At 37.2% G+C, this 103,345-nt stretch overlaps 3 protein-coding genes across 3 annotated transcripts; all 3 read right to left on the bottom strand.

Annotated features, from left to right (window-relative positions):
* Window positions 1-1,539: 1,539 nt before the first annotated feature.
* LOC107193461 (apolipoprotein D-like) lies at window positions 1,540-5,343 on the bottom strand. Its single transcript, XM_015582907.1, has 4 exons — window positions 5,233-5,343; window positions 4,797-4,927; window positions 2,795-2,974; window positions 1,540-1,684 (listed from the first exon to the last, which is right to left on the bottom strand). Exons 1-4 carry the CDS (start codon window positions 5,341-5,343, stop codon window positions 1,540-1,542), a joined length of 567 nt encoding a protein of 188 aa, XP_015438393.1.
* A 6,228-nt stretch (window positions 5,344-11,571) lies between these two features.
* On the bottom strand, window positions 11,572-14,811 carry LOC107193459 (apolipoprotein D-like). The gene is made up of 4 exons (XM_015582906.1): window positions 14,692-14,811; window positions 13,290-13,420; window positions 12,503-12,743; window positions 11,572-11,997 (listed from the first exon to the last, which is right to left on the bottom strand). The coding sequence occupies exons 1-4, from the start codon at window positions 14,803-14,805 to the stop codon at window positions 11,572-11,574; spliced, it is 912 nt and encodes a 303-aa protein (XP_015438392.1). The 5' UTR covers window positions 14,806-14,811.
* A 9,324-nt stretch (window positions 14,812-24,135) lies between these two features.
* LOC107193533 (transcription factor Ken 2-like) lies at window positions 24,136-77,893 on the bottom strand. The gene is made up of 6 exons (XM_015583000.1): window positions 77,795-77,893; window positions 27,251-27,541; window positions 27,008-27,180; window positions 26,477-26,704; window positions 26,077-26,371; window positions 24,136-24,597 (listed from the first exon to the last, which is right to left on the bottom strand). The coding sequence occupies exons 2-6, from the start codon at window positions 27,536-27,538 to the stop codon at window positions 24,136-24,138; spliced, it is 1,446 nt and encodes a 481-aa protein (XP_015438486.1). The 5' UTR covers window positions 27,539-27,541; window positions 77,795-77,893.
* Window positions 77,894-103,345: the final 25,452 nt, after the last annotated feature.

Below are 103,345 nucleotides of genomic sequence, written 5' to 3'. Positions count from 1 at the left end.
TTGCTGTACGTGTGTCTTCTTTTCGATGAATGATATTTGTTCTTCCCATGGTAGGAACTAGTTTTCAGACTGAGTGAATAGTTACATAGTTAGATTAATTACATACTATTTAGATTAATACATTTTAGATTAATTTACTTATTAGAGAAGTTTCGTAATTTTTTTTACAATAATAATTTTTAATAATGAAAACTACTTTCTGGTATTTTTTTTAAATTATGAATACTCGTACGCTATAAAACAGTGTGTGTAATTAATACATATATGTATATGTCTTCAGTTAACCAAAAAGGATAGCTGCAAAGAAAACTATTTGAGAAAAATATAATAATTATTATTAGTAAACACATTAGTCACAGAACGTGGAAGCTAAAAAGTATTTACGTATATTTTTTTGTTGAAAACAGGTTGCATTACAGAAAATACGTAATAGGTACATAAAAAATAAAAAAATATAGATAACCACAGACATCCATATCTGAAAATAATCTTAATTAGTAACGTATAACTTCACAATTCTAAAACGCAGTCTGCTTTCTAAATTAAATACGTAAACAAAACAAATACTGCAAATTGAATTCTTTGTACATAGTACTCTTTACCGACATACAGTTATCTGTTTTGGGGCGGTACCGATTTGTAAATATTGACACGACATCTAATGGTATAGATCAGAGTTTCATTTTATTAGAATAATCAAAAATAATAATTTTCAAAATAATTTCCAAATATGTTTCGGATAAGTCCAGATGTACAATTAAAATATGGTAAGTAAGAATCCTGTTGATAATGTTCATTTGTAAGATGCACCGTTATCTGAATCGAATACGATATATGTAATTGATTTAAGTATTTGATAAAAGTACCATGTAAATAGCGGAGAAATATTTTTTATGGAACAGCGAATTAAAAGTAGTTTCGTTCTCCTTAAACTCAAAAATTGATTCATTTACAGAAATGTTTTAATAAATACTTTATTATCATACACTTTGTAATTTTTCAGTCTATTATGTTATACAATAAATAAATAGATATTATAAACATAAAAACTTAACATAACAAAATGTAAATTAAACTGATAAAAGATCTGTTTGCAAACCACGTACGTAACATACATACATATTAAGTACGTTATCCTACATCGTAGTTAAGTACACATAGTTAAGTATACTTCCGTAATTTAAATATATTATTCAAAAAACGGTATGTAAATAAATTATTCACAAAAAATTAGGAAGTTCGATCGACGATAAAATAAATTAAACACGTAGACATTTCCATCTGTCGGTTCAACTGACTTTATCGACGTATGGTAAAGCGAATCCTAAGTTACTTAACCGCAATAAAATAAATATTATTAAATCTAAATTATATAACAGTAATAATTGTGTCAGATCACGAATCAGTTCGAGCAGTTTTTACACGTAAAGAATTCATAGAATGTTCTGCCCCAAAAATCTTTTTTAACATCACAACAACGAAAGACTATGTACTGTCCCTTTACAAAACGTACTCCTATATTTTACAACATTTTGTCCGTTAATTTCCTCGTGGGCAATTCTTCTGATCCGTGCGAATAAAATATGCTCTGCTAATGCTATTTTTATCTAATATTTGATAAGCTTTCTCCAAAACGGAAACTGGCGGTTTCGGTTCTCTCGTTAGGATCCATGCGTTTCGAACACTAAAATGTAACAATGGCGATTATTATTATTTCATTATAACTAAATTATTTTATTGTACTTAACAATATTGTTATTAACCGTAATAATGTTGTTTTTTTATCAAGTATTCATTATTATTTATTCACAGTAATGGTTTCTTACTATAATAGCTACAGATAAGAAAATAATTCATTTTTTTATAAATAATATATTATTATACAGGGTGTCTCAGCTAACTTGGTCACCTCGAATAATGATTTAACGGTACACTTTATGAAAATTTTGAGACATGGAACTTAAATGGCATCAAGGGGCACATCTTATAAGGTACGTGCCTTTTTTTCTGGGTGAAGACATTTCAGAGATTTTAAGACCACCTTGATTTTTTTAAACGGAATGACCTATTTTTGTGCCATGGATCAATAGAGCATCGAATTCTGAGTAAAAATGTGTTGACCTTCATACGTCCTAAACCTAATAGTTAACGAGTTATTTACAAAATAATCACTGTATTGAAGTTGAGGGAGATCAGTTCGAGGACCTACATATAGCCTATAACTTCCAGATAGTAAGTACGTATTAATAATTATTTTGTAAATAACTCGTTAACTATTAGGTTTAGGACGTATGAAGGTCAACACATTTTTACTCAGAATTCGATGCTCTATTGATCCATGGCACAAAAATAGGTCATTCCGTTTAAAAAAATCAAGGTGGTCTTAAAATCTCTGAAATGTCTTCACCCAGAAAAAAAGGCACGTACCTTATAAGATGTGTCCCTTGATGTCATTTAAGTTCCATGTCTCAAAATTTTCATAAAGTGTACCGTTAAGTCATTATTCTAGGTGATCAAGTTAGCTGAGACGCCCTGTATGTTGCTAACAATATATTAATTAGTTAAAGATATCTAAAGCAGTACCGTAAATGAATATATGCGTATTTCATGTTATTGCACTTTATGACTGCAGATGTTATATAAAAATGAAAGAGCAAATGCTTCACCAAGTGTTACATTAATCAATTCTTCCTTCTAACGGTAATTTTGAAGCAATATGACATTATTTTTAAGAGTGTAAGCTTTCGTAGTCAAATCGAATGTACGTAACACATTTGTTTTTCTATATATTTACCTGAATACACTAAAGTTTGAGCAACTCCATACAACAGAGTAAGTTTCGTAATCGGTATCTAGAATCCAGTAAGGTGCGTCCACAGGTAGAGGTAGAGAAGGAAATGTCACGATTAATTTAGATTCACTCGTTCTGCCCAATGACTTTCCGATTCCCTCAATACTTGAAGAAACGCCGGTCCTATTCAGATCACAAAGTTTTTAATTGCATTCCATAGAAGTACTTGATTCAGCAAGTAACTGCTATATATAATATTTAAATAATAAGTGGGTTAAACTTTTGTATTGCTTTTTTACCTACATTTTGTTATTCTAATTTAGAATACTCAAGTCTAACACCTACTTCTGTAAATTCCCTAACGTTGTTAAAATTTCGACTGCCTTGGCAATCCCAAAAAATATTTTAGCATTCATCGGGTCTCATAAACTGTTCTTTAAATTAAAAAGCTTTTAACTTCAAAAAGGCAAATTTTAAAGACATTTTACCTTCCTAACATATTCTAAATAAATTGTGAGTCGTTTGATTTAATGTACTTGAGTTTACTCTGCTTCAGATTACTCTAAGAAAAAATTCGTATTGCATCAGAACTATCAATAAGTATTGTCAAAATAATCTTATAGTACGCGAAAAAAAAGATCAAGTTCTATTAATTTCCATGTCTATCCTCACAATTTCTCTTCTTTACTATTTGTTTTTAGTTTAATATTTTGAACTGTATACATAGATAGGTAACTATCGCACACTATGTACTCGGTATCCCTTGCCTACCATCAATTATCCTTGACTAATACAGACTACATAGTATTGACCGTTCACAAACCCCTTTTGATAGCCCGTGGCCACTACTAATCAGCAGTAACCGCATACCATCTCTATCCCTACATTAATATGTCTCTTGATTGTAATTGCATGTTACACCTCCACATTGCTATTTACTTTTTACTTGATTTTCACATTACATATATAATGTAAAAATACCAACTAATCCGGAATATCCGTGTACTTATTATTTTTAATCAAAGAAATCAGAGTTCGTTTGACCTGACGAAAGTACACTGTCTCTGAGGCACTTTCGAATATCTTATACATATACATTATACGAGTTAGACCACCATTTACTATTTTCTGTGTAAAATGAAAGTGAGCAAGTGTAAAAGAGTACAATTACATTCCGATTGTACTATATTAATTGTGTAAAAAAAAAGTACTCTACGAAAATCGGAAAATTGTACAGCTTCCGTCCCACTTATCAGATATTGCCTTGTCAAATTACCATTGAATCCATTCGTGGAAATGTTTTATGTTAGAAGAAAAGATTTTCAAATAGAAAAGTTGTTTAAAAATTTTTTTGAAGAGTTTTTCAATCAAAGTAATAATTTGATTTTATGTAATTGCTACAACGATGTTATCCGAAAAAGGACAGAAATTCTAAAAAGTAGTGGAAACTGTGTTTGATCATGAAATAAGATACAAATTGAAATCTATTGATCGCAATTTTATGCTTCGGAACTAAAAAACTTTTCGACTATAAATCCAACAAATTGTTAATAAGAGTATTATTATATATTAGGTGTACCAATAAGTAATCCACTAATTTTTAGCGAAAGCAATAATTCGTTTCTGTAAAAGTCAAGAATCTATACTGTTTCATTTATATTAATACAAATTTTCTGATTTCTTGCATCACTTTTACGCGGAGCAAAAAGTTGAGAAGACATTTTTAATTTAAAATATGTCATCCTATAATTAAAGTACAGTAGTGGATTGCTTAATGTTACGCATAATATTTATTTTTGATCGAAAGATCTGCGTGAAGCTATAATTTTCTTTGTCGGGACTGGAACCATAACTACAAAGTAAAAGTAATAATTTATGTTATAATATTAGTAGTCGATTATCAAATAACTATATTCAGAAGCAGCTAGGAATTTACAACTTCGGAAATATGAAAAATATCATAGATACAAATGATGTTTAGAAAGCATAAACGAATACTACTTACAGAGAAGATATCTGCTTATTCAAGATGTTTATGGATCCATTTTCACCTTGACTGTAGTTCGCAGTCACGCACTTACCACCGAATTCGAAAAGAGCGAAATACCTCTCCACTTCGTACCATTTCCCTATATACTAGAAAAAGAAGGTTAAAACGTAGTCTTTTATCGAAATGACAGAGCAAAGTGTACGAAAAGAATTGGGAACACCACCCAAGAAAGTCTGAATGAATTTCCACGTAAATGCCTCGCGTGTCTCTCATTACGTCGGATGTGTATCAGTGTCCCATTGAGGACAACTTTCTAAGTGCAGAAGGCGGTGCCTCATAAGTAAGTCAATAACATAGATGAACGAAGGAAATTCATTCTTGTCCTCTGAAGTTTGTCGCTACTTGACCGATAAACTACTCGTTGAATTATATGTATATTATTCATACACACCCTTATTATGTCGAAATTCTGCATAGCTTCCAAATTGGGACATGCGCCAAGAAATGGCACCTGCGCCGATGCCATTCTCGCGATGATCAGTAGTAGACACACTCGAAACATTTCTTCCTAGAAATAAAGTAGCACAGTTAATTTACAGTACTTGCTTGTATATAAATAATCTAGAGAAATATAACTGGAAGGAAATAATATTTCCATCGGTGTTTACGGACACAAAAAAAGTTTCTTTACCACTACTTTACCTACATGCGGAAACGTCATTTGATCGTCATATAATATATAATTATCAGTAGGTGAAAATTTTGTTTGATGTGTATATTGCACCCGTGCTGCAAAAGTGACACAACTCGAAAAACGTGTTTTTCGAATTATCACTACGAGAAAGTTGTAGAAACGCTGTTGGACCAATTATCAAAAGTGTAATTTTTTAGCTTAATAAGTTATCTGGCAAGAGCAGTTACGTCACTTTTATGGTTCGAAGCGAGATTGTGATTTGTGAGAGTCCTTTGCATTTTTCGAAAAACTAATGTTTTTGAGTTTATTCACTTTTTTAATGTTTTAAATGGCACATCCTGTATACTTTGCAAACCTTATTGTCATAAACAGACATTGTTATCATGATTTGTTCTACGTTTCCAACTTTTGTTTCTGCTAATTACGATTGATTACTTGATGCATTCTATTTTTATATAAATACTTTCTTCAATCTTGGACATATAAAATGGAAAGTATGACATCAACAGAGAATGATTTTAAAGAAATATAATTCTACTTTTTGAAAAGATAATCTGGAATAGTTTATTTTTTGTTTCAAAAAGACTGTACTTAATTCATTTCAACAGTATTTAAAGTATATAAAAATCGCTGAATAGTAGTAAATAATTTAAGAATGATATTGTGTGTATTCGATACATTTTTGAAAATTAAATACATATAGTAAAATTGTAATGATTTATACCGTTCTTTTTTTACTTATTCTTTATACTCGCATCAACTTCTAACAGCAGGGTTATTAGCAACTACGATTGCATTCAAATTGCGATACTATAATTTTTGGTAAAGTTTTGTTTGTTTCAAAAAAGCTAGAAACTAGTATTTTCTTCAGATTTTTCAATCTATCTTTTGAATTTAATCTATGAAGAATACAACGCATTTAACATATTTTTATAAATTCACATGAAATACACATTATCAAATAATATTTATGTAAATTACTGTTTTAGCATTATTTGGTATTTAGCACCTACTTGTAAACGAAATTATCGCGCATGAAATGAGCATTTCCTATTTAAAATAATAAGACTAAATACGTGTGTTATAACTCATTTTAAATGTTTCGGACTGGAGACTTTTGGCTGGGTAAAGTCCTCAAACATTTTCCGTGAAACAAATATGACTACAGTTTTGCATGAAAACACGTTTCAAAAGAACAGTTAGCTTCCAGTCTATAAGCTGTAGAAACGATGCAGTTATGGAACAGCACAGTCACCGTTATTTATGGATGCTGTTTGAAATAAATCGAAGATGGTATCAGAGGATATTACTTCCAATAGTAGTAATTTCACAGTAATCACATAATTTTTTTTTAACTTTGCACTACAAGCTATAAATCTGGAAGATTTCCGTGTTTTATTCAATAACGACTATAAATTCCATCATGATTTACAATCGATTATTAAAATTTGTTTAATATTATTATCAGAGGTTTATTTTCATCAGACTAAAAGTATACTATTTATTATATTGACGATTTGTCAGGAGAGTCGCATGATTAAAAATTGTGAATTCTTCAGGAAATCAATTTGAAATTTGTTGTAATAGAATATTATTAAGTATTCAACCATTTTGCAATACGAATTTGTTGTCTTTTATAATTTAACTAATAGTTCTTGGAGTTTGAAGATCTCTAATAAAATATTGTTTAAATTTTTAATTCTTGTTAAATGGTACAATTTTATCGGGTACCTAAATGAAATTCTTTCCAATAAAAATAGTTTATTTTTCCAGTTGATTTATGCTTGTATGTCAAAATTAAATTTTTGAAATGTGTCATTCTTCTAGCAAATCGACAGTATAGTATTTAAATGTCATATCCTCTATACTTAATGAAATTATAAATAGCACTTTCAATATTCATTAGAAGGATGACAATGAAAATACCTACATATATTAATAGGGAGAGAAAAAGTGAATGTCTTTAAGCGATGAAGCTGGAATATTTATTCAAATCAAATGAAATTTCTTCGGTGTTTTTTATAACAGAAGAAAGTAGAAGGGGGAAATATGGTTTGATATGAGGACACTCACTTCAGATTAGGACGAACTTGTTTCAAGATCAGGGTCTGACAATCCAAGTGTTAACTGCCCAATTTAATGAATGCTATTAATGATACTATTTAATGTCATGTAGACAATTTTTCGTAAAAATTAAATGAACTTAAGACTTGAGAAACTATCACTTGAAAGTTTTGAATCATTTCGAATTCTTCCATCTATCCCTAGTTTTGACACTATACCTACCAAAGCAATGAAAACGATTTATCCATAACTCCTTGGGTACCGATTGAATTTAAAGAATTTTTCCACAAGGAAAAATTCAATTTTTTCGAATAAGTGGAATAGTATTGAAGACTATTTCGAGCCATTAAAATATATTACATATTGCAAAAAAAAGAAAAGAAGAATTAAAAGAAATAACAATACGTGAGTTACTAATAGTTCTCAAGAGTGTAGTATTTTTCAATGCTCTCAGGTAAATGTAATTGCACCTGGCATCTTTTGCATTGGTAGGCAGTCCCGCTTCTAATTCCATGCCTATAGCTAGATGGCGGAAGTTTATGCAACTTCACAATTTCAAATAGTAGTATTTAAAAAAGTAAAATGGAGCAGAACTTCGAAGTCTGTACTATAAACTTCACTACGCTACTGATAATAATAAATAGTATTGAACTATATTAAAACTTTCAGTTTATTGTATTTTCCAAGTGAAAAGATGCTATAAGTGCATAAACACACATCACCTTTCAACGTGCAAATTTAAATTTACTAAACATTGTTCCAAATCGTATGACGAGTTAAACTCATTATTCTGCACATTACTACAAGAAATGCATGACGACTCTCACTCGTCAAATATACCCAAAGGGTTAACTTCTTACAGAACTTACTCAAACACGAAAAAGTTCATTTCCAGAGATATGAACGTTGCGGAACAATGTGGAAACAAAAAGAATTATTAATTATTCTCACTTAAAAAATCAGTCCCGTTCACAAATTTGATAAAAATACCTATACATTAATCGTCAATAGTCCTAACGTTAACCTTTATCTGTCCTTTGTGTCAATTCGACACAGTTTTCTTCTAAGGAATGACGTTATTCTGCCATATGTAGGTAAATGCAGCTGAAGCTTTGTGACTTTTATTTTAAATTAAATAAAAGTCACGTAATGTTTTCATGTAATGTTTTACCACTGTGTTAATTTAACATCGAGGGGCAAATTAAGTTGGATAATGAGGGACGATTTGAGGACAAAAGTGAGTTGGCATAATAAGGGGTGGTTGCGGGTTAAAAAAATCGGGACCTTTTTCAAACAATTGAAATGTATGCATCGTTCTCTATATAAGATATATAAAAAAGGATAATAAATTTCCCGACATTACCACTTAAGACGCATCAAGTATTCACGTATTCATCGCTCCGAGAGGGTTCTATGAACTCTGATCGCGATTCAGAGTGAAAACTATGAAAATCGAATCCGCGCGTTGCATTGATTTGATAATGGACACACGTACCAGATCGATAAACGTTGTACACACTGAGGAATGTCGATGGCTCCTGGAACTGGTCCGAGATTGACTGTGTTACACTTCTCACGCGACGAACTGTTCGCCGATGACTGGTCTCTTCCCGTTCGTTGCCGGTTGCTTCCACTTGCACGGACGAACTCTCGAAGGCTGACTGGATGCGTTCGAAAAATTTCTGTCAGTTAGTGGGTCGCTAACGGTATACCGTTTCAAGTTCAAAAAACTCGGGGTCCGCGATTCATATTTACGGCCGGTTAATTGTCCGTGGACCCATCCTTTAACATTTATTACGCTGGTGTACTTGAAGAATTGCCTGTTCCGTTTCGCGGCCTGAAATTTAAGAATGGTCAACGAAAGAACTCTATACAGGGTGGGGCAATAACTATGTCCACTTTGAATAATGCCGTTATCTGTAATTATATGAAAAAATGTTATATACAAAACTTACACGGTATAGAGGGGGGCATTCTGCTTGGGAGAAGGCACAGAGATTTCAAGGTCGTCTCTATTTTTTTTAATCGAATGCTATGTTTTTTTTATCGTGATGTAATAGTCGGTGTTGAGACGACTTTAGCGAGTTATCATTGATGGTCATGCAAGGTCAAATGTGGTAGTAAAATAACATGCACGTGATGCAGCGATACGAAGATTCCAACTTTCAATTGACGCAGTCACCACTTCGAGCATCTCCTGTAATGTAAGAAAGTTTATTTTACCACCACATTTCACCTTGCATGACCTTCAATGACGGTTCGCTGAAGTCGTCTCAACACCGGCTATCGCATCACAATAAAAAAAACATAGCATTCCATTAAAAAAAATAGAGATGACCTTGAAATCTCCTCTATGCCTTCACCCACGCAGAAAATGTTTGTGTCACCATATGCCTCCCTCTATACCGTGTAACTTTTGTATATAACATTTTTTCATATTATTACAAATAACGGCAACATTCAAAGTAGACATAGTTATTGCCCCACCCTGTATATGTTTACCTGGCCATTTACCTTGTACCTGATCCTGCCGGTGTCGTAAATTTATTCATTAGCTTTCGAAGTGTATGCAAAACAAATTGATATGTTGAAGTATTAATGTGGTTTAATCACGTGCGCGAGCTGTTCTTTTGACAAAGTGATTAACTCTACAAAAATAAAAGAATATAGAAAGTTAAGTTAAAAATGCAAAAATATAAAAATTATAAAAGTTAAAACATAATCGAGTGCTTTGCCACTGAAATTTGACAAAACTCAAAAAGTGAAGTTAGTCATTTTAGCCTGTGAACGGATCACGTATTAAAATAAAAGATTGGTCGAAACTACATGAAGTTTCATTAATTAAAAAAGGATAGATCGTTGTAAATAATAAAAAAAATAATTTAATAAAAGTGTAAATTCGAAGGGGCATAATTTAACAATCTTTTTCGGATCATTACTTTGATTTTTCTTTATGTTTTCTGTAGTAACCGTTCCTGTCTTATTTGTTTATTTTTTGAAGTTTTTTGTTGACGTTTATTATAGTTTCTAGTTTATTGTAGTAGTTGTGTTATACGGATTGTATTTAAAGAAAATTGTGACGTTTATCATTATTAAATACATAATTTAGATTTAAAGGTAACAGAGTATCAGGTTCTTGATAATGTCTTTACTGGTTGTTTGAATAATAAAATTCCTTGTACACGCTAACCACTAATATTTTTATACTTGATACCTGCAACGAATTCTAAGAACTAGTTACAATTAATATACATATATTTTTTCTTTCTAGCTTAATGATGTTTGCATCGTGAATGTAAAGATGAGATATTTTTTATAACTTTCCTCTAAGAATTTGTTCGAATCATAGAACCGTTTACTATTGTAATAAAATGAATACTATATATCTATTTTGTTTTCTCTTTAACTGTTATATTTTTATTATATTCTCATAAATATAACGATAGAAGTTTATTCCGTACACATTTTATATTTCAACCTATTAATGTTTCATCACCAAGTCCTTATCAATATCTAGAATAATAATTCTGGTGTAATAACTATCTACTCTTCAACAAAAGTTCATACATGTAAAATTTTCTGTCAAAGTTCAATAGTATAACTGTAAGGTGACCTACCGTATATTTTCAATTTCTTCTTTCAGTACCTAAACAAATCGAAATTATACTTCCAATCGTAAATATGAACAATACGAAAATTCAATGTATTTCAAAACGGGAACATTAAACATCCAAGCTTTTTCATATCAACATTTTATGTAACAATTTATTCGACTTTTCTTTTTTTTCACATTTGTACATAATAATAAAATGAAACAAGCATCCCCCAATCCCTCCATGAACCATGAAAGTGATAATCACTGAAGGAACGATGAATAATGATCGTGGGTGCTCCGACGAGACTGGTTTTCGACGTGGAAAAACTGCTACGAGCCCGAGCACAACCACTAAACTAATCGTATACGACCTACCACGCGTTCTTCGTGAATGGATCGAGCCGAAACTCAACCGGTAATACTCAATTCAAGCCAGTCTATTCCGCGTCTTTGATAGCCTCGGAGGCTTTCTCGATTTCAGGTTCGCTCGGTTTCTTCTCTTCCGCCATCTTTATGCTGTCCATGAGCAGGTCCTCTTTCATATTATCAGCGATTACCATAATGTGTTCCGGAACTGTGTTAACGACCAGCTTTCTCAAGTTCTCGTCGGCTGGAACACTCGCTACCAGTTCCTCATCCTCTTTAGCTACTTCAGCGTCAACGATCACCGATGGAGCGTCTGGTATCACGGCGGATCTAACGCATGACGTATCTTCCTCAGATTTTTTTTCTGGTTTCTCTGCGTCTTCAACTTCTGGCTCAGCTGGTTTCGTTGGTAGCGACGCTAAATAAGCGCAGTCGTCCTGATCAGTCTTCACAAAGAAGGTCCTCGAGATCTTGTACTTGTCCAGGACGGCGTAAGCCTGGAATGGTGAGAAATATAGGAAATTAATAATAGTAACAATCTGTATTAGTATCTAAATCTTTATTACTTGTATAAAAATATAGTGTAAAAATTGCTGTCTCGTCGAGATAATGGTAGATTATGTCTGCAACTTAGCGTGAAACTAAACTATGTATATAACGAAACGGATTACTGTCACTCGAATGCAAATATATTATTTTTTTCAAATAATTTTTTCGTAATTCTATATTAATAAATATATGTAGATTAGAATTCTATTTTGAATTATCGTGGGATTCAGTGGAGGACTCAATGTTTTCAAGAATCGAATGACCTACATAAATTAATGTCATTTTATAGTTGAGAATTTTTTACATCTTAGAATTTAAATCGTTATTTTCATTTCTATGTAAGGTGAATTTTTTTTAATTTATTCTATATGAATTTCTGTGATCAATTTAAACTGTGTAAGATTATTAAATGCAGACGATTCAATTTTTGAGAAATTATAATTACAAAATTACCTGCTGCAAGACTGTGCCTGGGGCCAATCTTTCTCTCGTCATCACCCAAGCGTTCTGAGTGTGGAACGGACCAATGCCAGAACAGCTCCACATAACTGCATAGTTTTTGTAGTCTGTTTCGAGCACAGAGTATTTTGTTTCTGGGGTCAACGGTATTGTATACTTCACGATCAGCTTTCCTTCTTCGGCTTTAGAAGCAGCTTTCTTGATTTCACCCTCAACTACCCTCTTGATGCCAGTACTAAGCATCATAAAAATGACAGATTATAGGTGATGGTTAATAAAAAATTAACTAAATCATTGAATAAAAGGCGACAGATTACAGTGAACAGAGGCATGACTGGTTATCGTTTAATTAATTTAAATGAACAATTTCGGAAGATATAGGGATAGTTTCTTTACAAATTTTTCTTGAAAACTGTTTAATGTGTGCATGCTTTCTCTGAATATAAAATGAAAATTTTGGTACAATTATTGGTACAATTAATTCTTATTACCTTCGAAAATATTATTTTTATGTATATGTATACATATATTGAGACTACATTTCAACCTTTGTCTACCCACAGTACGATTTATTATAATCGATATTGTTAATTTAATGTTTAGTTAATATACACAATGTTTTTTTCATTCCTATCTGTGGAACGATACAATTACAGTCGAGAAGGCATACACATTACGAATATTTATGTGGCTATAGAGTAATGGGATATTTGTCAAGTTTTTAACAAAAAACTTTAATCGTGATCATAAATACTAATTATAAATTTGTAGTACTACTTACAATCTGTTTGTTACTTCATTGCTGACACGGAATTTACCGTCAGGACTCAAGGTATAGTTCGCCATGACACATCGGGATACTACTTCTGTAAGTTGGAAATACCTCTCAGCTTCGAACCACACGCCCAAAAACTGTAAATGTGACGGAAATATTTATTAATTTGAATATAAAATGTTCTCTAATTCCTATTGGTAACGATATAATACCATTTTAAATATGGACAATATAACTTAGACTCTTAGACTATCAAAAGTTTTGAAATTTTAAAAAGTTCCATTAATTAGTAACATTAAAATAGAAACACTTTCGCGCTATACAATGTATATTTATAGTATATAAAATCAGATATAAAAATTTTTACAAAGTTCAAATAAAAAAATTCCTTCCCCATTCACATATTACATATAATTACACGACCCAAATTTTGAAATTGAATTTATTAATGAAAAACCTATAAATGTTCATCGGAGCATTTTAACTTGATCACATATATGTACAATTAGAAGAAATTGATGAAGCAACAAATACAAACTAATTACATGCACCATCCCTTCCTTTGCCGTCGCAAACAATGAAAGCACCAAATCTACATTTTATAGAGTTTTTAACTATTTTACAAAAACAGGAATGACAGCAATATTTGTTTGATGTATTAGATAAAAGATGAACTTTTACACTACACCGATTCAGCCACTAAATGCATACAATCTGACACCTAATTATAATTTTAAATTTCTTTAATAATGAAATATGTATAATAATATCCTTTTCGTCTACTCTTGAAAGTAAAATCCCAGTAGTATGTATAAAAACTTTTATACTACTCTGTTTCAGCTACTAAATGTATAAAATCCAATTAGTATTTCAAACTCCTTCAACAATGAAATATAATAATATCGTTTGCGTATACTTGTGAAGTTAAAACTCCAGCAACATGTATCAAAACTTTCACACTACCCTCTTTCAGTGACTAAATGTATAAAATCTAATTATACACCTGTCCCTCGTTTTACGCGGAGTATTCGTTCCATTTAGTTTTTTTTTTAAATAAATATTTTTATAATTTATACTACCTTTTCTCTTGAGAATTTTATTTTCATACAAACAGACTCCATTCAGACTGTTTTTATTCGCATAAAGAAGAACCACATGGAGCAAACACTCCGCGTAAATCGAGGGACGGCTGTAATTTCGAATTTTTCCAACAATGAAATATAACAATATCGTTTTCGTATACTCTTGAAATTCATACTCCAATAGCATGTATCAAAACTTTTACACTACCCTCTTTCAGCCAGTAAATGTATAAAATCCAATTATAATTTCAAATTCCTTTAACAATGAAGTACAATAATATGGAATTTGAGTATTATGCGATAGAATAAGGACGTTGAATCCATACCTTGCTCATGTCAAAGTTCGCCATGGGCACGTACTCCGGACAGAAGCCGAGGCTGGGCACCTGGGCCGTGGCCAGGGCCAAACTCGATAGAAGCAAAACTATTTTTCCGATCATGTCTCCCGTTGATCTGCCGTGAACGAGGTTCGAGCCTCCTGCCTTATATACAATAACCGGACGAGTGCAGGAGCGTTGACCGGGCACCACTACCCCCCTCTGTTTTACCAACACGTGAATATCCTTACGGTACTCTTCGTGGCCTCACTGGAGTCTGGTCAACGAAGACGATGGTCATTGGTCAATGTTACCGGCGACTTCTTGGCAAGAAGGTTCAAGCCCGAGGTAGTAATCGACGACAGCGGCCGGCTCGATCCCAAACAGAGAGAGAAATATAGGGAACACACCATGGGCCCCCATTATGCAATTCCACGGCAACGGTACTTTTTCCAGCCGATGAAGACGTATCCCTTGAACGGCGGGATTGGTGTCGGACGATTTGATGGGATGCCAAGATTCCATGGGTGTATATGTATACGGCAATTGTAACGGGCCTGAACATGTGTCTATTGACTCTCGGGGTCGCGGGTTATATGTATATACGACGGTTTTATCTGGAATTCCCCGACCTCGACACCAGGACTGCAACCTGGACCGGTTGTTGCACAGTGATCCATTTGATCTAGCGGAACAAAACCCCATTTCTTCACGTGACTATTTTACGAAAGTAGGTTATTCTAATTAATGTCTATCTCGAAGAACAGCATATTAACCGTTTCATTCTCAAATTATTATTTACAAGTTACCAAAGACAAATTTTTTTGAATTGTTGTGCATATTATACACAATTATTATTTTAACATTTTGAAAGCGCCTAATATCATTTTTCATTCGTTGCTATATGACTATTTTTTTACCTTTGTCACAGTTATATACAATAATTCTCATTATAATGTTATTATTCGTAACGAAACCTAATTTTGCTAACCTTTAATCGATAAACACTCTTGATATATTTGAGAGAAATTAGAGTTTACTAAGTTTTCATTGTATTTGCAACCATACCCGACACTTGAATTCCATTAAATGAATGAGACAAAGAACAAATAATGTCGTATTTTACCGATAAGCTTTTAAGTGCACATTCAAATTTGTGCCGTACTTTTTATACAAGACTAGAAAAAGTTATTATATACTCACAGATATGAAAAAATATATGGTAATAATATTTTATTTCATAATTAAAACTGTGTAGCTGTATAGTAACAGTGGCAACAAAAGTTAATGTTTTGACGGATGCAGCTGAAATTTTGTGCACAGTAAGGTGTGAGTTTATGGGGTGAAATCAAACAAAAATTAGAATACACCTTTGTTACCTTTTTTGGAATAGCCTGACAAAGATCACAGTTTACTTTGAGTGTTACTCTTAAATATAATACATAACGGAAATCTAATATACACTTGCATGGCATAACTATAAAACCACCCTAAAATTTTCAATTCTTATGTTTTGTGGTTAAAATAAAAACGAAACAAGTATGCCATGTCTGAAATCGTGCTGAGAAATAAGGTTTCTCCAGAAAAGGATAGATTATATTCTCTAAAAATAGGGGGTCCCTTTTTAATTTTAACCACACTATATAAGGATTGAAAATTTTAAAGTGGTTTCACATAATAGTTATGCCATGCAATGTATTTCTAGTAAAGCTGTATAATCATGTGATAATGACTGATAATATATGTAAATAGATATTTTTCTTACTAGGGTCCACACGTAAAAAGTTTATATTCTTATTGGTATTTGCTAAAACAACCGCTCAAATGTCTACTGTATTTAAATATGCCTTATGAACGCAAATATATCGTCACGACAGCATAAGTTTAAGACTAAGTTAAGACTAAGTTAAGCACAAGTTCTAGGATCTGTGGACAGTAAAAACATTAATATACCTACTGTGTTTCGAGACAGACACTTAATTAGAATAATCTAATTATACTTTTGCAAAACATTCACAGGAAGAAATAGAGTTTTGTCTACTATGCGCCGTCGCGGTTATGAATTTTTCAACGACTTGTCTGGTGGTTGCGGTCAGGGTTGTGGAGATGATCGTAAATAATTCTTTGAAGGGGATTTAATAATCTGAACGAAGTCGTTTCAATGGCTTTCATCGTTTATGGGGACAGGTAGTTGACGTTTTGTTATCGACTGCTGGTACTTTAACGGTGTGTTGCTTACGGTTCAAATTCAAACATCGTGCTTGACATTGAATCCTTGCAGAAAATGTAAAATTTTAATGATTGTTTGAAATGAGTTGTTAACCTTTAGGTTGGACAAGAAATGCCACATTTTTAAAGAGAAATACCGGCAGTGTAAAGATTAATAATAATCTGCTACACAGTGACTCCATATGATTATCAATTGTAAAAGGGAAACTTCGATCAGAAAGTATTGATTCTTTTCTGTTAATACATGTTTCTTTCTTAGTGTAATAAAAATATTTTTGAGTGCTCATTTCAAATTATTTGAACATCTATTCGATTATGTTACAAATCTGCTCACGGAAAACCAGAAATAGACTTTACATAGAAAAATAAAGTAGACGCGATCTCCTTATTGCATAAGACTCCTCTATGGTAACATCAACTATACTTTAAGAAGATCAAATGAGTATATTATTGTGTGATCCAAACAATACTGCAAGTTTCATGTAGTATACAATACGATTCTTCATTTTACGTCTTATGATCACAAATAACTATAAAGTCCTTATTCAGAGTAAAATATTCCATTCATTCTTCAATAACTGTTCTTCTAATCTAATATAGTGACGAAATAACAAAAAATTTTAAATAGAAACATCCATAACATTAGTTATTTTAAATATTCGAATTGGAACCAACATAGAAATGATTGAAACATGTGCAATTTGACAAAGATCTTGTGGTACCTAACCCGTATATTCGTTTATTCTTTGGACTCACTAAATATCAAAACTAAATGAAACCCTGTATTTTTAATACAGATCATTTTTTAACTGTTCTATTAATACAATTAATTCATGAACAATGAATACAACTCTGTATCGATAAATATCAGGGTCACGGTAGATTTTCAAAGTCTAGAATAACCAATCGTTTAAAATCCACTATGGTAAATAGTTCCAGAAAGTCTATTTAGGTTTTCTTATTATGTCGAATGTACAAGAACCCTTAAAAAGATAAACCAATTTGTCTTCTCGTCCAGTCTTACGAATTTGACCCATAAAATTCCATATGTGCATAAACATCCCCCAGTCCAGTTATCAGATTCAAATCTCACTTCCGATCGTTTGTTGACGATAGGTATAAGATTAGAGCGAATCAAACTGGCCTTCTTAGAATGCACACAATTGTGAAACTTACACCTCCGATGGCGCTTATTCCTCTTCCTGCAGCCATTCATGAAGCCGGTTTCAGCAACCTCGACCTTTAGGCAGGCCAGCATGTATTTATGTTCGCAAATGGAACAGGTAGGATGGCAAATGTATCCGAGTTCCCCCTGCGGAGTAAAACAAGACCTCTGACTATTACTTATCGCGTTGCAATTATGCAATCGACACTGTCGCCGAAGCGCTTAGCATATACATATAACTACACCGTGCGCGCTCGAAAACGTGGAACCCATCGGTAACGGGTTTTCTCGTCGTGTTTTCTTTTTGTATGAAATCGTTAAAGTCATCGGACCGTTAGTTTTCAAGTAGTCACTTCGGCCGGCTACATTTCGTTAAGTATTGAATCCAGGCACCGCTATTACAGGGGGAACGTAGACTATCCGGATTCTTGAATTACCGTAGTTCCGATTAGCCGGTTGTTGATTCCTTGATAATGCTATCACGAGTTGTTAAACCTGTCTGGACTGTAGTCAGACGAACATGAGTTGGAAACTAAAAACAATTGTGGGGATTTGAATATATTAACTCCTCGCGTTTCGGGATTTTTTTAGTAGGAAGACACTTTTATTTATTTTTTTTTTTTCATTTATTCCTCATACTTGCATCAACCTCTAACAGTGGGGTTATTATCGTTGCATTTCAAATTACGATACTATGGTTTTTGGTAATGTTTCGTTTGTTTCAAAAAAGCTAGTAGCTGTAGTATTTTCTTCGGATTGGTTAAGTTGTCCTTTACGATTGATGGGTCGATATCAAAATTTTGTCTATTCGATGAAAATCTGTTGCAGTAAAAAATAAGCTGATCTGTAGTGCTTCTAGTGTTATTCGTCAAAATTGAGAATTGGGTTCTTCCAACAGAGATTTGTAAATCTTTATAATTTTAATTTTATTCATTGATTTAGTGTTTGTTAATATAGACGAAGGCTTATATTTTCAGACAGTGTATGTCACTGTAATGGTGGTAGTAGAGTGCAAAGGATTAAAATAGTAGCAGAAATTTAAAACTAGAAGTATCAGCCTTATACAAACCCTTCGTTTAAGTAATCGATAACTAGAGTGGCGTTATCGATTTATTGAACTAAATTGCTCGAATGATCGATGGTCTAATGATTATATTGAGCTAATGACCACGTAATATCGTTGCATGGAAGCATTCTATGTTATTTTTTGCATTCGACCAAATATTTCTTTAGAGACGTTCATAAAATAGAATAATTTGTTATATTGGAGTAATTTAACTGTATATTCAATGCCAAAAAAAAATTGAGAGTGCTTGTATGCTATTACGAATAATCGTAGGATTATTTTGGTTTATTTTACATTATGTTTGTAGGAAATACGTTTTTTTCTGGTAGCTCCATAAAATAAACGAAAAGGTTGTAATTAATATGCATTTTTCTTTGTATCTTACGAAAAGAACTCAATTATCAATATAATTTTTGAAATATCAAGGCAATTGTTGACAGTATAAAATACTTTAATTGTTTCTACATGACAAAGAAATTTTTTGAAACTGTGGTGTATTAATCCGACTTTCCGAAAGTTTAAATTATTTAACAATAATTTACCCAAAGTGTAAGTTTTATGTCAAGTGAAACATTATCTTCCTTTCGTTACCAATAATACACAGGTGTCCGGACATTATACTGTAAAATACTTCACAATTCCAACTATTAAATTGTTGAAAACGATTGGTATTTATTTTAAAATAGATTACTTTGGTTCTGAAGTATTCTAAGAAAGTTATATTCTGAGTGTTACGAAAGAAGTACACAATTAGTTCACTAAAAGAGCCCAAGACGTTGCAGTCCTTGTAAGATTGCTTACATTACCAACAAAAAAATGAAGAAACTGTAGATATTATCTATAGAATATTTTGTAATTAAGAATCCTGATTTTTTGTCGAAATGGTACATATGTAAACGAATAAAAAAATAACGAAACTTCATGTTCTAGATCTCAGTTGAGACTATATTGTACAATGCTCTCGTTACTTGCCAATTTTACAAAATCACAAAAACTTCAGAGATGAACAAATTTTTTCGGAGACTTAATAAATTCTGTTTTAAATATTTCGCAAATAAATTATCACTGATTCTGAATCGATTACCTGTTTAAAGAGAAAGAAATTTATTCAGGAAGAAAAAGGAAAGGACACTGGCACCAGCCAAGTTGTCTGAGGTATCTGGTTCGTCATCCTCTTACGCATTTGTTGTTTGAATTAATTTATTTTTTGTAAACCTATGAACACTAAGAAAGCACGCGGAAACGGTTTCCGCTCGGAAGATGCTTAAAATCTACGATACTCTGACCAGATGTCCGAAGGACAGAACGTGTTGTAACGATAACGCACAGATAAAGAAAAAACGGTTATAATTGCACGAGAACAACGAAAGACAAAATATTTTTCCATCGTGAAAATCCAAGATTGCGTTACAAAATTAAAAACTTTTTGATATCGACTCTAAAATATCCCATAAACGATCGAGAATGCTAATTCATCGTACTTCACAACCCATTAATCAAACTACTGCCCAACTTTTCAAGCTCACGTGATACAAAAACTTCGAATTTAATATAAATTGTGCAGTGATAAAAATTTTTAGTGTTTCATACCATGTCACTTTTCAATAGGCAAAACTTGATATAATCAGTTTTTAGTTACAAGTATTTTACATCTGTTCGAGAAGGACGAACAATAAACGAAAAGATCGAAAAATAAACGAAAGACTATCAGTTTTTAGTTACAAGTATTTTACATCTGTTCGAGAAGGACGAACAATAAACGAAAAGATCCTCCTGTTTGTCGCTAGAAATGACCTTTGGAAGAATTAATGGTGTAAGTCAATTTTCGATGAATTTTGGTTAACATCGTAGGGAGATAGCCCTTACTTCATTCACAAATGATGTATATTTAGCTTCTTGTATAGTTAGTAATAATTCAAGTTGATATGATATACTCAAAACACCCTAACACAACTTGATACACAAGATGTTGTCTAAGACTTTAAATACCCCAAAATCATATCTATTGGCTTGCACCACTAATGCATTCCAGGGCTCAAATACGAGTTAAATTTCTGACAAACGTATTCTCTTCCAGTTTCCGTACAGACATTTCCTTCGTTCGATCGTATCAAGAACGACGATCGAACCGTGTTCATCGGGAAACCATTAACCTCGACAATATGGTCGCAAAAGACGATGACGTATCCTTTCCGGACATCTGGACACGAGTTGCGTGTGTGTATGCATACACGATAAACGTAACTAATGAACGGTAAAATAATCTGTATACGTAATCCTAGTGCACTTACGTCTCGAGAAGAGGGGACGAGGGGGTTGGACGGGGGGTTTTCTAGGGGGAGACAGAGAGGGGGAGGATTTTGAAAAAAAAGACAGAAAATCGACGAAACGTTGGTTACTAAGAATTATTTAGGTGGCTCGCAGAAAAAAGGATCCCGGTCGGAATGATCCACCCCGAGTCGTTGGAAAAATATTCCTCCCTTTCCCTGACGGAGCCGCGGATTGCGCTCGTGCCATTCGCCCGAAGGCGTCGCACGCTAAATAATAATTACTTTATCTTTATTATCATTTAGTATCACATTGCGTTCACTGTTTTGTGCTGGCCGTGTTTTGTCTGGCTTAATGAGAGCGCACACACCACCCCTCGAACCTCTTTTTACCATCCTTTTCATGTGCGTACGCTGTGTGCCCTGCTTGATCGATCCCAGACGAGGAGTCCCCTATCGATAGGCAAGGAATTTATTATGCACGAGAACGATAAGCAAAGAATGACGTTACGAAAACAGTGTACATATGACTCCAATAAAACGATTCTCGATGAATTATCCAAATTTTTTCGAGCGTTTATAAAGTGTATTTTCTTTAGCGCATTTCTTGCTCTTGGGGATGTCCAGGTGGAATGTAGGTGTATAAATACGTGAAATTTCTTCCTTTTTCCGTTCGTCTCGGACCGCCCGTCTCAACGTTCGAGACTAATCGCAGGGACAAGGAGATAAAAAGAGGTTGAGGCCCTTCTCCAAGGCACCTTAGGTAATAATCACCTACCTAGAAAAGAATCGGAAATGAATCATGACGTCCTGCGCCAACGAACAAAAAAAAAAAAAGAAAAAAATAGAGGAATTAGAGAAACAAGAAGCCTACTACTTAAAAAAAAAAAACGTTTTTCTATCTAAGATCCCTAACGAAACTTGGATTAATTCGAGTGGATATTTAAAAACCTTTCTGCGTGGAATTAATTGATCGTTTTCCAATCAATTCCTAAAGCGAGCTCGTATCGTCATCTTACACGTGTACGTATCTTAAGCCTATGAACACATGAAATCACTGCCCAATCGACCAATTTGGACCCATTTGACAAGGCACTCGAGTCGCTGAGACACCAAAAGATGCTTTACACCAGAATCAAAGAAACAGAGGTAAAACGTGGAAATACATAGAAGGGTGGGGGAGGAGGGATGGGGGCCGATCAAGAGGAAGAAGGATTCATGATAAAAATGGAAGACGAAGGATTTTACGTGGAAGAACATTAGCAACCTTTTTTGTTTATTTCTACTTCTGCTTTCCGGCGAATTATTCGTTTTGTTGACTCCTAAAATCGCGTCTCGCCGATAATGTTCCTCTTCGTGTGTGGGGTATAGAGAAAGCCCAATGTCTTTTTCGTTCGATTTCGCGGGGCTTCATAATCGAATGCGTTTTCTTTTAACACGTGAAAATTTTGACACCGTTCGGCTCTCTGCGAGCGATTCTAGTTCGAGGCGATTGACGGGCAGGACACCTAACATCTACCTAAGACAGAAATCGGTGGAAAATCGGTTGGTCCCTTTGCAAAGTGTAAAATAAATAAATCGCTATCCGTCCGCTTGGTTTTCTTTTCCTACTACTAACAATTAACATTATTTACATTCGTGAGATTGTTTGTGTGTGCGTGTGTGTGCGTGTTGCGCGCGCTGAGGTAAACGAGACGTCCTTGTTCGGTGTCGCGTGAGACACGAACCTGAAGCGTTTCGGAAGCTTGTATCGCGATAACTAAAAGACGCAACGAGAACGCGCGTGGCATCGAATTCGTTTACGTGGACACGTCGAAAAAATCGACGAATGACAATTATTTTTACTTCTGCCCCCCACCCCTCCCACCCCCCATTCGATACTACCCTCATCCATTTCGGTTCTCGTCTCAGCTTCCGTAACGTTTCCTCATGGAGACCGTCAACATACCCGACACACTTCCGACTGGGCCGTCGACTGCCGGAAATATGTTATTTGGTCAGAATTACTGGTCATCACTTATTATAATAAACTGTGGTGAACGATCGTTGGCATCGACTACGGACCGTTTCGAGCCGAAAATGAATCCGCGGGAACGATCGGACCGCGCTGGTCGAAGGCTCTATCCGGTACTTAATGCTGTTTCTTTCTGAAGAAAACGAGATATCTTTGAACCGACGATTAGTCCGAATCCAACGATCAGAGTTTCAATTTATTTCAAGATAAAAACCACTTGAGACGTGTGTCGACTTTCTTCGCGAAGAAACAACAATACAATCTGGTAACAATAAACGGTCTCTCCAAAGATTTTCAAGATATCGTGACTCGACATCCACATTCCACGGGCTGGCTTTGAAACAGTTTTCGCGGAGAAGCAGCGCGTGTGGAAATCGGTGAAAATATTTGGAGATAATTCTCTAATAGGCACTTGGCGAGTGCCCCCTGTGCGTGTGTGTGGTGTCTCGAGATCAATATCCAGACCAACGATTCCGTGTTTAAAAGGCAACAAAGAGAAATGCTTGAACGAGGGGAGGCGAATACTGGAAATGGCTAGCTTGTCGCGTGTATATTAAAAATTTTTCGAAGGCACTCGTACTTTCTTCTTGATCTACACAATAATTCGAGAACGCTCGAATCGAGAACGATCGGGGACGATGGTGCGGAGGAGCAAGGGGTATCGGAACGCGTGTTGCCTCAGCACCGGCTTGTGGCCTTAATAACCCGGTCGCTAGTCGTGCAGATTCTTGCTGAGCAGCAGATTATTATGCGGCCCCGATAGATGCCTGATCAGCTCTTGGAGGCTGTCGAAGCTCAACGAACAGAAACAACAGGTGAACGTGTTGTCGGGCGCCGCTATCACGCCTCTGTGGACCGAACAAAGGTGCTTCAGCAGATGGGCTTTCTGCTTGAACATAGCCACGCATAGTCTACACGCGAACGGTTTTTCACCAGTGTGCACTCGCAGATGTGTCTTCAGGTTCCAGGACATCCCGAACTGTTTGCCACAATAACTACACCGATACTCGCGCACAGGGGTAGATTTCGGCGGGTCGTCCGTCGGTGGTGGGGGTGGCGCCCTCGCGGGGGGCAGCGCCCACGAACCCCATGGTGGTTCGAGGCCCGCCGCCGACGCCGGATCCGCGCTCGGTGGACGATGCGATGCTCCTGGTGGTGTCACTGACCTGTCCTGCTGTGGAAACAAATTGCATACGATTAAACCACAGAATTCTATATTGTATACTAGATGGCTAACTTCCTTATATAAAATGTCCTCAGACAGCATACTAACTATCTACTTGGTATAGTCAATACCAAGTCAGCCAAACCTACAAAGCCAAATTTTGTCCTATGCCTGTTATAATATTACATACACAACATGGCTACAAGTTTGATGCAAGATCTTATCAACAACTTGCACTGGGTTTGGCAGCAGATTACCAGCCAGTCTTGCAATATAGCCCATGTTATAAGTTGACCCACATAGGTTAGTTGTGTGCCTGGGCTGTGTTGCAAGACTTGCTACTAATTCGCTGCCAATTTGCTTTACTATTTTGTCAGCAGGCTTTACCTGCAAAACCCAAGTCAACTGCGGAAACAGGTGACTATGGTTTCTTAGACAAATTTTGTCATTATTTGCCGGCAATTTGCTTGAAACTTGCATACAACTGGTTATCAGGGTATATTCTTCATAATATTGTTATTTTAACATATAATTCTGATCTTTCTTACTTAACCCCACAGACTTCTATGTTCTATAGTAGACTGCTAACTTATATTAAATGTTCTCAAAAAGCATATACTAAAGTATACATAAGAAAATATACAGACTCCTATCGATTATCGTCTGACTTGTTCTACACGATTATTGTCCAGGCGTTATCCCTACTACTGGGGGAGGGGGGGGCGTGGAACCTGTCATGCGCATACTTTGTTGCCCCTCCGCTTTTGTTGCCGAGACTCGGGCATCGGGAAGAAAATTAATTTACAAACTGTCCCGGCGCGGACTCGAGTTCGGGTCTGCGCATGTGCAGAATGAGATACTTTAGTACGTACATGCTTTTGGAGGGCATTTTGTATAAGCAAAATTTGGGGAGTTAGCAGTCTAGGTAACGAGATTAAGACTGGTTTCATAGACAACCTTTTAAATGAAAATTTTATTTCTAAATTCGTGAAATTTTAATTACTTTCATATTTTCAATAATTAACTGTATCGATTATATAGATCAAGAACGTCAGAAAACGACATGGAGTCACTTGACCTTTTAACGCCCAGATCTTTAAATCGTTATTTCAAAATTATGGGACTGATACACGTATATGTTGTATCTTGTTGTTTTGATATCGAAAACATCGATATTAAACCGACCTAGATTTTAATTTTTCTTTAATTTTTCTTTATTTTTGAAGGGAATACTTCAATTTCTTAACCGAAAACGTTGAGACTTAGTTGACTATCAGTGAAACTACGGATTCTTGCTGCCAAAAAATGAATGACAGAATTTGACGCATTTCTAAAATGATTGTTGCACCGGTGCAATACTAAGAGTTAAATGATTAAATGTGTCGATTGTAGGTCAAAAATACCAGAAAACAGCGTAAAGTTGCTGGAAAAAGAAATTAAAGAACTTAATGTCTTAAAAAAATTAAGGCAATGTTATTCATATCGTACCAGGTACGGTGGTGCCGAAACGCTGAGAGGATGTGGCGCTTGCAACCGCCTCGGCGTCTCGAATCCAGGATTAAATGGTACAAAAGCCGGATTCTGAGCTGGTGCATTGTGAAAGCCCGGCCTTCGTTTCCGATGGGGCGTGACAACGTACGCCTCCGCAGGTGGGATAGGTATTTCCTCTGGTTTCCGTTTTCCCGGTTCTAATCCTAACGCGAGCCGAGCCGCTAATTGTCTTCTTCTTTCTTCCGCCTCCTCCAGAGATTCTCGCCTTTCCAGTAATTGTTTTTCCGGCCTGCTGAAGCGAAACACACGTGTAACTTCTCAAGATCTATTCTCACGACTGTCAACGTTACACAGAAAAAACACCAAGGATTCAACGTTCTCTGAACGGATCTCCTACCTAGGCACGATGTCGTGCGAGCTTTCGCTGGTAGTGGATGTCCCGGAATTTAAACTGAGGTTCACAGGATCAGAGCTGTCCCTCCTTCGTGGCGGTTCTATACTGCCCTCCCTGTTCTCCGTGAGCAACGCTTCCCCCTCGATCCCTTCCACGTCGACTTCCGGTTCCTCCTCGCAGCCCTCGGTTTTTATCAGCACCGAGCAACAGTCCGCGGGATTGTTCGATTGCCTGAAATGTCAGATCACGATGATACACATCTCTCGAATCGGATGGATAAACTTGTAATTTTCGCATTATCCCGACACATTAATCGGCTCGTCTCCATTTGGGAACTCGAGGCAGAAACGTTAGACAAAGTGTTAAGATAAAGGCGCGAACGGATGACATTACGCGGATCGATATCTTGCAAAGCAAAACTAGAAATTAATCTTAATAGTTTTCTATCTTGGAAATTACGGGTATATCTGTTTCGCTGATTATTGTGACATTTCACGATCACTTTGGCGCCAAAGCGAGCTGTGTGTGCCGTACCTGCCGTCGTACTGGGACTCGTAGCTCGAGCTCTCTTGGCCTTCGGAGGGCTGAGGTGTGGGTATCCTTTCGGGGTCGGAGTTGCTTGAGGTCTGTGGTTGATTCGGCTCGAATAACTCTGACTTGATTTGAAGGAGTTCGAATAGTTCCCTTAACGGTGTGAGTTCCGTCGACTGAAAAGGAAATAGGAGTATGATTTCTATACCACTTGTTTCTAAAATGAAAACTTTCATTCGATCTTACCGGTATAAGGGCTTCTCCGTTATAGAGAAATTCCAGCAGATGAGTCAGCTGGGTTTTCCGAACCCCGGACAAGTGTACCACATGGTCCAAGGCCGGGTTACGGAGTAGACCAGCCAATAGAGGACTAGCTGCTGCTAAAACTACGCGGTGGGCCTTTACGACGGACCCGTCGTCGCAAGCCAACGTCACGTCCACGTGACGGTCCCCGGAGTACCAGGCTCCGACCTCCGCGGCCAAGGTCGCTGGATGCTTCCCATAATGGAGTGTTAGGAGACCGTCAGTATACATCGTCTGGAAACAGAAAAATATTGTAAATTATTATCTATGGAAATATGTATCTTGCACACGATCGATATAGACAATTTTTACGTTATAATGTCGTATGGTACGAGAGTTTAAGAAGACAAATGAGGTAGGATTGTTTTCTATATACAGGCTGTAATAATTCATTGTTCATCACTCGTGAATCATAAGTGTACGTTTTACGGCTGGCGTGAAGTTCCTTATCGCCTGGCGAAGATAATACGAAAAAATACGGCCCAGATTTCCCTGGAAATTCTGTCGCAACGGAATGAAGTAAACGAAACACGTGTGACGTCCTTAACCCAATAATGCGGTTTTTGTCGGTTCGCGTCATGCAAAGACAGCTTCGTTACACTAATTTCATCGTTCCGTGCCCCGCCTATGCTAGAAACGGCGGAAGGCGGTGACGTGTCGCAAGATTATGTTTCTCACGTTTCTCTGACATTCGCTTTAGCTTTCTGCTAAGGACTTGAATTGCCCGCCTAATGATAGCTCATCTGTGTAATTAACCGGCGAACTTTTCCTGTACATGGTATTCTGTTTCTACGTAAATATTTTTTGGAAAGTTGCTATCGATGTGCGCCGTGAAATAAAAGGTGCTCAATCTGTTAAATTACCGCACATGAAACGTCGTCTTTGTTAGAGAGTCATGACTATTTTTAAAATGTTATGTTCCTTTAGCATCTCTTACTAATGATATAGTACTTTCGGGTTATGACTACAATAGAATCCTATATAGCACGAGTTCTTGTAACACGGATTTATATAACGCGGAATATACAGAGTGTAACAAAAATGTTGCAAGTCCTTCAAATGGGACACTCGTCAGGCGATGTGGAACAAGTCTTCCTTAACAAAAATGTTACCCGAGGCTTTCTTAACGAGATATTAACGTAAAAGAATTATGACATTTTTCCTAAGGTAAAATTTGTTCCAAATCGACTCACAAGTGACCTATTTTAGGATCCTGCAACATGTTTGTTACACCCTCTATAGGGGGTGTATTTGACACTGAATAGAGATAAAAGTGAATAGAAATTTTAAGTAGTACTGAATGAAATTAAAGTCTCTGCACAAAATATCAGAGAAAATATAGAAAAGTTGCATGCTACTTTTCAAACAACAATTTTAACGAAAAAATTATATTTGTCCAACGGCTCCATCATAAAATGTATTTAGTTCAGAATTTATTAATCCAACTTTTTGCATCATTTTTAATTCAATAAGTTGCAAAAAATAATCACTTCTTCACTATTATAATCATACAATAAATAAATATTATATTATATAATTTGCAATGTACCGCAAAAGTTCAGATTATATGGGAGATGCACAAGCGAATGAACATTATACAGAAAAACGAGTGAATTAAGTTATTAAAATAAAAGAATGACTAAATATTCATTTTTTCAATTCTTTGTTTCATATCCAAATAATTTCGCACTACACTGATTAGAAATTCATTTACCTACTGGTTAAAATCGTTCATTCACTGGTGAAATCTGTATTTTTTCTTTTTAATTTACTTAATTACATTTTTACAATTTTTTATTTGAAATGTATACGTTATCAAAAAGTATAAATATTTTAAAAATCTAATTTTTATGTGCCAGACATTTATTAACACTATTGTCATTTCAAATTCGACTTTAATAGTTACAAAATCTTGTAAGTGTTGATTCATTGCTGCCTTTACCCTAAGAAACTGATGTTTTTTAATCTAGCGATTACCGCAGTAGTTCGAATTAAGTTGTTACTCGGAAAAAATCGAAAGATGTATTTCCATTGTTCTGGGAAGTGAAATCAACTGTGCCTTCCCCACCAACATAATCGTCTGTAAGTAAAGTGTACATCGATAAACATAATAGACTCGGATCTTGGGATACAATAACGTAACAAAAGCGGCCGCGATCTTGCTGATTAATGATCACCTAGGTAAAAGGGGAAATCCTGGCAGATCTCGGTAATTCCTTCGAGGTAACTTCCTGTCGGCGGAACCCCGAAGATCTTGTCATATTCGTAACGAAAATGTTACACCGTGTGTCGTGTAACCACCGTGTAATTTTAGAGTACATTCTCATGTAAACGCTCTAAAAAAACAGCTTTTTTAAGATTTTTGTAAAAGAAAACTATAACACATACAGTAAACAATCAGCTTGGGGTTTATTATTATACATTTTAAAATATTAAAAATTTTGTTATGCTGTTTTGTTTAATACAAACTGTAAAAACCAGCAATGACTGTGACGTTAAAAAAAGGGATGTCCAGTGTACCTAAAATCTCGAGATCTACTCATCTGAGTATCTTTTTCTTAAAACTTGTAGGGATGGTTATTGTATCAAACAGATTCAGAAGTTTTGGTTACCCAATACATTTTTTATTTAATATTTTTAATGAAAAGATTACCTATTTTTAGACCACTGTCACAAATACAGGTACCAACTAACGATTTTTCATTATTTTGCAATAAAGGTGCTTAATACGATAACCATCCCTGTAAGTTTGAAGAAAAACTTTGGTTTTCTGAATTCAGTCGTTGCTGGTTTTAACTCATTTGCACCGATAAACGGAATATTCCGCGCATAAAATGTTAACACACTTATATAAAATAATTTAAAGAATGCTTCTTTCTACATGTTTCCTGTAAATATCTTCTGAGTTTATATTGAGTAAACATTTTTGTTCAATATTTCTACATTTCTTTGTGATAAATGAAATAATATAAGGTAAAAATATACATATTTCCGTGAAACGAACCATATCTCATGTTGGAGGCCCGGCGCAAATAAATTAAACAAAATAACATAACCCATTTGTTTTTTCATAAAAAATATATAATAGTAAATCCTAAACTGATTGTTTACTCTATGTGTTACAGTTTTCCGTTACAAAAATCCTAAGAGGGCCTTTTTTTACAGCGTTTACATCAGAATGGACCCTTAATTCTCGATCAGAAAATAACGCGGCCAGCATGGAATAAACGCCACGTTTGTTCGTCGGCAACAAATTGTTACACGTTCTACAATATGATTTATTTATAACAAATACCGTGTACACGTGTCGCCCCGTAATGGCCATGGTGACGCAACGGCGAATAGAAGGAACACATTCCTCCAACGGTTGAGCTTGCTTTTACCGTTTTAATAAATTCGACATTTGATCCTGCCCAACGATCGTGAATCGAACGCGCGTTTTCGTCGTCTCCGCGAAGGGAACTCACCACCGGGAGAGAAAGTTTTGATTTCACGCTGTACTTCTCAAGGAGCCAGAAGTATAATTAATATTATGAAACCAATGCCGTAAGCATCGACGCGTTCCGCAATGTCAAACGTGTTCCAGGCACAATGAGTTTCACGCTCGGGACTCATGAACGCGGGCGAAACTTTCGCTTCCTTTTTCCTCGCCGAGTTGTCGTTCGTATCGACCAGATCTTTATATTATAGAGAAGGTGGTCCAAATACAGACTAGGGTCCAAATATAGGCTAGCTGAAAAGATGTAGCAAGAGTGGACAAGTTCTTCGATAAGAAGGGTCACATATAATACTTTTCATACATTTTTGAATATTCTAGAGCCACAGAAAACATTATTTTACATACTATACTACTATAGATTATTAGTATGAAAATTTAGATAAAATGGAAATGAAATCCAACACTGTTTGGGGAACCGCACACAGGCCCTTTTAGACCCTTAGTGCAGCTTCCATATACTTATACAATTTTTTTTCATAAACTTGACACATCCTGCATATACGTATGTAATATGATATTTTTGTAAGTTCCCTTATTTTATTATGCAGTGCGATATATACACAGATTGTAAGCGTAACTCATAATATAATACCGTTCCAATAGAGGGTGCGGCTCTCGAATATTTCTGATAGGTAATATATGGCTCCTATCCTGACTAGATTTGGCTATCACTGGTATTTAGGGTCATTTTAGGCGCTCCGTCCTCACAGGAACAGTGTCACACTATGACACAAGAACAAAAGAAATTTATTTTAACACCACATCAGAAAACAAACATGTTTCCTAAGTACATCGAACTGTTACATCCTCATCCTAGAACTACCGTACCCGTTAAAATGACGGATTTCAGAGTTTTTATTTTACAATTATTGGAATCCTAGAGATACTTTTATCGGAATTCATGTTAACTTCTAATTCCTTATACACTTCATATTATAGTATACTAAGCTAAATTGTATTATACATATATTACACAATTTAACTTAACATACATTCAATGCTGGTAGTTCTAGCGTTAAAAATCATCAATAGGTTTGGCAATAAGCTCCTGAAGTAAAAGTGCTAGTCCATATTTAGGCCATCTCCTCCAAGTTGTGTAGACAGTATTGCCTCCCTATAATAACATCGGTTGGGAGTGGAAGCGCAATTATAGGGGGTAATGGATTTGATTTCGTATATTTAGACCACGTCCTGTACTGATTATTCCATTAAGTGCAAGATGTCTGAAAGTGGGAATCGATCTTCCAAACAATTGTTTACGAAACATGGCGGGCGAACTGTGAAAAGAGAGTCGAGTTTAACGACGGGGAATCGTCTAAAAAATCGGCCGCGACCATTACCGCCGTATTATCGCATGGCAGCGGCGTAACGCGAGAACAAGATACTCATCGGCGTGACCTCCGACGAGTGATTTGATCGTATTGGAAAGGGAAGACCTTGGGTAAAAGTCACGAAGAGGACGTGAATTCCAATTGTCTAAGCAATCGTCGCTTGTGAATATTGCTTTCTTTCAGTGACCCAGTGATTCATTCAAACAGATCGATATTGGATGAGTCGTATATGAATTAATATGCTAGATTCGATATTCTTACGAAAACAACAGATGAATCTTTCATGTTTCACAATGTTAGAAAACTGGACGAAGGCTTGCTATCTGTTTGTTCGAAGTATGGCACGAAGTTATGTACAGCCTCTCTGTATTGTTTAGCTACTCCGTCGTACAAGCTTTGCTTATTTCAAGTCATACTTATTCCACTTGAACGTACAGATTAAAAATAGCAAACCAGGCGTAGACCTCTTAATGAAAACGTAAAAATGTTCGAGTGAAAGAGAAAGGCATATACCTTCGAATTACGAAAGTTACTTCACAAGCGGTAGACACTCCTGTTATGGGAAGCAAAAGTTAAGTGTATCCAAGGTCAATACCTTTCTTCTCCCCACTACCACGTGTGACCATGTGATCAACCCGTTATTATGTAACAGTTTTCCTTCACCTAGGTTTAGAATTGTGACGCAAATACGAATCTTGGATACTATATTTAGAGACAAATAGTAGGTAATATTATCATGCGATGGACATCAGCCCATGGCGTTAGATTATTAACGGAAATTTACATTTTTATTTTACATCGTAATACAGATAAGACCCTTTAGAATTGAAACAAACTGTAATGAATGTTTTTCGGATTTAAGCATATAACGTATACAAACCTCTAACACTTTCAAGACAAGAATGTCGAACAGTCACGTACTTCTGACCGACATAACATTTTCCCAGACAATAAGAACGCTAATATATTGACCCACTACTTCAAAGAAAACCAAGATACATAATGCAATCGCAATAGAAGTAGTCGCTCGTGGCGTCATTCATGCCCAGAGAGATGATCTTAAGTGGCCAATTGACTTTGATCCGACTATAAAATTCGCGCATATGTAGTAATAGTCGACACAATGAAGGAAATTCTGGAGCAAGCTTCTAACGATGTTATTTTACAGAAATGAGACATGATTGTGGTGACACCATGTATCTAATTTCATCCGCCTAAATTGCATAAATAGTTACGCAGTCCGACAAATCAATAGGAGGGAACATTGAAAATATGGGTCGAATATTCAAGAAAAGAAAAAGAAGACCAGTCCTTGGGCAAGAATTACGGCATGGCGCCGGGCATTACTCGGTCGCATACGTAATGTCTCGTCGGCCCCGCTTACTAAGAAAATCGCTGAATAAGGAAATCGTTGCTGATACGTCTGCGTCGGTGTTGCTGCTGTTAACAAGCACCGCTTGAAGTTCAGGGTCAATCGTTGCCCGACCGGCTGCATTACGTCCACGCTTACGCCTTACGTTCGTCTTTCTTCTTCTATTTGGGCCTTGAAGACCTGCCGGGCGGGGTCTCGCGCTGTTCACGCCTAGTGGGAGCAAGGCCCTGGATCGATAAAGATGGAAACTCGGGCCCATTCCGCCCGTTGGTGGGGGCACTGGGGCCTGAATTCCCCATCTTTACCGACGAACACGTCTAGCATCCTTTGAAGGTGCTGCGCCCTCTCTTTGAAGCGGTACTCCACGAGAAACACGTCGGTAAACGAACACGAATCCCTCTCGTGTCGTTCGCCGGTAATCGTCGAGTGCTTTGAGCTCTTATATTTGACCATTTGGTGCTTGAAACTGAAACAATCTAGATTTTTGGTGACCAGAGTTTTTTTAGTAAATTTTTCCACAGACGTTCTATTTCTGTGGTGACTGATTCTTGCAGTATACTGGCAGCTTTTCTTACAAAGTTCCTGATTTTGGGATTACCACTTCAATAACCATTCGATGTTCATGAACTCTAATACGTAAAATTGCTGTGTGATGTGATAGAGAATCTATCGACCCTGCTTTTTAATTTCTTGTAGGTTTAAAATTACGTGGTTGTGACGCAAATATAACGTAGTTCATGAAAAAGGTGGGTTTTTAAATAACCCCTGATGAGGAACATCGTAATAGAAATTCCTCAGTTCCAATGGTAAATACTCTAGGTCGCTACCTTCATAAAATCCTTGCCTTTGTCTGCCTCAAATTCTCTACAATACATTAAGCGTACGTTTCTAGAAACTACGATACTGAAATTCCACCTTTTCCCAAACCGAAAACAAAGCAACAAGTCCCAGAACACGAGTGAACTCGTATTTCGAGTTCACAAGTGAACTAGTCCGACGCGCTGGCATTTGTGGAGTGACGAAAATAAAAAAGAACGGACGATACAATGGGAACTGGTGCAACGAGTTCGTGGGGTCGGAATAAGATAAGATAAGTGGAGAAAGTTGCTGGAATTCGTAAATTTCGTTATGCGAACTCGCTGTGCAGACGACGCTCGCTTATCGCCCCGGCATACATGGTCGACGTCGTGATTTTCTGTGCACGTGTACTTTCCCGTATGTCATCGCGTGTGTACACACACCACGCGCGCGCGCACACACACACATACACGAGCATCGCTCGGTGCAACGATGCGCAGTACCATGCACACGCGAGCATTATAATCTTCTATCCGGATGGCGGACGTTACGATCTACCATTGAATCGAACAATGGCGAAACTGGGTTACGCAAATGTCGAGGCTGGAAATTAAAGCGCGAGACATCGAGGCTCGAGAGAGGGAGGCAACGCAATCGGGCGGCTGCCCCGGTGAAAAAGATCGAGCCACTCGTCTGAAAAAACCACGCGAGGCCTCGATCGGAGGAGACACCCCCGTAGTCTAGGATCGGGGGACATTACTTTCTGCGGTTGAACAAAACACTCTTGACTCGGCGTCTACGCGTGTGTCTCACATCATCAATTTCAAGAAGTCTCGACATGTACTACGAGCAAGCGAAGGGCGTTTATCGAAGAAAAGGACAAGAAAAATTGGTGGGTGAACCATTTTTACCTGGACATAGGAGATCTATACTTTCGTATCATCTGTACACATGTACCCACAGTACCGGACAAAAGTCTTCGTACACCCTTTAAAACGGAATAACTTTTTTAAAATTGGTCCAAATGACTTGAGTTCTTTTGTGAAGTTAGGGACATCAGTTTACTAAATAATATGTAAAAAAAAAATAGGAAAAGTTGCAATTGGTCGGAATCACGAAGAAAATAGTAAAGGCTGTTTTTTACAACTTATTAATCCGAGGCTGTAATGAAAATTTAATAAATACGTATCGAAGATTTATGTTAGTTATATATATACTCATGGGCGTAGCCAGGGGGGCAGGGCGGGCACTTGCTCCGTTTCTGGACGGAAAAAAGTGGGTTTTGCACTACTTTAGAAGAAAAAAATTGGACTTTGGCCCCCCTTCCCGTAAGAAAAAAATTACATACTGAAACTTTCATTCAAAACGGTCGATAGAGAAACGAGCGACATGCATCAAAAGATGTAAGAATTGTTAGATTTACTACAGTTGTAGGTCGAAAGTCGGGAAAAATTGTGATTTTCAACGTTTTTAATCGTTCGTATCTCGTAGCAACGTTAACCAATTTTGATGAAATTTTCAACATATATATAATGAACATAAGTCTTCGACATGTATTTATTACATTTTCATTATAGCTTCAAATTAAAAAGTTGTAAAAAACGACCTTTACTATTTTCTTCGCAATCCGACCAATTTCAACCTTTCCAATTTTTTTTACACATCATTTAGTAAACTAATGTCGCTAACTTCACAAAAGAACTTAAGTCATTTGGACCAATTTTAAAACAGTTGTTTCGTTTTAAAGGGTGTACAAATACTTTTATCCGGTGTTGTATGTAGGTACATGTATAAAAGACAAATATGAATGATTAATTCATCAATGCCTAGCCCAAATCTCTGTACCTACAAACGTGAAATTTGGACAGTATCCTTCTTTTATGATGTAAGTATGGGTGAACAAAGGATTTTTGAAAATATGGACTTTAAAGGGATTAAATGGGGGCCAAATTTTTATTAAAAGAATATCCACATACATGCCATGAGTCGCTAAAGTTGGAGACGTGAAGTTCGGTATATAAACTACTCGGTAAAAATAAACAAACCTGTTTGAGTGTTTCTCGAAATTCAACCTCTATAGGGGTGAAAAAGGGGTAAGTTGTTTTGTCGTAGGATAACCGTATCTCTAAATCCACTAAAACTGGACATGTGAAATTTAGAGAGTAAGTACTTCAAAAAAACCTGCATATGGTGATTTCTTAAAATGTAACTGTAAACGATATAAAAATAATCTTGGAAGCTAACACGGGCATGACCACGGAAAACGGCTAGTGTTCATATATTAACTATAGAAAGTTAATTACAAGAAGATACTGATCGCTGATTAGAGACATGATAAATATTTATGTCGAAGTCCATGAATTAAGAATTTCTGTAAACTTTCTTTCAACAATTCTTACCCTCCTCTATCCCTTCCCATCTCTTTGAGTGGTAAGAGCGACAGTATCCATGCCTCAGTTTTATAATTATGAATCGACGGCAGACTTTATGTAAAATAACATTTTATATAGTAATTCGTAAAGACAAGAGCGAAAGTTTGTATTTTTTTCTTCTCTTAAGTATCTTATTGGGTTAAAAATAAAATAAAGACCTCGTTGCATCTGATGAAAGTTTTGTCTTTTATTGTATTTCACAGAGCTCTATGGACTATAAATGCATAAAATCTATGGTTTAATTATGACTAAATTATTTCGATAAACTGAAAGCATCTCGGTGTGATTTTATCCAAAACAAACCAAAAGTTTGTATACCTTGGTATCCAGTAGCTAAGTATATAACGCAACGTTGGAAGCAGATACTAGACTCTTTTTTAATATCATTCAGTACCTAACTAAAACGATACATTTCACAGAACTGAATATTCTGGATCTAAAGTGATTGACTTCGAATTGTGAGAGAAATGGTGGAATCGACAGCGTTAGCACGAACTGGCTGAAAGTTACCATGATTTGTTACCGTTTATCACGTCCAGACGTGTTACAACGGCCTACTCATAACCGCTTTCGAAGTTAAACATATGAAACAGGTTCGAATTATCAGGATTCATTCTACTTTCGTCTCGATAATTAAACCCAAACGGAAGAAAGCGATTGTGATCGGCCTAAAAGCCGTTTTACCAGGAAAGTGAAACCGTCACAGTGCTCGGTTAGCGGGTCCGCCGTCAGAGTGAGTTGTCAAATTTCTACGGTTTAGCACCCGTGAACGATCCGAACCGTGGAATTCCGTGTCACCTTACCACTGTACGATTCACGAAAATAATGGAACGCCGGCTGGTATTTATCGTAAAGAGAACAGATCGTGACGGCGCGGATTAAGGCGAGGCGGCTCAAACCGAGTTCGAACCAGCCGCCAGTGAGGATTGAGCAACCGCGGGAGAGAACTCGTTACGAGGCCTGGTAATGGGGTCCGGGCGTTTCCGCTCCATTTTTTGTGGGCCCAATTACGTTTCGCCAGTCTCAATAGGCCGTGTTCCGCGGTCTCATCGGACCTCACCCGTGTACACATACGCTAGCGAGCCTCGAAAAGCATTCGCCTGGAACATCGCGGAGCTTTGCGGAGAGGTTAAACGTTCCAGTGCTGCCGCAAAATGCCATAAAGGAACGCAGGAAAAGAGAAAAGAAAACGATATTGAAACGATTTATGATTTCCGTCAAGTAAATTACATGTACTAGTTGAATTTGGAAATTTTGTTACTACTCATGAAAATTGTTATTTATTATAGAATTTACAATTCTTTGAAAAATTGAACCAGTTGTACGGACAATGCTTACTATGGTCTGTTTCATAAAAGAAGATAGGCCCGACTTTTCGCAGTGTTGTCGCGATCGCGAGACATCTACGGCACTTGTGTCTCTCTCACTCTTTGCATCTTGGCCAATGACGTTCGACCGTCGACGTGCGTTCTCGTCTACGGTCGTCTGTCTCCATCGCACGTATTACAAGCATCTCGAGAAGGACCTCAAGTAGTGGGGACTGCGTTCGGCACGTGCCCGTCAATCATCCATTGTCTGGAAATGGCGGAGAATGTTGACGAGACGCTGAACATTTTCACACGTCAAGAGTTAAAATACATGAATAAGAAAAAGTTTATTTTTTTTTGAAAGAATGTATTGTACCCAAATATTGAGCAACATATTAAAAGGGGATTAAATTAATACGTAGATTATTAAACGCTACACGTGGAAATCACAGGGTAAAGAAGGAAGTGGCTTTACCGAGCGTCCGAGCGAGAGGCTCTCGTGCCGAAGTGCCGGAGGATGGAAAGAGACACACAGTGGCATTGAGACAGTGACAACGTCGCACGAAATACGCAGCTCGCGTTGGATCCCCACCAGGCCACGCGCCGAGGCAGGCCTACCTCCCAGGCATCTTCTTTCGTGAAACAGACCATAGTCAGAACATTTTCTTGCGGTTTTTCAATTACAGAAAAGATAAAAGAAGTGGTCCAAATATAAGGATCTAAATATGGGCTAGTTGAAAGTATAGAGTCATGTTAGGTGCTTCACTAAAGCAGGAATAGTGTGAAATTACAGCTCAGAAACAAAAGAAGCTTATTTTAACTCCATATCATAAAGCAATTAGTAGATACATTCAGGAGTTATATCTTAAAAATATTGAATAGGTTTGGCAATAAGTTCTGAAATAAAAGTGCTAACCCGTGTTTAGACCATCTCCTCTAATATGAACGCGTGGCTTTCATAAATGATTTTTAGTTATACCTGACAGGATAACCGACTTTCGAGACTCGACGTACCCAACTCGAAATCGAGGCGGCCATTTTCCCCGGTTCGAAATAGCTTCGTGGCTCGTTAACTCTTCGCGAAGCGGGGCAGAAACCGAGAGGTGTTTCGTATTTTCGAAACGAGAACCGCGTAACGTCGAGCGGAGGGCAGGGTTATGACACCCCGTGAAACCTGTGACTCACACCTTTCCCCGATTTCGAATCGCTATTTTCCAGCCGGTCTCTCACGCTGCTCTCCCACTTCACGCATCGCTCTGTCGACTGTGACGTGCTCTCTCCGTCACTCTCTCTTTCTCTATCTCCCTCTGCCCCCCTCATGTTCATTTCCATCGTGCCTCTCTGGGTTGCCCGCTTTTCAAGCGGGGCCTCTTACGAAAATCTGACGAGCGTGAATTACGAAAAGCAGGTAACGGCGGGAAATGAACGTGAACCGGGGAAAGAGCTGCGGTAAGTTCGAACCAACAAGGATCGTTAGGAGGCTTTCGCGAAAAAGCGATCGCGAAGTAAAATCACCAGCGAGGTATAGGAGTAGACTTGTCACTTTACTAATCTGTAATACCGGCACTTTAAAAAGCCTGTGAGTTTAGTGTCCTTTACGTAATGAGAACGGTGAATCTACGTTATGAAAACGGTGGATAATAACACTAAAATAGTAATGAGGCGCTAGCGCCCCAGAAAAGTGGGCTGCAAAAGTACATTGAATGACACGTCTATCTATATGTACCGTACTCTCCTTGTCAGTGCCGAGGCGCCTTGGAACACTCATCGAGAATTTACTGTACCTCGTCGGTGATCAAACGGCCCATAAGACAGCATTACTAGAAATAAGGGAAACATAGTAGGGAGTAGTGGAGGAGATATATTTCTTGTTGGGAACTAGGGATGTTCGATTCCGATTCGATTGTTCAGAAGATCGATTTCCTTGGCTAACACGTCACTGCCACGTACGTATCACAAACCCTACCGGCCAAAAGTACGGGACCAGAGTTCATAGAACAGTAACTCAATATTCTCTTACAAGAAAATAAAAGTTACGAAATTAGTACATATGTAAATCACTTTCCATGAGTTTTAACACGTTATCTTCATTAACTCTTTGTAGAATATTATTGTCCTTTCTCTTTTATTATCAGACCTGGTCCCATACTTTTGGTCGTTAGTGTAAGTGTCATACGTGACAGTAACGTGTGACGTGTGAACCAAAGGAATCGATCTTCTGAAGAATCGAATCGGAATTGAACATTCCTAAAGGGAGTGCGACGACGTCACGCTTTCTTTCGTAGTGTTAGCACGATATGCACATGTTGTATTTGTGTATGTAGCTCTATGTGACGTCACCTTTTCCCTATCGGTAGGGACTTTTCTGGCAACCATGTACCTAGACGACACGATTTATTTATGTTAATTTCACGTTCCTGAAATAAATGTTAATCCGATTGTTCATTTGGCATAAATTTGAGTAACTCTCAAGACCAAGTAGTGAAAGGCCTTCCCCGACGTCACTGTTAGTGTACACTCATGAGCAAACTCAGCTTCCACTGGGGTAGAAAGTGGCGTAGGGTATGGACCTCCTACTACTTGGTAAATTTCTTTCAAATTACTAAAATAAATGTTAAAGGGGATATTAATGTGGCATAAATGTGTGTAACTCCCAAGACCAAGTAGTAGAAGGCTCTTCCCCTACACCACTTTCTCCCCTAGCGGAAGCCGAGTTTACACGTCAGTATACACTCAGGAGCAAACTCCTCCTACCACTTGGTAAATTTATTTTAAGTTAATTTGGCATAAATTTGAGTAACTACCGAGACCAAGTGGTAGCCCTTCCCTGCGCCACTTTTTCCTCTAGTGGCAGCTGAGTTTGCTCCTAAATGTACAACATAAGTTATTTGGACACTTTCAAAGACAGTTGCAACGTTTTCGGTGCAATAATACGGCATACTAAAAATCTGTCTATCGGTCTTTAGAACTGTCTCTGTACAACTTATCCTACAACTTCAAGTACGATAAGTCGCATCATTGACGATGGTTCATTGTCTGTGGGCCATTTAACCTGCGTAAATTTCCCGGAACCGCTGCTCATTTTATTCCGAGTGCGAAAGTTATTCGGGTTTCCGCGATTCCGGAATGCACTTTCGTAATTGAGCAAGGACAATAACGACGACGACGACGACACTCGTTCCCGGATCACGGGCTGCTCGATAACTGCGCCACGTCGCGGAACCTGTTATTATCCTATCCGCTTGCTGCTGCCTGTAGCCAGCCGACGATTAAAGCCAGGAATCGGTTTGCACGACGATGGTGGCGGCGGCGCGACATCGAACGCACGTGAAAAATAACGGCGGTCAGGATAGGAGGAGGAGGAGGAGGTGGTGGAGGAGGAGGTGGTGGAGGAGGAGGTGGTGGAGGAGGACGACTCGTTACGATGTAGGGGAACGACGACGAAGTTCCCTCGTCCGATCAGCGGTCGTCGAGTCACCGGATACATTTCGTTCAAGGCCAGAAAGTAAAAAGCCTTTTCAGCTGCACTTACGTACAACCAACTTAGCCGCCTCTAACTGGTACGTGTTGCACACAGACTCGCGTGAGAGGTATACACCGGCGACGCGTACGTTAGTACATGACACACCGTCCGATGGCCTTGTATATGTGTGTACGCGCGCGAAGGCGTCTCTCTCTCTCCCTCTCCTCACTCTCCCCCTATGTCATGATCTCTTTCTCTCTCTGGACGCTCTCTTCTCGTCTCTCTTTGTATCTCTCGTTTCTCGAGGCGAGTCCGTGAAGCGGCTAGTTACATGATCCATTCATTATATAAGAACAATCGCCTCCTCTAATAGATGCCCCATCATTGTGGATCTGAAGGGCACGCTTGTTCTACGCATGCACGTTGTATTTCTCCGGTTCTGAGGGGGGGGGGGGTCAATCGGTTGTTACCGCCCATTTTCTTACAGCAGTGTTGCCGAAATTAGGCAAATTCTTCCAGGGGCGATGAAATGATTTCAAGGTCAACGGGACTGTATTTTCAACTTTTTTCAGCGAAAATCAATTTTATGGTCAGTTCTTGTTTAGAAACAAGTGAGTAAACGGTTGTATACTCGACTATACTTTTTCTACCAATGATATACATTATTAACAAAATTATTTAGCGCTTTACGTTGTCAAATCTTTGCAGAATAATATTTTTCTCATCCTTTAGTTATTAGACCTAGTCCCATACTTTCGCTCGGTAGTGTATGAAAGTGCCCCCTTATTCGTTGAGCCACGATTTAAAAGCCCGTAAAAGTGTTTCCTGCGAGTTTGAGTGTATCTTTTACCTATTCGATTTGCTTCTTTTTTTTTAAAAAGAATCTCGCGCGATAAACATGATGTCAGACGTAATATTGAACGTCTGACACTTTTAACCAGTTGCATAACCAGAAGGACAACCGTGAGAGCTCGCTGCCGCGGCGAAGCTGCAGGATCACACGGAAACGCGGAAACGCACGAATCAAGGGAGTGATATTGCGCTGTGTAACGGGAAATGAAAAAAAAAATTGCATTTCTGCATGGACTTTGGCAACGTTGCTCTTTCGATCCCCGACGCTCGTCCTTTCTCTCCTTACATCGAGGGGGGATACGTATAAGTGCATCCACACGAAAGTCGGTTCGCTGGTGAACACGTATGTAAACAGTCGAGTGTGTATCGGTCTTTATGCGACACCGTGTTTCTCATCGAGGAAAGAAGTGATAGCTACTTTCAAACATGTCGGTTTGTGACGCATAATCTAAAGCCCAGGGTTCAGACGCGCCTCACGAACAGTCACTTGGTTAGCAAATTCGAAATAACTTCTGACCAACTTCATCGTTACATCAACATATCGCTCATTTGCTGCAGTAACAACCTAACGCAAAAATTAGGATTTTAGTGAAAACGGGTTTGAATGTTTTGATAGTTATATTTTTGTACGAACATTGTATTAAGGTAATTGTCCTGACGTGTTGCGTTAAGTTTTGGAAGCTCATTTAAGGGATTCAACCGATAAAAAGTACAAAGAGTAGCTGTTCTTTCTATACTAATAACTGACAATTTTGAGTTTTGTCATTGTTGCAGCGAATGAGCGATATGTTCCATATTATTTGATACTTGTACTAGTGTTGCAACTGTTGTTCAAAAGTAAGTTTAGTGGGATCACAAAGTACCGACAATGATGGAACCGTGACGAAAGATCTTGCGAATGTTAAACTGAGGTTTTATTTAACAAGACACTGCTTAAAAGACAGAATTGCCATCTGGCACATGAATAGACGTTCTTTGATCATTTCTGGCAGACTCACGAAATCAGTCCACTCGTGAAACACACTTTGAAGTAGATACGAGGCAGTCGGTACTGATTGGCTTCTGAGACATATTTTTCAGTCACAGTTTATATGTGTCAGATACTAGACAGATGTCGTCATATTTGATGTATAAACGAAAGTATACCTAATTAGCAAAATAACAGAAAACTCAATTGTTTCTTGATACATAAAATCTATTATATACTTTCATGTCTAATGAGGAAAGGGCGACTATTGCACATTTAGAGCATTCACAAACATATCAATTACAGAAGAGAGGTACGATATCGTGCCAGATACTCAACAGGTAGTGCAACAACCACTGAATACGAGAGATGATCAAATAGACCCAAAAGAAATGATTTAACCCTTAGGTAGTTGCATGGGGGCGCATCCACTTGAATCTGATTATCTGGTTTTTGTTTCTTGTAGAAATAGTAAACGTTAATTATCAAACTGATTCACTTTCACTTTTGAATACTTCTTGATTACATTTTGAAAAGAAATATGGGGTCACCGCAGAGCCCATGCGCCCACTTGTGATTTCGCTAGTGTGCCTACTTAAGGGTTAACCCTTTGCAATGCTATGAAGATTAATAATAATAATTATACAAAGAATACAATTAGTACAAAGAATAATAATTATACAATACACATAAGTACAAAATACATCAACTGGAATTGCTCTTATCTGTTATAGAGGAAGGTTACCAAATGTGGACCATTGCCTAACTTGGACCACTACGGTAACTTCTCATACGTAAGCAATTTGCTCCGTATAATAGACAATATCTGTTACTTATATACTAACAAGTTAGTTAATGGAAACATTACTATCATACACATATTGTCTACCACACGACGCCAATTGTTCACTCATGATAAATTACACTAGTAGTCCCACCTAGACAATGGTCCGAATTCGGAAACCTTCCCCTATCATCTTCACATCGTATTCAGATCCACACCACACGCATTGGCTAAGTATATCACACATCTGTTCCATGTCAAAGTCTACTATACGACCCAGGTGAAAGTGTTGCACTAAAAAAATCGATGATCATTCAGATCGCAAAGGGTTGAAGTAGCCCGAACACAATGAAATCAGAACTGTCGCAATTAATGCATGGCGTGTGCATCGGAATGCATCGAGATTTCGCTCCGTTCAATGTCAAAGTATGTTCTGTTGGACCTTTGATTACGCATCGACAGATGCACCGCGCGGTTCGCCCGATGTCCACTCTCGCGAGTTAGTCATCGCCCGGCGGAGATCCGATCGCTTGTGCAGTTGTTTGAGGACTATTAAACGGATGACCTTTCACTACTTAGAAGATCTACATACACCTACGTACGGGAGTATTCGCGGCCGCGAGATACTCGCGTGCATTCCCGTTACGCAATCACGATCATTATTCTCTATTTCTCTCTCTCTCTCTCTCCCTCTCTCTCTCAAGCTTCCCCTTCTTTCCCGCCTATTTCTCTCCACCTCTACCTCTTCCCAAGCGGACACGCGCGCCGTTCCAGCATTTTGACTCCGAAGGGCAAACTCACCGAGATCCACTTGCATCCACACTTCAACACGAATGACGTTTGTCAACTATTTAGTTGATGAATCGTTGTTTTTGCTTCCGACAACTGGAGTCTTTATGGTGAGGCTGAAGGACGTGGCAATATCATGATTAGACTACGGATTTGATAGCCTATAGGGCTCAGTGAAATGCAATAAAGGATGGAACTTTCATCGGATTATTTTATCTTGAATATAGTAAGATGTTTATCACTAGAACTACCGACGATAAACGTATATTGGTTTCTGCCAGGTCGATAATAGTGACAACCGTTTGAAAATATTCAAATTCTTGAATTAATCCTGCTGTTCGCCTAAGGTCTATATGACCCGAAATGAAGATTATATTTCAATCATGGGCGTAGCCAAGGGGGGGGGGGCAGGGGAGGCACTTGCTGGACGGAAAAAAGTGGCTTTTGCTCCACCCTACAAGAAAAAAATTGGATTTTACTCCCCTCCCTGCCCCCTTCCCAGAGTTATAAAATTTTTACGTAATATCTAATTTTGCAGTATAATTTAAAATGCACACATTTAATTTACACGACCAACAGCCTCTATTACCAAAACGCATACATTTTCAACGATTTATAACTTTAAAAACAAAGTAAAGTGTGTCTGGCTACGTACAGCCTTTTTCACTGTGGCAGTCGATGTGTTAATATTTTGCCCGCCCCCTCCCCCTCCCGGCCCTGACTGATAACGCCCATGATTTCAATAGGTATTTTGCTTTTAAATGTTTCTTTTCAGTATCCAACGTAGGCACCTACTTAAATTTTACGTCTACTTTTTCTGTATTTTCCATTTATTAAAAACAAATCATTCCAGCCTTTGAAATAATTTTATTCGGAGGGATAAAAACGCGAAGAATAAGTGAGGAAAACAACAGGGTTAACCAATTTCTTCATTTTCATAGTGCAATAAAACTAGTGAAAGTCTGGGAAACTGCATTGTCTTGGAAAATGCATAATCATAATTATAAGGGTCTACTAACCAGTCATTTTGAATGCTTTGGTAGTTCTAATGTTAAGAGGAGGAAGAAATTCCTACATTTCTATGAATTACTTTGGAACATGTTATTTTGCATGAAAATGCGCAGTCTAATGAGATGAGGAAATAGCAGAGAGAATCGAATCTTTTATGGTAGCAACGACAAGCTATTCGAACTGAATATTATACAAGATTGTTTTTAAAGTGTAAAATATTCAGTTCGAATGAACTGTTGTTGCTACCACAAAAGATTCGATTCTCTCATGCTACTTACTCATCATTATACTACGAAGATTGTTTTCAAGGTTGGGTTTAACAACAGCTTCCTACATTTAGATATACGACTAATGCCCTTCTTCCTTTTCTTTTTGTACTTTCCCTCTTTCTTGCGTCCTTTTCATTTTAGTAATAACATCGAAATAGTGGCATAAAGATGAATTATATTGCAGTGTACAATCAGCACAATATTAAAAACACTAGACACCAAGTAACACAGAAGTAGGGATTGATGTCAATTTTGATAAAATTTGAGAAATTATGTATTGTTAAGAGGTACAACTAAAGCGTCAAATTTTTTTAAACGCTTGCTTCAGAATAATTCTATTTATGCTGATGCAACAAGTGAACATTCACGGACTTAGTTAGCATCATCATCGCTTTCTGTCGCAGCATTCTGCATCGATAGTTCCCGCAAACAAGAGTGGAATTGTACAAGAATGCAATTGTAATGCATCGGCACACACGCGTGGTTATTTTTTAAGAAACGAGCGAGGAACGAGCTAATACCTTTTTATTTGGTCACGCGTACGCTCCCGCTACCTTGTAATCGCCTTGCAGGCATATTTTAATAAAGCCAAGATCGCTGCTTTTGGCTCGGCCTTGCTGCCGCCACCGCCGCGTATAAATGAGTCAGACGGAAACGAGAAACGTCGAGTGATGACCAACGTTCCGCTGAGAAGTGGACTCCTCTCGTTTTCTATGCAGTCGCGTAGATAGTTCAGATGACTTTCTCGAAATAGATCAACCGATTGACAAATACAATACCAAAATTAACGTACTTACCACTCGAAATCATTTAATACGTCGAGTACCACAGTATTTACTCTAGGAACAGTAACACGATAAGATACGTTTTATTAGGACTTTGTTATTAACAGTATAAACATTTACGCGTTGACTTGAACACTCGTCACTAGGCTGCGGAAGTTTATGCGAGGTCACAATTTGGAGAACTAATATCCAAAAATTAAAATGGACTAGAATTTTGAATTCTGTATCAGACGTTTTACTACGTTAATAATAACACATAGATTCTATCAAGCTTTAATAAAACTTTTATTTCATTGCATTTTCTAGGTTAAGAGGTGCTATAAATGCATAAACATCCACGGTCTACACATTACTTTTATTATTGCTCAACCAGTAATTATAATTTATAAAATGTTAAATGTCCCTGTTTAGAAATCAAACATTTTGTTCGTGTAATTTAACACTAGAACTACCAAAGCAATCAAAATGGCTGTTTAGTACACTCTTATAACGACAATTAAAGTGTTACAGCAATGCATTTTCTCAGATCTTTTACAACATTTATTGGAATATGAACTGAAGAAATCAGTTACTTTATAGATTTGTATATTTTTTTCAAAAGTTTGTCATGTTTATCGATCCAATAGAAATAGACATACGTTTATCATCGGTAGTTCTAGTACTAATGGCGCTGGTCATCGGTGACCACCAATGGCAGTAAACTCGTTAAATTCCCATCGTACACGAGGGTTTCACATTAAAGCCCAGAGATAGAAATATGAATTCCTGTTTACGACCGTAATTCAATACCGTCCATTACTAAAATTATAATTACGTAACACTTATCCCATAAATTCTCTCTTTTGTCATTCGATCGTTGCGGTTTCGTTTTGTTTCGCCTATACGTCAGTGCGAGAGAAATATAATGGTGTTATCCTCATGAAAAGAGTCTCTCGTTACTATTGCGCTACATACCCGCGCGCATTCATTCGTCCGTATTAACCGATCGTTCTTTAAACTCGACGAGACTTTGCAATTGCAACACGGCGCAGCCTTGAACAATTGAATTCGAAAAAGAGTCAATCTCCACTGATTGAAATTTTATAGGAGATGTAACAAATGTATTGCATTTCATTATATTTACGGAGAAATTATAACAATAATTCTGTATCAGTAACGGGGGGGATTACACATGATATAGAAATGGGATGCTCAGGAAAATTATATTTCCTGTGCGGAGATGACCAGTTTTCAAAATAAACCTGGGTTTTTGAAAGACCAAGTCCACTCCTATGACTAAAGCTTGTATTTTTATGAAAACCAAGATAAAGCAACACAAATAGCACTGCAAAATCTTATTGGAAATACATAGGTAAAACAAGTGAAAGTTCTTCTGGCTTCGTCCATTGCAGTTATGAGCTACTAATTGACTTCATTGTTAAAAGTCTCTCTAGTTGTCTGGAATGTACCGGTAGAGCTTCCTGATGTCCTCTATTTTTTTTTATAATGAAAGGACGTTTTTCTTGGTAGCCAGGATTGTTTTTCTGGATCTGGGATGAACAGCATGGAAGGTTAATTAATTAAACCCTGTCTAGCAGGGCTTTACCACTAGAGCTACCGACGATAAATGCAGATCTATTTCGATCAGTCGATAAACCTAACAAATTGTTGAAAATTTATAAATTAACCAATCTCCTCACTTTCATATCGTGATGAGAGTTGCAAAAGATCTGAGAAAATGTATCATTATAACATGTTAATCATTATTAGAAGAGTGTGCTGACAAATCATTTTGACTTTTTTGATAATTCTAGTGTTAAGGGGTCTACCGTTTTCACATGGAATATATGAGATGGTGCTCTAAGAATGCAAAACCATAAAAAAATGATGTTTTATAAAAATTTGAGATAACCACTTTTCAAAATGACCGATTCAATTATTTCCGATGTTTCTCGTTACGATTTTCAATCGGAAATCGACACGCGTCAAGGCCCATCAGCGTTACCACCGTTTAATAATAACAACAGGCGAAAAATCTTTACAGCCTACCGCGAAAAATACAACAACAGGATCGCCGATGTCGATCGAAATTGGTGCTCGGTTATTCGTTTGTTTATTCACGCTTGGTCAGTCGTGACGGGACTGCGGAGCTGGAGTCAACGATGACTTCCGACAGATTACGTCGGACTTTTCAAAATGTTATGCAAGCCTGCGTTCCGGCTGATCGTACGTTGTATACCTGCGCGATCCTTGTTAGAGGCGCCACTGTTCCATCCGTGGATCGCTATCACGGCTTCGAAGGCTCTGGAGGAACCCCGTCTCTATTGGGCTTTCTATGCTCATCTCTGAGTAATTGAAGAACTTTATATTTAGACGATTCAAGGACAATTTATTAACGTTTGATGGTAATTCATTATTTTGAATACAATATTGTACTGTGAAGGGTAGATTTAACCCTCTCAGGAGCACATTTTTCTTCTAAATGAAACATTAAAATCATAGGTCATCTATACAGTTTTGGGGTCGCTGATTACGACTCTAAGGTCAGAATTTCAAAATTCAAAATGACAGATCCAAAGAATTATTTAAAAATGATTAAATAATTTTGTTTTGGAGAAACTAGGGTCCAGACAGTTCTGAAAAAATATATATTATATTTTTAGAGCACTTCGCGTTTAAGAGTAGCCGAATTTAATTTGAAAAAAGGTGGTTTTCTGAGAATGATTGTTTATTAAGAATTGCAAATAAACAAAGTAATGTAATTTTTCATAAGAGGTGCATAGACTGCATTGCTACGAGTCTAAAAAGTACTGATATTTGCATACAAATTGCAAAATAGATCACAAACACTGAAAAAACTGAGAAAAAGAGTGGGGGGTGTAAAAGGGTCAATAGCTGTATAAACATAACTCAGTGGTTGGGGGACTTTATATTTGGATGATTCAATAAAATTTATTAAAATTCAATGGTAAATAATTATTTTGAATATAATGTACTGTTAGGGTTAGATGTAATAGCTGTATAAACATAACTGACAATGAGTATGTAATTGGAAAACTTCCTGTGTAGACGCTTCAATAAAATTCATCACCATTCAATGGTGAATAGTTATTTCGAATATAATATTATACTGACAGGGTTAGATTTAATAGCTGTACTTGTATAAACATTTATGTTTCGTTGAATTTCGTTCTTTATACCCGGTAAGTGTTTTATCGCACTTTTTTACTAGCATGTGTTGTTTTGGCAACAAGTTCGTAAAATTGTACACTGCTATACTTTCTTCTAAATCTTAGTGTTGTTAGCATATAAATGAGTAATTGTGTTATAGAATCCATCTAAAATGGAACATTGAAGAAAAAATTTAGTTCATAACAAAACTATAAGGTTAATAAAAAATCATATGTAAATTGTCCTGTACTTTTGTATTTAAGGTTTGTACAAGGAAAATTGATAATGTTAAAAAAAAACCATTGTAAAATGTATGTATACGAAATATTGAACCTCAATACTTGTGTGAAATTAGTTACATTATCTGAATGCGAAGCGAGGATAATCGACACATTATAAAGAACTGTAACTCGTAAATGAGGTCAAGAAAATTATATATTTAAAGAAACTCTTTTTTAGAATTTGTTCAGCCGATAATACCGTTAAAATTGCCATTTCAAGTACTTTCTCCAGGTGATAATTACCTGTAAACGTTTTAACGGTAAAAGTTTTAAATTAAGAATGTCCTCGTGCGGAGGGTGAAAAGCATTAATTGTTGAGATTAATACGTGATATGTAACGTGAGTAATACAAAGGTTAAACGTATCTTTCCGGGAACGGTATCTTTAAGCTAATTTAGATAATGCAGATATTTGTTCATCACCTATAACGCAAAACTATATGGTTATCGACTCTATCTTGCCTTTAAAAAGCCATCAAAATTGATATTTTCTTTCACACAGTTGTCGGTTTGTTATTTTCATTACTTTGCAAACAATGGTCATATATTTATAATGTAAAATTTGTTTTAATTTTTAATCTTAAACAAAAACCCCATCTACATACCCAACCACAGAATTTCATGAAAATTTGCAATTTTTAAAAACATGAATGAAGAGATACAGATCATTCCAGTTATTGCAAAGTAACAGGTCACGGAAAAGTGACTTTTTTCTAAGATACATTTGGATAGTTTCAGACGCGACAGGAAACTACACTTTTATAGTATACGGTCTATTTTGATAACCATACAATTTTCGTACGCTTCTTAATCAGAGCAGCTCTATGGTATGTCACTAACAAATATAAGAGAAAATCCTTAAATATTAATACTATTACTAGCAAAGTTTAAAAATACAGCTCATATAATAGATGTCGGTTTGATAATCACACCAATGTAAAAGTAACTGACTGCTATACTCCCATTAACCGTAGACTCAAAAGAAAACACCCAATATATTTTGTTACATAACAAACACATAAACTCAGTAATGTACTACCATGAACAAGTTACTAACTTAAGCCTTAATACGTAATCTGTTTTATATATGTATAGGTAATAAAAGTAATATTTAGACTGGATGTTTATTGATTGATAGCACCTCTTAACTCGGAAAATGTAATGAAATCGATGTTTTTATAAAGCTTAAAACTACCTATGTCTTATTATCGACGTAGTAAAGTATCTAATACAAAATTCAAAACTTCTCTCCACTTTAATTTTCAGATATTAGTATCTGAAATCGTGAACTTGCATAAATTCCCGCAGGCTAGTAATATTGAATGAATGTGTGTGTATGAACGGCCCGAGAAACAGTAAAAATAGGAGGTATAAGTGTAACTGAAGTGTATAAATAGTTTCTAATGTCACTGCAGACAAAATGTAACTAAAAATGAAGTTAAAACTAAAAAATTTCTTAGGATATGAATTCACAAATGAATGAAACTTTAAAGTCCCCAGTCTTATCATCTGTCTCGTCCAGTATCATAGAAGTCTCCCAGAAAGCAACTCTCGAAACGGGAATACATCGTCGGAAAACGAATTCCAACGGATATCAAAAACTGTAACAAATCTCCTAAAAGTGTTCACCCATCGATCAAAATCGGAATCCCAGTTATAAACACCGAACAATCCGTATCAACGCGATCCAACGTCCGTCAGAGGGGCATGGTGCAGTGCTACACGATACTTTTCTGCACGTCCACACCGTGGACTGGACACTTACGTAATCGAAATGATCTCACATTGTGGGTGGGGACTCGTCGCTAACGCGTGTGCCTATGCGGCCGTGTTGGTCGCCACCTGGACGGCCATGCGCGTATACATATGTGTACGCGTCGGTGCTCAACTCTGAAACAGAAGCGTACACCGTGTCCGAAAAGTGAACGAGCGCCCTGGCATTGTTTCCCGGAGGAAAGCGAGGTGACCGGCTTTCCAGCCCCCACCCCCGAAAAGATACTCTGGTAAAACGGCAGATAGACCGTGCCGATACCGTTTAATCTCGTTCTGGGATCGCTTAAGTCTCCGTCTTCAGCCCGATACCGTGCAATACCGGGGCATTGTTGAATGTGAACGCGGGCGAGATTATTTCCGAAACACAACCGAGAGCCATTTAAAATGTTCAGTAGCCTTTATCTGGGTCATTGCGTTGTTCGAAGGAGATCACAGCTCGCTGTTTTGCCAACCCGTAGTTGTTATCTAATCCCTCCGACTGGGTATGTACTATATTTTACCACTTCTCGATCCTGGCTGGAAAATGCTACCGGTTTCGTACGATCACAGCCAGTTTTCTATGCTTTTATTAAGGTTTGTCCCTCGGTTCGATTATAGTTGCGACTGGGACAGAGAGAGTTAATGGAAACCACCGGGAAGTCGCGCCCCGGACGCTTTCGGATAGGGCGAAGCGAGACGAATTTTGTGTATCTAGGTCGGCCGTTCCGCGACGCGACGTAACAAGCTTTGGGGATGATTAGCGTGTCACGCGAGGGAGATGATTACGAGATCGTTTGACAGTAACAATGGCGAAAGAGAACTTACGCTGGCGGTCGAGTGTACCAGGGCCGAGGGACACGAACAGCGAGCAGTGTGTGGTGGACTTGGGGAAGTTCGATGGATGGTTTTGGGACACGCTGAGGCACGATTGCTACCCTGCATGGTTTCTCCCAAAACTTTCTGAATTGAAGTTTACATAGCAATTTTTTGTATAATATTCACGTTTTTCATTTTTCATTAGTAATTGTCGGAATTAGTTTCCTATTGAAGCAATATACACTGGCCGAAATTTCTATAAAGTCATTCACTTTTTACACAAGTAAAGTTGAAATTAACAATTGTCTTTCATTATTTCTATATTAATACTTAATGTAACCTACATTTATTTAAATGGAAATGCAAAAACAAATACGATGGAGCAATATAATTAATGGTACTTTGAAAATATACTAGCCGAAATTTCTATATAGTCATTTTCATTTTCATACATGTTTTCAAAATACCACCAATTTTATTGTTCCATTATATCTGGTTTTGTATTTTCATTAAAAAAGGGTGAAAAACAATTGTTAATTTCAACTTTACTTATGTAAGAAGCGAATGAATTTATAGAAATTTCGCAGTTTGTTTTTTGTTGAACTATATATGTATACATATATACATTTTTTTAAAATACATATTATATTTATTTTTTGAAACTGATGTGCATGCTTTTTTTAATTAATCCCAAAATGCTACCAAAAATAAATTTTCCATTGGTATGGAATAATTATAAGAATTCATCAAAAGACATGGTGACTTTGTAGAAATTTCGGCCAGTGTATTGTTCGTGATAATTACACAAATACTGAAAATAGCTCTGGTAATTGTTCTACAAGATGACGGAGAAAATAGTCTTTAAAGCTCTATGAATATCAAAATGATTTTAGATTTTCTTTTCTTTGTCTTTGTTTCGAGTGTGGTAACAGGAATTAGTTTGAATGCAGCTGAATTGTATTAATACGGTAGATAATGAAACTGTGAGATACCTTTTGAGGCCAAATTTTGACCATCGTCCTTTCCACCATCTTGAAAAAGGATTATCAGAGCCATTCTCAGAGTTTTTAAAATTATTGTGAATGTGATGTTTTTTTAAAATATACCTGTTTCTAGCATTTGATAATTAAGAGAATCATCGTTTTACGGACTGCTGCTGTTTTAATTTTAATTCAGAAACTTTCGAGACAGATCGTGTATGTCGTCGAAGCCAAAAGAGTTCACTGCGACATCTCGAAAATCGAATGGGGCCACGAATTCCAAAATAGCACATGTCCACTGTTAGTCTGGTTTTACGAATCTGTTTACAAAAGCACCTGGTTATTTGATAACGTTAAAAATCATTTTAAATCGTTACAAATATAATACAGTAGCGGACAAAAAAGTTATCACTTTTCTGATTCTTTACATTTTTATTTATTCTTGCATTTCTTAACATCAACTTAAAATGTTAATATACTGGATTTTACACTGCGTTTAATTCTCTATCAGAATGTATATTAAACACATAATAAAGGTTTAAAAGTAAAAAAAATAAAACAAATTGAAAATGTTGCAACTCTTTTGTCCGCTACTATATGTATATGTCACTATATTTATGAAACCTACAATAAGCATAATGAAACTGTACGTATAAGCAATACTCACAAGAAGAATCGAAAAGATTAATCAATAATTTACGGAAGGGAAACGGGAAAAAACTGTTTTTCTCAACATGTTGGTTGGTGGACTTGTGCCGTTTTGGAATTCCTGGATTCAATTGCTACTTGTGAGAAGCTATAGGATAATGTCTGTTTCGAACGATATTGTTCTTCCGCGTTTCTTGCGCTAAAAGAGAGTAAAAAGTAGTTGAAGTAGTATCAAGAATTTATACAATGTCAGGACCGATTTAAGTGAAAGTAGGAATCAAAAGTCGTCTGAAAATGAAATATCAAGACGCACCAAGTTTTTGATAGTAGACCTGAGGATTTCAATGATCGGGATTTAAAAATATTATCTAATGCGAATCCTATAATATCTGGTGTATCTTAAAAAAACGTTTAAAATATGTACTTTTTATTGTAAATATACGCAAGTGGAAGATCTGAATCACTGCGACCGTAAACAGTCATAAAGTGATGTTAATCGTACTGGTTTCGTGTTACAAAAAAAAAATTCCTATAATTATTAAAGATTTATATCGTTTACTTTGTGTGGTTTTATTCGTGTCCTCCAGCAATGAAAGTTCCAGTTCGAATGACCATCGAACGAAAAACATTTTTTTATAACCTTGCGATAATAAATTCGTGTTTCTGAATGACAATCACAATTTCACATAAAATTTTAATGTTTTTGAACGATAATAGTTGATTCTCTATTACGATTATCATTAATATGTATGTATACACATTGACACCAAAATAGCGATCTCTGAAAATCAAACTTCTCTTATGATAATACACACGAACAAATAATTCTTGCAAAAGCTTCACTTATCGATAGATGAAAAACTACATTCGAAACATATATTTGATTTTCTTAAATCATAATCTTTCTATTATTTGTCGTTTATTGTATTAAATATTAATTTAATTAATTAAAAATTCTCTTAATATTTCTATTTATTATAATATTTATATAGGTGATTTTAAAGCTAGGAAACATTAGACTACATATTGACTTTGCATATGAAAACCAGTATAGTTTTGCATTGAAATTGCATCTTTTATTCTATAACTACAAATTAATACAATATTTTAAAATTGTAATATAGACATTGTTGAATAATATTTTTTTTCAAAATTAGCTCAAAAAATATATCTTTTGACCGATTTTTTTTGGCGTCGAATAAACGAATTTACTGAACATTTCTATTTGTCTTCGTCATTTAGAAGTTTTAAAACTTCTTTGACTCTCCGACAATAATAGTTTACTTTCTCTTCAAATGATGTGCAAACCATTCCACAAAGATAACATATAAACCTTTGAAACAATTCCTTCCAATAAATTAAGTATACCATAGACAGATATTAATAAAGTTATTGTTCGTGGTAATTTCATTCTATGATGACAGAATATAATACAACACAGTATAATAACAACTGAATTCACTATCGCGTGCATGATTATTACGTATTAACCAGTATCTCAAAAAGAAGTTACATAACAAGAAAGAAAATAATATAACTGTCTAAACAATGTTATTTTCAGGAACGTAATAAATACCAGCGAAACGATTTCCTTTGACAAACAAACAAATTCTAACATCAAAGTAAACCGGTTGGCCGTTCCAACGTGCCCGTCAGAGCGTAGATCACGAATAACAATGTCATTATTGTTTTGTTATCCTTCCCGCGGCTTCTACATGTAACACTATTTTAAACGAACGTCAGGCAGTTACCGTTTAAGCCGGACCAGTTCTCAAATTGACCGACACTGTCGGCTTCCAAGCCGACGTTATTTCACAGGTTTGAGATTAATTAACTATTCACCGAGATCGATGGAAAGTGATTGAAACGGCGAGTGAAAGAATCGGATATCGATCGTGAGTAATAACAAACGACAAAATGAAGGGGGAATACGTCCCGTATAAAATGAAAGCACAACAATCGTTATATAGAGTCGTGGCCTTTAATGAGCCGTGCTATATACCCTTTCGACACAACGAGCAAACGACAATTCAACCGTCGGTCGGTTGCAACAAGAGCTTATTATTGCAAAACGGATACATGTGGTTATGTTAAAAGATCGAGGGACTCCTCTGTGGGCGTGCGTGGAACATATCGAACGGCGCGGCGTGCCGCCCGATAATTCTTATCGTCGTCGTCGACGCAATTTGCAACAGTGTTCCGTGTGGTAATTTCTTTCGTGCCTTCTTTTCCAGACTCGGTGGGGCAAGGAAGAAATGCGTTGTTTATAGGCTAAAGCAAAACTAAAGAAAATAATATGTATATACTTTAATCCTTTGACGGTATTTGACCAGTATACGCGTCACAAGGAAATGACCACCTTTTGTGTAATGACGATTTTACGTGTTATGTGGAAAAATAAAGTACCTTTTGTTATAAAAATAGAAATTTTAGTGAAGATTGAAAAATATATTTCTTGTATTAGAATAAAGGAATTATGGTTGCATATTATCAGAACAATATTCCACCGTTAAAGGATTAAATAGTAAATAGTAAGTAATCCATTTTATTCTCAAATCTATGCAGAAGTATGAATATTACATTTTAAAATAATGTAGTACTTAGAAATAACATTTTACTTGAGCGATGTTGAAAATTGTGCGATTTTATTGTACCTGGAAATACATTCATCTTCACGTATTTTCAGTTTATACGTGACGTTCGAAATAATCTTGTTGAAAATAGTGACATAAATTCTATATGTTTATGGATAGAAATGTTCCTCGAATCTTCTGTTGCGCAACATTTTATGGTTTCTCACGTTATACGTTAGTATGTACATACATATTTCTTCCCTCACCCTATTTCCATTGCCAAGAAATATTTCAAGTACATATCTAAAATACAAGCCTAATTTTATGCTTCAGGTTATGAAAATAAAGTATTTTATTTCAACCGTGTGGCATCTATTATTTAAAATAGTATTTGAAATATCTTTTTTCCAACTTTTACTCTGCTCCAGTCCCATGGTAACTCCTACTATTGAATGTTTTTAAGTTTTTGCGCCAAAACACTCGCCCGGTGCTTGACTTTTCACATTTAAAATAAATTTCCTCGACCATTTCTCCGGAGTTAATCATTTTCGCAAATTTGAACGGCTCAAATAACGTGCCCGTTGGCGCGCGTGGCCCGATAATTTATTTACCTGGGCGAATTTCTGTGTTACGAGGGGTCTAACCGTACACGGTGAAGCAACGGTTACGTGCCTGGTATTACCGTTAGTGTTTTCGGGAACTCTTTCTACTCTCCACGAAAATTGGGACACTTTCACTGTCGTATGAAAGACCCGGCAGTTCAGGCCCGGCCATACTTCATTCAGCCAGCCAAAGGAAGGTTACAATGACGGCTGTCGGCAGGTCACTACTTTCAATTACACTGGTCTTCGTTTTGCATAGCTTTGTTACGGCACACGTAGCCGTCCCCGCCGAGAATAATATACACATTCCGTATAGCAAAAAGAGAAATGATCATCTCCAGACACGTTTCCCCTTTGCATCCGAGCGTTTGGTAGACTGCTTTGTATCGATAGGCGGTGAACAGAATTTATTTAGAATTCCTTCTAGGAACGAATTCAACTTAAATATTAGGTCTAACATTAAGTAATTCGCTATTATTTTTACCGAATTGGAAACATAGTTTGAATTCGTAATGTTTTCACTGTTCTTTTTTCAAAAACGACGGAGGATGAAGGGGTGATACAAAACAGGTTTTCGATTTTCTTAAAAATAAATATTGTATTTGACGAAAAATAGTGTGTTACCTGTTGGTACATCTAATAATTTTCGGTCCATTGTTTGTTGAATCGAGGTACATATTTAGATTATGAAATGAAAGACACATGTCTATGTGAACGATTCAAGGGTTAACATTAAGAGTGAACCTGAATTATTCCTGCTTTGTGTCAAATGTTATTCTACGTAAAGTAGTACATTTAAATCACTTCTACACTTAGAGTGTAAAGTATGAGATTAGGTCTTGCAATTAATGAAGAAAAAAGTATTATTTTACGAAGATCTAATGAAACTATTGTACCAAAACTGAATACAAATACTTCATTGATCTTCAGTTTACAAAAATATAATGAAACTGATTGTATACAAAACTGAACACAGTTCATTTACCTTTATTTTATGAAAATTTAATGAAACTGTTACATACCATAAGTGAACACAAATAGTTCATTTACATAGTATGCCACAAGCCTTATTACCAGACTGTGAATTTTATGCATTTTTAGCATACTCGATCGTTAAAAATTCAGTACAGTGAAAAGTTTAATGAAATTCAACGCGGTTTTTCTTTAATTTCAAGCCTGACGGAACCCTTAGTGGAATAAAGCGATGTCTATTTGATCACAGTTTCTGTAAACTAAACCATAAAAACATAAATTTGTCTATAGACCTAACCCAGACCTCCGTAGTCTACTTATTACATCACTATAAAACTATATTCTATTTTTGGCCGGTAGTGTAGGTCTAAGTGAAAATTCCTAACATAATAGCGTTGATGTAATAACACCCTATTACACTTAACTGGACCTCACCTATTACGTACTTTCATTTACATCAATCTTATCTTTCCATTTAAAAATTCCCTTTCGTAAGTTTCCTCTATCTCGTTCTCTCTCTTCTATTTCGTCTCAGTAACCATATGTCTGTAGAATAAAGTCGAATTTTGTCCCAACTCTTGTTATTAATCTATTCTCCAAAACCGTTTTGTCCAAGCGTCGAGCAAATCGTCGTCGATTCAAGGCCAGCAAAACAATTCTTTCGTTACACATGGCATACATTTTCTTTCCTATGTTCCTTCTTTTTTTCTCTCTCTTTCTCTCTTCTCTCCACGGCGCACGTAGAGAGCAAGTAGGTAGCAAAAGAGTAGGCCAAGCGAGCGAGAAGCAGGCGAGTTTTGAAGGGGGCCTCGAGTATACGCGATAGATGAAAGTGAAAGGGAAGGTAGAAAGGGTTGGCGGACGTATATACTCGTGGCCGCTGTTACCCGGCAATCCCGGCATGTACTCGGCCGCGGGGGCACAGAGAGCAAGATTTACAATCGCCAGGAGCCCAGAACGGACCAGAAACCGAAGAAAATACGACGGAGTCAGTACCGAGTGTACCTACAGCGAACGATAATTGCTGAAAGTGTACCATAACTATAGGCCGAATCACGATAATTAATATGATAATCGCGTTAAGTCGCAAAAACTCCTGAAATTGGTCGACAAATTTGGGCCCTTTGATTTGCCTTGTATATGTCTTTCATCAATATTTTCGTGCGTCATTGGGTTTAAGTAAATGTTTCCATAACGAATGGTGGAGCCGAATGGTTCACCATTCTATTGGGTCGAGTCAGAAGTAACTTGACTCCTATTGTAATTTCGAGTTTTGTCAGTGTCCCAAAAGGAATACTTCTCGCAGCCTAAAGGTTAATAAATAGGGGTTACAAGACGGTGGTTGTAAACATGTTTAGATTTACTAATAACTATTCAATTTGTTTATGTAGTAGATAGTTAATTCATCGTTGTCATTGTTGGAAACGAAAGAAATTTAACACCAGAACTACCGGTGTTGAATGTATACAGAATATAGTATAATGTGAAATGTATAATAAATTGAAAGTCAATATGAACTCCGATAAAAGCACGTCTATAATTTCAGTAACTGGAAAATAAGAAATTTGAAATTCGTGTTTGATGGATGTTAATATTAAGAGATGAAAGTTATTTATTATTACACTGTGAATGTTTTTGCAAGTTCACAGTTTTAAACAATAATATATGAAAATGAAAATTGAATAGAATTTGATTTCTTGTACTACAATTTTTGTATATATTAGTAATAATACGTACACAATTACTATTGTTCACGTATACTATTGTATACGTACATTTTGTTTAAGTCTTTATTTTAGTACATTTTGTAGATCGCGAAATATAATAAAAGCATAAACATACGCAGTTTATTTATGACTCATTAAGATCTGCGCAAGAGTAATCTGAAAGCGTGTTAAGTCCTTGTAAACGGTTTGTTTCTTTAATTTTATTGTGACAAAATATTGCGAATGAACATGTGAATATACTTTGCATCGTCAGGGTGAAGGAAGAATAAATTATTTTACATAATAATTTAAGAAACTTCCAACGAATCGTAAGAGTATGTAAAAGATTTTGTTTTCCAGAGAATTAATTATAAACATGCTTGGGACGCGCATGCATTGTATTGAAATTCATTTTAATAAATCTCGTTACATACCTCTATTGCATTTGCATAAATACCTATAGGAATATTTCTGAATATTATGAATATAATACAAGCTGTGATGGGAAATATTCTTTTTCTGTGTGTAACTTTTACGCATCTTAAATATAAATAAAACACAAACTTACGGAAACGTTTAAAAGGAACAATTGTATGAATTGGACGTAAATGTTGTTTGTGTAGTTTTGAAATCAACTGTCTTAAGAAAAATTGACGATTACACAAACGTTTATTTTTGTAATGCATTTCACATTTTTGTATGTAGAATCAATTACTTTGTACCATTTATTATGCGACATACCTATGCATAATAACAATAAATATAACTGATTAATACATTGATTATTTATGTTAGATTAATAAATGCAAAATATACTTTCTTTTATAGTTTGATAAAGCATCGTATGAAATATTCCTTTGTTAATTATTCTGAATCGGGTAATAGAAAGATTTTGTAATCAATATATTTAACTACATATTATAAGCAATAATTGTATTGTATTATTACTCTAATTATGAATAAACTTGTCTTTTCACAAAGAATCTTTAAGAACATTTACAATTCTTTTTAAATTTTCAGTTAATTCTTATATATCGGTACTAATTACTAATAATTAAATCAACATTTGCTACGCCACACGATCACACGTGGTGCTAAACAAGATTCAATTGAAAGTTGTTATACTATATGTACACAACTAAGAAATTAAAAATAAAAGTATTAGGTGTACCAATAAGTAATTTACTATTTTTTAAATCATGAAACAATACATTATAAATGATAAATATTTTTACAACCTATCACGGAGTAAAAATGTTGTAGAATGTTAGAAAATTATTATGAATGGAACAGTATATAAATTCTTGCCTTCAGAGGCCAGAATTCTGGTTTCATTAACCCTTTAACGTTTTTTTAACGCTTGACGAGTCATACTCTTGATGAGTATATGTAAAAAATAAAATACCTCCTGCTATAAAAATTGAAATTTTAGTAGAAATTCAAAAATGTATTTCCTTTATTAGAAGAAAAGAATCAAATTAATGACGCACGCAATTACACGTTTCCAAAACAAACTTCCACCGTTAAAGGGTTAAGGAATACATATGTAGTGAAAACGTGAAAAAGATGTCTCATTTTTGTTCCTGCATGAATTTTATTATCATTCTTCTTCAGTATTAGTGGTTTAACATGGAAGTTGAAGACGCGTGTACGCATCTGTAATTGACTCTTAAGTCGACCAGAAACAGAAACAAACTGCAATGTTGTTTTTCCCAGCGATCGCGTAGGTGGAAATCCCCCCTGCGCAATTCTCACTGTGCGACGATTTTCTATCAGACTAAGCACCACGGAAATACAAATAGGGAAATGGCATCGTTGTGATTCTATCGGTAAACTCGACAGAACAGTATTCAATATTGCGTCGCGTAGACGACTCAAGTACTGCCGTTTGCATCCGTTGCAGCTCGTTTTGGTTTCCTTTAAAATTTCAAGTGCCCCACACTTACGCTTTATAAGATTCTTAGATAGATTACACAGAGTATTCTAAACAAAAAGTTTGGTATTAACTTCCGTAAAGAATTACATATTACGATAGGTACCGCGGCCGACAGTTTTTTAAATACTGAATTTTACATTTACGAAACATTGGCACGTGAAATTTATTAAGCAGCAATTGATGCGGGATGACAGTTTACCTCGATGATAATAAAAGTATGCAATCATACGCAAGGACGAGGGGAACGGCTCGAAATGTTAACAAGGAGTTAGTAAATAGTATTTAAAGCAAAGTAGAAATTATTCTGAACAACTTGCACGGCATACGTCAACATTCTTCTAAATATAGATTATGAGTAGACTGCGGATATTTATGCAGTTTTCGTCTTAATATCGACTAATCTACAGAAATTACTATTAAAGAAAATGTTTGTTTACTATATCCATCAGATTTCAAATAAAACGAAAACCTCGTTGAACTTTCATTGTTACTTCTCTGTGAATTGAAATGCGAAATGATTGAAACATTTATTGTACTGAGTTTCAAATAATCTTATATGTTACAGATGAATAAAATCCGCAGTCTACTCAGAAGTAGAATTATAAAATTTATACTGTTTTACAAAAGACATAGGATGAGAAAAATTCATTTCAGTAATCAAAAGTGTTAAAGGTCCAGTTTCATCGAGCTCATGCGTCTCCAAGTACATAGGTATCATAAATATATAACATTCATAGTCCACTAACGGACCTTCATTTACTAGAATTTTCTTTTACCGACAACAATATGGAATTTTCTGCGAAATCATCTAGCGTTCGTTCTTTCGAGACCCTCACAATTGCATGAAATTGAAACTCGAACGCTAAAAAATGTCAGTGGTACACTATTTGGAAAATAATCCAACGAATATTTCATAATCGGACGTACGTGACGGGTCGGCTAAATCCTCGTTGCCTTCTCAAAAGTGAAATACTCAAGGTTGCGACAGGTATTGCCAAATCCGCTCGAGGTGGAGGTGTCGATGAGACACCTCCATGCATGGGTCTTTTTTACAATAAAAATTTTACCCCCTCATCATTAGACTGCGGATTTTATACATTTATAACACAGAGGATCTTTTATCACTCTGTATACTATACATTATTTACTATGGACGTAAATAATTTCCGTTCACTACAGGAACGGGATATGTCCAGGAGATGTCCCCTGAACATTTTCATCTTCTGAAAATTGTAAGATTTTAACGCGTACCCTCTCTGTAGTTACCGATTCATATGTACGTTATGAAGGTCATAACCAGACTACCGATTTTATGCATTTCTAGCCTATGGGACTTTGTCAAATAAAATAAAAGACAAAACTTTCATTAGATGCAACGTGTTTTCTACTTTATTCTTAACCCAATAAGATATTTAACCTGTAGTTAGGATTATTTTACCTGTAGAGGATGGAATGCCTATTTTTAGGCTTCAGAGTGGTCGCTTACTTTTCGTAGTATAACACTGTAATAAATATACAGAAGTTCTAACTCGAAAATATAAAAAGTCATGGAAAAGCCCACCCGCCCTCTAAAGGTTAAGATAAGCAAGAAATTCTTATATTTGCTCTTGCGTTAATGAACTACTTTAGAAAATGTAATTTTGCATAAAAATCCGTAGTCTCCTCATTTTTCATGTTTTCCCATTTCATGCATATAACCCCAATTCCTTCTTTCACGATATTTCCAATTCATTTTTTTACCAAAAATAAGGTGGCCTTGGAATCTACCCTAAAGTCATCTTATTTCATGTCAATTTCTCTCATTTCAAAGAGATAAAACCGATTCGCGAAGAATGTTATGCAAGGGGATCGATTGGCGCCTGGCCTAAGGAAAGGTTCAAATAATCGAAATTAAAAAGAAAAAAGGTCGTGAACGCATGGATTAACTTATTACACGCTTATTCCTCCCAATTCAAGCGAGTAGCTATTGTATTATAATACCAATTCGCAAAAGATAACATGTAAGGAACCCTTGGTGTCTATCCCCAAGAACGACTTATCGCACTGAAAAAATTCAAAATTTAAAAAAGGAAAACCATGAAATCTTCGATTAGATCACGTCGAACCGTTTGTATCGTTCTCGTCGCGGTGGATGTCGGACTTTCTTCGGATGGTCGTCGAAAAAACAGTTCTGGTCCCCGGCGAGAAGGATCGGAGGGGGGCGATCGAGACCAGCCTAGACAGACCGTGTGGTTTCGCACAATCGACAGAAACTTCATCGCGCGACGTAATCGTATCTGCCAATTCGGCGAGACGACCGCTCGCGAGTGAAAGTGTACGCCGCTCTGGTGGATACATTTTCGCCTAACGTCTCGGAGCCATTAAAATCGCGCGAGTGCGGCCGAGTTTTATCGCGGGACGACGCCCGATCTTTTTTTTTTCTTTTCTTTTCATTTTACTCGGAAACACAACGCGGGCTGTTCTTGCATACCAATGTGACGCAACTCCCCGCGATCCATTTGCTGCGGGCTCGAGAAAACGCCGATGAATTTCAACCACTCTATAGGACTCAACGCCGGATTAAGGGGGGGCTAGGGGGGCGGCTATAGCCCCGGGCCCCAGTTTCAAGAGGAGTTCTGACCTAAGCCGTCCGTTTATGTAAAGAAATAATTGAATGAAGTTTTGTTGACTGTTTCCCTTTTGAAATAACTAAAAATTGTACTAAATGTAAAAATAAATCGGATGAAAATTATTAAAATATAACAAAGCATTGTTCGTTATAATGAAGCGTTCGTTAGTATTAAATAATATTTAATTTTACTTAGAATAAATTTCAATTTTAAGTTTTATGTATTTTCTTGTATGTTGCATTATAAAAATTTTGTGCCCTCCACCCCCCCCCACCCCTCGTCCCACGAAGGTTTAATAGCCTTAATTTTATAATTAGAAAGGAGTTGACTGAGTGTTTATGCGTGGATAATTAATTACTAAACTCAGGATCTTTATGTAAATGTCAATCTTTTAAGATTTACGGAGACTGGAAACAAAATTGAAATTTCATTAATGGCAAATAAAATGCTACTAAATTCATGGAATTGAATTTCAGACAATCGCACAATGGTTCAGATCGCTGTTGTAGAAGTTCAACAGTTTAATTCGAAATATCCGAATGTCACTCCTAATGAATATTAAGGTCTTTATCGATCTATATTTTTTCCTTTTCTTAAAAATTTAAAGTAAAATCGATCGCATTTTTTCCATTATTCAACTCCTTTGCAAAACTTTTGCACGTGGGTACGGATAACGATAGAATTTCCATCGATGCTAATCATTTTGTTTCGAATTATCAATTATATGAATATGAATAATAAACTATATCCTAATACTGTCTCAAAGGCACCAGAAGCGATGGTCTCACGCGTAATTACTATAATTTGAACTCCCAAAACGTTGCTCTGGAGCATTGTGAATCAGGTACGTTATAAATGCATAAAATCCCTGGTCTATTAACTACTTTTTATTCGTGGCGTTTGAGAATCATTAGTGTATTGAATACGAGAAATTTGTTAAACGTCGAGAGTATTTTCTGTATCAAATTACAAAGTCTATGCATAGATTTGAATATTGAGAATACAAGAAGATGTGAATGTGTTTTTATTGTTTGTTATTTTATTAATGCTTTCAGAAGTTTCATTGTATCGATTTTGATCATCAATTTCGAAGCGATTTTATTAGAATGGACATAGGATATATGTACACTACTGCTCATAAGTATATTTGCACTCCCATCGAAGAAAGGTTCACTCTTTTCTATTTTACATTTCACTTAGAGATGTTCATGAAGTTATTGTGCATTTTACTGGTCTTATGACCTTTACTATGGAAAATATTAGTTCTTTTGAATCTAATATGGTTGAGCAAATACTTGAACGTAAAACGTATAGGTACATATGCTGTATAGAAAAGTATGATTGATATCCTGTTTTATCAGCATTTATGTTACTTATATTTTAGCTGTCAACCCTTAACTAGTAGGGTCGGGTTTGAGGAACCCGTGAGTATTTGTAGAATATTTTATTTTTATTTAATAGTTACGTAAAGAGATGCTTGCATATTTCGATGTTTTCTTACATGAGAATGCAGAACTAGTTGTGTAAAACATCATAAGATTTGTGTTGGCAATATTTAGCAATATTAATAAATAAATAAATAATAAGACTTTCACATGACCAATTAAGGATTAACCTAGAATTGGCGCAATTCCATTTTTTTATTTTATGAACACTAAACACTAACTCATATACCATAACAGTTATTTCACAAAAATACAACCTTGACGGTCATTTGTCAGTAATACAACAGCAAATTGTTTCTTTGAAAACTTCCATAATGACAATATTTGCTAATTAACACATTGTACACATAGCCTGCATATATCGATTGACGTCTGTTATTTTATGTTCCAGTAGCGTTAATCAGTGTACAATTTATACAATATATGCGACTGACTCTAGGATGTTTTTAATTTGACTATTAATAATATAATAATAAATATTCTACTGTTTTCAAGATAAAATTTCGGTGTGATCTACAAACATTTTACACAGTCTACAATAAGTTTATATTTAAATCCTCCAAAAATTTTCATTTCTCGCCATTCATATAACTCACTACTCTACATCAAACATCCTAGATTTCAAGCAAACACGTCCTTACTCTACTTGGTAACTCGAAGGCTATCGATAACCACAGATAAGAAGCTTCATGTTTGCTCTCTTCGCCTAAGCAACACCGACGAAAGCCTCGACAATCCAACACCAGTATCTATTCACACGAAAAAATTTCAAAAGCGTTTCTATTTAAGGATAATCATAACCTTGAAATCACAATTAACACGATTACCAGCCTTTTTCGGTTGACTTTCCGGTCATGCCGATTGTACGATTTAACATTTAAATTTCTATATACATTTAATATAATATATATCATAATAAAGAAAGTCGATGTTAAAATAGTAGTTATAGTAATTATAGTTAGGTTGAAAAATACACTTAAAGTGTCTGAGAACGGTGAATTAGGGTCTAATTATTTTAAAATTTTCTTTATAATAACTACCTATTGTTTTAGGTTTTTTACCTTAAATTTCTTTCGAATAATTCCCTATTATTTTAGGTACTTCAAAAGACAGTTAGTTGATAGGAATCAGTTTAAACAATTTTTTTTACTAATTACATTGATAATAGCATTGAAATTTTGCTGAGCTATGATATTTGTGGAACTTCTAAATATTTTTTACTGGAAAACAAAAAAATTTCAATAGATAAAGAAAATCCAATTGAAGACAGCGTATTGTCGATTTTGTAACAGAATCATGTACCTGAATATATCAACGGCTTTTTCGTCACAAAAAAAGGTCATATACATTGTTTATCTAAGTAAAACAATATCATGAAATATAATACATATTTAAATAAGCAATTTAAAAATCTCGAGTGTGACTCGACATAGGAGTACCTCTGAATGAAAGTGATGTCGAGTTATACTGTACAAAGGAGTTCAAAGGGTTAAAACACCATAGATACCTATATATAACACTAAACCCACCACGACCGGTCAAATTACCTGTTTTGCCGTTTTAATTCCTGGCTTTTTGAAGGGTTCGGTAGATTTAGTGTTAAATAAATCCCGTGACTCGAAACAGCGTCAAGGGGATATACGACGAGTCCGGCGACTACGGTCGACGACCATGGCCAGTGTCGCGGATGCGGGGGCCGATGATCAAGATCCAAAAACAGAAACGGTGGCCCGAGGAACGAGACTCGAACACAAGAACTTCCTCTCTCTCTTTCTTGCGGCGGGAATCGCAACGCGTGGTTTCCCACGGTACGAGATAAGGCCGTCCGGAGATAAAGAGAGGCAAAGAGAGTGCACGGTTGGGGGTAGGGTGGGGAATGGAGGGAAAGAGAGAAAACTGGCGAGGACGATGTGGGAAAAGAGGAAGCTAATCAGAAGCGGAAGTACGCTCCGGCGAGGCCCGAGGCCTTGAGAAGGCATAGTCAGCCGCACAGCTTTTAGCTCTCTTAATTGCAACTTCATTTAACGTACCCTACACAACACATCGGGACGCGGGCAGCCAATCCGAGGCCTTCGCGCCGCGAAACCGCGTATTAATAACCCGTCTTATCGTCGGCCAGGTAACCGTTCGAGAAGGGAGCGACCGCAGCCAGACCATGGAAGGTGAAAATGCCCGGAGGAATACCGATGTGAAACACGCAGAAAACAGAATGCAACTCTTTTAAACACCGTCGAATTGTATCTTTCGATTGATCGTCTTGGATAGTCACGGATCATTCTATTAGACCAGGGGTCGGCAAACTTTTGAGACGGAAGAGCCAAACCTGTCCCTTACAACAATTTAAAAACTCAGAGCTGTAAATATATTTTTATAAATAATGAAAATTTAAAGTAACATTATAACAAGTTCTAATATTAATTATATATTTATTAAATGAAGAAAAAATCTTAGAAAAATTGCTCTCGTTGATTGTATTTTCATTTTTAATTGTACTTCAGAGCCACATGTAAGTAGATACCCAAAGAGCCGCATTTGGCTCGCGAGCAGCAGTTTTCGACCCCTGTATTAGACCATAGTTTTTCAATTTTTTTTTGGCTCACCGTCCCCATTTCAGTTTTTGTTTGTTCAGCGCACCCTTTGAGTAAACTCTCTCTATTTTATCAAAATGTCGATGTGTAGGTATGCGTGACATCTTTGAATCTTCAAATATTAGATTGAAAATAAAGAAAATAAGATAACTGGAACGGCCCCCAGATCTTCTTAGCGCCCACCGATAGGTGGTAGCCCCCACGTTAAGGACCTATGTAATTAGATCTTAACATATGAAATGTTCATTAGAACATTTTATGCTCTTCGTTTGGATCCTATCAGAGATATACAGATATCAAGATATACAGAGGAGGCAAGGCGTGATCCTGCAAGTAAAAGTACGTCGAAAAGAAAAAGAATAAAATTTGTTCATTTTAGGCCTCGTTTTCGAGAAAATCTGGTGTGAAAGTCTTATCTATTGTTATTGTATTTACTAACAGTTTTATACTTTTTCATGTATATTACTGAATGAACTGATGAAAGTGATATCCTCGTTGACGCATACAAATCCTTACTCCTCGAATCAGAGAATCATGGATTCACTATTATATCTGTCATGTACTCGATACAGTTTCAAAACTCGGTTTTCCCAAAAACGAAGCTCCAAACGAACAAATTTCATTCGTTTTATGTGACTTACTTTTACACGTAGAATCATCCCTTGTCCAGTTGTACCTGGCGTCCTGCTACACCCTGTACATACATACAATATCGTTGGTAACCCACAGTATAGTTCGCATGAAATTGAATATCGATCTAAGTATGTACTTTGTTTTGTGTGTCTTTTGTTTGAAATAGTGTTGGAAATTCTTACGTATTCTCTATTCAATAGTACAATGTACACGTACGAAATTTCAGTCATTTTACTTTACGTTTTTTGAACTGGGTCATTCCAAGGTCAAAGCTGTATGTAATATTCATAGATATATCTTTTGGGGATCATGGCCTGGTATTCCGTTGTTAGTTTTTCAAAATTTTCTTCTGGCGAAGAAAATGAGAAATGAAGATTTGAAAATGTTAGTTGAACCAGATCCGTACAACTTGCAGAACTGGCGGGACAACTTCGTACAAGTGCTATGACAGTATTAAGACGTTTGAAAGAAATCTGCAAGTGAAAAAACACTGCAAAAGTGGGTTACGCCCTAACACTTCATCGGAACGAAAGTACAGATTTCAGATTTCAGATTTCAGATTTCAGATTTCAGATTTCAGATTTCAGATTTCAGATTTCAGATTTCAGATTTCAGATTTCAGATTTCAGATTCCAGATTTCAGATTTCAGAATTTAGATTTCAGATTTCCTTTTACTTTTAAGAATTTTAATGTCACATCTACTGCATATACATACATAGTTACTAACGACGATATTATGATCTGGTGAATATGCTGTGGAGAATTACATTTTGTTATGGAACATCGTGACTCTCGAGAAGGAGAATAATTTTAGTATTTGCTGATGATCACTGGGATTTTCATGCAGAGTTTCTTTAATTTGAAATTTAGAATGATTTAGTTAGAAAAGAAAGCTTCGCGGTGAAGTATTTCACAATTACATTCACTAGAATTGGAGTTTTATTTAAAAATAGCTGTATTCAGAACAGATTCTGGCAAGGGAACTCTAGTAACCCTTGCAGATCTGTAAGGGATTTTAATAGAAGTGTGTTTTTACTGCTTTTTCATCTTTCAGGGCGAAAACACCCTTTAAAGGTTAACACGAGTTTCTCTATGTTTCTGTATATCCTGATAACTATAGTAGATGTAAAGAGATTGTTAGAATAAAAAAATGGCTTCTTATGTTCTATAAAACTATATACTGAAATTATTTTTTATTTATGTATTTAAACAACAAATTTTTAATAATTTTATTGCATAGATTTATAGAGTATAAAATTCTATTAAATTTTCAGGCTAACAAATTGTTTATATCCACTATAGCTTTCAAGATATATAGGAAAATACTGAAAATAGGAAAACACAAATTATCATTTAAGGGCTGCTTTCACCCTGATGAACCGAATCATAGCAAAAATAAAAAATTGTATGATACTTCTACTGAGGTCCCCTACAAACTAGCACAGTTTTTAAAAAAACGGAATTTTTGGGTTGTCGTAGTTCCCTTGTTAGTATTTACTATGCAATTAGTATGTATTTGTGAATGGCCTATCACACTTCGTTTTAAATCTTTGTTATGATGTAAGACACGGATCTGGCTTACTGTAACGGTCAATTTCTTAAATGTTTTTATAAACAACGGTCCGCAGTATTTTCCATTGGATTTGTATTTAGAGAATTCTCGAACCTTGAAAGTCGTAATATAATAGTTTTTTTTTTAGAATTTTGTTACTGACTAGACTTTGCGAGTGGAGAATTCGTGAATGGAGCTGTTCCGCGATTAATACTGATCTACCACGACAGAAGATCTAAAATGACAAATTTGTAAATGAAAACGGTAATTTTAATCGCAATCACTTTATTTCTCTGTAGAATTGTAGCAATAACGTGGAAAGATTGTTTTAAGACTAATAATATGCTCAGCTCTCTACAGTGGAATCTCGATTACGGGAACTGGTTGTGGGACACAATCTTCAGATAATCGAGTGATGAAATATTAATACAGGAATAAGTATTTGTTACACAATATTTGTGAGAGAGTGACTCAATATTGAGCGATTAAACTTTGTCAGAATGTGATATGAATAAAACTGAGGAAAAACTGTTGAATAAACTCAGGTTTGGCAACTCTCTGTTAAAAAGATAAGATAAATATTAAACTTAATAGTAATGATGGGAAGAAAGTTATATTGGTCATTTTTAATTACTTTAAATAGGAAATCTTGTTAGGATAGACAGAATTTTATTGTCACTAATAATGTCATTGTCTTCGTGATTAATATTTTTCTGATATACTGTTATACTGATATACTAGATTTCTGTTATACTGTTTCCTACATTCTTGGATATAAATTACTTCATTTGATTTTTCTTCGATGTGTCCCAATATTTTCCTTAGTATAAAAAGTACAAATCATTTTATGCTGTGCTTCATTCAATCTAATTACAAGAAGTCTAAGGCGATGAACACTTTAATAACATTCTTTAACAATTTTATAAAGTTAGGAATAAAATAAAACCTTTCATAAATTTTTGTTCACAATGTTATTGCGATATTTTACCTATATTAAGTCATTAAATCCGTAGTCTCACTATGTGTTTCATTTCGTAGAACTATGAAGTTTCAACTTCACAATTTTTTAGTATGCGGGTTAACAAATTAAAGGCAGCGGTAAATGTTTACTATGTGTCCAGGAAAAAGAGTATGTAAATCTTTCAAATATTCGATTGATTTTTTCTAAAGAAAATATGGAACTAATTTTTACAAACTTGTAAGAAGGTTAGCTATCATTGAGAACACAAAAACATCACGTAACAACCTTTGAAATCATTTATTTTTTTTATATTGCTGAAACAATATTTCACATAACATCGATCTAATAAATTAAAGAATATTCCTAACTTATTTAACCAAACCACACAAAGATTTCCTGTTAATCGTGTTCGTGACAAAATATTCCGCAAATAAAGTTTCATACATGCTTTCTCTCCAAATTATAAGAAAAGAAGCCGTAGTTATCACTCCAATAATACTTTTCGTTCAGATTATCGTTTTAATAGATCAGACCGCTGATAGACCGCAGAGTAAATAATGGAAAATAAATAATGAATAATTTATAATTGGTAAAATAATACATAATTCGTAAATGCACCTGACTAGTCCACTGCAATCTGAATTTATGTCTATCACTGTTTTCTTATTAATCAGAGCTCCATGGGATAAATAATAATATGAAACGAGTGTTTTACAAAAAGTGAGCTATATCGATCACCAGGGACTCATCAAAACGCCAGCTAAATTATTCCAAAAAGTCACAACATTCGAAAAACTGGAATAATAAATCCACGAATCATTCCTGAAACGGAATAACGTTTAAGATCGACGATTATGATAATTTCACGTAGGAGAAGTCGACTCACCGATACCAGTTTCCAGACTAATCACACTAATTTCATACCGGATTGCAGAAGCATTCGAAGGTAAGTAGCATGCTTATGCATCCGTGTTTTGCAGGATGTTGTTACTACCACGCCGTATCTTCATACTGTTTAGGACCGAAAAAAAGAACAATAACGTACTGTTTCTTCTTTGTTTATTATCACCTAACGTAACAGGGGTAAATGCATGGCGTAAATATCTTGGATTACAGTTATCGTGTGATAATCATATTAGTTACAATCGGCTCGTGATAATCAGGTATTTAGTATCAAGAGTGTTCTGTCTAGCAATTATGTAGCATTCTGCATTTCTATATCGATTTCGTGAATGCATCACATCGATGAATGCAGAATTCATCACAGGTGATGATTTCCTTCGAGAAAGTTTTGTGACAAAGAAAACAGCGAGTCGGCGAAGAAACGACGGATAAAGAATTAAGAAATCGCTGCCTACCGCGATTACGAGAAGAAATGTAAACTCGTCTTACGTAACGACAATTGGGCATGATTCACGATCAATCTAGTCGATGGGTGTATCGATTATCGTCAGACATAAAAAGTCCGCGACATTGTTTCGAATGGATATCGTGGCCTATCAAACGTTTACGTAACGACAATTGGGCATGATTCACGATCAATCTAGTCGATGGGTGTATCGATTATCGTCCGCATAAAAAGTCCGCGACATTGTTTCGAATGGATATCGTGGCCTATCAAACATCCGGTATTCATTACCGCCTTCCTCGCTGTTAATTAATCGTTCGAGAGTTGCGATTACATACTGTAATGAATCAATGATGCACGCTAAACAATGAATGCGCGACGTGGATGAAATCGATCGGTATTCGTAAATCCATTCGATGAAAAATTCTTGTTCAGAATCTTTCCATTCTAAGAAGAAAATTTCTAGAAATATAATTGTAAACACAAGAAGGTTGAAAAAGGTTAAAATATTGTCTATATTTAAATCTGCGTAGGCACCAGGTATGGGTTGAAGCGAATTCCCTCTTTTCCGCGACTTCTCTCCGAATTTTTGTTTTTATTAAAAAAATTGTCAGACATTGGACTTAACAACCGATTATATAATATAACGGAGGCTTTGACAAGTATCCTAGAATTTTGATAGATTTTGTAAAAATCTCCAAAAAGTAAAAAACATTAGGCTTAGACATAAACGATCCAGTTTGCGTACGGAGGGTTAACAGATTATAAATTATGATCTGTACCCTTATTTAAAATTTATCTATGGTATGCAAAATGGAACTTTAATCTAAGGGTTCTGTCAAAATATTCACTATAATCCAATCTTATTTACCAGTAAACAATTAAAAATAACTGGTTTTTAAATTCATTATTCCCTACAAGACTTGAAAACACTTTCGCGCACGATGATCTCACTGATTGGTCGATTCGACACGCTCCAGAATTCTGTCTAAACCTTTTGAATACTGTATAATTTTTCCCTTGAACGTATCTTCTTCTGCATTATTATAAATTACACGAAAGAATCATACGTGGCAGTATACATATATTTTTACCGATTGAACAGAAAAATACATTGCTCCAAACAATTAGATGATCGCTACAGTGAAAAACCCTGTTGCATCCATACAAAAAAAAATACCAGAGGTTTGAAAAATTAACATTATTCCCGCGCAAAAGTAACGCCTAGTTTTGTTATTGCAAGAAAATTATCCAAGAATTAATGACGGTTACAGCGACTGCAATATAGGCAGTAATAAAAAAAAGGTTCATACTTTCTGGGGTAAATAGTCTTCACCAAATGATGAAAAAATGTCCTAATAAGCATAGGTTCTAAAAATTAATATCTTCAAGGGTGTAAACAATTTATTGTTTCCGTTGAAGCGACCAGCTTCCCCGTCTCGGGAGCCATCGCAGGAAGAAGACAGTAAAGAGAACTGTAAAAACTCTAATAAAAATTGTAGAAAACCTTCTGTAACCAAGACGAGAAGAAATGATAAGGTAATCCACTATTTCCGTACGGTATGATAGCTCCCGAAGCTAGAAAGCCAGTCGCTTGAACCAAAACAAAAAATTGCTTATACCTTTGAAGAGATTAATTTTTTGACCCATGTTTACTAGGACTTTCTTTCATCACTTGGCGGGTACTATCTACCCCAGAAGTCATGAACTCTTTTTTTTTATCAATCTGTGTAATCCTCTAATTGTTTCGAGCAGTGTATTCAATTGATTACGGGCCGTTTATCCTTTAATTAAAACCCGGGGAAAAGAATTCACGTGCGACGCCTTAGTTAAGTAAAGTTAACCCGGAATTTCGACCGGTTCACCTTTCCAACTCGATCGTAATTTTCTGTTTGCATCGGGTGGGTATATATCTGTGTGTGTGTGTGTGTGTGTGTGTGTGTTTGGATGCATACGTCTATATGTACGTGGTCTCGGACTATGCGGGACAAGCGCAACATAAATATATCCGGCAGATAATGGTCACATGAATACGAAATGACGGAACGTAAAGACGCCTTTCGACGAACTCGACCTTGACTCAAGATCGCTTTTTCTTTACGATCCGTCATCGCTGAGCCATTGATGACCACATTGGACTCGCGAACACCACCTTCCTTCTTCCTTTTTTTCCCCCCTCTTCTTCTTCTTCGTCTTCTTAAAAACGGTTGCGCAACTAACGTTCATATACGACCAACGGAGCACCTGAACTTGAATTATACGTTCAGAAGAAGGTTTTGCATCGTTACGCGATCGACGGCGGCGATATCTCGAGACCGGCTCGAAATTTCCCTGAACACATGCTAAGAGACCGTCAATTAATTATCGACAACGTGCACGGTAATGTAGACGTTAAACATTGAAACAGAATTATTATTCTATTACCTCTTTTTCTCGTAGCGGACCTTTATGGGAATGGAGATTTACAAGATCCGCAGAAAAAGATTGTGTCAAACATTACTGGAAGTTATTATTTATCGAAGTATAAGAAACAGGTTTAATACAATATAGCCTACGAATCATTTTTAAGTTACAAAGTTCGTATTTAATCAATAGACTGAGCATTTTATGCATTTATAGCGTAGAGAGCTCTGTGAAATACTATAAAAAACAAATCTCTCGTGAAATGCAACCACTTTTCTATTTTATTCTTAAACCAATAAGATACTTAATGGAAAAAAGAACTTCCCACTTTTATTCTTCGGTTTTATGAATTAGTTTATAAAATTTCATATTGCATAAACATCAGCAGTCTATTAATCAAACATTATTGACTTCAACTTATCTCTTCAAAGATTTCCTTTTACTTATTTCTCGGCACAGTTGGGGACAATTGGATTGGAATAATACACAGTGAAAAGCTGTAGTATCTAAGAGCATCATTCTGCGCTTTAAACAATTAATGAGATGAAATAACTGTTTGCCAAATGCCGACTCATTCAAGAGAAGTAGGTACTATTTTATCACAAAAATTAGAATTTACACGTTTAAACGATTGACAATGATTTATTCGTTATTCGAAACTTTATCTAGATAATGAATTTGCCCATCTCTGTTTCTCGATAGTAGCTGGTTAACGTTTTTAACAATTACAGAAATATCAACGAAAGAGTTATTTGTCAGCAGATGGTACAAGATATATGATCCTCAATGAATAATTTTTCAACGTACATAGATTACAAGATTCTTTCCGACACAAACTTCTCGGAATATACTTTCCAATGCAGTGGTCCCCATTTAAATTCGTAAAGACACAAAAACCACGCGTCGTTCTGTCAGACCGTATAATCGGCGCGGCGTTTTCCGATGGCGACTGGGGGGGAATTACTTTCACGAAGTCGATAATCGCGGCAATTTACACCCGGGGGCTCCGTCATATTGTCTCATTGTCAGCGTCGGTTCGCCATAATTTATTCGCCCGTTTCTAGGAGCACGTTCGACATCGCGATTGGCGTTTTTTGCTTCCAATTACGGTCGCTACTTTAATTTACACGGTTCTCCTACATCCAATCCCGTGGAATGTTGGACGGCTGCTCCAGCAATCGCCTCATTATCGGTTACGCGAGATTCTGTCGTTTCTTCGTTTTCCACCCGTGAAACGTGGCCGAGTCAGGGCAAAAAACAAAAACGATTGAAAAAGCTTTCGAGAATTCCCCTCATTGCACATTGTTCACGGGTGTACTCTTTATTCTCGCGTGCTCGTAATTGCACGTCGAGGCCGGAGCCACGAATCGCGACCGCGTACTACACGAGTTTTATGTAAATATTATCGGCCGTATCGTTCAAGCTGGCGCGTACAAAGAGCCACACCACGTTTTATCAACGCGAGTAACGGAGATTTAGAAAAGTTGCAAGATTCTGTTTTGGATCCGTTTGACGAGATAAGGAACCGTCCACCGATTTGTTTGCGTTAGAATAGTTTCCAGATTGAAACGCCCGTTATTAAAACGGTCCACGGACGATGCGATTTATCGTACTTCAAGTTTGTACGACAAGTATCGCAGAGACAGCTGCAAAAACTTTTAGCATGTCTACAAGTTGTACAACCGCACCACAAACGTTGCAACTGTCTTTCCAACGATCGAAGCAAGTTATGTTGTAAAATTAGTCGTACGATAAATCGTATCGTCTGTGGACCATTTTAGAGCGAAAGCAACTGTCTGTGTGAACGAAGTGTCTCTCGTAATTATCATTATTATTGTGTGAAAAAAGAGAAAGAAGTAGTGTGTTGTCTTACCTTGTAATTTTGTTCGTCCGCACTTTTATCCAATATGGTATCCAAAGAAAACAATTCGGCGAACGCGATATATATGTATCCGTTAAGACTCTCTCGAAGAGTCACGAAGCATCTCCACGAGCCGACGACCCGAAATCCCGTGATAGCGGCGACGAGGACGACGACGGTGCATACACGTGACGTACATTGATATACCGGATCGTGGATCACCACCGAGGAAATAGATCACCGGCGCGTCGTGGTGGTTACGCAGGCGGAACCCTGGAGTCGAACAAAACGATGGGGGGATACAGAAGCCGAAAAACCGGGACAATATCGAGGCCTGGCACTGAATCACTTCACACTGCTGAACACCGTCGTCCACATACCCGCGATATACGTGAAAGGTGGTGGTGTATCTCCGTCGAGCGGATTTTGTGCTCGTCTGTCGTTGCGGAATATTTTCTCTCTCTATGAAGTTGCTATTCGAGATTGGAATCGACAAGTGATAAGTGAAACACCCAATGTGATCGATCTGCAACACGGTTGATCTTCGACGATGACCACGGGATAAATACCGATGGTGTATATCACACGTGAAAGATCGTGACTCTCGACACCCTGGTTTATATTTCGCAACACATCGAAATCTGGGATCGAGAAAACGGTGGAATCCAGGCGCGCACACTGTATAACCGCGTGAATTACGAGCACGATGACGATGAAAACGACGACGTCGACGTCGACGACGACGACGACGATGGAGAACTTTTTTCCAACGGGGTCTGCTCCGTTGGCTGTGCCCAGGGTCAACCGGCTGGCTCCGCGCGCGGCACTTTTACCCGTTGGGTACTCTCAAGGACTCGGAGGTGGCTCCTATTCCTTTCTCTTATCCTTTCGCGCGCGCGCCTTTTTTATCCCGCTAACCTTTTTAAGCGCACTTTTAATTCCGCTCGACCGCGTGTCTCCGTACACCGTTCATAAACTCTCGCCCGAGGTCTTTACCTGTGTGCCACAGGGACACATCGGACGAAAACGTTTTCTGGGGCGATGACGTGTTACCACAGATCCACCAAGAAAATCCAATTGCATCAATCAGAGAGTCTGAAGATTAGTAATCCACACGGATGAAGACAAATGGTTCCAGCGCCACATCCGGATCGTCTTTCAAGCTCGTCCTCCTGCACCAATATCCCCCATCGCGTAATACACGGTTACTTTTTCCTCTCTCCCCGGTTGATTTCCTTCACGACTCCCGACTTTGTGTCGTCCGTGTCCCGTCGTCCACCCGCGGGGACGATCCAGAAACTCGTGCTCGAACACCGTATCTCCACCAGCGTGTATCGTTGCCTATACAATTTCCTGCGGCGAATCAGCCGTTTGTTTCTCTCCCTCTCACCTGCTTCTCTTCTTCCGTCCCTGCCTCTCCCTTTCTCTGTCTCCTTTCTCTTCTGGTTTTGTAATCCGTTTTACGAAACTTCTATAGCCCGGACGCGGTGGTGGCGGCGGTGGCGCACGGGACCGCGCGATCAAGGAATCAAAAGAGACAGCAGGCCACACGAATTCCACCAATCAACGAAATCGATCGACGTTGCCCTTCCTTCTCCAACACTGCTGACACTGGGTCTTATCCTTTATTAGTTGCTTCGTTTCTTCGTCCCGGAAGCGGGTTACCGTTGGTACACGATGGATGACCTTGAGCTGGCGCGTTTCACCGCGGACGACGATGCGAACCACACGAAAACGATCTGTTCCATCGCTTTCTTCCACGGCCGGATCCACGGCCCTGGTCGAGTATTCGAAAGGGCGGAACAGAAACGGCGCGGCAGCGGTACGGAAACATACACACGCACGTGTATGTATGTGTCCACCGTATGCCCCGATTTCTTTCACCTGTTCCTCTCCGCGGTTGTAAAACAGAGTAGGCCCCTGGCACGCGATACCGTACAGACCTCGCCAATCGTCGTTCAATCGGGAATTAGGCACAGATTTCACGAAGCAACGGACTAGAAATGTTGTTACACAATTGCCACGGTTCTTTTGTCGCTTTCAGCTTGCTCTGTGTGTTCGTTTCGTTCTCGTTGGAGTTCCAACCGTTCACGATTCCCCGGGACAAGTCAATCGATGGTAGGCTCTTTCCGCGGGAACGGCTCCGCGGATCGGTTCTCTCTCGGTGTTACGAGACACAAACACAAACACCACACACACACACACGACTCGGGGAGAGAAACAACCTCGAACGGTGGAACCAAATCCGAAAGCCACTTCGGTAGAGAAAGACCGTCGCCAGAAAGAGAAAGAGAGAGAGAGAGAGAGAGAGAGAGAGAGAGAGAGCGAGTAAGCGAGAGAGAGAGAAAGAGAGAGGCAGGAATATTCGGCTATGTCCAGCCTACGAGACAGGATCGGGATTTTAGCGCGCTCCGCACGCGCTCCCGCGAGCCCCAACTCGGCGGTTTCAACTTTTACTTTCAGCTCTTACACAACGCGGGGCCCGCCGCTCTTGCTTGGTGTACACGTAAGCGCGCGCAAGGCAAGGCTCTAACACCGAGCAGTAACCGGAGGTGGTCTTCTCGCTCTCTTCTTCGTTTCTGAAGCTTCTTCTTTTCCTCGTTTCCCTCACTCTCTCTCTCTCTCTCTTTCTCTCTCTTCGCCTTTTCTCACTGCCACCTTTCTCGTTCCTTTCTATCCTCGTTTCCCTCCTCACGACCGTATAAACAGCCACACTGCTGGAGGTTGTGTACAATTGCGCGACGATGGATGACAGTACTGGCAGAGTGATCGCTCGCTTGCGCGCGAAATTTCCCCGAACGTTTTTTTTTTTCGAAAGTGGAAACGAGGTCTGGCTGGTTGGCTGTTGCTGCGTCGACACACAGACACCGTCAACTGTTCGAACTATCGACGTTCCTCCGGTGTCCCGGAACGGCTTCCCGAGCACGGAACCGGGCCTGTCCAAAGAGCACGTGCATCGACGAAAGCACGTGCGGATGAGCACGTGTTCTGTGGCTATGTTTTCGTTCGGAGCAAAGGAACGTTTCTTCGTACTCTCCTGGTCGACGACGACGATAACGACGAAACACACACACACACTGTATATCGTTGGAACGGAGTTTTGACGTGAAATCACACAACGGGGGGATCAATCGTGAGGAATTCACCGTCGTGTTGCGCGCGTTACGGTGAACAATCGTGCGTATATGTGTGTGTATATTGATGCACTCTCTTCTCACGAGGGAACCCGGAAAAAGTAAAGAAACCCAGGGACCACGTGAGCTTCCGACGTGAAGAGTCGCATACAGCTGTACAGCCGACAACGATGCTTTGTGACAACTACACAATGACAACAAAAAAAACGAAAGAAAAAGTAAAACAACTGGATTGACAGTGTTGCGTGTGTGCTCGGTTTCGTTGATATTATTTTTTCTAGCACTGCTCCACACACTTGGTCGCGCACCCGCGTATGTACACACAGAGGCCGCCCGCCACACTCGAATCAAAACGATATATGTTTTTCGCGCGTGGTCTCTCTCTCACTACGCCGGAGGACTTCTTCAGGGAGAGAGGGTCTCTTCCGGTCTCCGCGGTGTGTCTCACTGCTCCTCGCTCCGTCGTAACTTTTGCGCAAAGCCGAGACCCTCTCTTACTCTTTACCTCTCTCTCTTTTCCTCCCTCTCTCTTTCTCTCTATCCCTCTCCCTCTCTCTCACTCTGTCTCTAGAGCTCTCTTTCTTTCCTCTCTATCGGTCTCTCTCTCTCTCTCTCTTGCTCGCTCTACGCCTATCCCTCTCTCTTGTTGGCTCTTTCGCGCGCGCTCTCTCTCCGTCTTTCTCTGTCTGGTCCTAGGTAAACGCGGAGAGAGGTAGACTGAGCAGTCAGTACGAGACGGTGGTGGTGGTGGTGGTGACGATGGTAGTGGTGGTTGATGCAATTCGATGGTAGTGGTGGGCACACGCGCGGCTTGAAACGCGTGTATATATACACATAAACACACAATTACACACCACACACACCACACACACACACAAAACCATCTACACCGTCGGGAACGTCAGAAACGGTGACGGTATGACGATCCAATGGGTTTGATGGTAGTGGTGACTCTGCAGCGATGGTAGTGGTCGGTGGTCGGTGATGGTGGTGGTGGTGATGGTGGTGGTGGTAGAGAAAATGCCAGGTGGGCCCCGGTGGCTTACAGTGCGAGCCCAGAAAGGGTTGAGGGTCCGAAAAGCACGGTTCTCTCTCTCTCGAGAACTCCCGGCGGAATACTCACGCTAGAGAGGAGGCCTGGGGCTCGAGTCTTGTGAGTTCCGTTTGTAAAGGACCATAGTATTGGTTCCTCGTCGAGTGGCACCTATTCCCTTCTCGCTCTCACCCGGGCACGTTCTCCCTCTACGTATCTCTTTCCTACCACTTACTCTTTCCTCCCACCATTGCCCTTCCACCTACCACCACCTTCCCTCCACTCTCCCTTTCCCCACTGGTGCTCTCACTATTACATTACAAATAGCTCTCTTGCCTAGGCCTCGTTTGCGAGGTGTTGCTCCTTCCGTGTACATTCATACACGCCCGACCATTGTTGGTACGCGTGTGCTTCGATTCACGCGCGCTGGTGTGTATACGTATGTGTGTGTTCTGCCCGTGTGACTGTGTGTGTACACGCCGTTGATGCACATGCACGACGCCATCGATGGCACACGGACACGAGCCGTCCGTCGCGATAGGAGTCTCTCCGTCTATCTTCCTTACACTTTTCTCATCTCCCTCATTTTTCTTTCCCTCTCTTTTTCTATCCCCCTCCCCCTTTTCTTTCTGTATCTAGCCGTATGCATAAGTCCTATCTATCTCGACGATGCGGTCTATGTGCACGTGTATAAACGCATGTATATATACACGCGAAAATCGCAACGGTTCTATACACCGTGAGTCTCCGTATCCTCGTCGCTCGAACGCGTTCGCATAGAAGACCTCTTTGTCACGGTAATGGTGTAATACAAGACTCGGTTGGTACTCGTGCAGCACGTAATACGTAAGAATGAAGCGAGAGTTCCCCCGGCTCTTTTTCTTTCTTTCTCTTTCTTTCGATGACCCCCCCCCCGCGCCGCAAACCCCCCATCTAGCGTCCACGGCCCTACGTTTCCGTTCTTTCTGTATTCCGTCTCTTCCCATGAGCCTTTTCTTCTTCTCTCGACGCGCGCGCTGCGTGTTCACCGTGTGTCTCTCCTATAATTTCTATCTCGTTCCCCCCCGATTCTTCCGTCTTCCTTTATCAACGGGCGGAAACTTTATCTTTCGCTTTTCTTCTCCCTCTCTCTCACGCTCTTTGTCGTTCCCCCACGGCTTCTTTGCTCACTCCGCCACACTCGACGGCCCCTGTTCGTCCGTCGTCGTCGTGCGCGAGAGGAACGCGCTTGCGCGTTTCTCCTCGCTCACTCAGTCTCCCGCGAACCGAGGAGATGGAACGTTACGTTTTCACCACCTCTTCTTCCTTCCCATTCCTCGTCGTGTTCCCTTATTTCTTTCTTTCTTTTCTTTCTACCTCCGTGGCCCCATGATCGCTCCTGGCTCCTCTCATTGCGACCTTCCAACCCGTCTATTCTTCCCACAATCTTCCCCTCTCACCCACATGCTTTCTTTCCGCTGAAAAACGTTGGCCACCATACACACAGGCTCAATCGACTCACGCGTGTATATATGTACACGTTATACCTCTAAGAAGACAACACACAGGCTGTGTGGTGTCGCACAGCTCTTTTCCATCCAGAGGAATTATAATGTCGTTGCTCTAGTTATGCATCGGACATGCTCTCAGCCGTGATCGATAGTGAAATGCTTGAATGGCTCGCTGGTAAACACCTTCGGCTTCAGGTTTCCTCCGTGTTTACTTTAATTACGGCTTCAGCTCGTAACACAAACATTTCTAACACGACACTTATATCGTCGGATTAGTGTATACTAAACACCACGATCCCACCTTTCCCATCATACGCTTCCCTGTTCTCCGTTGAATTGTTAGCTACGCTCACAACTATCGGTCGTCCCACGTCAATTTTCGAAAATGATCAAGCTTACTCGAAGCTGCGCCGCACAACTGTTGCTTCCGTTCCGCCAAATTGATAGGTATATACACATGGATCCCCTGCAACGACTTTTACGTAACGGAGTTAGTGTCGCAGAGCTTCGAAATAGCTTCCGATCCCCCGAAACTTCTTTTCATTCATCTCTTCCACAGGTCGTGTGGCCGTTTTCATTAACGAAACCTTAAGGCGTGAGCGCGCGCGCACACAAGCGTTTTACTTTTCATTGGGACTATTTATAAACATTCTTCGAAAGAATTTCATGGCCGACCGGTGGCTGCTTTAATTCGAGTCGGGTGTACCAGATACGTGATTGTTTCTTTATCCCTCTTTCTCCCGACTGGTTCGACGAGCGCGCGCGCGCGCGCACGACCGTACCCGCAGCGCTATTGCCATTCGTAGATTCGGTCAACGATGTGCACGCGTCCGGAGATTACGGCCAGAGCAACGGGGCCTGGCTATACTTAGAGAGGCGGTAGACGAATTTCGCTCGAGGGCCGCTCGCGATGGAAAACGAGGTCGAGGAACAGCTGATGCGATATGCACCGAGCAGACAGCAATACACACCCGCCCCGCGATAAGGCTTTCGTTTCTAGCTTTTTTTTCACGGTATTGGACGATACACAAACGAATTCCACCCGGATCGAAAGGTCTTCGTGGAGAGTTTAACCCTCTAACGCCCACTGTTCTACCGGTGCAACACTCATTTTAACACTCTGACGGCCAGAGTCACGTATACGTGAGTTCACTGAGTCAGTGGTTATCGGCCGCCTTCACGTATATCTACGCGAATTCATTTAGTTAATGTTTATTATCCGAAACGAAGGAGTTAGAATTAAGTACGATTGATAGTTACATAATTTGCATGTATGACATTAACTATTGTTTTGGCCTAGGACAATCTGTACTATACATATACTTCAAGAAGTGGCAAATGTGATCCAATTAACAGATTATGTTCGAAAATGCGACAACGCAAAATTGTTCGAATTATAAGAAAAAGGAAAATAAAAAATCCATGAACACCATGCAGAGTATGCACCGCTTCCAAAGAAAGAAGCTCAACTGCATTTATGTGTTTCTTGTGTAGCGTACCGTTGCATTTGGCCAATGTTTTAAAAAATATACTAAATCAAAATATTAATTTTGGAAAAACTTATTGAATAATAAAAACTTCATTTTATAACGGAAATAATTACGTCTTTTTACTCACTAAATAATAATTATGTCTGAATTTGCAACAACATGACAACAGCATATCTTCAATTTGTACCAAAGCCTACGAAAAGTGCCGGCGGCAGCCAGTTGTTTTCGTCATTATATGCCGGCGGCAACAGCAAACTTTTTTGTTAAAAGTGCGGTCGTCAAAATGTTAAAAGTGAGTCAAATTTTGTCACCGGTTAATATCTAACTTTTGTCAGCAGGCATATATAGTTTTACTGATACGTTTTCAGTCGAGACATTCAAGTATTTCCTCAAAAAATGAATAAAAACAAAAGAACGAACAAAAGATAGGTATGCTTAATATCGATATTTTCTTTTTCAAAAGAATAAAATATAACATATATATCAGTCTCATAATTTTGAAATAACGATTTAAGAGTCTGGGCGTTAAAGGGTTAACCTGTAGGTTGCCCGGATTAGTCATTTTGGGGTATTTACAAAACCCGAACTTCTGCGCAGTGCATATAGTATGTTGTAATATTGTGCTGGCCAAAAAGTAATCTTGTATTTTTGCAATGGATGATGCATTATTTGGTTTTCAGTACAAAACACTGCCGCTAAGTAATAAAATATACAGGGCGAAATAAACAAATGAGGTTCACTTCTAGGGTGGATAGTACTTGTCAAATAATGAAAACAAAGTCCTAATAAACATTGGCCGAAGAATTACTATTTTCAGTTATAAACAATTTTCGATTTCGGTTGAAACGAGTGACTTTCTGCGTCGGGAACTATGGAACCGTATAGAAACAATGAAAAAAATTGTAAATAAAGACTATTAAAACCGTAGAAAACCTCCCGTAACCAGAAAAGAAGAATTGATAAGGTAATCCATTGTTTACATACGTGTACGATAGCTCCCGAAGCGAGAAAGTTACTCGCTTCAACCGAAACCGAAAATTGTTTGTAACTTCGAAAATATTACTTTTTCGAACCATGTTTATTAGAATTCTTTTTCATCATTTGGCGAGTACTATCTACCTCAGAAGTTATGAATTCTTTTCTTTGTTTCATCCTGTATATGTACATATTTTGGAAGTTGACAGTTCGACAGATCGTTTAAAAAAAGAAACTATCACGATGACGATAAATTTTCTTGAGTTGATTTTATTTTGAAAATGATTGATGAGGAGGTGTACTTTTCACCAGTTATACTTCTTATTTCTCAAATAGAGCAACGTAGTAAATAATTATTTCCGATACATATTGATGGTGCTGTAAATGAACGAAAATGCATAATTACTCAAAAGTACACCTCGTTGCTGATTTTCAAAACAAGTTCTATTCAAGAAAATTTAACGTAACTGTAATGATTTTTTTTTAACGACCCGTCGTAGTGACAACTTTCAGAATATGTACATTATACAGTTTATTCATTTCGAGCAGTGCTTTGTATTGAAATAAAAAAAAACATCTACTACAGAAACACAAGATTACTTTTTGGCCAACCGAATATATTAGGGTGGTTCCTAAACTCGAAGTCTTAAAATTATATGGAGGCATCCTGTTATTCAGTTTTCCATCTGAAAGATGAGTGTATGTAATTTTTTTTTAATTTGATTAGCGTTTGGAGATCGTTACCGAGTACCAAAGTTTTCATATTGTAAGGAATATCAAGATGGTCGTAATTATTGGACAATGTTTAACGAATAATAGAAGTTTATTGTCTATACGCCGTCACGGCTGGAAAGGCACTGCCGTGGAACGACACGTGGCCACATGTCTCTTTGTCGATGGTTTGAATTTGGAACAATGGTGAAGATTACAGAATAAGCAAGGCAGTCGTCCATTCCATGAGAGTTGCAAACGATATAGAGAAGCGACGAGTAGCACTGATAAACTTTAATACCTATGTTCTTTTAGAAGTGTGTTTTTTGTTAACATTATGTATCCATAAGTAAGTATGCTCATTTCTAACATAAAAAATTTTATGTAATACGGTTTTTTCATTCAAAATGCCAATTTTTTATAAACGGTAGCGACCCCTAATCTAAAAAATATAAAAAAAGTACTGCAGTAGTTTCTTGGAGTATAGAACACATTTCAAGGGTGCCACGATGAAATTTCGAAAAACATTTAACGGTCCATATAAGAATCACCCTAATATATACACACGAATTTTTTGCCAAAAAAAAGACTATTTTTTTATGAAAAAATGCCGACAGTCTAAAGGTTAACCGGGCGAGAGAGAAAGAGGTGGTCTCAGAACGAAATAATGCCGCATCGATGAAAATGTCAGTACGATCTGCCGCGGCTTCCTTTGGATCGCGTGTCTCTGTATTTGGTTTATCGTCAAGACATTCAGGAGTCTGTTTCCATTGCTCAATTGTTTAAAAATGTCGCCGTCTTAAGTAATAATTTAATTGGTGATCGATGAGAAATAGGTAACCTTTTGGACAAATACGAGCTCGACAACCGGGTAATGGTCGTCTTAATTATCGGATCCGTGTGTACCGAGTCTGCGTGGCATGATTCTTTTTACCAGTCACAATGTTGAATAGCAGAATGAAAATATTGAATTATAAGAATAATGAAAACAATGAAAATAATGACAATGATGAAAATAATGAAAATAATGAAAATAATGAAAATATAGAAATACTGCGTAAAAAATTTGTTTCATTAGAAATATGATTTTTTCTGATCAATGAGCACACAGTCTGGAGAAATGTCTCCAGATTCTGTCATGTAAATACATCGAATAATACCTTCGCGCACGTTATCAACGCTCGAGTAATTGCTGTGGAATTAATTAATTTCCTTGTAGAACCAGGCGGCGGGCTCATCCCGCTACGGCCAACACCGCCTTGAATTATCGTACTCGATATTATTTATTTATTTATGGTGCGTTCTAAATTAAAAGGCGCGTCGAGAAGGCCAAACGTGTCTTGCGTAATCGTTACAGAGAACACACGCGGCTGTTTATCATTACGCGCGAAAGAGAAGAGAGGAAGCGCAGGGGAACAGAGAGGAAGGAACAGAGAAATAGAAGAGAGGCGACAAAAAGATGGACAAAGAGACTGCAAGGTCCTCTTGAGCATCGCGACAACGCATGCAATTAACAATTTTCCCATTTTACTTCTCGCGATCGCCACTTCATTATTTATGCTCTCAAGACTCTGTGTAAACGTCTCGTTGTCGTGTGTGGTTTTACACCGATCCACGTTTATCACTATTAATTTTCTACCATTCTGTCTCATTTACATACCTCTTGATCCTTCCATATTTATCAGGTCGCGCGTACTACGTAATTAAATTTTTCTTTTTTTTTTCGTCTCTCGTTCACTGAAAGACGGAAACGCAACCGGTTCTACGGAAAGCGTAGCTAATCAATCGAGGAATTCCAACTTCACCGAGAAGTTTCCGATACACGTTGTTACTACTATTTACGAAATTTTTATCTCATTGAAAGACGCGTACAATGCCGGGGTACGGAGCGTGCCGTTGATACGCAACATTTCTCCGCGTTATCTGCGCAATCTTATCGTACGTGGATGTTCTTTTCCTCGACTGACTCACGCGACACTATAATTAGGACGGTTTACTTTGCCCATCGAAGACGACGAGTGGTGGAGGGAATGATAATCGTCTTTTTTTATTTTTTTTGTTCACGAAACAGAAGAGACAAGTTCTTCCGTATCGCCGCATTTCCTATGTGACACGCACACAGTTTTAGCCGGGTGGCCGACCCAGATTCGACGGGGTTTACGCAATACTTTTAATCGAAGCTTATGCAACAAGTTCAGTCATTTTACTGTTACTGTTTACAAACAGTAGAGTCGCTGTGGCGCGCGCGCGCGCCTGCAAAACGTCTATGTTCCAGCAACGGGCAGAAAATCCGTTGACACGGGCGTCGTCGTGCCACGAAATTATGGAACAACACCCCCTCTGGGGGTCACTCGGTCTCTCGTGAGACAGTCTCACCCTCCTCCGAACTATTTCACCTCATCTTATTTCTCCCTTCCACTCATTCTCTCTATATTTCTCTCTCTCTCTCTCTCTCTCTCTTACTCCATCTCCCTCCCTGATTCTCCTTTCTAGCACTCCTTAGCTCGTATACATATACCTCATCCCACGAGGTGGTCGGCGACTGTCGTACTTGCACCTTTCTCAGAACGCGACGCAGGTCTAGCCATCCCTTCTTTTCTCTGTCCCTTTCACTTGCGATCTGCGGCGCTCTAGACGAGGAGAGAGAAGGTTCAGCGAAATGCGCAAAAGAAGGGAGAAGACGGGGGAAGGGCGGGGGAATAGAAGGTGCAATGGAACCTGATGGTGGGAAAAGGAGGCATTAAGGTAAGGAAAGAAAGAGAGGGGGAGTAAAAGAACGATGGGGGAAGGAGAGGGGGGGGGGAGAAAGCGAATGCAGAATGAGAAGTAGAAAGATGGAGATCCAGTTTGACCGTATAGGTTAGATCCTCCGTGTTGGTCGCTTGTGTATTCCGAGGTGACTCGTTTTATTGCGAATCCGGTTTGTTCCCCCCTGTGACGAAGGGGGCCAAGAAGAAGACGAAGAAGAAGAAGCAGCTCGAGGAGACAGGAAGAGAAAAAGAGAGCGTGGACGGAGAGGAGAGGGCTGCGCGACTGACGATGAAGGAAGTGGAGGAGGAGTCGTAGGAAAAGGAAAGGGAGGGATCTTTCTTTGGTCGTTCCACCGACACGGGGCCTTCCCTTTCTCCTCTTATTCTGCTCTAGTTGTTGCTGCTGGCTGCTATTGCTCGTACACTCCGTTGCTAACTTGCTGCTCCTTCGGAAGAGATGGCGAACGTGTCCCGTTCTCGTTGTTCTTGTTGGTACCGCCTAGTTGCTACCGACCAGTCGTACGGCTACTGATGCGCACCACGCGACCGGTGGTGTAGGTGATAGAAGTGACGAAGTTGGAGGTGGTGTCCAGTTTCAAGGTTGCCTCCTCAGCGCCTTGCTACTTGCACACTATGTACAGATTAACTAAGCGTGGCTCGTCTTAAACGGTCTCGTGTCTGTCGTTACCCGAGTCTTTGCTTGGGAAAATTCTGCTCGACCTGTCTTTTGCGAATTTTATCCGAAGGCTTGGAGGAAATTAAGAAGGAGAGTACAGAGGGAATTAAAAAAATTTTGTGTAATTAGAAGGCTTCGAGGAATTGAAGGAGAAAGGTATAGAATGTATTAGATAGTATAACTAGAAGACATAGACGAAATGAAGAAGAGTACAAAGGGAATTAGGAAAATTTATAATAATTTGAAGGGTTAGTAGAAATACAAAAGAAGAATAGAGAAGGAATTACAAAAATTTTGTATAATTAAAAGGTTTAGAAAAAATGAAGTTGAAGAGAAATATAGAAGAAATTGGAAAATTTTTTAAGAAAGTTTTCTAACTTTTAGATACCTTGTAAATTTATACGTGGCGACGTTGGTAAAGTAAGAAAGCATATTTATACACTGGGTTTGAATTTTAAGCAGTGTGTTATCTTGAAATATTTTAGCAATTCTTGTAAGAAAAGAACAGAAATGGTCAATATAATAACGCTTGAAAGAAAATTGGTTTGTTTTATGACAGCTTTTCGTGTTTGTTTAATATGTTATTGTTTAAAACATTCAAAAATCCCAGAAGTTAAACTTTTTTATTGTATTCAAGAGAGAAGTCAGATTATCTAATCGTGTTTTAAATATTCTGCACGCTACCTTGAAACATATGTATAGTACCGAGGAACATTTACTTAAAACTGGAAAATTATCCACATAATTTCACATACTTTACTTTTAAGTAAATACAGAAAAAAAAAACAAAGTTTATCGTGGCAGTTATTGAATATTACTATAAAACTAGAGAATAAATTACCGAAGTAGCAGTCGAAATTTCTATTTTCTTTGTACACCTACCAATAACAAACGGACGCAGCATTCACTTAAACAACTTCACATGCTACACCATTCCACAAGATTGTGTAACGTTCAAGTAAAAAATTACATTAAAATAAATGACTTGATTTTGATAAAAATAAAATAATCACTTTCCCCAAATAATTCTTAAAAAAGAAACAATAGCCTAATTCCAATGACTCTACTTAGAGTAAATTATTTTTAATTTATCAGTTGGAATGTTTACCACTAACGTTTAATTCCTTCCATAATAAGAATACAATACATGCAGATCACGATGCGCATATTTCCCCGAATCGAATCATGCGGTTCACAAAAAAAACTAAAATTTAATTGCACCTGAATATTCAAATTTCAAACATTTTTCAATAAAACCATTGAAATCTCATTTTTGGCACTAAAGCCTTATACAATAATATCACGTCTATAAATATTATTATAATTAGTCCGCGGATTTTTATGCAAAATTACATTTTCTTAAATTTTCTAGTTCTTAAATGTTCTATTTCCACTAGTTTCTACACTGAGAAAATTGCATTTAAAGTTTACGAAGTTCAATATTATAGACACAGGAAACTAGTAAAATAATCAAACACACTATAATATCATCTACTGGATAGCTATTTGTTACAATATTTAACTGCTTAGTATTTGGAGATACAACCATTAAGAAAAAAATACATTCAAATTTTCGAAGTTAAGACTAAAAAATTGTTGCTTTCTAGGTTGAATTTCCTTTATACTATACCGAATTTGTATTCTTTGGACTAATGAGTCATACGTAGATTGATTAATTAAATTTTTTTGAAAAAATCGAGTTAGAACAATTAAGAACTCGGGCGCCCAAATGTAGGAAATTCTTTCTTAAGTATCTCATTGGGTTCACAATAAAATCGAAAACTTGTTGAAGAAGATCAAAGTTTTGTCTCTGATTGTATTTCAGAGAATTTTCTATAGACTACTAATGCATACTAATCCATAGTATAATCATAATAATATCATAAATAATATTACTGCACGATGTGAAGAATATTCGAATCGATTGCATTTCTTGCTCCACGCGCCAGCGATCATCGTCGCGAGAAAGAGGATCGGAGAAATAAGAATAAGAAAACCAGGCCCTTGATGAGAAACGCGCGACGACGGCGGCCGCGCCCCACCAGGATTCGAGGAAAATACCTTTCCATCGTACACCTCGATCGTCTTACGTCATTTATGGCGCTTTGTCTTCCTGTTCGAAGTATCGCAGTTCTCGGGTCTCCCCAGCAATTGATCGTCGACTTTACCGTAATATGTACCTTTGTAAACCACAGAAGACTTAATTATACATGCCCGCGTATCAGCAGCAGCATTGAAAATTACGCTCGCTTTGACTCGCAGGTGACATCGTAGGCGAAAGAGAGATTGACAATTCGAATAATTGTCGCACAATGTCGCGATAAGTGTCGCCGGAGCTACGCGGGCAAATGAAAAAAACGCTTTCATGCCTCTCCGTGGAAAGATACAAGCCTGCTCTAAAACCAGAACAAGGTTGTGCAAGCATATGCACAGAGTGCTAACACTGATAGGTGGCCACCTATTTTCGTTCCCGTCGTAAACGTGTGTCGTGTTGATAAAATTTTAGGAGGCTCGTATAATCCTCTCTTCGGGCGGGGGGGGCATTCTTTCATCGTGTACAGCCGGTATTGTATCACGAATAAAGTCGTATAACAACGCGTGACAAATTAAAATCGTGTAACTATAAAAATATACGTTTACTGGTACATGAGCTACGAAACGAAACACAGATTAAACACAAGATTTGAATTTAACTTATAATCAATGAAGATCGATTTCGTGTGTTTGTTTGTGGTCTTGTACGGTAGAAAATGTACATTTCTTACGTTTTGTTCGTGCAATTGTGAACGGATGGGATGAAAGAAAATATACTATAGTGTATTTGATTGATTGTTTTGTATCTTCATTTTTGTTAATAAGACTGTGTAAATAATGTGAGAATCAATTTCATAAATCTTGGTAAACGTGATATTGTTGTGAGAGAATATAATAATAAAGAACTTCTCAAGTGTCTTCAAGCTTTATTGATACATACATAATTTATTGCACAGAATCAACTGCTGATTTTTCTGCCAATCCCTATTTTCATTGGTAATTTTATAAAACCTAAAATCGGAGAATCATGTGCTCCATCAATTAATGTATTACGTAAGTTAAAAGTACGATAAAAATGTTACTAATCTCTTTCGACATTTTTGTTTCATTTAATTCTACATTTTTGCGTGAGCCACAAATGCATAAAATTCTATAGTCCACTTATAATATTATTTAAATTTCTGTTATTTTTTATATTAACCCATTGACTGCGAACAGCGCCTTTAGGCGTTCTTCATTCGTTGTAACAAAAACTTCAGAAATAACCACTTTCGAATCTGCCGTTGCTTTGCAACCATCATACGTTTCCTCCATAATAACTACAGTTGCTACATTTTATCAAATTTACACAAACATTTGAATATTTTTTAAATTATTAACAAAGAACATCGTAACACCATATGCAGCGGGGGTGCTGCTTCCAAGCGCGCCGTAATCAAAGGGTTAAATATGTGTAGGAGTAAGGATACTCCTGACAAATCGATCAATCGCACCAATTAAGCAGAAAAAATCTACACCGATCACTTTTGCAATTTCATGTTGGTTCGGAGGTAAAAATTTGAATTGGTCGAGTCTAATTGCATATTCTCGTCTGTCGATTTGTGATTGTTCTTTCCAAGCAGAATATTTTTACGTCTCCATAAATGTTCTAATAATAGCGAAGTAAACAAACGAACAGGTCTATATATGCGTTCGATTCTCATCGTTTGCAAAATCACGTGCCGCGTTCTTGTCATGTTAAACGGCGTGTTTCTTTCTAAACGCGTGAGCGAAAATTAGTCGAATGACCGAACGTTCTACCGGTAAGCGAAGGAAATTATTATTCATAAAAACATTGAATGTCGCGAAACGATTCCTAGGCTCACCAAGCATTGTACTTGTATCCGCCACGTTGTATTTCCATCCATTCAACTTGTTCCGTGCATTTGCATTTCACAGAAAGCGCCCGCGCAAAAGTGATTCGTTTCTCACGTGTGACCACACGCTCCCCATAGTCTTTTGTGTATCGACTCGGATCTCCTGACTGTTCATCAGGTTCATTCGTTGACTATAAAATCTTCTTTGTTGGAACCTTTCTTATCCGAAAATGCTCTTCCATTCTGATGTAACATACCGTGATTTTACTTATTGGAAATATATTTTTATGGTTGACAACACTGACCCTCTAACGATGGAATTTTCTTTTGAAAATGTGTAACCGTTCGATTAATTTATTCCAATAAAGAAAATATATTTTTTACTTTTTATAGCACAGAGTATTTTATTATTTCCAATGACGAGTATACGTAGGCACTCGCCATTACCCAAAAAGTGGTCATGTCCTCATGACGAGTAGACTCTTCAACCCATCGCTAAAAAGGGTTGATTCCGATATGACAAATTTATGATAAATTAATTTAGCCGGAAACAGGAATATGCTACAGCAGAAAGTCGTAAATATATTTTCTACAAATAATTTACGTCATTTATATTTAATCTTAACTTTGCCTCAATGTAATTAAGAGAATATCAATATAATTATTACCTGAACAGTATACAAGAGTTATAGAAATATCATGAAGTATTGACTATAAAAATTAAACATGGGATTAAAATTTAGAATAATATTAGTGTAAAAATAATGCATGTTATCAGAAAAGTTATGATTATTGTTGCTAAGTATTAGTAAACAGTTTTCGGAGTAAAGATTTATTTTTGGGAATTAAATTAAGTTAAATTGTTACTTAACTTAAGAATTAAATTCAATTATTAAGAAAATCAATTTTTTCTTCACATTATGGTCTTAATCCAATAATGTCTATCTTGAATGATGAACACATCGGTGTACAGAAAGTGGTTAACAATCATCTGAGAGGTACTATATTTAAACAATTGTACCTCATTATTAGATTAGTTTCAATATACAACAGAAAGTTTATTTTCAATATATTAATTACTATGTCACCCACACATGTTCAACAAAAATTTCGGTTCAAAGCAAATAAGATGTTCGCCAAAGCACATATGATTAGTATTCTCGCTGTTAAACAGTGAGTTATTATGACAAATATTAATTCCTGTAGATTTAATTTATTTAAACATAAAGTTTCAGCGGTGTTGAAATTTTCATTGGTAGCCAGACACGCGTAAACCACCGTGCACTGTTCAATAAATGATTGCATTACTATTCCTTAAATTAAACTAGGCCTGAGTTAAAAACGAATTAATAAAACATTCTATTTGACTATCACGAGATTATAATATACGTTAGCTACTGGTGTCATATTGATTTACAAATCTTTATAATAAAAAATATAATGAAGAATCGAACGTAGGCCTTAGGTCGAATTGATCCGAGCAGTGCACGAAGATCATTCCTTAAGTAGGCGTACTGACAAAATGAGCGCATGGGATCTGCAGCGACTCCAAATTTCTTTTTAGAATGTAAGTAAACCAAGAGATGTTAAAAGATAAAAACAAACCAGTTTAATAATTAAGGTTTATATTTTTACAAGAAACAATAACCAAATAAATAAATTGAAGTGGCAATCGAATGGCCTCGTATGCCTATTTAAAGGTTAAATGAAACTCTGAGGTGCACTGCCTCTCGTTTTCGGATCTGCTTTCAGTCGGTCTCGCGTTTTCGGTGGCAGAAAAAAAGGCAAGCCTCGCTGTCATCACCGGGGAACGAAGTAATAGAATGTTGTAATAGCGCGGGCTGATGTCATGCGTTAACCTTCTACTTTGCACGTACAGCTGTTCACAGAAACTGACGCTTACTGCGCCGCTGCACAATACGGTTCGCCGTGGAGTACAGTTTTCCAAAGCGGCGGCGTCGCACCGAGCACCGGCCTAGCGACAAAAAGCCGAAAAGCGGTCGTAAAATTGCCTAGGAAGTAGTCAAAGGAACGTCCAATCCGATTGGCTCCTTACGTAATTACGAATTCCGCGGTTTGCACCGTGGCTGTTACCGTTTCGTTTGGGCCTTTCCTGACAAGATGCTCGGTATCAGATAATCGGTTTCCAAAAAATCTATTGCTTACCATAAAAATCACGGCATAAGGTGCATTTTTTAACGTTTTATGATGTATGTATCTGATCATCCCCTGAGTAATGCGAATTTTCATTGACATTTGTAGAAGGTGAAGTACAAAACCGTAATTAAAACTATTAATCTCCTACTTGTATATATTATACTTCAATTTATACATTTCGCCATGTACTATACCTACCTACCAACGCCAACTTCCACTTTTTCTTCCACAAACATTAAAGAACATTGGCATTATTTATGGGATGAGCTGATATATGGTAAAGGAAAGTCCGAAAAATAAAGAGTAACTTTTCAGCCAGGTCACAAATGCGTGTAATTTCGACGTGTGTGGCATGTCTTCCCAGCGCAAGAGGTTAACCTGTAGGAACGATCCCTTTTTCTTTGGTTTACTTTTATTATTTTATGGTTTCACAGTGTTACGAGTTTTATGCACAGAAGTGTATTTTAACGTTGTTTATCGTGTACATGATTAATCACAAAGGAGAACTCAACAGAGCACGAATACAGAAATTGATTATTAGTAAATAACTTATAGGTTCTTATCTGTAAGTGGGAAAAACCTATTAGACCCTAAAATATTATGGTATGTATATTAAATTAAGTAAAAATTTCATTATGCTTCACGAATTATTTTAATATACATATTAACATAAGTTTTAAAGAATTATATGTATATGCTAGAAATGCATAGATTCCACAAGTACATCTTCATTTGTGTACCATATTGTCCTAGTTAAAATGTTATGTCAGAGTATTGTAAAATTTAATATTAATTTTTGTAAAGTGGAATTTATAATGGCGTCAAAGAAGACTTTAAAACTGATATTTTTGTATACCTATATACATAAATTATGTTGTATTAACTGATGAACATAACTTCCACCCACGTGACCTTTGTGGAAAAATTTATTGATTATGTGTAACGGGTATTTATTTATTCACAGAAAATATGGTGATACCAAAAATGTATTTAAAGCTTTTTTCATGATAACAACATTGAAAAATACTGAATCTATGGAACTATTATTGACGCGTTTTAGAGGCTACACGCTGCTGTACCAAATTTACGGAATACAAACACAAGAAGTATTTAAACCCCCATGTGTGCTGAAGCAATGCTTGATGTCCGTTTTATTATTAGAAGTAAAGTGTGTAGTTCATAATTATTATGTGTACACTTTAATTATTGCATTGACTGTCATAACGAAACCTAATAAGTTGCTGCACATGAAATAGCCGTTTTATTACCAGCATATAATATTATATCGAACATTATACGAATTTTATTAGTCCACGTAAGATTAAATAGGTTCTATACGCATTTTTCATTGAAACACATGTCTTCTTGGAAGACACTTTTAGTTGTCATCTTTTCTCCGGCCAATACGCTCGAAAAATCCGTGATTTTCATGAATTGACAAAAAAATAATGGAACCATTATGGTCTGAATTTGATTAATTTTTGCATCAGATACACGCTTTTTCCTTTTTTTACGACGATTCAGCGCGGTGGCTGATATTAATGCCCAATAAGTCCATAATTGTTAATAAAGGTTTGGATCCTTCGTTACACACGCATGCCGAAGCCCAGGCCGAAGTTTTAATAACGTTTCTTTGACAAAACATCTGTTTCAGAGCGAGCTGTCATGTACACTTCTTGCAACTTTCTTTATAATTTAAAGTATTTCTTGCTATGCAACGTGTTAAAAGTTCATCAGAAGACAAGGTTTCATATACTGAGTTTAGAATTCCTTGTACTTCTGGATCAAATCTTCCGAATGCTACCTGCGGGCGGCGTGTTAGGGTCATTTACACACTTGCAGAATCTATAATTCTGCGAATTTTCGAGTGGAACTTTGACATATCATTTTTGAGATGTCATACGATGAAAATACGCAGTAAAAAAAATCGATTTTTCCAAAAATTTTGACCGGAGGGTACCGACCCTTAAGACAAGTCTCGATATGTAGAAATGGAGAACATTGCATCAAGTGCCCTATGTGGTGGACTCTACACTGTACTGTTTGGCTCGGACCAAGATATGGACTTAATACATATATTCACGTTATTATAATAAAAACTAAACGACTAAGAACAAAATGATGTTTACTATCGGAAGGACTGCCCAAATTTCATACGAGAAATATTATACATTTTTTCTCGGGGTTCAAGATTCGGTTACCGATAACACGTTCCTTCTTCAATGGATAGCTTCGCAGAACCACGAGGTCCGTCGAAATCGAGCGATCGCGCGTGGTAAGAGCCACCAAACACGAGAATCCGTGACGAATCATTTAATTACGAGTGTCCACGATGTCACAAGGCCCCGTTTTCCGTGAACGTGACCAGATAATGGCTCGAGGCTCTCGACTTTTCAAACCGTGCACGCACAGTTAATTGCTTCGCGGAGTAGGAGGCAGAAAGGAAAACCTTAATGCCGTTGAATAGACCGGTAGCTTCGGGGAAACAATAGTTCGCGGGTTGCGAGAGAGAAAATGACGAAGAAATAAAAATCAACGCGGACTACGTTGATGCAATCGACGATGGATCGAGCCGCGGTGTGGCTAACGCTTGAAACGAGTCTTTCGCGAAAAATAGGAAACCTGATTCGAGATAAATCGTTACTTCGCGGAATTTTCATCCCGATAGTGATCTTTGCAACGTATGATTTGTTGCGCGATTGTACGGAGAATCTGAAGCTGATATGGGGAACAAATTATGTGCGAATCGCGCGCCAAGGCAGACGCGTAAAGACGGCGGAAGAGATTCAGCTAACTTCTCGGGCGATATTCGTAACTTTATTACCGTAATACAGTGGCTATAGAAAGAAGATTTATAATCATATGGAAATATCGAGATTTTAAATACATAAAATAGAATATAAAGTATTGGGGCACCTGATCTGTCTGGAGAAAATCTGATGTCCTATAAAAATTGTATATTTTTTGCCACCTTTATTACTTTATATTTAGATATATATCCTTTACTTTTAAAATTCCATAAAAAATATTTATTTCAGACTTTCAACAATTTCGTTATATTTGGTTACACTTCGTATTCGATAAGTGTTCTAATGTTTATGGATGAGAGTGTAAAGCGTTGTGATTTTTGAGTTCTGATCGTCATACCTTGTTGTCCCAAGAGCTTTGTTAAGGTTGTGGGTCTAAACCTTAACTGTAGGAAATATCTAAGGAACAATAATATTTGTACAATTTAATCACTTTAATAATATAATTGTTGCTTTTAAAATGAGGTGAGAAGAATAGATTTGTTTTGTAATATCTCGAGGACTGGGTAATCTTTCGACTCTCGTCGACCATACAACCACAGCAAAAGTTTGAGTGCATCTAAATTTGTAACAAAATATTAATACGACGTAATTTAACTATCATAATACACTGAAATGTAGAATGATGTAAGTAAACAAATGAAAAAATAATAGGATGAATTATAGGATACAGACACACTAATTTCTCTTTCATAGATTAGCAGGTTAAAGTGGATTTTATTATTTTTATGTATCTGTTTATTGAATTTGAACTTGTAGCACGAAACTTTTAATATCAACAAATACGCAAGAGAAAAGTTATCTTTTTAAAATAATGAACATACATATGGTATAAATATCTAAAACCAATGTAATTAATCAAGATCATTTAAATAGAATATCTCAGCAATAAGACTATCATAATAAATGTATATACAGTATATATGTATCATAAATTAACTGAATCGTCAAATTGACATCTCTGCACAGTGATTTGGTAGATTCGTTAGAAAACGACACGTTTCTATATACGTCGTTCATTTGCATGTTTGCACTGTTTTAACCCGTGTTATTAACCAAACATCACCTAAAAGCACATCTTCTGTTTTTTACCATCTGGAACCCAGACTCCTTTCCATCAGCATGTTTTATTTCATTTGTGGATTCATCGCATCTCTCCTACTGACTACACATTTAGATTACAAGATTAACGCCAGATCAGTCGCTTCTCAGATTACTCTTGCATTTATTCAAGAGTCTCTCAACAAGAGTTTCTCAGTAATCAACAATATACTCTGAGAACTGTGGAAATGATTTGCAAACAGCGTTCCTCACTTTACACTACTTTAAAATTCTTCCATTCCGTTTTTTACAGTTTTTCAAGAGAATTTTTTCTTGTCAAAAAACTTTCTACGAAAATTAAGTGAAAAATGGTCGAAAACAGATCTAAGATGCTGAAATGGCGAAAGAAATGAGTGATTTTAATACTAAATATGTTTACTTTACAATTACTAAAATCATAAAGGTGCTTTTGTCGAAATTTATGTTGAAGTTTAGTTGATTATTATATTCATTACTTGATTATCACTATTTTTATAAGAAATCAGTGTACTCAATTCTATAGAAGTCAACGATTTATACTGTTCCACTTATATTAACCCTGCTGCTCTCCTCGGGTTTATATGACCCCAAGTGAAGATTATATTTTGATAGATGTATATTATATTTTTAAATATTTATTTTTAGTATCCAACCCTATTTAAATTTCACGTCTACCTTTTGTGTACTTTCTATTTCTTAAGAACAAATCATTTCAAAATTTGAAATATTTTAATTCAGAGGGACACAAACGTGAAGAATAAGTAAGGAGAACAGCAGAGCTAATAATGATTTTCCACGACTTGACAGTGTTTGTATCCAGTGAAAGGTCAGGAACTCATTTTTAGTTTAAAATACATTACCAACTTCATAATTAAAAAAAAATAGTGGATTACTTGTTCCAGCACCTAATATGTTACAGATATCAATAAATTACGCTAAGTAATTTGGTAGATGTATATTTGACGCTAGTATTTCTGGCATTACAAAAGAGAAAAACTACGGCGTAGATACGAAATCGAGAATTACTTCTCTGTGACACTTAAATTCGGAGCAATGTGACAGTTTTTCACGTACATACCAGAACGTCGTCGATTACATTCGAGATAAAAATGTGTATTTGCTCAGCAGTGAAACGTGTTGTAACACCATCAACACGTGGGGAGGGAGGACGCCATCGTAGATTATGGTAGCCCATGAACGGTCTAATAAAATTTAACGAACCATCTTCGTGTTACGTTCGAAAAGCGTTATTAGTCGAATCGGTCCGCGAGACGAGAAATGAAAAATAACGTGATAAACCTATCGCGCGATCTTTCGTTACCTTGACTGACGGATCATTAAATCCCACATACATACATGTATACACCTTTCTGCCTTTTTCTAGACGATCCTGATCGCTCATCTGGTTGTCGAGCAAGGCAGACACGACATTGCAGCGGCATTACAGATCATTATGTAATGTCATAACGTTATGTGAACGTTTTACATTCGATGCCTTGCACCATTGCGGTCTCAAGGTCTTTACATTGTTGTTTGTACAACGAGTTAACGCGTCGATGCGATTCAGGGACGTATTCGCCGGAGAAAATCCCCAATGGCGCCACGTGACGACGCTCATTATAATAAGCGAGTGGAAAATGATCTGATACATATAGACAGTGTCGATCTGTTTTCGTTTCGAAAATAGTTTTATTACGATTTCGAATGCATAATATATGGTTCACGGTCTTCGAGTCTCGTTGCTACTTCCGGTTGCGCCCCTTCCGCCGAAATGTAACTGTATTATTCGATAATTATATTTCCGTTAACAACACGAATTGCTGTAATCAATATTATTACAATTGAACGTATTAATTCTCAAGTTTTTTTTATATTCCTGTATTATTTCTAAACCAATCACATTTCTTCCTCTAGATTAGCGTGTTATGAATATTCCCACGAGTACAATCGTGTTGCTTATCGTTGTTTACACTGCGTATGTTTCCAGTCAATTGTCTCGCAATTTTGCATACATTTTCTACTTTTTCGTTAATTACGTTATAACATTTATTATGATGAATATAAAGAATTTGATAAATAACCACATGAATTGTACAAGTCAACTGCATATTACATGGTTATTAACAACGATAATATGGGAAATTAATTTAGATTACATCGAGTTCGATTTTGATATTTGCTGATAATCACTCAGATTTTCATTGATATTAGTATATGCAAAATTTAAGTTACATTATTGAGCATTTCATAAAGAAATAATGTATAGAATTTTTATCTCATTTAACCTTCCGCGAATCAGGTGAATAAAAGTCACGCTCCGAACCAGGTAGAGTTAGTTTTACCCTGAACATTATCTATCTACAAATATACCATTTGAATAAAAATGCACTTTAAAATATTAAACTTTTATTATAAAACTTTTTTATATGAAATTTAACTATTTCGAAAAAATACAGCACTTATAAAAACACTGGGGTTAATTTAACCCCACACAGTTCGCGGAAGGTTAAGAATAATAATAACAAGGTCTTTATTATACTACAGAAAAAATAAATGTGCAACGAAAAACAAAGAACGAGGAAGAGTAAGAACATACGGTACTAAAATATCACGAAGGGTATAAAAGAGAAGTTCATCCTAGCTATATTTAACCCTCAGTTCCAAGTTATACAAAATCCACCATAAATTATATGTTTCCAAACTTTTTTCCAGTGAAAACCCCATTAAGAACGAAGTGAAAGCTGAAAATCGTTAATTCAATGATCAAAGTTCCTTTCTCTAAAATGGAAAACAGAATTATTGGCATGGGTCATTTACCAGAACGAAGCAGAATGCAACGTGTCGACGGTCAAATCGTCGGCTTTTTGTAAGGGTTGCGAAGAAAAAAAAAAGGAAAACTTACAATCCCAGTAAAAGCGGCGAGATTTCCGTGTGGTTCAACCGCGGGAGGGAAATGTTTTTCGCAACCAATCGACTCCGAACAATTCCCGAAACTCTTCCCTTTGACCGAGTTCGTCGCAACTGGTCCTAAACGCGTCCAATAAACCCGTGGAAAGTGGAGAGACACCGTCAAGAGCAATAATTTCGGCGAGGCTCCGAAATATTCTCCCCGTGAGCAGGAATTGTCGTAAACGTTAATTACTCGGGGCAGGTATAAATAAGGGTTAACGACGGAACGCCTTGTTTCCAGAACAGCCTCGACGCCCGTAAACTTTACCCCCACAATGGGACTTGCTCAGCACACCGTATTTACCCCCACGGGCGTCGAAAGCGTCTCTACTATTGTACATTGCCCGTTCCGTCTGTTCGTAAATTATTTTCAAATATCCCGCTGAATCTTGCAGGCGTGGAGCGTTATCCTTGAAACGCT

This window comes from Dufourea novaeangliae, unplaced genomic scaffold, assembly GCF_001272555.1.
Source record: "Dufourea novaeangliae isolate 0120121106 unplaced genomic scaffold, ASM127255v1 scaffold6, whole genome shotgun sequence".
Taxonomy (NCBI): Eukaryota; Metazoa; Arthropoda; class Insecta; order Hymenoptera; family Halictidae; genus Dufourea; species Dufourea novaeangliae.
Note: the sequence above shows the minus strand (reverse complement) of the source record. Positions and strands in the feature narration are given on the sequence as shown.

Bases quoted from the DNA above. Each gene is read 5' to 3' on its own strand.
- LOC107193461 (XM_015582907.1), bottom strand. From the start codon at position 5,343: ATGTTTCGAGTGTGTCTACTACTGATCATCGCGAGAATGGCATCGGCG. The intron at 4,928-5,232 runs GTGTGTATGAAT...TTCTTTTTCTAG, and splicing joins AGAATTTCGACATAATAAGG to TATATAGGGAAATGGTACGA. The intron at 1,685-2,794 runs GTAAATATATAG...GTTACATTTTAG, and splicing joins TCAAACTTTAGTGTATTCAG to TGTTCGAAACGCATGGATCC.
- LOC107193459 (XM_015582906.1), bottom strand. From the start codon at position 14,805: ATGATCGGAAAAATAGTTTTGCTTCTATCGAGTTTGGCCCTGGCCACG. The intron at 12,744-13,289 runs GTAAGTAGTACT...TATGATGCTTAG, and splicing joins AATGAAGTAACAAACAGATT to TACTGGCATCAAGAGGGTAG. The intron at 11,998-12,502 runs GTAATTTTGTAA...TCACCATTCCAG, and splicing joins CAGGCACAGTCTTGCAGCAG to GCTTACGCCGTCCTGGACAA.
- LOC107193533 (XM_015583000.1), bottom strand. From the start codon at position 27,538: ATGTATACTGACGGTCTCCTAACACTCCATTATGGGAAGCATCCAGCG. The intron at 26,372-26,476 runs GTAGGAGATCCG...GTTTCGCTTCAG, and splicing joins TCGCACGACATCGTGCCTAG to CAGGCCGGAAAAACAATTAC. The intron at 24,598-26,076 runs GTACGATATGAA...TTGTTTCCACAG, and splicing joins TTTCGGCACCACCGTACCTG to CAGGACAGGTCAGTGACACC.